The 144,179-nt window shown below is 39.6% G+C and overlaps 3 protein-coding genes across 11 annotated transcripts; 2 read left to right on the top strand and 1 right to left on the bottom strand.

Annotated features, from left to right (window-relative positions):
* Positions 1-2,808: 2,808 nt before the first annotated feature.
* ART3 (ADP-ribosyltransferase 3 (inactive)) lies at positions 2,809-83,832 on the bottom strand. 8 transcript variants are annotated; one of them, XM_044268106.1, is made up of 12 exons: positions 33,466-33,561; positions 32,003-32,080; positions 24,340-25,051; positions 13,602-13,634; positions 12,681-12,713; positions 11,643-11,672; positions 9,350-9,382; positions 8,679-8,711; positions 8,023-8,055; positions 6,754-6,786; positions 5,438-5,470; positions 2,809-3,098 (listed from the first exon to the last, which is right to left on the bottom strand). In XM_044268106.1, exons 2-12 carry the CDS (start codon positions 32,069-32,071, stop codon positions 2,959-2,961), a joined length of 1,182 nt encoding a protein of 393 aa, XP_044124041.1. In that variant the 5' UTR covers positions 32,072-32,080; positions 33,466-33,561; the 3' UTR covers positions 2,809-2,958. The 8 variants fall into 8 exon arrangements, 7 of the variants coding, with proteins under 7 accessions (XP_044124041.1, XP_044124036.1, XP_044124035.1 ...); XM_044268101.1 differs by lacking the exons at positions 8,023-8,055; positions 33,466-33,561 and adding an exon at positions 83,738-83,832; XM_044268100.1 differs by lacking the exons at positions 6,754-6,786; positions 33,466-33,561 and adding an exon at positions 83,738-83,832.
* A 24,473-nt stretch (positions 83,833-108,305) lies between these two features.
* CXCL11 (C-X-C motif chemokine ligand 11) lies at positions 108,306-110,219 on the top strand. Its single transcript, XM_044224411.1, has 4 exons — positions 108,306-108,498; positions 109,087-109,213; positions 109,324-109,396; positions 109,630-110,219. The coding sequence occupies exons 1-4, from the start codon at positions 108,342-108,344 to the stop codon at positions 109,669-109,671; spliced, it is 399 nt and encodes a 132-aa protein (XP_044080346.1). The 5' UTR covers positions 108,306-108,341; the 3' UTR covers positions 109,672-110,219.
* Positions 110,220-137,652: 27,433 nt separating this feature from the next.
* CXCL10 (C-X-C motif chemokine ligand 10) lies at positions 137,653-139,989 on the top strand. 2 transcript variants are annotated; one of them, XM_044224053.1, is made up of 4 exons: positions 137,653-137,766; positions 138,293-138,419; positions 138,643-138,732; positions 139,193-139,989. In XM_044224053.1, exons 1-4 carry the CDS (start codon positions 137,706-137,708, stop codon positions 139,209-139,211), a joined length of 297 nt encoding a protein of 98 aa, XP_044079988.1. In that variant the 5' UTR covers positions 137,653-137,705; the 3' UTR covers positions 139,212-139,989. The 2 variants fall into 2 exon arrangements, with proteins under 2 accessions (XP_044079988.1, XP_044079990.1); XM_044224055.1 differs by lacking the exon at positions 137,653-137,766 and adding an exon at positions 137,834-137,884.
* The last annotated feature ends 4,190 nt before the right edge of the window (positions 139,990-144,179 follow it).

The raw sequence follows: 144,179 nt of genomic DNA on the forward strand, positions 1-144,179 counted from the left end.
AAATAAAATCTTTAAAAAAAATAAAATAAAATGTCCACACCAACCAAGGCAATCCACAGAGCCAGTTCAATCCCTATAAAATGCCAGTAGTATTTTTCATAGAACTAGAATGAATAATGCTGTAATTTGTATGGAACCACAAAAGACACCAAATTGATGGCAGTCTTGAGAAAGAACAAAGCTGGAGGTAGCGTGCTGCTTTATTCAAACTATACTATAAACCTGTCGTGTTCTCAACAGTGTGGTACCAACACAGAAAAAGACACGCGGATCAACTGAACAGAATGGAGAGGCCAGAAATAAACCCATATTTATATGGTGAATTAATCTATGATAAGAAGGAAGAATATACAGCACGGAAAAGACAGTCTCTTTGATAAATGGTGCTGGGAAAATTGGACAGCTACACGCAAAAGAATGCAATTTGATCACTTTCTTATACCACACACAAAAATAAACTCAAAATGAATTAAAGACCTAAATGTGAGACCCCAAACCATAAAACTCCTAAAAGAAAACATAGAGGTAATAAACTTATGGATATTGGCCCCAGAAATATTTTCCTGGATCTGTCCCCTCAGGCAGGGAAAAAAAGGAAAAATAAATACCTGGGAATATATTAAATAAAAGGCTTTTTGCACAGCGGAGGACCATCAACAAAACAAAAAGGCAACCCTATGGAAACAGGAGAACATATTTGCAAATTATGTATCTCATAAAGGGATGATATCTAAAAAATATGAAGAATTCATTCAACTAATCAAAAAAAAATAAAGTCTGATTAAAAATGGGCAGAAGATCCGAATATGAATTTTTACAAAGACGACCTACAGATGACCAACAGACACATGAAGAGCTGCTTACCATTACTAATCATTAGGGAAATGCAAACCAAAACAACAGTGAGGTATCGCCTCACACCAGTCAGAATGTCTAGTACCAAAGAGACAAGAACTAACAAGTGTTGGTGAGAATGCACAGAAAAGGGAACACTGGGGCACTGCTGATGGGAATGTAAATTTGTGCAGCCCATACGGAAAATGGAATGGAGGTTCCTCAACAAATTAAAAATAGAAATGTTATATAATCCAGTATTTCCACTACTAGATATTTAGCCAAATACCAAAACACTAACTCAAAAAAACATATGTATCCCAAGTTCACTGAAGCATAATTATAATAGCCAAGATATGCAGCAACCCAGTGTCCACTGAAAATGAACGGACAAAGAAGTTGTGGTATATATCCGGTGGAACATCACTCAGCCACAAAGAGAAAGAAATCTGGTCCTCTGTGATGACATGAACTAGAAGGTGTTCTGCTAATTAATTCAGACAGGGAAAGACAAATGCCATATGGCTTCATTTATAGGTCCTATCTTAAAGAAATAATGAACAAACAAAACACAGAAACAGACCCATAAATACACAGAGTTGGAGCTTAGCAGAGAGGTAGGGGGATGGGCAAATAAATGAAGGGGATTAAGAGGTGCGAACAGTTATAAAACAGTAAGCCACAGGGATGAAAAATAAAGCATAGGCAATATGATCAATTCTACTGGAATAACTCTGTATAATGACAGCTGCTAACTGCGCCTATTGTGGTCAGCATTTCATAACATACAGAATTCTTAAATCACTTTGTATATCGGAAACTAATATTATATTGCATGTCAACTATACTTCAATTAAAAATTTTTAAAATAAATATAAGTAGGGACTCCTGGGCAGCTCAGTCAGTTAAGTGTCCACCTTCAGCTTAGGTCATGGTGCCAGGACCCCGCGACTGAGTCCCACATTGGGCTCCTTGCTCAGCAGGGAGCCTGCTTCTCCCTCTCCCACTCCCCCTGCTTGTGATCTCTCTCCCTCTCTCTCTGACAAATAAATAAAACCTTCCAAATAAATAAATAAATAAATAAATAAAAATAAACCAGATTGGCGGGTGTGTGTGTGTGTTGGGTATATGTGTGTGAAGACAATGTTTTTTAAAAAGCACATTGAATCCATAACACCTAAGTCTAGACTTTAAGTACTTTTTCTCTTATCTTTCAAGGTAGACTTAAATCCTTTTTTAAAAAAAATTTTTTTAAGATTTTATTTATTTGACAGAGAGATGCACAGCTAGAGAGGGAACACAAGCAGGGGGAGTGGGAGAGGGAGAAGCAGGCTTCCTGCCCAGCAGAGAGCCCGAAGGCTCGATCCCAGGACACTAGGATCATGACCTGAGCCAAAGGCAGACACTTGATGACTGAGCCCCACAGGCGCCCAGACTTAAATCCTTTTTGAAACGCTGCAAAATTTAAACAAGTGCCAGTTACCAAAGCCCATGCCTAAATCAGTCACTATTCAACTACCACAATCCCCTGGGGAAAAGAGTAATATAGTGTATAATCTCATTTTTTCCTTGCTTACTTAGCATATACATTCCTTCACTACTGTCTATTTTCGTCAATTAATATGAGATTTAAATCAGGGACTATATGTGAAAAACTTGGTAAACAATCATGTTTACAGAAATACAAAGTGTTTATATATCAGGGAAAGATGATGAGCTTGTTGGAGAATAGTATTTGAAGTCAAAGTTTGATCCTTCAAAGATGAGTAAAACTTCTTTAAAATTCTAATTTAGGAATTAAATTCTTGTTAATCACTAATGGTACTGGATATTTTAATATCTGGCAATTCTACTGAAATTATATCCAATAAACTTAAAGTCTTTTATTGAATTCAATCAGAAGGATACAGGGGTTTTTTTTGTAATCATAAATACAGAAATAAATGGAAAATAAATTCTATGATATATCTGGACCAACTGTGAATTTACAAAGTAAGTAACAAATACTCAGTTCTCATTTTATCAAATGACTTTGATGAACAAGTGAAAAAATACATCATTCCTGTTGCTGGTTTCCTGTGGGATTCCTTGAGTGTATTTTAAGTAAATAAAGAATACATTAGACTACAAAGCAACGAAGAGACTTCTAGCAGAAGCAATGATTGAAATGATGAATGTCCCCAGCGGTGGAAGGAGCGTTTCGCCGGAGGATGCAGAGGGATGGGTTTTGGGACCTGGAACCGGAACCGGAACCGGATCTGGAGCTGTTGATGAGAACACACAGTCACGGACACATGTCGTTTCTGATAGCCAGCCTCATGCACCTAAACCAGGTACCCTGATGTAGATGTTCAAGTTGAACTACAAACTTTCCTCAAACACTAACTAGGAACAATGTTGGAATAAGTACAGTTCAATACAGGTTTCAGGCTGTATTTTCATGTATATCACCAGGGTGTGCTGACATAGTTTTTACCTAAGATTCCACAGCTTTTTTTTTTTTTAAGATTTTATTTACTTATTTGACAGACAAGAGAGTAGGCAGTAGGCAGAGAGGCAGGCAGGGGAGGGGGAAGCAGGCTCCCTGCTGAGCAGAGAGCCCGATGCAGGCCTGGTCCTAGGACCCTGAGATCATGATCTGAGCCGAAGGCAGAGGCTTAATCCACTGAGCCACCCAGGCGCCCTCTACAGCCTTTTTTTTTTTTTAAAGATTTTTTATTTATTTATTGGACAGAGAGAGATCACAAGCAGGCAGAGAGGCAGGCAGAGAGAGAGGAGGAAGCAGGCTCCCTGCCGAGCAGAGAGCCGGATGCGGGCCTCGATCCCAGGACCCTGAGATCATGACCTGAGCCGAAGGCAGCGGCTCAACCCACTGAGCCACCCAGGCGCCCCTTTTTAGTATCTCTGTAGACAAGATACCTTTTGTTGTTCTTCAAGTTCTCTAGAATTTCTTAGCAATTTTTTGTTTTCATTTTCTGTATATACATGCAAGGTAGAGTTTGATTCTATTTCAAGACTGTATTTCACATGTATATGCTAATAGTTACCAATATGTGATTAAATACAGCTGCATTTTTAAACACTAAGCCCTGCCAACTGAAAAAAAAATTAACTTTTTCCCTCCATACATGGATCACTGTCTGGAGGAAACAGTTTCCCTTTCACCTGAACTAGTGAAAAGAAACCATAGAGTCCATTCATGTGAGGATGCTCTGTTTCACACAGAATTATGTAACTGAATGATGGCTGTGTTTTGGTTTAGACTGTACAAGGGAGGACTGGGAAGTATCCAAATGGAATCACACTCTGATTTCATACACAAGGCAAACAGCCAATAAATTTTATAAGTCTTTAACTCCTATTATCAATTTACTCAACCATAATTATAAACACACAGTTGTATGTATACAGATGGGGAAAAGGAGAGACAGGCAGACTCATACATTAGTTTGTTACTATAGACCAGTGGTTCTCAAGGGATCAGCATGGCCCCCTATCAGGCAGTTTGGAATTGGTCAGGTGTATGTATATATGTATGTATGTATATATATATATATTTTTTTTTTTAAAAAGAATTAAATCTTTTGGGGCGCCTGGGTGGCTCAGTTGGTTAAGAGTCTGCCTTGGGCTCAGGTCATGATCTCAGGGTCCTGGGACTGAGCCCCACATGGTCTCCCTGCTCAGCAGGGAGTCTGCTTCTCCATCTCCCTCTGCCTCTGCTGCTCCCCCATGCTCATGCTTTCTCTCCTTCTCTCTCTCAAATAAATAAAATATTTGTTAAAAAGCTAAATTTGTCTTTAATGGGACCATCCCTACTAAAAGTTATCAGCATGTACACTCATGTCAGCATGAGTGTAGGGAAATTGTGAATTAGAATCTTGATCCTGAGTATTTCCTCGTCTTAAACCTTTTCCAAAATTTTGTTCCTTTTATAAATCATTTCCATTTGTAGGTCATCTTCAGGATCTCTAAAAAGAGCATACTGCTTCAAGTTGCTTTTTTTCTTTAATTTTATTTAAATTCAATGAACAAATAAAGCATTTTTGGTTTCAGAGGAGGAGGTCAATGATTCATTAATCTTATATTATAATATCCAGTGCTCAGTACATCACATGCACTCCTTAAATCCAATTCATATAAGTATATACAATCATCTGTCCATTATTTCTTTTAGTATAATGTAGACCCTTACATATTGAAATCTATGCAATTTTGTTATAAATTATGGTATATATATTATATATATAGTATATAAATAAATAACATATTGATATTCTTATGGGTGCGAGTAGGTCTTCTTATCTATGAATGTTATTCCAGGACACTATAAAGGCTTTATAAATATTTGTTATAAAAAGGGAGACTGGATTGAGAGGGTTCAGAACTACTGCTCTAAACAAAACACACAGCTGAAAATAATTGCTTAAGAAATCAACTTACTCCCACCATATCACACTAGTAAGTATTTGGGTATGACATTATATCCCATATGATGACGCCTTAAACTCTTGAAACTTTGTACCTGTTATTGAAAAGTTAAGTGTCATTTTTTCTGTATTGCAGATCAGACATTTATCAACTAAGGAAATGAAATATTTCTTACCAGGATTGCCGATATCTTCTCGACTTTTGTCTTCTAAAATATGAACAGATTTTGGGTTAACTATATTGTACATCTATTTACCCAGAAGAGAAAAATCTGATTAAATGATTAGGCAAACTTGGCTGTCTCTGACAATGGGTCTGCAGGGCAGAGCATCACGTTTAGATTTATGCGTGGGGTTGAGGAAGGGTTTAATTTTTACTCGCTTGTGCTCTTTGAATTTTTTTCACCATTATGTATATTTGTTTTCATTAAAAGAAAGATTAAACTTTTATATACAAAAAAAAGTACTTTTTCTGGACACTGAACTAAGATACCCAAGTACAACATTAATACCTATCATTGAGTGCTTTCTGTGTGTCATACTTTGCGCTGATGATTTATGTACATCATCAGGTTTTTTACAGTCTCAGAAGGTGGGTATAGTTATCAGTATTATACAGATGTTCCTCAAAACTTGCATAAAATCACAGAGGTAGTCAGTGGCAGGAATAACTTTAAAGCCTCTGCTCTCAATTACTGTGATACACGACCTCAATTACTATGCTACACTAGCACTGCAATATTACAATATTACAATATTGCCATATTTTGACAGCTTTGAAGCCAAATACCAATTCTAGGAGACCAGGACAGAGGTGTATTTTCTGTAACTACATCTGGTTGGAAGACAAGTGTCACATGGCATAAGGTGAACAAAATTTGAGAAGTCTGAGTCCCAGTTTTCTCTTTCCCATCTTAACAGGCTCCTCAACCTTCCTATATCCCATACCTCCATCTCGAAAACGGCAATAACAATATTTAAGTGGATTAAAGGAGATCCTGTGTAAATGTTTTTTGCCACTTCTAAAAAGCCTGCACTACACACATTTGTGTAGGAGAGAGCACAATACGAAACATTCCCAGCAAAACCTAGCGGCCCATTCGTTGGAGGACATGGTGAGCGCAGTGAGAACACAGAATGGTCTCATGCTGTGGGGTTCCCACGGACAGCTCTTTGACGATGCTGTTCCAATTACTACGGATTCCCTCACAGTTGCCACCTTCTCTTGGGAAGCCTCCCGTGGCATTCTGGAATAGAGCCCCGCAGCTGCGAGCCAGCCGTCTTTTTCTGGGCTTAGCCCCGACAGCCGCAACGGCAGCCCCCTGCTCTCCCCGTCTCCCAGCCTTTTCTCCTTCTGGCTTGCGGACTGCAGTGTCAGGAGAGGGACAGGCCAGGTGCTTTCCTTCGCCCTCTTAAGGCTGAGCTCACTGAATGATGATGCTAAAGGACCCAGAAAACCGGATACCTCCACCCCCAATAAAGAATTTATTACCAGGTTTTTCATCCAGTTGTACCACTTTTATTCCTAAATGAGAAAGAATTTCAGGTAATAATAAAGACAATTCCCATTTACTACTACTTTAAACTACCATTCATTTTGCCAAACTTTATCTCATTGGGACTTCAATCAGTCCTGCTGGACGATGTTTTCTTCACTTCATAGATTTGGAAGCAGAAGCAAAGAAAAGTGAAATAACTTATATAAAGTTACCCAGAGGAAAATGGCAGAGAAGAGACTTATTGAAGCTGGGTCTGTCTACACAGTCTGTGTTCATTCCCCAGCAGGCTGGGCAGGTGCCGGTCACGTGACCACTGTGCCTCAAAGGAGCCCATGAGAAGCCTGTGCCGACTCAGGTCAAGGTCACCGAGCTGAAGAGTTGGACACACACAAGATGCGCCTTCGGTGTTGTCAGAGGTTCACTTTGAAGTGGTGAGCAAATAAACTCGTGGCCCGACGTGACAAAACCGGGTGAAGGCAGAAGAGCGGCCGGACCCCCTCTGCAGGCCGGCGTGGGAGTCGGGCGGCTAACTGTGCGCGCAGCGTCTGCACGCGGCGCGCTGCTCCTTCCGTCACGGGCGGCGTGGGGCAAAGCTCCGCACCGGGCCATTCATTATAGAATACTAAGACCTATCAAAAATTATTTTCAAAATACTACGTGAACCCAGGAGGAAGGATTTAAGCACCGAGACGTTGTGTTTCTCTAGTCCGCAGAGATACCCGCATAAGGTAGGCGTGACAAGTGTTAGCCTCTTTGAAAGGTAACCATTCTGAGGCGGGGAAGCGTTACTACCGTCCACAGCTCTCTTGTAAATTATGTCTACTTTAAAAAAATAGGCTTCTCTTTGTCCCAGGAGAAAAATTCAGTTTAGAGACCTTCTTCCTCCTCTCTAAGCTTAAGTTCTGAGCCCCTTCTGAGAAACTTGACAACTGTTCACTCTCTCTGGCCACCGAAGCTCAAGGCTCCTCGGTCTCCTCCTCACCAACAGCCTCACACCGTCTAAATGCTTATTTAGCATTTTCATGGTTTATCTGATGGGCAGGCTAAATCCGCCACGGTAAAATGAACCTGGAAAATCACCTGAAGATCCACAAGTCCCCAGGGGTGGGTACTACGCCGTAAGTTAAGAGACGTGGGTCCCTTACTCACTTGCCTGATCGTGAGCGAAGTTCTTAGGCTCCCCTGCATCCTCTAATGGTGACAACTGTAACTATGCCCCCCAGACTGGCAGCTTCCTCTCTCCTATGCCAACTACTGCTTACCTGGTAGTGAAACAGTTTCTGGAATTTTCATTCCTAAGTGAGAAAGAAGTTTTCAGGGGCTTACAGTTTGCTCCAGGGAGTCCACTTCCCCAGCTCTTCTCTGATGAGCTTAAGTGATAGACGTGCCAAAGCTCCCACTGCGGCGCGCGGTTTCTGACTCTTTATTTACAACTTAGGGCTGCGAGAACCCCTGCGTGCAAACCTACGTCAAGCTTAGCGGAGCCTCCTGCCTTGGCACGCACTGAGCTCGTCCACATGCCAGGAGACTGTACTTTGTTAGCTGGTAAATTCTAGATGCGGAGTTCCTAGCCAAAGCTCAAAGTCAGCTTTCTGCTGAAGGTGAACTTTCTACTGAGTAACTTCAGCTGTGGAACCTAGAAGGTGCTGGCTTGCAAACCTCCGGGTTCCAGCACCCTTGCCTTCAGCCGTGCGCCAAACAGGCTAACTTTCCTGCTCCAGGAACACACGTACCCTAGGGAAGAAAGACACTTTTTCCTCTCTACTCTCTTCCCCAGCTAAATCTGCAGAATGGTTAGTAGGAAGCTGTAAGGCAAATGTTAATGAATAAGAGTCTCATGACAGCATGTTCTTTAATGCCTGGGGGATTCTTCTCATCTCACACTTGGGCCCAGAGAGTAAAAAGAAAGTCGTCTTACCAGGTGTTTGGGTGGCTTCACTGCTTGCCATACCTCAAGACAAAAATGCGTATTAGGGTTAATCAGTTTCCTTGCACTGTGAATGCTCTCTTTTGTCTACACCTCCCCCTTCTCCAACCCTAAAAAACTTCCAGGATCTGGCCTCTCTCTCTCCAATCTTATCTTTGCAAGGCAGTCCTAGTACGGCAGCTTTTAAATGAAGCTGTACTGAGTTTCAGCCTCTACTTGGGTGAGCCTGGTGGTGGGTATTAAGGAGGGCACGCATTGCATGGAGCACGGGGTGTGGTGCATTAACAATGAATCTTGGAACACTGAAAAACAAAATAAAATGAAAAAAAAAAGGACTCTACTTGGTTTAGTTCTATTGTCATCATAATTATCAGCTCTCTGACAGGTCAGGCTTCTGAATCTGAGCTTCAATTCCCTATTTATGCAAAAGAAATACACTGTAGGTCTGGAGTAAGTGATGATTAAAGGAAATAAGTCGTACAAGTGCTTGGTATACTGCATGGACCATACTAAGTAAGCATGAATAAATCAGTACCTCTGTTCTGGCTTAACTCATTCCTCAAATTCTCCCTGTCCAGGAATGTCCTGAGTCCTAGGAGTCAGCCCTTATGTCTCCTCCTAACCTCGCAGCTAGTCTTAGAGGGTAAGGTAGAGGTACCTACCAGGTAAGACTGGGGACTCCTGGCTTTTCATTCCTAAAGATGAGAACAGAAACTCTTCAGTGAAAAATGCAATCAACTTGAAAATTAATTTAACCTTGTATTTATATGGCTATTTACAGTGGAAAATGAAAAGCTTTGAGAGGCGGCAGGGACTAGGGTAAAAGGGGAGAAATTTAATCCACTGGAGCTTGACTGACTTATGGTGAGAACAACTATGGCTAGCGACCCAGGCTCTCTCCTAGATTATGCAAAACAGCTCTTATTTTATTTTTTTAAGATTCAATCCAAAGACTCCCACCTACATTTGTCATATTCTTAAAAATAAAACTTCTTGATTACATAATACATTATAATTACAGATAATCTGGAAAAACACAAGAAATCATTAAAAATTACTCATAATCGGGGCGCCTGGGTGGCTCAGTGGGTTAAAGCCTCTGCCTTCTGCTTGGGTCGTGATCCCAGGGTCCTGGAATCGAGCCCCACATTGGGCTCTCTGCTCAGCGGGGAGCCTGCTTCCCCCTCTCTCTATGCCTGCCTCTCAGCCTACTTGTGATCTCTGTTGAATAAATAAATAAAATCTTTAAAAAAAATTACTCATAATCCCAGATCTGAGCTACTCATCCTCAATATTTTGGGTACATCTTCTTTCAATTTATTTGCTGTGTGTATATTCATACCATTTTAAGCACGGTTTCCAGCCTTGCTGAGATGTAATTGATGGCACTGTGTGAGTTCAAGGTATACAGCGTAATGATGCAACTTATATATGTTGTGAAATGATCACAACTAACATCTAGCATCTCCTACAGATATTTAAAAAAAGAAAAAAAATGGCTTTTTTCCTTGTGGTAAGAACTCAAAACCTACTCTCTTAGAAACTTTGTGCAGCGCCGCCCCCTGCGCTGCTCCACGCAGCCTGCTACATTACATCTCCGGTACTTGGGTCTCCTATAACCGAAGTTTGCATCTTTTGACATTCAAGATTTACTTATTTTAGAGACTGAGCACATGAGTGAGCACAAGTGGGGGGAGGGCAAAAGGGGGGGCAAGAAAGAGAGACAGATAAGCAGACTCCTGCGAAGCACAGAGGCTGATGCAGGGCTTGATCTCACAACCTTTAGATCATGACCTGAGCTGAAATCAAGAGTCGGACGCCCAACCAACGGAGCCACCCAGGTGTTCCTCTTTTGAAATTTTTAAATAAACTGCTATTACAGTTCATATGCTTTTTTACATATTTTACTTGCCACATATTATAAGCACTTTCTCATATTTTTCAAAAATATGATTTTTAGGGGCACCTGGGTGGCTCAGCATAGAGTCAGCTTCTCTTTCCTTTGCCCATCTGCCTGCTCACACATCTGCATGTGCTCTCCCTCTCTCCCTCTCTCTCTCTCTCTCTCATGGATAAATAAATCTTTAAAAAAATGTATGATTTTTAAGTTGTTTAGTGCTTCATTATATGGATATTATTTAACAACATCCAACTGCTGGACACTAAGGTTATTCAGAAATTTTGGCCACCACACACTGTAACCATTTCGTACACAAATCTTTACCTCCTTAGTACAAATCTTAATGTGCTGTAACTAGGTTAAAAGGTATGGACATTTTTAAGGCTAATAATACATACCATCAAACCGTCCTTCAGAAAGCCCAATTTAAAATCTTACCATTAATTTATGGGTGTCCCTGTCCCAGCACCCTTGAGGACATTTGAGTAATATTATAAAAAAAGACAAAAAACAAAAACTTGGGAATGAGCTATACTTCAAAATACATGAAACAATGAGATGGATATAGCTAAAAGCAGCTATTACTCAGATTGCTGGAAACAGAAAGAAATACACAAAATCACTGTAATTTAGAAAAAAATCAATGACACTTTTCAATGCCCCTGCCAACACACTAGGTTACAAGAGTCTGTGAAGTCACACCTTCCTCTGTGCTGCGACAGCTAACATAAAAGCAGAAAATACGCTCTTTAGTATATGTGCTGCCAAAGCGAGCGCAGGAAACAGGCTCTTTAGAACTAGTTCCTCGTGTCACGTCTCTAAACGCTCTCTGGTCATCTTGGGTAAATGGGAGAGTTAAGCAAGAGAGAAGGCAGCTGCGTCATCTTTATAAGGTCGATCTGTAACTCAGGAGGGCTTTGATACACCAAACTAGTAAGCTAAAGTGGGTTCCGTCTTCTTCCCACTTTTCCTGACTGTATCATGCTTACCTGTTTCCATCCCTAAGAGAGCTATACTGCAAGTGAAAACCCCCGGAGCTTACAAAAATATCTTACCAGTGTCTTCAATGTTCTGGTCTTTCTCACCTAAGTTATAAGAAGAAACTTATCCGTTTTAATGATAAAACAAAATAACTGAGAATTACTATAGTTACAGCAAACTCTTCTCACATACTAGAATCATAACGAACCACTTGGTACATCCAATAAACTAGAGCTACTAAATTTAAGTGTCAGCCAGAATCTAAATGCACCACATTGAGCTGGAACCTTCCAGAGGCTCCCTTTGGTCCCCTTTCTTAAGAAAAATCATCACACAGAGAAAGTCTCCTGGGGATCTCAATGAGGTAGAAAAACGTCTGTCTTGAAGACTGAGCTGAAGTCCCTGTGAAACGACCAGTAAAACCTGCGTCTGCAACGAGCCAGTAAGAAGTGAGGCTATGCAAGTCCTCCGGCTCACGCGAAGCTTCACAAAATGCTTCCCCTCGGGACAGGAAGATCTTCCAAATATCATACTTGAGGAAAAGCCAGATGCTTTTCTCTCTTCAGTGAAGAAAAACTTATTATAGCTATAGGGGCCGAACACATAATAAGGAGCTTAAATGCAAAAAAGTGATTTGAGTCATATCAACAGAAGCGGAAACTTAGTGGGGAAGCATCCAACCACCCAGACATCTTATTTAGCCAAATGCTAACAAATATCAGCATATTTGACAGACGAAAATGAGTAGCTTTTCTCCTTTCATCTGGATGCGCGGTGCCACACAGGCTAACCTCAGTGGCGCATCCAGAGCTCTCTGCGAGAGGCCCGCAGGCCTATCCAGAGCGACTGGCCCCTCGCATCCTACCAACCTTACTCCCCGGGTGTGTCCGTATTACTCAGATCTCCGGAGACCCAACCTTCCATTTACAAGAAGCTAAGTTTCCCCCAGAATAAATTCTTTTCTTCCCTTCTCTTATTTCTCAAGTTACACTTTCCTATCTGCAAAGTACTCTTTCCTAAGCTAAGAAGTGAATTTGCTAAACAGGAAAGAGCTAGTAAATATTAAACATCCATGTAAGGATTATTTTTAAAAAACATTAGAGCCCACTTACCTGGGTTGTAGAGATAGATGGGGAGATGATGTTCTGAAATACAGACATTTTTCATTACCTAGTACTATGCTCAGATGTAAATAAGTGTCAGATTCAGTCTATTTTAAATGCTTATTAATAAAAAAGATTTAAGTTGGCTTCCAAAAATATAGTAATATGAGAAATTCAAAATTTCAATCTCAAAAACAAATGGGTATGGATTTATTTTAATTACATGAAGAATTCACAGAAAAACTAGCCAGGAACACAGCTAGAAACAGACCTTTATTCCCAAATCTTTTAACAAGGATATCTTCAAAAGGATCCACCCAAAGCATGCATTAGCCTAAAGTACTTTCTGGAACCTTTGGTTCAAATCTCTTGGGCTTATCTGATAATGCTCCTTCCTCCTAGGATTCCCGTTTATCCTCCCAAATCTTTCCCACGGTCCTCTACGGAAGATTGTTTTTGTTGCCTCCTCCTATCCCCCATGCCCAGAAAGGTGAGACAGACCCACTCCCGTTCCGTCCTGTCTCCCCTCTTCAGCTCTACGTACTCAATTCCTCCCCTTTTTAGTCTCCCAAATGTTATCTCCTAAGATGTCAAAATACGGGGATATGTATCTGACCCTGTGCAAAGGAATCACGTAGGGGCTTTCAAAAGTCCTTCAGCACTTACAAGGCCAGGCTAGGGTGAGTGGCACGGTCCCTGCCCACCCAAGGTGAATGTAGTGTCCCCAAGAATGGCCACCGGCACGGCATGGGGTGGAGAGCAGGCAACAGAGGCCCGTGGGCCCTCCGCCTGACAAGACGGCGGCGGTGGCAGCACAGCTCAGCCCTGAGAAAATGATGGCAGCAGCAGGACATGGGGGTGCGGCTCTGACCCACACCTGGGAGAAGTAACATCCCCTTACAGAGGAAATATTTTAACAGTGTATCTTACCTGTGTTCTCAGCACAGTTTTCCGTTTTTAGTCCTGAAGCATGAAGATAAAGCTTTATTAGTTAGACACATTCTACCCCAGCGAAGATTTCCAATTGGTCTTAGAGCTACTGGTAACCTCATGTGTCAGCTGGAATCTGTCAGAGCCATAACTTGGCGGGATACCAAATGAGGAACAACGACATGTTTGTGCTCACATTACAGCCCTCAAAGAGCAGTATGACCTTTGATAAAACATCTACCGTTTCTGGAACTCAGCTTCCTTATCTGCATCTTTTACTGGGAGTTTGCTTCAAATAGCCTCCAAATGCCCATCCAAGGCTAACACTTTGATTCTATTCATGATTAGTCTGCAAACGTTAGGAAAAAATGTGTATGTCTGTTCAATCAACCTTCTCTTCAGATACTAAATGTCCTCAACAGAAAATCTACCCTCTCACTATGAATTTTTTTTTTTTAAGAGAGAATGGGCGCGTGCATGCACAAGAGCAGGGGACGAGGCAGAGGGAGGATCTCAGGCAGACTCCACATCCACCCAGCACTGAGCACGACGAGGGCTCCATCTCCTACCCTGAGATCCTGACCTGAGCCTGAATCAGGAGTCAGCCGCTTACCCCACGGAGCCACCCAGGTGCCCCTAGGACAATTCCTATTCATTGGAGAAAAAGAATCGCAATCAGATCTTCAAGATCCTTGGATATAGAAAAAAAGATCCTTCACATTCACATAAAGAAAACACATTGGTCTATCCCCGAACATTGATCTGTGATCTGTGGTCTGTTCCAGAACACTGATCTATATAGTAAGGAAATCCTCAGTTTTTGGAAAGCAAGAATACGGCATAATATGGCCTCTAACACTATATCTTTATAAGGCCCCAGACCCTCTTGCTAAGTCCAGGGCCTTCTACAAAAATCACCAGCGCTTCGGGACTGCTCTGAGGCATGACGCGCAGGGACAGCGCCGGCCTGCCCCGCAGCCATGAAGGCCCGGACTCCCGCGGGAGGGTGTTCAGATTTGGTGCCAGCAGGGGCCACGAGGGCTTCCCAGGATGCTGAGAAGGCCCAGGGCTCTGTGGTCTCCTCTCCAGGTCTGGCTGACTCACTGACCCAATCTGGATATTCAGCTACCTGAGGATGAATCTCTCCATGTAAAAGGGCAGAATCCCTAAGAGCTCTGTCCTCACTACCAGAGATGTGTTTTTCGGTAATCTGCTCTCAGATCCTGCTCCGTGTGTGGAGTTTGAACCAAGAATCTCGGTGACTTGGTCCAGTTTCCACTGTCCAGGAAATGGTACGGATCTGTGAGAATTTGGATGGTGCCCTGAGGCTAACCTCAGGTGTCTAGCTAAGCTAGAAATTTAAAAAAAAAAAAAAAGGCCAGAGACCAATACAAAATATTGCATTAGCAGGAGAGCAAAGGGTGCAAGTTTCACTCAGAGGGCTAAGCAAGGGAAGGTGTGACTAAGAGAACTATTGATATGATAGAGAGATTCACCCAGGGGATAAGACACTGGGGGATTTTAAAGCCTTTAGCTTTCATCTGTACCATCAATTAGAGTGGGTTTCTCAAAGTGTAGCCTTCTAATCACATACTTCAGAATCATGTGGGTGTTTACTGAAATTGCAAATTTCTGGGCCCTAGCCAGGACTACTGATAGAGGATTTCTAGGGGTGATGCCTTGTAATCTGCATTTTAAAAAGGATTCTAAGTGATTTTTTTAATGCATCAAATTTTTAAAAAAATATTTTATTTGTTTGCCAGAGAGAGAGAGAGAAGAGCGAGCGAGCGAGCGCACAAGCAGGGGGAGCGGCAGGGATGGGGAGAAGCAGACTCCCCTCTCGGCCAAGAGCCTGATGCAGGACTCCATCTCAGGACCTGGGATCCTGACCTAGGCTGAAGGCAGATGTTTAACCAACTAAGCCACCCAGGCGTCCCTACGCACCACATTTTTGAGAGCCTTGTCACTAGGAGAGGATGGATCTCCTCTAATGTCTAACACAGATCCATTTCTTCAAGACAGCCTTTCTCCTCCCTAGTTGACTCTGCATTTAATTTTTCATTAGTGTTTCAGCAGCAGAAAGTAAACTATTTTGCCTTTCTAAAGTAGTAACAGGGCAACAAAGGAGGACACGGATCCAAAAATAAACAGGAGAAGGCAGAAATATAATATATAAGGAAAGAAAGAAGAGAATATAAGCAGAGATTTGGTAGGTATTAAAAAAACAAGAAATTACTATGACTAGCTTTAGGCCAATAAGCTTAAAACAGAAGACAAGTGCCTAGAAAAGCAGACTTTACCAAAAATAACTCAAGAATCAGTAGAAAACTCGAATGACATTATAACCATGGAATAGCTTAAAATTTTTCCACAAAAGAATTACCAAGATAATTTGATTTTTACAGAGTCCTAAAGAGCAGGTAGCTAGCTGCACAGAGAGCTCTGGAGATCAAGTACAGAGCACAATACGGATCAGCTTACACATGCGAGGAAACTTCGGGAGGCCACGAAAAGAACCCACAGGAGTAAGAGTCGGGACTGTTCCACCAGTCACACTGGAAAACCTTCAAAGTTGTCATTTTAGCATCGAGCTCTACAGTAAGAAGACTCAGAAACAGTCCAGACAAGAGTAAATAAAGTCCTCTCGTGGGGTTCCTGATCTGCTTCGGATCCTATGAAATTACAGATGTCTGTGACCAAGCTCACAGCTGGTTGGAACTTCCAGCAACAAGACTAAGGCGGTTTGTTGCCTCTGGGTTTCCGCACACGAGCACTGCCTTCCTTTGCAGGGCCGCTACGGCCAGCCTGCGCTGCAAGCAAAGTCCGGACTCTCCGACACGCTATCTGATCACGCCATGGATTCTCTCTCAAGTCCCACAGGATAAAACCCTGAAAGTTCCATCACATGGAAATCTGACTTCCAGTTAAGAGCCAAACCAGGCTGCTTAAGCCTCCACCACTTTCACAAACAGGTGCCTGTAGTTTCCAAACAGTGGCCGAAATTCACAGGGCTCCCAAGGGATATTTTAAAATCGTAGGACAAGCACAGATACACGGGGTATCTGTCAGACACAGCAAGAACTACTAGCTCGAGGTATAATGCAGTTTCAGAGTTACACCACGCTACATTCTGTTTGATGACATCATGTATTTGCAAGGCTGGGTTTTCAGCAACTGTGATTAAAAAAGCAAACAATTATTTTTTAAAAAAGCAAATATATGTGAAAATCGTTGTGAATCAGCAAATAAGGTGGTATCTAATCTGATCCAAGATCTGAGAAGCTGTGCAGTGTCTAATAGGCACATACATATCCCAGTAGCAAGTTATTGCGGCTAAGAATGAAATAATATATTTTTTAATTTTTGTGTATTACTTTCTCAAAGTTACTAAGATGTCCATAATACTTACATGAACATAATGCTTACTGAGTTTTTTGACTTCACTTAATAAATGGAGCTTTCAGGTATTTCTTTTAGCCTTTGGACATACTTAGGGACACCATGAACCGAGAAAATGTGAGCGCCTCCGCGTGAGACACCACGAAAGCTTACTTACTACTTTACCCAAACTACTAGCTCAATGGCGGGCTTTACCTACAAGACTTCACACCGGGAAAGAGCGAATTCTCTAATGAAAGAGCCCACCCTGGTGGGGTCAATTCGACGGAATGCCGCCTCCGTCCACTGCAGCAGTAACTGGTCCACTGCCTTGGATGTTCTGGCGAGGAGGGAGCAGAACCTCAGATGTGACCCTGGCAGGGGTCCTCGCACCACCTGGGGACTGACTGACCTCCATGAGTGGCAACACTAACGCTCCACGGCTGTATGACCGGCCACCGAGACACTGAGAACTGCCCTACTGAAGACAAGCCACGTGCAGCCCCGCTCCGCGGAAACAAACAGAGCAAACCCAGCTCAGGGTCAGTCTTTTGCTACACCCCGACCTGCTCGCGTGCACGGACTGCGTCTCAGGAAAGGCGTCTGGAGTCTGGCCACGGTCTCTACTACGGCTTCTGGCTCTACAAGCAAAGGACTGGGACTTCCAATAACACATTCTGTCAGCCTCCCCAGTAAAGATGTCTGCAGGGCTGACTGGGCCGGCTGTCTTCCACTATTTAGAAGTCAGCCTTCAACCGCGCTAACCTCTCTTGGCTGAGTTCCCAAGCACCAAGGAATTAGGAGCTAAAAAATGAGGTGCACTGGGGGACTAGTACACTCGCCTCCTTTTTGTGTAGGCGTACTTGTTCTGACCTCAGTGGATGGACATTTATGGAAAACCTGCTTTTACTTCAGTACGTGAATATATATTCCATATAAGCCCAGCAAACAAATAGGTCATATTGATTAGATCAAAACTCCAGTATGTGAAACTGTGGGCTCACATTGAGCGGTTCTGTAGCTAGTCTCCTTTGCCAGAGAGGTCACTGTGGAACTCATCATTCTGGGAAAAGGAGAGCCAGTCTGGATCCTTCCCAAGAGGAAGCGACACGATGTAATGGGTTGGGATTACCGTAGGCAGCTTCTGACAGGGTTCCCAATGACCCTGCCTCCTGGTATTCACACCCTTACATAATCCTCTCCTCTCGACAGTGGACCGCACTAGTGACTTGCTTCTCGCAAACGGAATACAGCACAGGTGATGAGATGTTACTTCCGTGACTAGGTTGCAAAGACTGACTTACTGGCCCTCTTTCTTGCTCTCTCTTCCTTGTTCTCTGATGAAGCAAGCTCCCCTGCTGTGAGATACTCTGTGGAGAGGCCCATGTCGCTGGGAATAAGGGAGGCCTCTGGTCCACAGCCAGGAAGAACTGAGGCCTTAGTCAACAAGCTACCAGGAACCGCATCCACCCACCGATCATGTGAGCGAGCTGCGAAGCAGATCTTTCCCAGTCGAGTCTTATGATGACTGTGGCCTCATGAGATGGCAAGATCCCAAAAGACTCAGCTACATTACACCCAGGTTCCTGACTCAAGGTAACTGTGAAATAAGAAATGTTGTTTTAAGCCACTAAATTCTGGAGTAATTTGTTATGCAGTGATAGATAACGAATGGAGGTGTGAGGGTCAGTTTTATTTATGTCAGATGTCTAGTTACCCAGTTTGACTGTTGCCCAAACACTAACCTAGCTGCTGCCTGGCCAAGTGTTCTGTAGGTGTGGTAAGAGTCTATAACCCGTCACCTTAGTCAGGGAGCTAGCCAAGACCCCAGGTGGCCTGATTCAATCAACTGAAAGGCCTTCAGAGACCGAGGCTTCCCAGGAGAAGAAATCCTGCCTGGAGACAGCAGCCTCAGCTCACCCCAAAGTTCCAGCCTGCCCTTCCTGACAGCCTGACCTACAGATTTCAGACTTGCCTTGCTGGCCCCCATAACCACTAAGCCAATTCCCTGCAGTTAGTGACTTAATACATACATTTCCTATATATTTTCTATGGATTCTGATTCTCTGGGTGAATCCTAACGGATTCATAGGGATGAACAAGTCTGGCGGAGGAAAGTCTGGAGGAAGCTGATGGTGAAGAGCTCTCGTTTGCTATAAATACAGATAAACAGTCTGAACAGCCTTCCAAATTGCTCTAGGTGTTGACTCACACTGTGAATTTTCCTGGGGATAACTATGTCATGTCCTATCTGGCCTGTCTACATGAGATCTTATTGATGTCCCAGTACCAGCCAATCTCAGACAGCAGCAATGAGACTTCACTGCTCCCAGAGAAAGCGAATAAAGACCGTTAGAACCAATGAAGATATTTATGTTTAATGAGCCCTCAAGAGTTAGACGTGGGTTTACAAAAACTAAATCTCTAAATCTTCTTTCGCCCTGTAAATCTACTTTCTTTTCCCTTTTGATGGCTTAGCAGAGAGCTGGCTCAACAGGTCTGAGTAAGAGTAACAAAATCGACTAATACCAGCCACTGGAGTCCAGGGGCTCCTCCTTTCCAACATGGCCAAGTTTCCAGCCAGAGAATCTTGCCATTCCCTGCCATGACTGCTAATATGCAGATATATTTACATGTACGCAGCCTGGCCCCTCTCTATAGAAACACTGGCCAAAATGCCAGATGACCTATGCCCAGCTTGCTCAGTAAAATGATGGGGGTTCAAAATATGGTGTGTATACTCTACGACTTCATTCTCCAGTAACACCGTACATTGTGTCTGCACTATAAGGTCCAGGGAATCCCAAAGCTATGGCCTTCTACCAGGTATTATAATTCATCTACAGTCTTCCCAAGCCATGTACAGTTTTCCAAATGGGGTCTTTTTTAAAAGTAGAGAACATAGCCTGAATATACCACTGACATTCCACCTTTAATCAAGCTTTCTAGGAAAGCAGTACAGCAGGTTAACCTGCAGTAATTTCTCCATGAGGAAGGAGACAGGGTTTTGTTGCCATTTACTCACAGTTCTTTCACATATTCTTGGATTAAGACCAAGATGAGAATTTTTGACCATCCTAACCAAAGGACTTATTTTTTCAGGTAAAAACTCAGTGTGGGTCTTTACAAAAATTAGGTATCTTGGAAATCATAAGTAAGTTTAAAACGATTAACACAGGACTGCGTTAGCACTAAATTTGGTGTAATTTTTTTATCCCCTTTAGAAACAACTTTTTTTTAATCCCCTTTAGAAACAACATCTAGAGTTATATCCAGTCACAATGGAACAAAGTTTTGATTATATCCTCTGGCTTGAATTTTTAAGTACTGGCTTAAGTTTTTAAGTTTGAGTACTTCCGTTTCTGGCCCTGCGATCCCAGCAGCGGTCTCCAGATGGCAGCAGAGGACACCGGGTAGATTACAGTTTGGGATTAAATGAACGCAATGGCGTGCAGCGGTCTGTCAGGACTCCCCAAACAGTGCTTGTGAGCGGCCGCAAAGGTCTCCGCTTGCGGCTGGTTCGGACGTTCACTTGCTGGGACGGCCTCTGCCGACTGTGGCCTCCGCCACGCTGTGGCATACCACGGCCGCGTGCACACTCCTTCCTCCCTCACGGAGCTCCAACCGAAGCCCCGCTCATTCTCAATCAACCCGATGGCTCCATCCCTTTTGATCACCGCAATCCCACCCCCGAACAACTCTGGGTTCCACCGCCCCCTTCTGTCCACCAACCAGTGACCGCTTTGGCCTCTGTCTACCGCGGCCGGGGCTCCCGTATACCCAGAGCCTCCGCAACGGCATCTGGCTGACTGCACCAGCAGCACCAGAGCGGAAGGGTTTTGCCAGCCTGTAACTGGCCTCCTGGCTGTGATGTGTTAGTTTAGTTGAACAGGTTCTGGGGTGGGTGGTGGGGTCCTGATTTGTACTGTTCCATGATTTCCATGGTAAAGCTCTCAGCCACGGCCAATTTCAAGCTGCTGTGGCGCGCGAGGAACCGGGTCGAGACGTGTGACCTCAGTCAGCTTCCTTTAACTGGTAGGAGTCAGCTCTAACTGGCTTAGGTGTGGGTCAGCTCCACTATATGGCTGGTGAGGGAACGGGCACTTTTCCTCTTAATACAATTTAATCGCTTCAGTCTTCATCTGCCCTCTCAACGTGAACAGTTAGTCTCAGTCACTTGCAACTCAGGTCCGGACAGGGGCGAGGCAAATGAAGTGCCTATGAATGGAAAATTTAAAAAGGCACTCACTCTTAGAATCATGCGAATTTGCAGATGGTACAAGTGTAGGACCTAAAAGTAAGGACCTTTCTTAAGTTTTGTGCCCCAGGCATCTCAATGGCCACAACACTTCTGCCATTAAATCTCAAGTAGATTGGCCCCCAGCCACGCACGGTATCTCATCAGCGCTTTCCTACCGGTTCTCTTCTAATCCCACAGTGCCTTGGCCACAAGCAGTCAAGGTCTAAAAGTCTATCCAGTTCCGAGGCCCTACTGCGATACCCGCCCTGCTTGATCAGGAGCCCTGGTTTTGGGTTCCGCTAGACAACCACACTCACGAGACCCCAAAGGCTCTCCTCTCACTTGTTTACTCGGTTTTGCAGAAGAACGCAAGGCAAGAAACACAGCACAGTATTCAGCAGCAGGGCGGACTCAGATATAGTCCTTCAGTGCAAGTCCTCACAGCAATCCAGGCCTGTTCTCCCAAAATGACGGCTCAGGTACAAGGGGACAAGCTTCCACAGGGGGTGCAGGAACCATCCTAGCTCAGCAGCCCCATGCCACATGAGGACAGCATCTCTCATGCCGGTCCGTGAGGGTAGCTCAGGACTCAGCAAGAAAAAACACGAGCGTTACGTCACACCACCTTCAGGAATGCCCAAAGCTCTGGCTTCCCCCGGGTATTTGTAGTTTATTCACAACTCTCCCAGCTCAGATACATTTTACCAGTGAAGGGCTGTGTTTGCCATTACGCGGTGTTCTGTGGTTACGCAGCCGTCACTTCACCTTCAGTAGATTACAGAGAAACTGCGTTAGAAGATCAATGGGGGGCACCTGACTGAGGTCATGATCTCAGGGTCCTGGGATCGAGCCCCGAATCAGGATCTCTGCTCGGCGGGGAACCTGCTTCCCCCTCTCTCTCTGTCTGCCTCTCTGCCTACTTGTGGTCTCTCGCTCTCTCTCTCTCTCTCTGTGTCAAACAAACAAATAAAATCTTTTAAAAAAAGGTATTAAAAAAAAAAGAAGATCAATGGGAGGCCATTTTTACAGGAGCAAGGAGAAAGGGTTTTATTAACCTTTCGCCCCTAGACACTAAGCCAGAACAACATAAAATCTCAGAATGTTGGGGGCAAGGAAAAATTCTAATACCATCCAAAGGAAAAAACAAGGTCTCCTTCAAAGTTTCAGTAATTAGAATGGCTTCACACTTTTCAACAGCAGCACCAGAAACCAGAAGACAATGAAGGAGTATCTCCAAAATCCCAAGGAAAATGATTTCCAAAAGAGAAATACAAACCTATGCAAAGTATTGTTCAAGCTTACAGGTAGATTTTTCAGACATGCAATGTCTTAAAATTTTCCCTCAATGTCCCTTTTTCTCAGAAAACTTCTGGAGAACACAAACCCTTGACAAAGAAGTGATTCAAGAAAGAGCAGAAAATCCAAGGTACAGGGGATTCCTCACAGGGGAGAAACAAAAGAAAGTCTCTACAGCTATGAGGAGAAATTTTAGGATATTCAGCAGGCCTAAAGAGTACATCATAGATTAGTGTGATGGCAGGAATCCAGAAGGAATATATTTAAAGAGAGAGAGAGAATCTGCTATGTTTGAATGTACTAAGTAGAGATTTATGTTTTGAAGGAGTTGGAGTGAAATACTGAAGGGATATAAAAAGCTAAAGAAACAGAAAAAATCATCTAACTAATAATCTAGGGTAAAAAAGAGATTTAAAAAGGTACCAGTCTGGGGGTGCTTGGGTGGCTCACTCAGTTAAGCACCTGCCTTTGGCTCAGATCATGATCTGAGCCCGCATGGGGCTCCCTGCTCAGTGGGGGAGACTGCTTCTCCCTCTCCCTCTGCCATTTCCCCCTGCTTGTGCTCTCTCTCTCAAATAAAAAAAATAAAATCTTAAATAAACAAATAAGTGAATAAGTAAATAAAAAGGCACCAGGCTTTCTGACGCCAGGAGTCTGGGAAAGGAGAAAGCACGAACAGTGAGGAGGAGTGCGGGGCAGCTATCAGATACATTTGGTTTACTGACCTGACAGCAACTCCTAAGTCCCTTCTCCTTGCCTCCCTATACTAGAGAGGTTGGAAAAGCTAATTTCCTCTCTTCTGAGCTTTTCTTCAAATTATGGATTATCAGGTAGGTGTTCTGGTCAGTGACATATAATCAGAAATCGACTAGCAATTTCTGGGAAAGCTTCTACTTCCCTGATTAAATGGGCAGATTGAGCTGCCATGCCTCTTCCCTTTCTGTCTCGAACCCGGCTTGATGCCTACAGCTACAACAGTCCCACTGCAAACATGAATCAATAAACCCAACAGGTTAAGACTGGTGCAACAGAAATACCAGAGAGTCTGAGTTACTGATGATGTAATTGATGAGGTTTAAAAATTTTTAAATCAAGAAATAACATGCTGAAGCATATCGTTAAAAACTTTAGCTTAGGGGCAGCTCAGTGGCTCCGCTGGTTTGGCATCTGCCTTCGGCTCAGGTCATAATCGCAGGGCCCTGGGACCGAGCCTACCTCAGCTCCCCTGGTTGGTGGGAAGTCTGCTTCTCGCTCTCCTCTACCTCTCACCTTGCTTGTGCTCTCACTCTCGTATAAGGAAATAAAATCTTTTTTTTTAATTTTAGCTGAAAAATTAAAAATGAATACCACTGAGGAGTGAAAATTGGAGATCGGGAACAATGGGGCAGGAGTTGCTATTCTTCATTGTAAGCCTTACAAGCAGGGTTATGGGCCAAGTACTTCTTCGTCACGGGGTGCTGTTCTAAGCATTGCTGTTTGGCAGTGTCCCTGGCCTCTACCCATTAGATGCTACTAGTAGCAACTTGGGATGACTGTGACATTTAAAAATTCCAGTTATTACCAAATGACCCCAGGGCAAAACTGTCCCAGTTGAGAACCACTGCCTTATAGTGGTTTATTTCTGTAACCTTCCAGAGTGCTACAATGTATTATTTTGATAAAATTAAAATGGGGGGGGGGGACTAGTGATCTGGAAGGAGCCAGGGACCATCAATGTCACTTTTCCTCTCAAACAACTGTCAGTTTCTTTCCTGCCCTCTCCCTGGGTCTCAGGGTCCCGCCCCTTCCCTACCAGACAAGCACGGACAGAGCCGAGACACTCACCGCCTAGGAAAGCACACTCGTAATGGCTGCAGGTCTTGTTGGTGCTTCGAAGGATAATGTTGTTGCTGGTCCCATCCTGTGACACATGAAAAATCTCATTCAGGGGTATCAGAACAATTCTCTCACTTTCTTTATCAAAAAAACGTTCAATGGCAACTGCAAAGCACGTGCGGATGGTTAGCAGAACGTGCTGGCCGTCGGCAGCTTGCGGCCTGGCGGAATAGGCCAGCGTGAAACGGCCGAGCCGGGCCCGGCTGGGCCCTCCGGCCGCGAAGGAGACCTCCCGGCTCGTGCTATAGACCGCGGCTCCGTAACTGTCCTCACAAGGTCTTCTCAGCAACTGCAGCGCTCTTGTCAGATAAAAATGAAAAGCTTTGAACTGGAAGTCGTAGACGTAATCTCGCCGAGACAGGCCGGCCGTCTGCACTGCTTCGCTGAACACGCGGTAGAAGGGCGTCCGCGCTAGAGCTTCGGCAGCGAACGCCGTCAGCGCTATTCCGTGGGGGTCTTTAAAACTCGTCGGGAGGGACATGCGCGTCTTCTGGGCTTCCCATCTGGCTTCCGCATTTTCCCACACATCCTTCAAGAGCTGATGGCTTGCTTTCTCCTCCCTGAGCAACTGGGGAACATACTTGACTTCCATTCTGTCAGCGCATTTTAGGTACTCATCGTCGAATGCATTGTCCGCCATGTCTAACGTTGCAGCCTTCACCTTCAAAAGAAAAGGAAAAGGAAATTAATGCTCTTGAGAGGAGGTATTTGGTGTATATCATTTTCTCTCCCTTACTGTTCCCATACCCTCATGCCCTGCCTAGAATCTCTCTCTTACTTAGAACAACTTCGGACATGATACATATAGATTTTTTGGGCATGATTTTTAAACAGGAAGTATATTCCGCTGTTACTGAAAACTTTTCTTAGTTGTGATCTCTTTGTATGAAAAAGTAAATGTTAGCCATGAGAAGTGTGGGAATGATTATGTCTGTAATTCATTCATCTGAACTTTATGGTGCAGAGGAAAGAATAAGTGTGAAATCGAAGATACAGGGGGCAGCCCTGGCTTTGAACAATATTCTTAGCTAGATTTTCTCCACCCCTTAGGACTGCCGAATGATTTTGAAATACCACCTGGGAAAGACTGTACATGATAAATACATAATGGTAAATATTATTCATTTTCCTTTGAGGACTCCCCCACATGGGTTGGGTAGAACTGATCTGCACCTTGCTCCAATGATAAGCAACGACGTAGGGGTCTTTCTTTCTTGACGTAGGGGTCTTTCTTTCTTTCGAGAGGGCAAGCGCGCACGCAGGAGAGTGAGCGAGCATGTAAACAGGCAGGGTGGGGAGGGGCACAGGGAGAGGGAGAGAATTTTAAGCAGGTTCCACCCTCAGCAGCAAAGCCCCACCGGTGCAGGGCTGAATCTCACAACCCTAAGATCATGACCTGAGCCAAAATCAAGAATCAGATGCTTATTACTGGGTATTTACTCCAAAGATACAAATGTAGTCATCCGAAGGGGCACCTGTACCCCAATGTATATAGCAGCAATGTCTCCAACAGCCAACTATGGAAAGAGCCCAGATGTTCATCAACAGATGAATGGATAAAGAAGATGCAGTGTATACACACACACACACACACACACACACACACAATGGAATTTCATACAGTCATCAAAAATGAAAATCTTGCCTTTTGCAATGATGTGGATGGTATTATGTTAATCATAATAAGTGAGTCAATCAGAGAAAGACATTTATTATATAATCTCACCGATATGCGGGATTTAAGAAACAAGGCAGAGGATCGTAGGGGAAGAGAGGAAAAAATGAAACAAGATGAAACTGGAGAGGAAGACAAACCATAAGAGACTCTTAATCTCAGGGAACAAACTGAGGCTGCTGGAGGGGAGGGAGGACGCGAGGGATGGGGTGGCTGGGTGATGGCCGTTGGGACGGTATGTGTTGTGGGGAGCATTGTGCCTTGTGTAAGACTGATGAATCACAGACCTGGACCCCTGAAACAAATAATACATTATATGTTAATTAAAACCAAAAGGAATCAGATGCTTAACTGACTGAACCACCCAGGTGTCCCAGTGATGCAGGTCTAAAAACCAGAGCACTCCTGGGAGGAGGAAAAAAGCCTTCTTCCTCTACAAACATAAGCTCTAAGGGTGATACTGGCTTGGGGCAGCCAATAGTTATCCTTTATAGTTCCATCAAGAATCCTGTCTGTAAATAAAGCCAACAAAGGAAGGCTTACAAAAAGAAGAGAAATGAGGCCCTGATGACATGAGTCAAGGCCCTGAGTTTAGCTGTACCTGAAAACTGTATTCTACCTGGGTCATAAGAATCAAGATTCCCTATTTACTTGAGCTTGAATTGTGTTTCTGTCACACACAACTGAAAAAAAGCCTAATGTACCTTGAAATGATACCTGTAACATAGTAAGTGGGGTTGTATAATATAATTAGCACTAGCTTGAAACCAGACAAATCTAGGTTTAGATTCCATAACTAGATACTATTTAGATATGCGAAAGTTACTTTTTACATTTCTGAGCTTCAATTTTCTCATCTAAAAATGAGGATAAAGGAAATAATATCTTAATTGCAGAACTGTTGTAAAAAACTAATGAAAAAATGAATATAGGCAAAGCCCTTACCTACATTGCCTACCACCTATTAAGCCTTCAACACACTGGGGTTATTTTCATTATTTCATGATAGGAATATACACATTATACCGGAAGATCCTCAAGGGCAGCATCTGTGTCACATTTGCCTTTTGAATTCCAAGCTTCCAGCATAGTAACTAGCAAAATATTCAAGTGAACTAAATTAATAAAGAATAGTTGGAAGAAAGGCAGGCAGAGACAACCCTTCCCACCCCAGCCCCCAAGACAGACCATCCTTAAAAGAATTTTACACCACCCGGGAAAGAGCCCTCCACCCCTTCCCACATGATAGATAGATGACAAAGTCTGATTGGGTGACGGGGCAGGGAGGGTTAATCAGATTAAAACAGCCTGCCAACAAGCCCATCAAACCCCTAGACATAGAAACTCCCAGGCCAACCCTCTCGGGTCCCTGCCTCTTCAGGAGCTTTGTACTATCACTTTGCGGTCACCCAATAAACTTGGCTTTGCCACACACCACTCTTCATGGGTCTACCTCTTCATTCTTCGAAGTGGTGTGACCAAAAACTGAGGGCACTAAAGAAAAAGAAATCCTGCAAAATAAGACCCTGTACTCTGGCCTATAGATCAAAACACAGGACAAGAAAATCTGCCCAGGGACGCCACTTAAGGGTTTCTACAAATAAAAGAACAATGCCCTCATCATCTTCCCTTTCCACTATTCTATATTTGTAATAGTACATTGGCGGCATAAGCTGCAACCCAAGCAGGAGACTGCAGCTAACAACTTTATAAAGACCCTTGGTCAGGAGCTCTTAAGGTTGCAGCTTCCACATGAATTATTTTTATTTATTTATTTATTTTTAACCACAAATAATTCTTGAAAAGTGTGTGTGCGAGTGTGTGAAAGTATGTATGCCAGGGGTGAGGGGAGGGAGAAGGGAGAAAGAGAGAGAGAATCAACCCAAGAAAGCAAAATAAATATCCCAGGCTATCTATCTGCTTCCTACTATCTCTTTTCTTCCCCTTACAGAGCAGCTTCTCGAAAGAAACATCTACCCCTGCCATCTCCACTGCATTTCCACTCATTCCCACTCATATCTCAGTCCTCTTCAGTGGGCTTCCCACCCCATTCCTCCGCCCAAACAGCTCTTGCTGAGGCAACACCTCTTAGATTCTTTTGAAGACCCAACATACTCTATCAGCCATTAAATGTTGGGAATTGCTCAAGGCTACTTATTTTTTAACTCTCAACTCTACCCTTGGGCAATTATATACATGTGCGTGATGTCAGTTCTCATCTACATGCCTCTGACCTGTCCCCGTGAGTGCAGACACATACTACCACCTGCCCACCTGGTAACTCCACCGGAACTGCACAAAGACCCCCCAACTGTCAATAGTCAAGAGCAAACTCATCTTACCCCCTACAACCACCACCACCTGGTGCTACACAGACCCACCTTTCATTTTTGCGTTTTCCTATGTATCTTCTTCTCAGTCACCCTCTGTGGTCACTCCATCACTAAGACCGAACAAACTTCCCCCAGGTGTCGTCCGTATGCCAAGCACTAAGTGTTCCTATATATTAATGAGCTCATTTAATCTTCATGGCAACCCTGTGCAGCAGATACTATTAGTCCCTTTTTAAGGATGAGCAAACTAAGACAGATCAAGTAACTTGTCTGAAATTGAGATATGAAGCCACACCATCTGGCCCCATAGTCTGTCCTCTTAAACAAATGTCCTGTTTCCAATGACAAAGACCACTGATATTTACGCAGCACTTTCAGAAGGCTTTAATTTTCTCCTAACACCTGTTATAAAAGTTGGGAAGACAATTCATAACATCATTTTACAAATGAAGAAACTGGGCCAGCATCAGAAACTGTCTTTATTACCAGCCACAGAATATTCCGCTGGGGAAGTCATTGAGTTTCCTGAAGTGGGAATCTGAGCTCTAGGAGATTAAGTCACTACCATCTCCTAGCCAAGAAATGCATTTTCGTCTGCAGCACAGAACGTACCACGGTGTGTCTTGGGCACTGATACTGATTCATCCTCAAGACTTCAACAGAAGACATCACACCCTGCAACCACCTCCCACATTCCTCACATCATATCCGAGTCACAGCATATCAGAGTCATATCCTATCCTATCCTGCCCAGTATGTTCCTGTCTTTTCCTATGCCTCTAACCAGTCTCCACAGGTCTAATTTTAGACATTAAGTCTTTCTGGCCCAAAGCCACGGATGATTGTGTGTTCTGTACAGTGAGTGCCTTGAGCAGTGAAAAAGTTCACAAATGCCACCACCATTCAGGGACAACTGACTGGACATTAAGGGACATGTCCAAAAGGCTAGGTGAATACGCTGGTTATATTTTCTTCCTACATTTTTGTCCATTGAAACAAAACTACAAACTAATGAAATTTAATTAGCAAAATGTTAATACAAAAATATTACCAAAAAATGTGGAAATGACCTAAATGCTAATGAAAAGAAATTGGTTAAACAAATTATGGAACATTCACAGAACATACATGAAAATTATATTACAAAAGAATGTTAAAAATGCATAGCAAAACCACAAGAGATACCACTGCACACCCATTAGAATGGCTATAATCATAAAGGGGAAAGAAAAAGGAAAATCAATGTTGGCAGAGATGTAGAGTACCTGAACCCTCATACATTGCTGGGGAATATAAAATGGTGCAGCCACTGTGGAAAACATAAAGTAACTATATGACCTAGCAATTCTATTCATAGGTATACACCCAGGAGAACTGAAAACATGTTCACATAAAAATCGGCATATGAGGGGCGCCTGGGTGGCTCAGTGGGTTAAGCCGCTGCCTTCGGCTCAGGTCATGATCTCGGGGTCCTGGGATCGAGACCCGCATCGGGCTCCTTGCTCAGCGGGGAGCCTGCTTCTCTCTTTGCCTCTGCCTGCTTGTGATCCCTACTCTCTCTCTCTCTGTCAAATAAATAAATAAAACCTTTAAAAAAAAATCGGTATATGAAAGTTCAAAGCAGGATGATTCACCCCCTAAGAGCCTTTAAAAAGTGAGAACCGAAATGCTCATCAGTTAATAAAGGGATAGGGGTGCCTGGCTGGCTCAGTCGGTTAAGTGCCCTCCTTCAGCTCAGGTCCTCATCTCGGGCTCCCTACTCGTGGGGAGTCTGCTTCCTCCCTCTCTCTGCCCCTCCCCACACTCCCACTCATGCTCTCTTTCTCTCTCAAATAAAATCTTAAAAAGTTAATAAATGGATAAACAAAATGTGGCATAACCATGCAATAGAATATTATTCAGCTTTAAAAAGAAATGAAGTACTAGTATATGCTACAACATGAATGAACCTTAAAAACAAAACACTAAGTGAAAGAAGCCACAGAAAGGGCCAGATGCTGTATGACTGCATTCCGGTGAGATATCCAGAATACGCAAATCCACAGAAACAGAAAGCAGTAGCGGCTGTCAACGCATGTAGGGAAGAGGGAATTGGGACTGACTGCTGGTAGCTACAGGGCCTTCTTTTGGGGGTGATGGGAATGTTCTGTAAAGAGATAGAAAAGACGGGAATATTCTGTAAAGAGACAGTGGTGATGCTTGTACAACACAGTGAATTTATGTTTATGATTTAAGGATTTTATTTATTTGACAGAGAGAGAGATCACAAGTAAACAGGAAAAGAGAGGGGGGAAGCGGGCTCCCTGCTGAGCAGAGAGCCCAATGCGGGGCTCCATCCCAGGACCCCGAGATCATGACCTGAGCTGAAGGCAGAGGCTCAACCTCAACTGAGCCATCCAGGTGCCCCTATAAATACTCGTCTTAATTAATTCACATAAATTTATATTTATGAAAACCACTGAATTATGTACTTTAAGATGGTGGGATTTTTATGGTATGTAAATTATACCTCAATTTAAAAAATCATACTGTAGTACAGGCAACAGAATACACAATGATTCTAATGACAAGGGATCAGAATATTAAATTCAAAAACAAAATTTTAAGAACTTAACATATCTTAAAGAAGGCACTTCAACTTCCCCCTCTTTTTCTTCCTGCCTCTCTGCCTACTTGTGATCTCTGTCTGTCAGACAAATAAATAAAATCTTCCAAAAAAAAAAAAAAAGAAGGCACTTCAAAACAGTGGAAAATATTCAGTAGTGATGTGTCAGTTAACATCGTGGGGAAGGAATCAAATGAGATAGCTCGCTCATATCTTACATAAAAATATGTTAGTTACAGAACGTTTAAAGATTCAACTACAAAAAATAAAACCATAAAAGTTTTATCAGAAAAAAAGAACACCAGGTGTGAGAAAATGGTCATTATACAGTTCAATAAAGCATATATAACCAAACACTGCAGCGTCATCTTATTTGGACAATATACATATTTTAAGAATACTTAATGACGTAGATATACAGTACAGTAGTAATTTAAAAAGCAAAATACGGGGTGCCTGGGTGGCTCAGTGGGTTAAAGCCTCTGCCTTCGGCTCAGGTCATGATCCCACAGTGCTGGGACTGAGCCCCGCGTCGGGCTCTCTGCTCGGCAGGGAGCCTGCTTCCCCCTCTCTCTCTGCCTACCTCTCTGCCTACTTGTGATCCCTGTCAAATAAATAAATAAAATCTTAAAAAAAAAGCAAAATAAAATAATACTTTGTATAGTATGAACCCATTGTTCTAAATTACAAACACAGACACAGAAAAAGGCCAAGAAAACTATACACCAACAGATTAAGAATCTTTCCTTGTAAGTGGAGGGATTAAGGATGGTTTTTACTTTCTTCTGTTTGCCTAATTTTAATTTTTTCAACTTTCTACAGTTATTATGTATCTAATGTATAAAATGAAAAGATAAAAGCTACTTGTGAAAAACTAATTTACCTATTCTATCTATTCTAGCCACTCTCATATCCAACATCAACCCACACAAATTCCTCAGGCAACATTATATCAAGTTCCCATTGCAATGACTACATACTTCCCATTCCCAACATTACCTGGAAAATGTCCATTAGAATCAGAGCTGCCAGCAGCATGGTGACCATATCAAAACGTCTTGCCTTCATTTTTCTCTTCTAAATTAAAATGAAGAAATTCCAATTTAGCAGACTTAAAAAAGAGGTTTAGGAAAGGAGAGCAGGTTGACACGCTGTATGTATTTCATTCAGGGTGAGAGTAGGCACCAGGACGGTCAGGAAGGATCATCAGTTAATTACCAATGGCTGAAAGGGCCATGAGGTTCTGTCTGGTGGCCTAACTCCCTCATTCTACAGAGAGGGAAACCAAAGCTCAGAGAACTTCAGAAATTTGCTCAAGATTAATTCTGTCCATTTACATTCTCTTCCAGCCATGTTTTCTCTCTCACCTTAGACAGTCACTGGAAGTCATATTTTCTTCCTATCTCTGAATTTCCCCCCAGCATACACAGGAAATAACACTAAAAAACAACCACTTCAGACTGGTAGTTTCATAGCCCCAGTTTCCAAAAATTTCCCAGTAGTTATGGCCCGTGCACAGCATCCATTCTTTTATTCTCTGCAAACTGAGTGACACCCATGTGGGTAGGATATTGGGAATGATGAGACTCGTAATGGTACTCACTGGAGGGCTACCCAAGAGGGCCTCCTTGCCCCAAATACTCAAGATTCAAGAGAAGCCCAAGGACAAAACAAGTGTCTTGCATAAATTTCTGATGGCAAGAATGAAAATAAGGAAATATTAAGTAGGCAGCAATTCTAATAAGATTAAACAACTCTTTTGGTCAAATGCCCAATACTTGTCCCATAATTTAGGAAAATGAAAGGGGTAAACAGGAGCATGAAAGGCCTTCAGGAGCTGAAGCTCTCCCACAGCCATTATCCGATTCAATTCAGTGCTGGTTCCTTCCACACACCTACAACAAAGTTGACACTACTGGAACTGAACTGAGCTCTCTACTTCATCCTACGAAGGACCATGTTCTGGCACATCCAAGTGGGAGTAAACAGCATAGGGAGCCCTCTCCTTGGTCTCACATTCCCGTCTTTACTCAGGCACAGCTTCTTTCACTAGAGATACTCAAATATACTACCAAAATGCCATTCCTGTGTTGAACTTCACTTTCTAAAAAAGATTTGAAATGTAATACTTTACAAGGGCACCTGGGGGGCTCAGTCGGTTAAGTGTTTGCCTTCTGCTCAGGTCAGGATCCCAGAGTCCTGGGATCGAGCCCTACCTCAGGCTCCCTCCTCAGCTGGGAACCTGCTTCTCCCTCCCTCTTTGCCTCTCCCTCAGCTTGGGCCTTCTCACTCTCTCTCTTAACTAACTAAATAAAATCTTTTATATATATATATTTATTTATATATAAAACTTGACAGATAACTGTCACAAGGCAGTATGTGCGAAGCAAGCTCTGAATCAGGGTTTTTTCCGAAAATCCATTACTTCTGTAGTCTGAGTGTAAATAAGTCAAAATGTTTACCTGGCTTTTCTGCCTGCGGAGGGGGTTTAAATGATGCTAGGTCTCAGACTGTCTCCCCGCTCTCTCAGTGGTGCTAAGTGTGTCTTCAGGACGGGAGGCTGTTGACAGTGAGAGCCGAGAAGGGAATGCTTTTCTTTTTATAAACACCCCAGCGGTAGCTTGGCAGTGGCACATTACCCCATTTGTGTTCTGCTATTTATATCTGGCCCCCACACTCTCCTTTGGAATCACTGCTGTTAACACATGAAATCTCCCAGAGGCCTGTAAAGCCACAGCAATGCCCTCTAACCACACAGCATGCCCAGTTCTGAGCCCTGTTGTAGGCTTCTTGGAGAGCGATCACCTTCTACTCTGGACCCTTGAACTCTGAGATGTCAAACTAAAGCAAAGGATAAAATCCTAACTCGATGGCTCACGTAACTAAGGGAACTTGCTGCGTTCATCGCTGGCAATGATGATGGCTATCGCCATTCACTCAACCAGCTTACTGTTTTTCAGGGAAGGGCGCCAGCTGCTGGGACACACAAGCAAGTAAAATGAAGAATAAAAAGCACTCACAATCTGAAAAAACAGATTAATATTCATACTTAACCAAAATAGATGTTAAAAAGCCAAGTGGGTTTTAGAAAAAGTCAGTGAGTCACTAAAAGTCAGTGAGAACACTAAGGGAAGGATTTGGTAACCTGTGACTCTGGTCCCCATCTGAGTAAGTACACAGTAAGTAAATATACAGACTGCTGAGGAACACTTGGGAGTTCACAGACTGTGGATAAAAAACTGTGAAATGTTCTAGGAAATTTGTGCATATATATCAAAATACATTAATATCATGTATTAGATAGTGCATGATGTGTAACAGCCCCAAACCGGAAAACATCCAGATGCCTAACACAACAGCAGAATGGATACATTGTTATATCCATACAATGGAATTTTGTGTGGCTAGAGAATAACCATATATAAGAAATGTGGATAAATATTAACAAAATACTTTCCAGCAGAAGAAGAGACCCAAACATGTATATACTGTATGATTTAATTGGGATAAGGAATAAGATCAAACAAAACCCATCTATAACATCGGAATCAGAATACTGGTTGCTCTGAGTAGTAAGCAGACCTGGAAGAGGGACAGGGAGAGCATGTGGGATGCCGGTTAAGTTCCGGTGTGGTTCTGCGTGTTGATTACATTGATACACTCAGTTGTGAATATATTCACCAAGCTATACGCTTATGTGTATTTTCCTCTGTATGTGTGCATATGTACATATATTATTATATGTGGATTATATTAGTTGTGAATATATTCACCAAGCTATACGCTTACGTGTATTTTCCTCTGTATGTGTGCATATGTACATATATTATTATACAACTAAACATTTAAGTATTAAAGTGCATTTTTTAATAAAATTTTTATAAAACCCACCTCTCATCTTCAGCCTTCAAAGCCTCTAACTTCTTCTTACCCCATGGCTAGGTAGTTTAAAATACAACTTAATACACTAAATAGACTCTGAGCAACAGCATCATTAAAAAAAAAAAAAGTTTGGTCCAAAAAGAAAAAGAGGGTTTGCACATGTCTTCAGGCATTACTGACCTTCTTTTAAGTTGCAAGCGCGTGAGCTTTCAGGAGTGGGATTTTCCTGTCTTTGGCACTAAACCCTACCAAATGTGTCTGTATATCACACAAAAGATGGAGTCCATGAAAAAGCATGTAACAAACACTGCATGAAGTTCAAGGCAAGTCTGGCCTTCCTTATGCCCAATATGCTTTCGCTCCATTCCTATTTTATTTCACTTTTAAACTTTTTAAAAATCGAAGTATAATTAACATATAAAACATATTAGATTTAGATGTATAACATGTTTTTATACTTGTGTATACTGCAAAATAATCAGCATAATAAGCCTAGTATTAATGTCTGTCACCATATAATTACAAATTTTTGTGTGTGCAGTAACTTTTAAGACTTACTCTCTTAATTTTCAAATATGCAGTATAGCAGTATTACCTACAATTACCATGTTGTACATTATATCCCCATGACATTTATTTTACAACTGAAAATTCGTACCTTTTGACTTCCTTCACCATTTTCATCCACCTTCCCAATGCCAACCAATCTGTTCTCTATATCCATGAGCTTAGTTTTTTGGGGGTTTTTGTTTTTGCTTTTTAGATTCCACATATAAATGAGATCATGTGATGTTTCTGTCGTAGACTTATCACATTTTAGCATGCTGTTCTCAAGGTCCATCTCTGTTCTCACAAATGGATGGGAGATATTTTATTGTTTTTTATGGCTGATAATATTCCATCCTATTTATATATGTGTATATATGTGTGTGCATATACATATATCTATACACAAACACATTTTCTTTATCCATTCAACCATTGATGGACACTCAGGTTGTTTCTCTATCTTGGTTATTGTAAATAATGCTGTAATGACATAGGGGTGATACATGCTTTTTCACCTTAGTGTTTTGTTTTCTCTTCATATAAATAAATACCCAAACATGAAATTGCTGGATCATATTTTTTTCTTAATGGCTATTTCAATATATACTACCACAAACAGTGCACAATATTCCCCTTTTCCACATCCTTGTCAACACTTGGTATTTTTCCCCACAGTCCTACCCCTTTGTTCTTTTTGATAATAGCCATTCTTCTTCTAACAGATGTACTGTGATAGCCTACTGTGGTTTTTACTTGAATTTCCCTGATTAGTGACTTTGAAGATCTTTTCATATACCCACTGGCCTTCTATAGGTCTTCTTTGGAAAAATGTCTATTCAGAGCATCTGTTTATTTTTTTAATTGTATTTTTTTTTTGCTATTGTCTGAGTTCTTCATATATTTTAGATACTAACCCCTTATCAGATATATGATTTGCAAATATCTTCTCCCATTCAGTAGGTTGCCTTTTCATCTTGTTACTGGTTTTTTGTTTGATATAGACCCAATTTTTTATTTTTGCTTTTATTGCCTTTGCTTTTGGTGTCAAATCCAAAAACTACTGCCAATTAACAATGCCAAGGAATTCACTCCCTATGTTTCCTCCCACAGATTTTATGGTTTCATGTTTTACCTTCAAGTCTTTAATCCATTTTGAGGGAATTTTTGTAAATCATCCAGTTTTCCCAACACCATTTATTAGAGACTGTCCTTTGCCTATTGTATATTCTTTGTGCCTTTTCCTAAATTAATTTACCATATATGTATGGGTTTATTTCTGGGATCTCTATTCTGTTCCACTGATCTGTGCATCTGGTTTTTTGCTTTTGTTTTTAACTTTTTTTCATAAGTATTTATTCATTTGAGAGAGAGAGCAAGTGAGAGAACAAGCAGGGGGAAGGGTAGAGGAAGAGGGAGAATCAGACTCCCTGTTGAGCAGGGTTCCCAATGCAGGGCTCAATTCCAGGACCCCAGGATTATGACCTGAGCTAAATAAAGGTGGTCACTTAAACGACAGAGCCACTCAGGTGCCCCAGAAGATGTTGTTTTTTAAAGTAGGCTCCATGCCCAGCATGGAGCCCAATGTGGGGTCAGAATTCATGACCCTGAGATCAAGTCCTGAGCTGAGATCAAGAGCTGGATGCTCAACTGACTGAGCCACCCAGGTGCCCCTGTGTGTCTATTTTATGCTGATACCATACTAATTTGATTACTCTGGTTTTGTAATACAGTCTGAAATCAGGGAGCCTGATGCTTTGTTCTTCTTTCTCAAGATTGCTTAGGCTATCTGCGTTCTTTTGTGGTTCTACACAAATTTCAAAATTGCTTATTCTATTTCTATGGAAAAAAATGCCTTTGGAATCTTGATAAAGGTTGCATTAAATCTATAGATTGCTATGGGTACTATGAACATTTTAACAATCTGATCTAATACATAAGCATGGAATATCATTCCATTTATTTTTGTCTCCTTCTATTTCTTTCATCAATGCCATACTTCTCAGTATGTTAGTCTTTCTCCTCCTTGGTTAATTCCTAGTATTTTGCTCATTTTAATTCAACTGAAAATTTTCTTAATTTTTCTTAAGATTTATTTATTTCAGAGAGAAAGGGATCATGCATGAAAGTGGGGGGAAAGGCAGAGGGAGAGGAGAGAGAGAGAGAATCACAAGCCGACTCCTCACTGAGTCTGGAGCCCAATGTGGGGCTCAATCTCACAACCCTGAAATCATGGCCAGAGACAAAAATCAAGAGTTGGATGCTTAACCAACTGAGCCATCCAGGTGCCCTCTTAATTTCTCTGATAGTTTGTTATTGGTATATAGAAATGCAACATATTTCTCTGTATATTGACTCTGAAGGACTTTTTTTAATAAAGATTTTATTTATTTGACAGACAGAGATCACAAGTAGGCAGAGAGGTAGGAAGAGCGGGGGGTGGGGGGAAGCAGGCTCCCTGCTAGGCAGGGAGCCCGATGTGGGGCTTGGTCCCAGGACCCTGGGATCATGACCTGAGCCGAAGGCAGAGACTTTAACCCACTGAGCCACCCAGGCGACCTTGAAGGACTTTTTTTTTAAGAGAGAGAGAGAGGGAGGGAGCCCAAGCAGGGTGGGGGGGCAATGAGAGAGGGAGAGAAATCCTTGAGCAGATTCCTCTCTTGGCACACAGGCCAACTTGGGGTTCAATTCCAGGACCCTGAGATTATCACCTGAGCCAAAATCAAGAGCTAGATGCTTAACCAACAGAGCCACCTAGGCAACCCTCTGTACATTGACTCTGTATCCTGCAATTTTACTGAACTTACTAGTCTTAATAGTTTTTTGGTGCAATCTTTAAGGTTTTCTATATACAAAATACTATGTCATCTCAAGAGTGACAATTTTCCTTCTTTCTCTACAATCTGGATGACTTTTATCTTTTTCTTGCCTAATTGCTGTAGCCACGACTTCAACACTATGTTGAATAAAAGTGGCAAGAGCAGGCATCCTTGGGGCTCCTGGGTGGCTCAGTTGGTTAAGCAACTGACTCTTGGTTTCAGCTCAAGTCATGATCTCAGGGTCATGGAATCCAGCCTCACACGGGGCTCCACACTCAGTGGGGAGCTGCTTTTCTCCCTCTCCTTCTCCCCATCCCCCGTTCATGCACAGTCTCTCTCTCAAATAAATGAATAAATCTTAAAAAAAAAAAAGAGAGAGTGCACATCCTTGTCTTTTTCCTAATCTTAAAGAAAAAGTTTCCACTTAACCCCACTGGGTTGTAATGTCAGCTGTGGGCTTTTCATAAATGGCCTTCATTATGTTGAGGGATGTTCCCTCTATACCCACATTATTGCAAGTTTTTATTATAAATGGATATTGAATTTTGTCATATACTTTTTATGCTTCTATTTAAATGATCATGTGATTTTCTCACTTCCTTTTATTAATGTGGTATATCACAATGATTGATTTGTAAATGCTGAATCACCCTTGCATCCTTGGAATAAATTCCACTTGATCACAGGGTAGGATCCTGTTAATGTATTGCTGAATTCGGCATGCTAATATTTGATGAGGAGTTTTGCATTTGTGTTCATTAGGGATATTGGTCTGCCATTTTCTTCTTTTCTTGTCTGGTTTTGATATCATGGTAATGCTGACCTCATAAAGTGAGTTTAGAATGTTCTTTTCTCTTTTATTTTTTGAAGAATTTGAGAATGATTGGTGTTAATTCATCAGTGCAGTTATTTGGTCCTAGAATTTTGTCAGGAGGTTTTAAATTACTGCTTCAATCTCCTTACCAGTAATCAATCTGTTCAGATTTTTCTCATCCTGATTCAGTTTGAAAAGTTTTTATGCTTCTAGGAATTTATTCATTTTTTTTTCTAGGTGGTCCAATGGGTTAGCGTGTAATTGTTCATAGTCTCTTATGATCCTGTGTATCTCTGTAGTACCAGTTGTAATCAATCTTCTGTCATCCTTGATTTTACTTAAGCCCTCTTTTTTTCTTTGTTAGTTTAGCTAAATGTTTTGCAATTTTGTTTATATTTTCTAAGAACAAGCTCTTGTTTCATCGATCTTTTCTATCATCTTTTTGTCTCTATTTATTTCTCTTCAGACTTTTATTTCCTTCCTTCTCCTAACTTTGGGCTTCATTTGTCCTTTTTCTAGTTTCCTGAGGTGTACATTGGTTGAGATTTTTCTTGTTTCTGAGGTAGGCATTTATTGCTATGAACTTCTCCCCAGAACTCTTTTTGCTATATCCCATAATTTTTGGTATATTGGTTTGGTATTTTCGTTTTCATTTGTCTCAAGTTATCTTTTCAGATTTCACTCTCGAATTCTTTACTGACCCGCTGGCTGTTCAGTAATACACTGTTTAATATCCACATAATAAATTTTCAGTTTTCTTTTTTATAATTGATTTCTAGTTTCATACCACTGGGTTTGGAAAAAATGATATGATTCAATCTTCAGTTTGTGCAGACTTGATCTATCCTAGAGTATGTTTCATGTGCACTTGAGAAGAATGTGTATTCTGTTGTTTTTGGATGGTATGTTTTGTTAGGTCCATCCGCTCAAATGTGTGATTGAAGGTCAATGTTTCCTTTGTTTTTGCAGTCTGATCTATCTATTGATGTACAGGTACCTGTACAACAGGTACCTGTTAGGTCCATCTGCTCAAATGTGTGATTGAAGGTCAATGTTTCCTTTGTTTTTGCAGTCTGATCTATCTATTGATGTAAGTAGGTGATGTTCAAGTCCCCAGCCTTCTTCTGGGTTCCATTTGCATGGAGTATCTTTTTCCATCTTATAATTTTCGGTCTGTTTGTGTATTTATGTTTGAAGTCAGTCTCTTGGGGGTAACATATAGATGGGTCTTATTTTGTTTTGTTTTATCTACTTAGCCACTCTATGTTTTCTGATTAGAGAATTTACTCTATTTACCTTCAAAGAATTATTGATAGGTAAAGACTTATTACTGCCATTTTGTTATTTGCTTTCTGGCTGTTTTGTACTTCCTCTGTTCCTTTCTTCTCTCATTCTCTTCCATTGTGGTTTGATGACTTTCCTTAGTGGTAGGTTTAAGATGCCTTTCTCACTGCCTTTTGTTCATCCACTACTGGTTTTTGCTTTGTGGTAATAATGAGACCTAAATATAAAATTTGTAAGTCTATTTTAAGCTGATGATAACTCAAGTTTTAATGCATTTTAAAGTCTACACTTTTATTCTCCCTCTAATGTTTTGTTTCTGATGTCACATTAAACTAATGTAATGTCACATTAACTAATTATTGTAGCAACATTTATTTTTTGTATTTTTATGTTGTCTTTTTTGTATTATTTTGTATATTTGTCTTTTTTAAAAAGGAATTTTATTTGAGAGAGAGAGAGAAAGCAAGAGAGAGAGCACAATGGGGTCGGGGCAGAGGGAGAGGCAGACATCCCACTGAGCAGGGAGCATGATGTGGGGCTCAATCTTGGGACTTCAGGATCATGACATAAGCCAAAGGCAGACGCTTAACCAACTGAGCCACCCAGATGCACCTATATTTGTCTTTTAATTCCCACACTAGCTTTAAGAGATTATTCTATTCCCTTCAGTAAATATTCACCTTTACCAGAGATACATTTTTCGTATGTTTTCTTGTTACTGTTTATATTTTTTCTCAACTTAGTAAGTCTGTTTAGTATTTCTTTAAGGTCAATTTGATGGTGATGAACTCCTTTAGCTTTTTTTTTTTTGGTCTGGAAAATTCTTTTCTTCACCTTCAATTCTGATTAATAACTTTGCTGGGTAGCATATTCTTGGTTGGAAATTTTTTTCTTCTAGCATTTTGACTATATTGTGTTACTTCCTTCTGGCTTGCAAGGCTTCTGCTGAAAAATATGATCATAGCCTATTTGAGTTCCCTCACATGGTAACAACTTATTTTTCTCTTGTTGCTTTTAAGAGTCTCTCCTTTCCCTTAAATTTTGACATTTTAATTATAATGTGTCTTGGTGTGGGTCTCTTTGGTAACATCTTACCTGGAATCCTCTCAACTTCCTGGATTTGGAAGTCTGTTTCTTTCCCCAGATTAGGGGAGCTTTTGGTTATTATTTCTTCAAAAAAAAATTTTTGCCTCTTTCTCTCTTCTTTTTCCCAGATTTCTCTCTTCTCTTCTTTCACCCTATAAGGTGAACATTAGTCTGCCTGAGGTTGTTCTAGAAGTCCCTTAAACTATCTTTTCATCTTTTAAAATTCTCTTTGCTGAAGTTCTGTGTTCATCCATTCTTCTTCCAAGTTCAGTAAGCATCTTTATAACCATTATTTGAACTTCTTTTCAGGTAAATTACCTACCACCATTTCATGAAGGTTCCCCCCTCCTTGGGTTTCATTTTCTGTTTTCATTTGGAATATATTCCTCTATTTCTTCATTTTGCTTGACTGCCTACATTAGTTTCTATGCATCAGATAGAACAACTGCCTATCCATCTTGAAGGCTGGCCTTGCGAAGATAAAACTTACTGTTCAACACCGTTCTTGCTCTTAGCTATCTCTCAAAACTTTGTAATTATACAAACAGCATATTTTATTTTTATTTTTAATAGGTTCCAGTAATTAGCCAGACTGGACCCTAGAGCCATGTGATTTGGAGGTGTCTCCTGACCTGGCACAAAACTGGGGCTCCAGGCAAGTGTCTGAGTTCCCTTCTGGGAGGTATGAGTGAGCTAGAGTGCAAACATGGCATTCCCTAGCCCACATTCACTGAGAGCACCTATACAGCCGCTAAAGGTGTGCCAAGCCTAAAGTTTGTCCTTTAGGCTGAAGCTCTAGGACTAACAAATAGGATTCTTCCACAAAAAGACTAGGGGTGTGTTTCAATCTGGTCTGTGCAGTCCCCTGGGATCAGTACCTACCAAGGACTCTGACTGTTACAGTCTATGAGATACAGGAGCACCAGTGCCCCTGGCCACCAGAGCCAAGAGTGATCAAAGGATATTCCCTGGGTGACAGCCACTAAAACCAGGCAACAGACATAAAAACTAGGATACCAGACACATAAAGAACTCTGTTGTGAGAGATGATGGCGCTCTACAGTGTAGCAGAGGGAGAGCATAAAGATAATGCCCACTCTCTGAGGTGCCAGGGAAGGTTTTTGCCCTTACATGTGTGTAACAGAAGCCTGCCCCTGAGGTTTCAACTTTGACAATAAACTAATAAGCCTTTTTCACAGAAAGACTTGAGTTCCTGGGTCTACTGGCTCTTGCTGTGGTAGTTCTTGGGACAGCCACTGGGGGTGACAGTGCTATGTAAGAATTCTCTGTTGGTGCTAGTCCTATGGGCCAGGAACTGCTACCACCAGAAGAGGTGATGGAGAGGTGTCTCCTGGCATCAACAGTAAAAAACAGGGCACCAGAGAATGGCGTAAGCTCCTCCCCAGATGATACCGGCAAGCTGGAGCAAGGCCAAGGGAGCCTGTATCAAGTGGCCTCTGTTCCCTAATAGCAGTTTTGTAGGCCTTCTTGTGTAAGCCAAACCAGAAGCCTGCCCCTCAGTCCAAAGCTCCTGGACCAACAGGTCTCTTTCTCAGAATGACTGGGGGCATGTTTCAGTCTGTTATCTGTGCAACTGTTCCAGGAGTCCTCACAATGTCCCAGCACCATTTTAGGTACTGGGGATAGATTAATGAACAAAATAAACATCTTGCCCTTGTTAAATTACTATTCTTGTGGCAGGAGGCAGTCAGATAACAAAATAAATAATCAAATGATATCTTAGAATACAGTAATTACTACAGTTTTTTGTTTGTTTTTTCTGTTTTCTGTTTATTTTTAGGACTATGGTTTTCAAAGAAGTATTACAAGGGAAATGGGAGTACACGCAGAGTCTGCAACTTAAACTGAATGATTAGGGAGTTAAGAGGCTGGAGTAGGAGGGCCCTATGCTTGCCTCACGCCTCAAACACAGCTAGATAAATATCAAATCTTTCAGAATGCCAGGAAACCAGTCTGAGGACTGAGAGAACAACAGCACAACGAGAGGGAGAAAAGAGGCCACAGCATGGAAAGTAGGAGATGTGGGGTTGTGATTTGGGGAAGAAAAGAACAGCGAGTGCCAGGGAAGGGAGGGAGTGCTGATCAGGGAGAGAGGAGAGAGAGAGAGAATAGAGTGCAGGGCATTAAATAACAAGAACACTTCTCCAAAGCCACTGATGATGAAAATGAGAGGGGTTGATTACTGCAAGTTTTTACAAGTGGCTGAGCTCAGAGACTGAAGTTTTAGAAGTCATGCGGTCACTGGGTGAAGGCTGGCGGGTACAGAGGTGCTCCTGGAGAGAAAGTGGGCAGAGGCCTATGAGCAGATGGTGTGATCTGAAGCTCCCCAGGTCACACTGTGAGAGACAGTTCCCCCTTCTTGCAGTGCATTTGGGAGACATGGCATCACCTCCCCAGGGACAAAAGAGCCAGTGGGTGCCATTGGGCTACCTGGCTCATTAGCATAGGAGCAGGGATGCCGGCTGCGGGCCTCTAACCAAGACGCTGGCTTTTTGCTACTCTTTGCCATGAACTCCAAGCCCGTGCTCAATGCAACGGCCCTTCTTGAACTCACCACAAGAAAAATTTCGAGAGACTGCAAATATAATGGAGGTTAAAGAACATCCTACTAGGGCGCCTGGGTGGCTCAGTGGGTTAAAGCCTCTGCGTTCAGCTCAGGTCATGAACTCAGGGTCCTGGGATCAAGCCCTACATCAGGCTCTCTGCTCAGCAGGGAGCCTGCTTCCTCTTCTCTCTCTCTGTGTGTCTGCCTACTTGTGATCTCTATCAGTCAAGTAAATAAATAAATAAATATTTAAAAGGAAAAAAAAAGAATGGCTTAACCAGGAAATTAAAGGAGAAATTTAAAAATGCATGGAAACAAATGAAAATGAGAACACGACAATCCAAAACCTTTAGGACACAGCAAAGAGTACTAAAAGGGAAATATACTGCAATACAGCCCTACCTCAAAAAGCAAGAAAAGTCTCAAACATACAACTTACTCTTTTATCTAAAGGAACTAGAAAAATTACAGCATAAAGCCTAATGCCAGCAGAAGAAGGAAAATAATAAAGATTAGAGTAGAAGTAAATGATACAGAAAGAAAAAAAAGCCAATAGAGGAGATCAATGAAATTAGGAGCTTTTTCTTGGAAAGAATCAATAAAATTGATAACCTCTAGGCCAGACTTAAATAAAGAAAAGAGGGACGCCTAGGTGGCTCAGTGGGTTGAGCCTCTGCCTTCAGTTCGGGTCATGATCCCAGGGTCCTGGGATCGAGCCCCGTATCGGGCTCTCTGCTGGGCGGGAAGACTGCCTCCCCCCTCTCTCTGCCTGTCTCTCTGCCTCTCTCCCTTGTGATCTCTGTCTGTTAAATAAATTTTTTAAAAAAATAATAAAAATAAAGAAAAGAGAAATGACCCAAATAACAAAAATCATGAATGAAAGAGGAGAGAGCACAACCAATACCACAGAAATGTAATTTTAAGAGAATATTATGAAAAGTTATATGCCAACAAATTAGGCAATCTGAAAGAACTGGATAAATTCCTGGAAACATACAAACTACCAAAACTGAGACAGAAAGAAATAGAAAATTTGAACAGATCGGTAATCTGCAAAGAAATTGAATCAGTAATCAGAAGTCTCCCAACAAACAAAAACCCCAGGCCAGGTAGCTTCCCAAGGGAATTCTACCAAACATTTAAAGAAGAGTTAATACCTACTCTTCTCAAACTGTTCCAAAAAGTATAAATGGAAGGAAAAAGGAAAACTTCCAAACTCATTCCATGAGGCCAGCATTATCTTAATTCCAAAACCAGACAAAGACCCCACTAAAGTGGAGAATTATAGGCCAATATCCTAGGTAGTAAAGTTGTGACTGATATCAAGGTGGTAAAGTTGTGACTGATTTAGCAAAATACTTTGAAATCTATTCACATTGATGCATTGATTAGTTCTAAAACTGACACCTGTGATGGCTGAACAATTCTGTGAATATACTAAATACCATTATATTGTATCCTCTAAATAAATGATTTATATGGTATCTGAATTGCATTATCAATAAAGCTCTTTTTCTAAAAAAAGAATGAACTGTGCAACAACACAGATGAATCTCAAAAGCATTATGCTAAGAAGTCAGTTACAAAAGGCTACATACAGCACAATATTTAAATGACCCTCTAGAAAAGGTAAAACTGTTGTGACAAAAAGCAGATCTGTTGGCCAACAGACACGTGAAAAAGTGCTCCATATCACTTGGCATCAGGGAAATACAAATCAAAACCACAATGAGATACCACCTCACACCAGTCAGAATGGCCAAAATTACCAAGTCAGAAACAACAGATGCTGGCAAGGATGCAGAGAAAGGGGAACCCTCCTACATTGTTGGTGGGAATGCAAGTTGGTGCAACCACTCTGGAAAACAGTATGGAGGTTTCTCAAAAAGTTGAAAATAGAGTTACCCTACGACTCAGCAATCATAGTAGTGGGTATTCACCCTAAAGATCCAAATGTAGTGATCCGAAGGGGCACGTGCACCAGAATGTTTATAGCAGCAATGTCCACAATAGCCAGACTATGTAAAGAACCTAGATGTCCATCAATAGATGAATGGATAAAGAAGATGTGATATATATATATTCCATTATATATATATATATAGTGCACCAGAATGTTTATAGCAGCAATGTCCACAATAGCCAGACTATGTAAAGAACCTAGATGTCCATCAATAGATGAATGGATAAAGAAGATGTGATATATATATATTCCATTATATATATATATATATAATGGAATACTATGCAGCCATCAAAAGAAACCTTGCCATTTGCAATGATGTGGATGGAACTAGAGGGTATTATGTTAAGCAAAATAAGTCAATCAGAGAAAGACAATTACCATATTATCTCTCTGATATGAGGAATTTGAGAGGCAGGGTGGGGAACTGTGGGGGTCAAGGAAGGAAAAAAACGAAACAAGATGGGATCGAGAGGGAGACAAACCATAAGAGACTCTTAATCTCACAAAACAAACTGAGGGTTGCTAGGGTGAGGGGGTAGGGATAGGGTGGCTGGGTTATGGACATCGAGGAGGGTATGTGCTATGTGAGTGCTGTGAAGTGTGTAAGCCGGACAGGCAAATAATACATTACATGTTAATTAAAAAAATAAAATAAAAAATTCAAATTTTAAATTTAGTTTTTTAAAAAAAGCAGATCTGTGACTGCCAAAGGCTTGAGTGGAGGGAGGACACTGAATGACTATAAGGGGGCATGAAAGAACTTTCTGGGGTGATGAAATGTTTTACATCATGATTGTATTAATGGTTATGTGATGGTACGCATTTGGCAAAAGTCATAGTGTTGTACTCTTAAAATTAATAAATTTATAAAATCATAACACAGCTGATTTTTAAAAGTTAACAACAAATTTTTCATATTCCTTGGAATGTCTTTGTGTATACCAAGAGTTAAATGTATCCCAATTTGAAAACTACTAATAAAAGGAAATGTAATATTGCAATGGCCCATAGAAAAGGCTGAAAAAGAGCTGGGAGAGCCAAAGGAAATTAGGGTTGTGATCAGATAAGTACGTGTATCTTAGAGACCAGAGGCCAAGTCAGGACACCACAGCAGTAAATGTAAACTACCATCACCATCGCCCAAAGAAAACCAAGCAGGATCAGACACTTCGGTGACCACTAGAGGTCAGCACTAGAACACGCTATCTTTCTTCTAATGGCAAGATTTTAGACTGCTCTTAGGAAGGACAAAAGAGAAGGGGAGAAAACAATTCTGAATTTAACTATCCACTCAAAAACGACTGTTTCAACTTCCAAATGACTAAATTTTAATTGGAAAGATTAACGTTTTTACCAGTAATGGACACGAGGGTTTGTGAACAAAGTTGAGTTCCAATATAAAGAAATACAGCTTTGTTTTGCACACTGTTCTCCCTCTACGTTGTGGCACTCTGCTAGTAGGGGAAAGAGTCTGTGCTCCGCCGGCTCTAGTGGTTAGGCTGGTCTCCAGCACTGGTGATGTTTAACTGCTGGTTCAATAACTACCGCTTCTGGGGTCCAGCTGGCATTGGGTATTCTGAACAATTTCTATGTCCTCCAGCCTCATTACCACAGATGAGCTTCTTTGGCCTTGCTGGGCATCCTCTTAGAATAAAATCACAGCTGGTTTGTGCTCTCTGATATCTTAACTAGGCCCAAAGGCAAACCTAGGAGTTCTTTCATGATAACCTTGATTCTGTAAAAAACTGAAGAGGAAACTTTGTTCTCAACATGTTCTGCTGCTTGCTATTTCCAACTTATTGCTTGGGTAGTCCCATGTTAGACTTGGTGCTTTTCTAAGAGACCTTGAAAATGATCCAGTTTGTTCAAGGAGAGTCAAAACAATCCAACTGTTTAAGGATACCCTAAAACTTATCAGCTAGTTTCTGAACTCTTACATCAACCCTTTCCAGGGTTTCAGTCCAAGGAAGCCAGGACACAGGAGTCTAATCCTTGTCCCCTTCTCCTTTTCTTTTTGTTCAGGAAACAGCTCTCCATTCCTAATACTTTTTAGAGGTCCTTCCTATAAGATACTTCTGCTCCTCTCTCGTATGATCCCCCTTGTTCTGCTGTATCTGCCTTTTCCTTCCCTTAGACTACTTATGAATATTAAAGGTGATCTGGAGTACAGACATAGAAAACTTTGTAAGAGGAAATAAAAAGGTTATCTACATAGTATTTTCAAAATATTACTCCTAAAACATTCCATATACAATGATACAGTGTCTTATTTGTAGACACCGCTCTGTTGGTAGATTTTAAACCTCTAGGCTTTAGCTCTCTACTTTTTTTTTTTTTTCTCCTGCAGTGAGAAACACATTCTTTTCAAGGACAATCGTCCTTAAAATAAAATTAAATGTGAAAAAAAAAAAAAAAAGGACAACAGGTCTCTGGCAATGATTTCCAAATGTGTATGTATGAATACGTGTGGAGTAAGTTATATTAGAGTACAAGACGTGTGGTGTTTAAAAGAAACTCTTTCAAAGATTTCTCACATGTCCCTCATTATGTATGTCATCAGCATATCTCTGCATCTCCTATAATGTGTCTTTCATATGTCTTTCATTCTACGAGTAGCTCATACATGTTTATGAAATAAAAAGAGGGATGGAAGAGGGAGTAAAAAACGTCAGGAGCCTTATGAAGGTTAAGATTTCCAGGATAAGGGGCGCCTGGGTGGCTCAGTCATTAGGTGTCTGCCTTTGGCTCAGGTCATGACCCCAGGGTCCTGGGATCAAGATCTGCATTGAGCTCCCTGCTCAGCTGGAAGCCTGCTTCTCCCTCTCCCACCCCCGCTCCTTTGCTCCCTCTCTCACTGTCTCTCTGTCAAATAAATAAATAAATCTTAAAAAAAATAAAAAAGACTTCCAGAATAAATATTAGCAGGAACAGTTATCAGAAACCTTAGTCACCAGAAGAAATAATTTAGCTTTTGCAACTAGATCTAATCTACCTACTTCCTTGGGAAGAAATTATACTAATAGGAACTTTTGGTGAAAGTGGTAAGGAGTCATGTTTCTGGTCACCTGGGCTTATAATTTTGGCCTCACTGAACAGTTACATGAACTAGGACTTGAAACCATAAACCCCAGTGATTCAGCGGTCTTATACTATTGGACCATGTTACACACACAAACTCAGTCACAAGTTCACATGTGTCAAACCATGGACTTCAATGTCGAGGCTATAGTATTTGTAAACTAAATTTATTTTCTTCAGCCTTGTGAAAGAAACACTTGTAAGTCACTAAGTTATTCCATGAGTATTTTCCTATACGCTATTGCTGGATGGAGGCTAAAACCAAGTGAACTGTGACTGTCCTTAGCCAACCTGTTAGGGTCTTACAAATCTCGTTTCCAGCTCCACATTTCACCCCAGAAACTTTTGTACTACCCAGACATCTACAGTCATCTTTTATTATTTAAATCAGGTAATTTGGCTGGTTGTCAAGAAATCTAGACAAGAACCATGAAGTTAGCAATTCACTTTTCTGTGGAGTAAAGCTGCAGGGTCCAATCTACAATTAAACACTCACCCCAGAAACAGAGTAAGTCTACTGCAGCAAAATTTCAAGAACAAACTATTTAGAGAATCGTTTTATTGAAAACCAAAACTGCTCCAGGTAGACATCACTCAATGAATACGAATGACCTATAATAAATGTTGAGGATTTGGTTTCTCATTTGCCAATCATTGATTTGGATAATACCCCACCTCTGAGGAAAAGAAATAGGGCATATGACCATTGCCACTTGCAGTTCTTCGTTTCGGGATACTCCCAAACTTGCAAACCAAGATTCTGGGACAATGGCTTGTGAATGAAACTTCTTACTGAGAACCATGTTAACATTAAATAAGAAAAAAACCAAAAACTGAAATACGACATTATTAAAATTAGGGGGTCCCTGGACACCTGGGTGGCTCAGTGGATTAGGCCTCTGCCTTCGGCTCAGGTCGTGATCTCAGGATCCTGGGATCGAGCCCCACATCAGGCTCTCTGCTCAGCAGGGAGCCTACTTCCCCCCACTCTCTCTGCCTGCTTCTCTGCCTACTTGTGATCTCTGTCAAATAAATAAATAGTCTTTTAAAAAAATAAAATAAAAATAAAGAAAATAAAATTAGGGGATCCCTTGCACTGACAAGTACTTTAAAAGAGAAAATAAAGTATCAATAATTTAGGAACACAGACTTAAAAGGAAAGGAGATGAGAGAACATAGCACATAGGCATCAACGTCAGGATCTTTCTCCAAGCAAGGACCCAATCTTGAGGGACTGACTGGCTACACAGGCAACTCCAGGGGCAGATTTTTGTCGAATTCTTCGCATCCATATGACTCTACAAAGACAGTCACTCATCCATTTATTCTCCACTCTAATACTTAAAAAATCAAAACAAAATCTTGAGTTCTCTACTATGTGCCAGACCACAGAGTGTGATGTCGATGCTCTAGTGTTTGTAAATTAACTTTATTTTCTTCACTATTGCAATAAGAATACTTACACGTGGGAAGCACTGAGTTATCTGGTTAGTATTTTCCTAAGTGCTGGGCTGAAACCGATGCCATGTGAATGTGACATCTCTATACCCCGCTCTGTCTCAGTAGGGTGACCAGGACCTGAAGTGGACAGAGGGTTACACAAACAACTGAGGTATTTACTGAGTGCTATGCGGTAAGTAAGGTGAGGAATACTAACATTTTTAAGACGGTCTTTGGCCTCAGGATGTTGCTAGAGATGGTAAGATTTAAGATGAGGAAGTTTGGGTATCATACTGTTAGAAAGGAACAGAGAAGTATTTATAAGAGTTTTCTTACAAATGTGTAATTTGGTTTTCTTCCAAAAAATATGGGCTTATAATTATCCTTTCTTCTGAATATATCTATTCCAATTATGTCTGTTATCTTGAAATGTTTTATACAATACTTCCAGTTTAAACATCAACTCTTTCAGAGAGTTTATACTGATCAACAACAGCCCCTGCTCCATTTGTTGCCAGCAATAATCACTTTCAACTATTTTAACTTTTTCTTTTAGTACAGTCAACACACATGACATTAGTTTCAGGTGTACAACACCTGATTTAAATTCATACACTAGTTCATGCTATGCTGTGTAGCCACCATCGGTCACCACACACTAGTACAGTATCAGGGACCAGACGCCATATGCTGTGCCTTTTATTCTCATGACTTATTCATTATAGTATTAGAAGCCTGTATTTCCCACTCCCCTTCACCCATTTTGCCCATCTCCCCTTCCGTCGCCTCTGACAACCATGAGTTTGTTTTCTGTATTTATAGGTCTGATTCTGCTTTTTGTTCATTCATTTTTTAGATTCCATTTATGAGTGAAATCATATGGCATTTGCCCCTCTCACTCTGACTGCATTTAGCATAACTCCCCCTAGGTCCATCCATATAGTCACAAATGGCACAGTTTCATCCTTTTCTATGGCTGTGAAATATTCCTGCGTGTACATGCATAGACACAAATAGCGTATATGGTGTGTGTATGTACACACAGTGTATAGGTACTATAGTTTGTATACACAACACACATCTTCCTTATCCATTGGTCTATCAATGGACACACAGTGTATATGTATATATAGTGTGTCTGCTCACACACACACACACACACCCCTTCCTTATCCATTTGTCTATTGATGGACACCTGTGTTTCCATATCTTGGCTACTGTAAATAACGCTACAATAAACACAGGGTGCACATATTTTTTTCAAATTAGTGTTTTCATTTTCTTTGGGTAAATACCCAACAGAGGAATTACTGGGATCATATAATATTTCAAGTTTTAATTTTCTAAGGAAACTGCATACTGTTTTTCACACTGGCTGCACCAATTTACATTCCCCCCGCTAGTGCACAAGCGTTCCTTTTTCTCCACATCCTTGGCACACATGTTTTTTCCTGTCTTTTTTATTTGAGCCATTCTGACAGGTATAAGGTGATATCTCATTGGGTTTGATTTGTATTTCGCTGAGAAGCAATACTGAGCATCTTTTCATGTGTCTGTTGGCCACTGAGCATCTTTTCATGTGTCTGTTGGCCACTGAATGTCTTCTTTGGAAAAATGTCTATTCAGGTCTTCTATCCATTTTTAATTGGATTATTTGGCTTTTTGGTGTTGGGTTGCAGATGTTCCTTATATATTTTGGATATTAACCCCTTATCAGATATATCATTTGCAAATACCTTCTCCCATCAGTAGGCTGCCTTTTTGTTTTGTTGATGGGTTTCCTTTGCTGTGCAAAAGCTTTTAGTTTGATATAGCCCCAATAGTTTATTTTTGCTTTTGTTTCCCTTGCCTGAGGAGACATAGCTAGAAAAATAATGCTATGGCCTATGTCAGAAATTATTGCCTATGTTCTCTTCTAGGGCTTTTATGGTTTCAGGTTTCACATTTAGTTCTTTGATCCATTTTGAGTTTATTTTTGTGTATGGTATTAAAAGATGGCCCAGTTTCATTCTTTCACATATAGCTGTCCAGTTTTCCCAACACCATTTACTGAAAAGACTGTCTTCCCCATTGTATATTTTTGCTTCCTTTGTCACAGATTAATTGACCATACAATCATAAACAGGCTCTCTGCTCTTTTCCTGAAGTACATCTTTAAACCTGCAATTGTGGTATCTGCAGCTTTATCTTTCCCCCCCATACTGTTCTTTTTTTGTTACACTATTAGTTATTTTCTTATACTACTACTATACCACTAGTATATCAGTGTATATTCCAATGTCATGATCATTATCACATTCAAAGCAAAACATTCCTAATGTGAAGATCAAATTAATAATCCTTTCTAGCAGAATATACTCCACAAATCATTTGAAATCATGCCCTTTTTCAGTCTGTTTCATATTCGGTCATTACAATTTTTTATTTTTCTTTTGCATTTCTGGAGTTGTCCCTAATGTATTTCTATTTCCAATTCAATTGTTTAGAACCCATTTTTGTTTGTTCTTAAGGTCTAGTTTTAATCTGGACCAACTGCATTCTAGGTCAATAACTACATTAGAAAATCTTTAAAGTATCCCTGGGTACTTTTTCCATTTCTTGTATTATGGAGCTTTTTTCTTCCAGTTTGTTATGTGCAAATAACTTCTGAAATAATTTTCTCATAAAGGATGCATGGAAAAATAAATATTTTAGTACTTTCATTTTTGAGATGTGAATATGGTTAATAGTTTTGCTAGTATATAACTCTAGGTTCAAAATAATCTTCCCTCACAATTTTGTATAATGGATGATTTTCAAGGATTTGTATAAATTCAACTTTTTCAAAAGCAGTTTTAGTGTGCGTGGATGGGTCAGTTCATTAAGCATCTGCCTTTAGCTCATGTCGTGAGCTCAGGGTCCTGGGATCCTGAGACTGAGCCCTGCATCAGGCTCCCTACTCAGCAGGGAGTCTGCTTCCTTCTCTCCTTCTGCCTCTCCCCTAGCTTGTATGCACTGTCTCAGATAAATAAAATCTTTAAAATAAATAGATAGATAGATAGATAGATAGGTAAAAGCAGTTTTAGAGCAGCGCCTCGATGGCTCAGTCAGTTAAGCATCTTGATCTCAGGGTTGTGAGGTTAAGCTTTGCACTGGACTCCACTCTAGACACGGAGCCTTAAAAAAAAAACAACAACAATTTTTCATTCACAGCAAAACGAGAGGAAAGTATAAAGATTTTCCACATACTCCCTGCCTCCAGACATGCATAGTGTCCTCCATTATCAACAACGCACCACCAGAGATTTGTTACAAATGATGAACTTATATTAACATAACACAATTACCCAAAGTCCATAGTTTATATTATAGGTCTCAGTCTTGGTGTTGTACATTCCAAGGGTTTGGGAAAATGTCCGATGGCATGTATCCATCACTCCAACATCATGGAGAGCACATTAACTGCCCTAAAAATCCTATGTTCCACCTATTAATTGGTCTACCCTCCCTCAACCTACTTATCTTTTTACTGTCCCCACAGTTTTGCCTTTTCCAGAAAGTCATAGAGCTGGAATCATACAATAGATAGCCTTTCCAGATTGTCTTTTTTAGCTCAGTAAAGTAATTTAAGTTTCCCCATGTCTTCTCATGGCTTGACAACTCATTTCTTTTTAGGGCTAAATAATCCCATTTAGTGCTAACTACTCCACTGTCTGGATGAGCCACAAGTTTATTTATACACCCACCCACTGAAGGACATACTGATTGCTTCCGTGTTTCCGCAGCCATCAGTAAAGCTACTATAAATGAATATGTGTATTCTGGCTTTTGTGCGGACATACATTTTCAACTCCTCTGAGTAGGCTGGGAGCGCAACTGATGGACTGTATATTAAAGAATATATTTCATTGTCTAAGAAACCCCCAAACTGTTTCCCAAATGTTGTAGCATTTTGCATTCCACCAGCAATAAACACTATTTCCTCTTGCTCTACATTTTCATGCCAAAATTTGGTACTGTCCATGGTCTGGGTTTGTCTCTTCTAATAGATGGATATTGAAATTTCACTGTTGTTTTTATAGGCATTTCATGAGGACATATGATGTGGAGCAGCTTTTCATAAGTCTTATTTGCCATCTATATATATCATCTTTGGTGAGGCATCGGTTAAGATTTTGGTATTTTGAAATTTTAAATTTAAATTTAAAAACCATTTTAAAATCAGGTTTTCTGTTTTATTAACGTTAACATCTAAGAATTCCTTGTATATTTTGGACAACAATCCTTTATGCAATGTGTCTTTGGATGTATTTTCTCTCAGTCGATGGCCTGTCTTTTCATTCTCTAACACTATCTTTCACAGGGTAATGAAGCCCAGCTTATCAATTATTTCTTTCATGGGTTGAAACAGTGTTGTATCTGAAAAATCATCACCATATTCAAGGTCATCTAGGCTTCCTCTTATGTTACCTTCTAGAACATCTTTTATGGTAACAGAACTTATGTAACTATAACCATAGTTACATGTTTATCTTTTCTGGTTTCTCATTTTATATTTACGTCCATGATCCATCTTAAGTTAATTTTTTAAATGGGTTTAAGGTCTGCGACTAGGTTCATTCTTTTGGATGGGGATGTTCAATTGTTCCAGCACCATTTTTTTTTTTAAGATTTATTTATTTGAGAGAGAAGAAGAAAGCGTGTGTGTGATGAGTGGGGGAGGAGCATGACGGAGGGGAAGAGAGTCTTAAGCAGACTTCCAGCTGAGCACAGAGCCCAATGCAGGCCTCAGTCCTACAACCCAAGATCACGACCCAGGCTGAAACCAAGAATCTAATGCTCAGTCAACTGAGCCACCCAAGCATCCCTCCACCACCATTCTTTTAAAAAGATTTATTTTAGAGAGAGTGCGTGCACAAGTGGAGGGAGGAGCAAACAGAGAGAAGTTGGGGGAAGCAGACTCCCTACTGGGTAGGGAACCAATGCAGGGTTCAGTCCCACAACCCTGAGATCATAACCTGAGCCAAAACCAAGAGTCAGATACTCAACCGACTGAGCCACTGAGGTGCCCCAAAATCACCATTTCTTAAAAGAATTATATTATCTAAATTCCATTTTTAGAACTGCAATTATTCTCCCTTCCACTGTCATGATGTTAAACTAGTTTTCAACTTTTAATTTCTTAGGGAATCTCCACACTGTTTTCCTAAGTGGCTGCACCAACCTGCATTCCCACCAACCTCTCTTCACATCCTCTCCAACACTTGTTGTTTCTTGTCTTGTTAATTTTGGCCATTCTAACTGGTGTAAGGTGGTATCTCAATGTGGTTTTGATTTGAATCTCTCTGATGGCTACTGATGAACATTTTTCATGTGTCTGTTAGCCATTTGTATTTCTTTGGAGAAATATTTCTACATGTCTTCTGCCCATTTTTTGACATGATTATCTGTTTTATGGGTGTTGAGTTTGAGGAGTTCTTTATAGATCTTGGATAGCAGTCCCTTGTCTGTGGTGTCATTTGTGAATATATTCTCCCATTCCATGGGTTGCCTCTTTGTTTTGTTGACTGTTTCCTCTGCCGTGCAGAAGCTTTTTATCTTGATAAAGTCCCCAAAGTTGATTTTCACTTTTGTTTCCTCTGCCTTTGGAGACATGTCTGGAAAGAAGTTGCTGTGGCTGATGTCGAACAGTATGGACATTACTTAAGAAATTAAAAATAGAGCTTCCCTATAACCCTGCAATTGCAGTATTGGGTATTCACCCCACAGATACAGATGTAGTGAAAAGAAGGGCCAAATGTACCCTAATGTTCATAGCAGCAATGGCCACAATTGCCAAACTGTGGAAAGAGCCAAGATGCCCTTCAAAAGACGAATGGATAAAAAAGATGTGGTACATATATACAACAGATATTATGCCTGCATCAGAAAGGATGAATACCCAACTTTTGTATCGACATGGACAGGACTGGAGGAGATTATGCTGAGTGAAATAAGTCAAGCAGAGAAAGTCAATTATCATACAGTTTCACTTACTTGAGGAGCATAAGAAATAACGTGGAGGTGACTGGGTGAAGGAAAGGAAAAGTGAGTTGGGGTAAGTCAGAGGGGGAGACGAACCATGAGAGACTGTGGACTCCAAGAAACAAACTGAGGATTTTGGAAGGGAGGGGAGGTAGGGGTATAGGTAGGGGTATAGGTGAGGCTGGTGGTGGGTATTAAGGAGGGCACGTACTGCATGGAGCACTGGGCGTGGTGCATAAACAATGAATCTTGGAGACTGAAAAAATTTTTTAAAAAAACTAGTTTTCAAGTGTGAGTTTTATAATATGCTTAGTTTTCCTATTTGTTGTGTTCCCCAAGTCTCCAAATAGTTAATGATAAACATGTAACTACTTACTAGGCAATTTTCAAAGGGATATATGCAGCACCTCCAAAGTACCTTATTTTAAGTCAATTCTCTATAGTGTTTATAATAGAAAGCAGCATTTTTCATATTTTTCTGCTCTTTTTGTGAATCTCACATAACTAGATTATATATGCTGTTTGTACTCATTTCTTTCTCCACTACTCTCAGCTTAAAACAGTATCAAGTGCAGATAATGTATTCAAGATACATTTAAGAAGGACTTGCTCAATAATACTTTGAACGCTGTGTGAATCCTATCCACAGTCTAGTACATATTCATCATTTCAGATGGGGGCACCTCAGTGGCTCAGTCAGTTTGGTGTCTGACTCTTCATTTGGACTCAGGTCATAATATTGGGGTCCTGGAATCGAGCCCCATGACAAGTTCCATGCCCAGCAGAGTCTGCTTAAGGATTCTCTCTCTCCCCCTGTGCCCCCCACCCTGCTCACACATTCTCTCTCTCAAATAAATAAATCTTTTAAAAAAATAACTTCAGGGTGCCTAGATGGCTCAGTGGGTTAAGCCTCTGCCTTCAGCTCAGGTCATGATCCCAGGGAGCTGGGATGGAGCCCCACATCGGGCTCTCTGCTCAGCGGGGAGTCTGCTTCCTCCTCTCTCTCTGCCTGCCTCTCTGCCTACTTGTGGGCTCTTTCTCTGTCAAATAAATAAATAAAATCTTTTTTAAAAATTTCAGAATGTTTTTTATCATGATTCAAGCATTTATAAATTTATTCTAAAAGTTTACTGAGGACATGCTATAGGCCAAGCACTATTCTACATGTTGGGATGTGTCAATGAACAAAACAAAGGTCTCTGCCTTCAGGAAGCCTACATCTAGCAGGTAGAAGAGAGGGAGGGAGGCAACTAACAATGAATAATGTTATAAATAACATAAATATAAATATAAATAATAAATTAGCAATTATACACTGAGAAGAGATGAAGTAGAGCAAGGCAGATTCAAATTGTGAAGTGTGGGGGCACCTGGGTGGCTCAGTGGGTTAAGCCACTGCCTTCGGCTCCGGTCATGATCTCAGGGTCCTGAGATCGAGTCCCACATCGGGCTCTCCGCTCAGCGGGGCGCCTGCTTCCCTCTCTCTCTCTCTTTGCCTACTTGTGATCTTTCTCTGTCAAATAAATAAATCTTTTTAAAAAATTTTTTTTAAAAATCTTTTTAAAAAATTGTGAAGTGTGGGAAGTAAGGTTGTAATATTAAATAGTGGTCAAGGAAGGCCTCACTGAGAGAGGTTGAGATTTAAGCAAAAAGCTGAGGAGGTAAGGGAGTTAGCCAAGTGATTATCTGTAGGAAAGCAATATTTATAGAGAAAATAAGCTAGAACTACACTGCCCAATTATACCTATAGCTACTGAGCACTTAAAATGTGACTAAGTGACAAAGGAACCAAATTTTTTAATTATTTCATTTCTTAAATGATACTTAATTTAATCAAAAAATTAAGTATGTTTAAAACTCAAGTATGTCTGTTTCAACTATTTTAAATTTTATAAAATCTAAAAAAAGATCAAGTATCTCTGGTAAAAAGTCAGCATCCAAATGAGATGTGTTACCACAGTATAAAAACACACAGTAAGAAAACTAAAACATCTTATTTAGATATGCTGGGTTATATAAAAGACATACTACTAAAAATTAATTTCATTTGTTTCATCTCTTTTTAACGTAACTACTAGAAAATTTTAAATTACATATGAGGATTGCTTTATATTTCTTTTGAATACTACTGAGCTAGAACAGGAAGCCTTCCTGCTATATCTAAAGAAACCCCAAACCTCTCAAAGATAAATGTAGTTGAATTGAGTGAGTGAAAAATATAGTATGAGGTCAAACATGTTATAGGTCCTCATAAGCTTCTTAAACCTTTCTATGGTAACAATGACAATAACCAAAATTGCAGGGTTGGAGACAGAACTGACATCTGAAACCAGATGTCAGAAATTTCTAAAAAACCATGTGGCCCTATAATCGTGCCCTTATCATAGTGATGCACTACTAAATGACATAAGGTACAATGGTAGGAAGAGTTACAGTTAAACCTCATTAAAATCTTGACGGTGAACAGGACTGGACAGCTTTCAGAGAGTGGGCTAACCCAATTCCCATGATGCCAGGCCCACAAACACTCAAGTAGTATCAAGTCCGATCTGGCCCCTCATTCCTTCATTCTTCATTTCATTACTCTTTCCATCCAATGCTGCTTCTCCTCAAGTAGTAGGAAAACAGCTCTCTATATTTCCTTTCTCATACCATAATTTAATTATCACTATCATCTATGCAATAGCCATATATATTTTTTATTTTTTAAAAGCAGATGAAGTGGTATGTATATTTTCATCTTCATTTTTTTCTCTATATAAAATTGACTAATTAACAGATTTAGGAAGGACAAAAAAGCTTTTCAGTGGAATAAAAAATAAGCTATTTTCATTCATTCATCAGCTATAAGATGTCCAGAATTGCATAGGACCTTGTGGATTAAGGAAACAACGTAAGGGTAAACAGGATCTGATTTACTAACTGGAATGGCCCTGTGGAAGTTTTGCCTTCCTAAAAGAGCAGGAAAAAAGGAAGAGTAATTTTTATTTTTTGTCCTGTACATTTCCTTTTTAAATGCATAAAGAACAATACTAAAATGGTGAACATTTTACATAACTTGAAGGATACAGATAAATTCTGTCTCTGGGCATGACTAATGTGTTTCAAGAGCTTAGTTATTCACTCTTTTCCCAAAGCTGGAAACCCCCATATGAAGAAACTGCTATTAGAATACCATCAAACTCAAAAGAAAACTGAAGATAACTTAAGCTTGTTAATTTAAGCTTACTCCTTTCCAGAACAAGAAATCCTGCCTTTTTAAAAAAGAGGAAGCAAAACTAAAAGGGGTAGTCCCTTTTGTAGATGAGAAAATGTGGTAGCTTTCTTACATGTGTCTCATCATCCATAACTGCTTTCTCTTCTGAAAGAATTGAGTTTCTGCCTACTCCTTACCCAAATACCAAACTCAAATGAGCTCTTGCTAGCTTTTACTTAATACTGACAAAAGACCGCCACTGAACGATCTCAGAAACTCTGCTGGCTAATACTGTCCTTAGACTGCACAGGGAAAGATATTCTAAAAATTTATGTGGAAACCCACTTTTTCACAATCCTGTACTTTGGAATTCTTCTTATTCACTCTTTAAAGTATATTATTTATTAAGCCCCTAAGTATCAGACACTATAACAGGTGCTTAAGACACAAAAATAAAAGTGAAATCCCCTGTCGTCAAAGAACTTATAGTTTAGAGAGCAGTGATACCACATAAACAAATGAGGTATGTGCTAGGTCAGAAATATATATGGGCCACTACGGGTCCACAAAGGAGGGCAACTACTTCAGCCTGAATTGGGGAAGAGGGGCTGAAAGAAGTGGCGGCTCAGTTGAAGCCTGGGAACCAAACAGTAGTCAGGAGAAGAAACCAGACAGCATCCAGGCGGATTTCAGAGTGTGGACAAGGCACATAAAACAGCAGCACACACTGAAGAAAATACAAGTTACACAATCTAGCTGGACGGCATGGTATGCGTTAAGGAGACTGAAGGCTAGGGAGGTAAGCAGGGGCCAAGATCATAAAAAAGCCTTGTGTGTAATGCTTAGAAGTTGGGACTTTTCTGAAATGACAATGGAAAACCGTGAAGCAAGGGAGAAGTACCCAATTTCAGAAAGGTCCTGTTTCTTCACAGAACGTGAATACAGATTAGCTCTAAATTTTAAATAGAGGCAAGGCAATGTGTTGATAGAGTAGAGAAATCCAAGTGAGAAGTGGCAGAAGCCTGACTCTTATCAGTGTCACAAACCTAGAATCAAAAAGATTTGGTAACGAATGACATGGGGTAGGGATTTCTAGAGGGATAGTGTAAAACAGAAGGAGGAGAGTAAGCTGATTCCCAGATTTCTGACTGAGGTGACTGAAAGGGTAAGACCAGTAACAATCAAGGTATGAAAGAGGAGCAGGTTTTAGAGGGAAGTTTCATTTCACTGTAATGCGTATGAGGTCCCTACAGGATATCACAGAGAAGATAATCCAGTAGGCAGCTGAATTTATGGTTCGGAAAGAAATATGAGATAGTGTTTCAAATCTAAGAGTCAATAGTTACAATAGTTTTCTATTGTTGCTACAGCAAATTATCACATATTGAATGGCTTAAAACAACACAAATGTATTATCTTAGCGTGCCTAGATCCGAAGCCCAACATTGCTCTCCACAGGTTAGCAGGGCTAATTCCTTTTTAGAGGCTCCAGGGGAGGATCGCTTTCTCTACTCATTCAGATAGTTGGCAGCATTCAGCTCCTTGAAGATGTAGAGCTGAGATCCCAGCTTCCCTGCTGGCTCTCGGCTTAGAGGAATTTCCAGACTCTAGAGGTGGTCACCATCCTGCATCTTCCAAACCAACAAGATCGGGAGGAGCCCCTCTCATACTTGAATCCAGCTCCCTTCTTTTGTGTCCGGCTGTTCGCTTTCACTCCTAAGTGTCCGTGTGTTTACACTGGTTCTGCTTTATGTATATATGCATCTTAAGATCCACAACCTTAACTCCAGTTGCAAGGTTCCTCCTGCCGTACAATATAACATAGTTACAGGTTCCAGGGATTAAGGAATGGACATACTTGGGGAGCTGTTACTGTGCCTCCCATATTAGCTCATAGCTGTAGTGGGATTGGAAGCAGAAGATGATGCCCCGGAGAACACAGATATTTGGGTGCAGATGGAGAGCAGTTATAGAAGGAAATGAGGAAGCAGACTAAGCTTAAGTTATAAGAAAAGAGATTCTCATGAGGAAGAAAAAAGTTAATTGTATAAGACCACAAAGAAGTCAAGCTAGATAAGAAACAAAAAGAGTCCTCTGAACCTTGTTTTATAAGAATAACCAGTAGCTTTGGACTGTTCAACAAAAGAAAAAAAAATCTGGTATCAGGTAGGTCAAGGAGAAAGTATAGAGACTATGCAGAGACATTACTGAAAGGATGTGATGATGATGACTGTATTAGTCTGCTGTTGCTGCCATAACAAATATACAAATTGGGTGGCTTAACCAATAGAAATGTACTTTCTCCCAGTTCTGGAGGCTAGAAGTCCAAGATCAAAGTGCCAAGGTCAAGGTTTCTCCTGAGGCCTCTCTCCTTGGCCTGCAGTTGGCCACCTTTTCTCTGTGTCCATACACAGTCTTTGTTCTCTGTGCATATGTCCTGGTGTCTCTTCCTCTTCTAGTAAGGACCCAGTCCTATTGGATTAGGGCGTCACTCTTATGACCTCATTTAACCTTAATTACCTCTTTTAAAGACCCTATCTCCAAGTAAAGTCACACTGGAGTCAGAGCTACAACCTATGAATTGTGAAGTAAGGGGACACCGTACTATTAAAAACGATGATGATGACGACGACGACGATGACAATCACTGCTAACATTTACTGATCATTAAATATGGGCCAGACACATTGCTAAGCACTTCATACATACTGTCATTTGACCCTCAAAGCAACCTTATAAAGAACTATTATTTCTTTCACTTTATCACTTGAAGAGCTGAAGCAAGGTCATACCTCTAGAAGTAGCAAAACTGAAACCTGAATCCTGGTCTTTTAGCTTGAGCTCATGTTCTCAAACACTTTGCTCTCTGCTTTCCAGGAGTTGTACTGGAAAGGAAACAAATGGAGAGCAGCCAGATTGATAATATAAAGAGGAGGGAGTTCTTTTTGTTGTTGTTTTGTTTTTTGCTTGCTTTTATCTTATTTCTCTAAATCCAAAGCTAAGAAAGGCATAATGATTAGTATCTTAATTGGGGGAAAAATCTCACAGAAAGGGAGAGGCTAAAGATTCTACTGTTCCACATTTACTCCTGTGCCGACCTTGATGAAAGCTGAATAAAAAAGTTGCACTGCACAGCTACGTAAAATTATTCCCTCTACAGATAATTCTTATCTATCATGTGATATGATATATCATGTGAACTATGTAAGAATCTACAGTGAGCAAAAACAGGAAACCGTCTTTCCCTTATAACACTAGTTACATAGTCTAGTGGGGGAGGCAGGTATCAAACACTAATTAAGAAGTATATGATAATAAACTGAGACAGTGGTATGAAAAAGACATTTTATGAAACAATTAAAAAAAAATTTTTTTTTTTTTAGATTTTGTCAGAGTGTGAGAGAGAAAGAGCACAAGGAGGGGGAGCAGAAGGCAGAGGGAGAAACAGGCTCCCCACTGAGCAAGAAGCCCAAAGTGGGACTCAATCCCGATCATGACCTGAGCTGAAGGCAGTTCCTTAAACAACTGAGCCACCCAGGAATCCCTCTATGAGACTATTTAATAAAGGAAACTGGGGGCATCTGGGTGGCTCAGTCAGTTAAATATCTGACTCGATCTCAGCTCAGGTCTTAATACCAGGGTCATGGGTGCAAGCCCCATGCATTAGGCTCTACACTGGGTGTGCAGCCTACTTTATAGTTAATTAATTAATGGAATCTGACCTAGACTAAAGGATCAGGGAAGGCTACTCAAAAAGTTACTAGAGTAAAAGCAGAAGAATGAGCAACATGTGTAAGGAGAAGGGGATGTGCAAGACAAAGGCACTATGGGATGTGTAGGAAGGACTCCGGAGCTTTGGAGGAACTGAAAGAAAAGTACTGCCGGTGCTGGATAACCGGGGACACAGTGGTGGAGGATGAAGCCGGGGAGGCAGGCGGGGCCACTGTAATTAATTGGTCCTTAATCCTGAAGGCTTTCAGAATGTTTTAAGAATATCACAGAGACACAAGATTGGATCTGCCTTTTGAAAAAGATCCCTCAGGCTCCAACTGTGGAGATTTGATTCGAGAAGAGAACAGAACAGATGCAGGATAATCAGTTAAGAAACAAACTCCCGTATTTCTGGCTTGCACAACTGGCTGCAACTGGTGGGTGATAGTCCCACGTGCTCCGAGTGGGTCTACCACAGGAGGAAAGAATTTATGACATCGGATTTGGATATGTTGAGTTGGAGGTGCCTCCTAAATACCTAAAGGGGGATGCTGACTATATTACTATACTATACTGACTTGACTGTACTATACTGACTATACTGACTATACTATGCTGACTATACTATATATAGTTGTATATCTAGGTCTAGAACTCAAACAGGTCTGGATTAGAAATATAACTTGGGAACAAGTGATGTATATGTAATTACTGAAACATTATCATTGACTATACTGCCTAACACATGGCTAATGACACAGGACAGAAAGTGATAAGATTATCTAGGTCTGAATCAGAGAGAGAGAAAAGAGAAACGGAAAGAGGAAGAAAGAGAGAAAAGACAGATGGATGGATGACAATTAACAGGGAGGGAAAGATGGGCCTGCGAAGAAGGAACACGCAGAGAGACACAAGGAAAAACCATGAGTACAATACCACAGAAACCAAAGGAAGTGAATTCCATAAAGAAGGGGTTCAATGGCATGAAGCGCTCTGATGAACACCAATACTCAGACTGTTAGAATTTAAAGGGAACTTAGAAACTGTCTGATTCATGGGGGCACCTGGGTGGCTCAGTGGGTTAAGCCACTGCCTTCAGCTCTGGTCATGATCTCAGGGTCCTGGGATCAAGTCCCGCATCGGGCTCTCTGCTCAGCAGGGAGCCTGCTTCCCTCTCTCTCTCTGCCTGCCTCTCTGCCTACTTGTGATCTCTCTCTGTCAAATAAATAAATAAAGTCTTTAAAAAATTAAAAAAAAAAAGAAACTGTCTGATTCAGTAGCCCTTTATTTCTCAAATTATGGAATTAAGATTCAGGGAATACTCTAGTTAGTTTGTAGAATCTAGACTAAACCTAAAATTCTTAATGAAGAGGAAAATACTCTTTTCATATACTCAGTTGCCTGATGACTAGTGATGACGACAGTACCTGACTCAGCTTTTCCTTCTTAAGTCACCTTTACTTCTTTAGTCTTTCACAGTATTTCACCAAACCTCTGGCTATTTAAGAGTCATAGTTCTAAAGCTTCTCCCAGCGCCCCCCCCCCTTTTTAAAGATTTTATCTATTCATTTGAGAAGGAAAGAGAGGGAGCACATGAGCACAGGGAGGGAGAAGCAGACTTCCTGCTAAGCAAGAAGCCCAACTCGGAGCTTGATCCCAGGACACCAGGATCATGACCCAAGCCAAGGGCAGATGCCCAACTGACTGAGCCACCCAGGCACCCTGCTTCTCCCAGTTCTTAAGTCATAAACCATTCTAAGAGTAGCCTTCCCCAACTCTAAATCAAACTTCAGACTGATACGGAGCTACGCCAAGAAAGTAATTTGCCACCCACTCCCTACCCCTACCTGCTCCCACCACCCCTAACCAAAGCTGTTACACATCATGGTTTCAGAATAGCATCCTACACTCTGCATTCAAAGGATTGTTTAACTGGGAAACAACTGGAAGAAACCTCTAGAACACAACTTTGACTGTCAAGCTGGTATCATCCTCTCTTGCTGGGGTAGTATGAAAAGTTCAGCCCCAGAGAGAGATGACAGAAAGAAGAAATTTAAAACAGAAGGGGAAAAATAAAAGGACAGGTGGTAGAAAGGTGGGAACATGGGACACAGTCTCTTTTCTTTTATTGTGTGATTTTTACATGGCAGAAGCAACTAAGCTAATTATTATAAGCACCCTATAGTCCTCTCTAAATTATCTTTTATATTGAGGTAAACTCATTCCATAGGTAAGCAATCCAATGCTGGACAATTCAAAATTCATTTGTTTTGGGAGTATTATCTCAGTTGGTGGGGTAGCAGTGGTATTTCTTTTTTGTCTTTTCAATTTTTAAAATTCAATTAACATATATTATTTGTTTCAGGGGCACAGGTCTGTGATTCTTCAGACTTGCCCAGCATCCAGCTCTCACCACAATACATACCCTCCTCGATGTCCATCACCCGCCACCTCATCCTCTCACCTCCCTCCCCGGTAGATGTACCTTGAAAATAATCTTTACATGTGAATTTGGCTTACGACTAATAACCTAGGAACTCATAATACTTTAAAATAAGGAACTATCCTAGCAAGACACAATCTCCATAGTCTCTGTACCAAACTCTGCTTCTTACTCCATGTTCCCAATGAATAACATCACCTTTTTAAACTGATGCGCTGTCTCAACACAGTTTCTGCGGATTTGGCTTTTGTTTTGTACCTGTAGACATCCTAGTTGTTTCATACTGTCTACACCAGTCTCTGGGGTAAGTGGCTTATCAAGATTTTTTATTTAAGTGATCTCCTTCCTTAATTTCTACAGTATTCAAAAGAATGCTTTCCTATATAGACAGACCTCAGAGATCTTGAAGTTTCAGTTCCAGACAGCCGTATTAAAACACATTATCGCAAAGAAGTCAGTCAAATGAAATTTTTTGGTTTCCCAGTGTTATGAAAATTATGTGTATACTCTATTATAGTTTAAGTGTACAATAGCATTATATTTTTTTTCCAATTTATTTATTTTCAGAGAAACAGTATTCATTATTTTTTCACCACACCCAGTGCTCCATGCAAGCCGTGCCCTCTATAATACCCACCACCTGGTACCCAAACCTCCCCCCACCCCGCCGGCCACTTCAAACCCCTCAGATTATTTTTCAGAGTCCATAGTCTCTCATGGTTCACCACCCCTTCCAATTTACCCAAAAGCACATACCCTCCCCAATGTCCATAACCCTACCCCCCTTCTCCCAACCCCCCTTCCTCCAGCAACCCACAGTTTGTTTCGTGAGATTAAGAGTCACTTATGGTTTGTCTCCCTCCCTATCCCATCTTGTTTCATGGATTCTTCTCCTACCCACTTAAGCCCCCATGTTGCATCACTACTTCCTCATATCAGGGAGACTTGACTTCCTCCACATTTGGCTACAGTGGACATTGCTGCTATGAACACTGGGGTGCACATGTCCATTCATTTCACTACATCTGTATCTTTGGGGTAAATGACTAGTAATGCAATTGCTGGGTCATAGGATAGCTCTATTTTTAACTTCTTTTTTTTTTAATTTATTTATTTTCAGAAAAACATTATTCATTATTTTTTCACCACACCCAGTGCTCCATGCAAGCCGTGCCCTCTATAATACCCACCACCTGGTACCCCGACCTCCCACCCCCCCGCCACTTCAAACCCCTCAGATTGTTTTTCAGAGTCCATGGTCTCTCATGGTTCACCTCCCCTTATATTTTTTTAAAAATGTGCATGCCTTGTTTTTTAAGTAGGCTCCATGCTGGGCTTGAATGTGGGGCTTGAATTCACAACCCTGAGGGTAAGACCTGAGCTAAGATTAAGAGTCAGACACTTTACTGACCCAGGAGTTACCCAGGAGCCCCCAAAATGCATATACCTAAATTAAAAGATATTTTACTGCTAAAAAACGCTAACCATCATCTGAACTTTTAACAAGTCGTAATCTTTTTGCTGGTAGAAGGTCTTCTCTCCTCAACGCTGACGCTGCGGACTCATCAGTGTAACAGCTGCTGAAGGCTGGGGCGCCTGTAGCAGTTCCTTAAGCTTGCTGCTTCAATCAACTCTTCCTTTCACAAACAATTTATCTGTAACGTGTGATGCTGTCTGACAACATTTCACTCACAGTAAAACTTCTTTCAAAATTGGAGTAAATCTCCTCAAACCCTGCTCCTGCTTTAAGTTAGCTTAATAACTTTAATAAAGCTAGCTTATGTAATATTCTAAGCTCTTTGCTGTTATCCCAACAGTCTCCACAGTGTCTTCACCAGTAATAGATCCCATCTCAAGAAACCACTTTTTAAAAAAAGATCTTATTTATTTGATATATATAGAGAGAGCACAAGCAGAGGAGAAGGAGAAGCGGACTCCCCACTGAGCAGAGAGCCCGATGTGGGTTTTGATCCCAGGAACCTGAGATCATGACGTGAGCCGAAGGCAGATGTTTAACCAACTGAGCCACACAGGTGCCCCAAGAAAGCACTTTTACTCATCAATAAGAAACAAGTCCGAATCAGTTAGTTTTATCGTGGGATTGCAGCAAATTCAATCCCCTCTTCAGGCTCCACTTCTGGTTCTCTTGCTATTTCCGTCACATCTGCAGTTACTGCCTCCACTAAAGTCTTGAACCCCTCAAAGGAATCCATGAAGACTGGAATCGATGTCTTCTGAACTCCTGTTAATGTCAACATTTTGACCTCTCCCTATGAGTCACTAGTATTCTTAATGACATGCAGAATTGTGGATCCTTTTCAGGTGTTTTTCGTTTTTAATTTTATTTATTTACTTGAGAGCAAAAGAGCAAGTGAGCAAGCAAGCGAGAAAGAGAAAGCATGCGCAGGGTGAGGGACACGCAGTCTCTCTGCCGAGCAGGGAGTCCAGTGTTGGTCTTGATCCTGGGACTCCAGGTCATGGCCTGAGCTGAAGGCAGATGCTTACCCGACTGAACAACCCAGGTCCAGAAGGCTTTTGATCTATTTTGTCAGATTCATCAGAAGAATCACTATTAATAGCAGCAGTAGCCCTACAAAATTAATTTCGTAAATAAGAAAAATTGAAATTACTCCTTGATGCGTGAGCTGCAAGATGGAAGTTATGGTGGCAAGCATCAAGCAATATTAATCTCACTACATTTCTTCAACAGAGCTCTTGTGTGACCAGGTAGACTGCCAACGAGCAGTAATATTTTGCAAGGAACCTTTTTTCTCTGAGCATTAGGCCTTAACAGTGGGGTTAAAATACTGTATGGAAGTGCCGAGTCACTATATTGTACACCTGACACCAATATTACACTGTATGTTAACTACTTAGGATTTAAATGGAAATTTGAAAAAAAAATATTAAACCGTTTTGTAAATAGATGTGCTGCTGTTGCCAAGGCTTTGTTGTTCTTTTTACTGAACAGAGCGCAGGCTGAGGAGATGCAGCATAAGGACATTAGGAAAAGTGAATTGGAGAAAATCGGGAGGGAGAGACAAACCAATGAGAGACTGTGGACTCTGAGAAACAAACTGAGGGCTTTGGAGGGGAGGGGGCAAGGGGATGGGTGAGCCTGTGGGTATTAAGGTGGGCATGCACTGCATGGAGCACTGGGTGCAGTGCATAAACAATGAATCTTGGAACACTGAAAAATATAACTTAATTTTAAAAATAAAAGATAAATAGATTTATTCACTTATTTTAGAGGGAGGGAGCAAGCGAGAAAACAGGGTTGGGAGGAAGAGGGTATGGGCAGAGGTAAAGGGAGAATCTCAAGCAGACTCCCCACTGAGCACAGAGCTCAACATGGGGCTTGGATTTTTGGTATGGTAAATAAACACCGGCCTGAACTTAAATCACCAGCTACATCAGTCCCTAACAAGAGAGTATGCCTGTCCTTTGAAGCCCTGAAGCCTGGTATTAACTTCTCCTCTCTAACTATGACAGTCCTAGATAGGATCTTCTTCCGATAGACAAAACAGCTACACTGAAACTCGGTTTAATTTAGCCACTTCATTCATTACCGCAGCTGGATCTTGCGAATAACTCGCTGCAGCTTCTGTACCAGCACTTGCTGCTTCGCTTTGTACTCTGACGTCATGGAGATGCGCTTCCTTCCTTAAACCTCCTAAACCAACATGTGTGAGCTTTAAACATGTCCAGTAAGTCACTCACCTTTCTCAATCTTTATAGAACTGAAGAGAATTAGGGCCTTGCTCTGGATTAAGCACTGGTTTAAGACTGTTGTGGCTTGTCTGATCTTCTAACCAGATCACTAAAACTTTCTCCGTATCAGCAAGATGCCGGTTTCACTTTCTTCCCATTCATACGTTCACTGTAGCAGCACTTTCCTTCAAAAACTTTTTCTTCGCATTTACAACTTGACGGTTTGATGAAAGAGGTTCAGCTTCAGCCCATCTCAGCCGTCCTTACTAAACTTAATCATTTCTAGCTTTTGATTTCAAGTGAGAGACATGTGACTCTTCTTTTCACTTCAACACTTAAGAGGCCACTGTAGGATTAGCAACTGGCTTATTTTCAATATGTTGTGTCTCAGGGAAAAGAGGGAGAAGGAGAGAAATGAGGGAACAACAGAGCAGTCAGAACACACAAAACATTTATTAAGTTCACCATCTTATATAATCGGTGACTCCCTTATTACATCTAATAGAACTTATGACTCCCTAAAACAAATACAATAGTAATACCAAAGATCACTGATCACAAATCACCAAAACCAAATATAATAATAATGCAAAAGCCTGAACTATTACACGAATTACCAGAACGTTACAGAAAGACACAAAGTTAGCAAACGCTTTTGGAAAAATGGCGCTCAACACAAGATTGCCACAAATCTTCAATCTATATAAAAAACATATCTGCAAAGTGCAGTAAAGTGGAGTCAGTAAAATGAGGTATGCCCTGTATCAATCAATAACTTAAGTAGAATATATGACAATGCTAATAAAACTAGGAAATAGATATTTGACTCTGTAACTCAGGGTTCCTCCATGTTTAACCCTAACACACCATTTAGTATTAAGTGATTATTATATATCCTTCAGCTCTCAGCAGCAGCACAGTTTCACTAACCACAGGGATACTCTTTTCTAAACCAGAAGCAATGCATGAGATTCTGAGGTTTCCTGTTTCCTCATGTCTCCCCTTCTTTCTCTATTGCAAATATCAGGTTTTCCTGAGATCACAGCGGTCCCCAGCCTACTTTTTCTTGTCATAGGATAGATTCAGGTACAGGGCTACAGTGGCTAGTGGCCAGAAAGAGAAAGAAAGTAGAGAAAGAAGTTTTGGCAACACCTTCACAACAGCTCTAAAAGAGGCTATTATTATGTAATGGCTAAGGTCTACAGTATTACTGGGCTTGAACTTCAGGCACCTTATAAATTAATTAGATTTTGTAAGCTAAGAATTACATAAATATATTTATTAAGACTTTACTAGGGGTGCCTGGGTGGCTCAGTAGTTAAGCATCTGCCTTCGGCTCTGGTCATGATCCCAGGGTCCTGGGATCAAGTCCCGCATCGGGCTCCCTGCTGAGCAGGGAGCCTGCTTCTCCCTCTCCCACTCCCCCCGCTTTTGTTCCCACTCTCACTCTGTCTCTGTCAAATAAATAAATAATGTCTTAAAAAAAAGAGAGACAGACTTTACTTGACCTCATCTGACATGTGGAAATCTAAAAAACAACCAAGCTCACAGAGAAATCAGATGGCCAGAGGTGGGGGGTTGGGAGGTTGGTGAAATGGTGGAAGGGTGTCAAAAAGCACAATGTCGGGACGCCTGGGTGGCTCAGTTGGTTAAGCAGATGGCTTCGGCTCAGGTCATGATCCCAGCGTCCTGGGATCGAGTCCCACATTGGGCTCCTTGCTCGGCAGGGAGCCTGCTTCTCCCTCTGCCTGCCATTCTGTCTACCTGTGCTCGCTCTCTCCCCCTCTCTCTGATAAATAAATAAAATCTTTAAAAAAAAAAAAAGCACAATGTTCCAGCATGAAAGGAGTCGAGAGGATGTAACAGACAGCATGGCAACTCTAGTTAATACTGTACTGTATGACATGCATGACAGTTGCTAAGAAAGTAGATCTTAAAAGTTCTTATCACAAGAAAAAATTCTGTATGTATTGTGATGGACATTAACTAGATTTGTAGTGATCATTTTGCAACATTTACAAATATCAGATCATGCTGTATATACCTAGAACTAAAATAATATTGTATATCAATTATACCTCAACTTAAATATTCATTCATATATATACATATATATTTACATTATATATATATAATATATATATATGTGTGTGTTACACACACACACACAAATAAGGAAAAAAGTTTTGTGTAAAGCAATTAGGAGAAAATAGCAGATAAATCAAAGTTACTGTCCTGGAGAGATCTCTCAAGTTTAAAAGTTGCACCACCATTTTAACATCTACAAAAATGTAGGTTCTGATTTCTTAACCCATAACTCACAGATTTCTTGACCATATCTCTATAAAAAACCCTTTTGCTTATTTTCTTAGTGTTAGTGCTACACATCCAACTCATCTAGCTGACGGTTTATTCAGTGACCCTCATCTCTCCTCATCAGACATGTAAAAATGTGGGAGTTCTCCAACTAATATTTATATGGATTGCTTGGTTGGGTTTTTTTATGTAAATTCCCCTACCCTTAATGTTAGTGAACTTCACTAATTCATTTTTTAAGATGTCAGAGTTATTTAGTAGTTTTACTGAGTTGTCCACACAATTAGGGACTGCTTGAATATGTAAAGGGAGTACTGAATGGCAAGTCAAAACCATTTATTTTTCTTCTGAGATACCTACAAGTAGAAAAATCAACTGAGGGGGCGTCTGGATGGCTCAGTCAATTAAGCATCTGCCTTCGGCCCAGGTCATGATCCCAGCTGGGGTCCTGAGACTGAGCCCTGCGAAGGCCCTGCTCAGCAGGGAGTCTGCTTCTTTCTCTCCTGCACTTGTGCATGCCCTCCCCAAATAAATCAAACTTAAAAAAAAAAAAAACAAAAACAGAAAAATCAATTGAGAATGTAAGTTAAAAGCCACTTAATTCAAGGTTTTAGATAAAAATTCAAAGGTTCAACTATCAATCTTTTAAACTGAAAACCGAGAAATAACATTTTCTGCTCTTTTTCTCACCTTTTAAGAGTCTCATGCTCTACCGGCTGAGCTAGCCGGGCTTCTTCTCACCTTTTAAATAACTAGTTGCTTTTTCTTTTTTTGCTCCTGATGACAGAAAGAAATGAATTTCTCTAAACAAATGCATCGGCACTGATTAATTCCTAGAATTATAAAGCTCAGTAAACTGTTAATATATGCATTTTATCAACTTTCTCTTTGACTAAAAGATAGTATCTTGCTTCAGAGTAATATGCACCTTGTAGAAACCTCTACCTCTGGCAGTTACGGGAAGTTTGGGTTCAGTCTCTGGTAACCAGACTCAAGTAATTCATTCAAACTCCCAAAGGTCCTATCTACAAGTACTCCATATATCATAATCTCCCTTCATTTTAAAGAATACAAACAAAGCCACTGTTACAACGGCTACCAAGTTGGGTTTAAAATAGGGACGCCTGGGTGGCTCAATGGGTTAAAGACTCTACCTTTGTCTTGGGTTATGGTCCTGGGGTCCTGAGTTGTAGGACTTCTTTATGTATTTTGGCTATTAACCCCTTATTGGCTATATGATTTGCAAAGATCTTCTGTATACAGTTAACATACAGTAGATCTTCTGTATTCAGAAGGATGGTTTCCTTCACTGAACAGAAGCTTTTTAGTTTGATATAGTCTCATTTGTTTGTTTTTGTTTCTCTTGCTTTTGGAGTCAGGCCCACAACACATCATTAAGACCAGTGTCAAGGAGCTTACCATGTTTACAAGCTTACTTATGTTTTCTTCTAGGAATTTTATGGTTTCAGGTCATTTCTTTAATCCACCTTAATTTTTGTGTATCAAGATAATGCTCTACTTCTGTTCTTTTGTGTGTAGCTATTCAGTTATGCCAGCACCACACATTGAAGAAAATTATCCTTTCTCCATTGAAGATTCTTGGCTTCCTGGTCATAAATTCAATACCCATATACATGTGGATTTATTTCTGGCTTCTCAATTCTGTTTCATTGATTTGTGTGTCTGGTTTTCTTTTTTTTAAGATTTTATTTATTTATTTGCCAGACAGAGATCACAAGCAGGCAGAGAGGCAGGCAGAGAGAGGGGGAAGCAGGCTGCCTGCTGAGCAGAGAGTCTGATGTGGGGCTCTATCCCAGGACCCTGGGATCATGACGGGACCGGACCCTGGGACTATGACAGGATTAACCCACTGAGCCACCCAGGCATCCTGTGTCTGTTTTTATATTAACGCCATACTGTTCTGAGTACTATAGCTTTATAGTATAGTCTGAAACCAGGAAGCATGATATCTCTGGCTTCATTCTTTCTCAAGACTGCTTTAGGTGTTTGGTATTTTTTGTTGTTCTATACAGATTTTTAATTATCTGTCCTAGTTCTATGAAAAATGCCATTGGAATTTTAACAAGAATTACACTGAATCTGTAGACTGCTTTGAGTAACATGGACATGAAATGTAGATTCTACTTAATTTTATTGTACAGACTGCAACTGTTACTTATGAGAAATTAACACTTTACAGCTAACCCTTGAACAATGCAGGGATTACGGAAACCAAATCCCCACACAGTTGAAAATTTATGTATAATTTTTGATTCCCCAAAAACATAATAGCTTGCTGTTGACCAGAAGCCCTATGAATAACATAAGTAGTTGATTATATACTATATACTTATATAGTATACTTATATACTTATAAAGCTAGAGAAAAGAAAATTAAGAAAATAGTAAGAGAAAATATGTTTACAGTACTATATCAAAATATATCCATATATAACTGGACCCATACAGTTCAAACCCATGTTGTTCAAGGGTCAATTGCACTCATAAAGGCTTATCAGACCATCTCAGACGGGATTCCCTAGTTTCCTACACAGTTGCTATCTACAACAGTCAGCATGCTATGAGAAATTTCTGAAAAGAGAATGAAAGAGTGTATTGATTTTTCACCCTCTAACTTTATTGTATTAGTTTATTCTAATAGCTTTTTAGGAGAAACTAAGGTTTTCTGTATATAGTATCATATCAAATACAAAGAAGGACAGTTTTATTAGTTTTTTCTAATCTGGATGACTTTTATTTCTTTTGCTTGCCATATTGCTGTCACCAAGACTTCCAATACCATACTGAATAAAGTGGTGAGAGTGCACTTCCTTGACTTGTTTCTAACCATAAAGGAAAAGCTTTTTTAGCTTTTGACCACTGAGTATGATAATAGCTGTGGGGTTGTCACATATGGCCTTTATTACATTGAGGTATGTTTCCTCTCTACTACACTGTCAAGAATATTTTTATCATAAATGGATGCTGAATTTTGTTAAATGCTTTTTAAAAAAATCTAATCAGATAACCATATGGTTTTTATCTTTTATTTTATTAATGGGGTGTATTTGTACTGATTGGTTTTTTTGACGTTGAACCATTTTTGCATTCTTGGAATAAATCCCACTTCACTGTGGCATATAATCCTTTTAATGTCTTCTGAATTTGTTGAGAATTTGTGCAGCTATGTTCATCAAGGGCACTGGCCTCTGATTTTCTTTTTTAGTGGTGTCCCTGTCTGGTTTTGGTATCCAGGTAATGCCAGCCTCATTAAATGAGTTTAGACACATTCCTTCCTCATTTTAGAAGACTGAGAACAACAGGTAATAAATCTTTTTTTAAAATTTGGTAGAATTCACCAGTGAAATTGTCTGGCTCTGGGTTTTTTTTGGGAGGTTTTTGATTATGATTCAATCTTTTTACTAGAACTCTGTCTATTCAGATTTTTTATTTCTTCATGATTCAGTCTTAGAAGATTGTGTTTCTAGCAATTTATCCATTTCTTCTAAGTTGTCCAATCTGTCGGCATATAAATGTTTATAGTACAGTTGACCTTTGAACTATGAGTTTAAATCATGCAGATCCACTTATACATGGATTTTTTTTTTCAATATAAACAGTATGGTACTACAAATGTATTTTCTCTTCCTTATAATTTTCTTAGCATTTTATTTTCCCTAGTTTAATAATATAGTATATTATAAATAGGGCATAAAAATTATGTTCAATTACTGCTTTTATTAATCAGTTAAGACTTCTAGTCAATAGTAAGCTATTAGTAATTTCGGGGAGAGTCAAAATTTACATGTGGATTTTTGACTGTGCAGGGGGTTGGTTCCCTTAAAGCCTGGTGTTGTTCAAGAGTCTACTGTAGTTTGTTATGATCTTATATATTTCTTCATTAATTTCTCTTTTATTTCTGATTTTTTTTACATTTTAATTCTAATACAGTTAACATACAGACTTATATTAGTTTCATTTAATTTCTGATTTTATTTGAGCCCTCTCTTTTTTTCTTGGTGCATCTAGCTGAAAGAATTATCTCCTTTTTATCTTTTCAAAGAACCAGTTTCACTGATCTATCTTGTCTTTTTGGTCTCTTTCTCATCTAATCTTTATTATTTACTCCATTCTACTAATCTTTGGCCTCATTTGTACTTTTTCTAATTCCTTTAGGTGTAAAGTTTGATATTTAATATTTTTTGTGTTTCTTTTTTTTTTTTTTAAAGATTTATTTATTTGACAGAGAGAAATTACAAGTAGATGGAGAGGCAGGCAGAGAGAGAGAGAGGGAAGCAGGCTCCCCACTGAGCAGAGAGCCCGATGCGGGACTCGATCCCAGGACCCCGAGATCATGACCTGAGCCGAAGGCAGTGGCTTAACCCACTGAGCCACCCAGGCGCCCCTTTTTTGTGTTTCTTGAGGTAGGCCTATAATTCTATGAACTTCCCACTTAGAAATGCTTCTGCTGCATTCAATAGATTTTGGTATATCATATTTCTGTTTTCATTTATCTCAAGGTAATTTTTGATTTTTCATTTGGTTTCTTCATTGACCCACTGGTTGTTCAGTAGCATGTTGCTTAATATCCACAATTCTGTGGTTTTTCTAGTTTTCTTTTTTTTTAAAGAGTTACATTGAGAAAAAGTGAGGGGAGGGGCAGAGGGATAAAATCAAGCAAATTCCCTGCCAAGTGGGGAGACCTGTGCAAGACTTGATCCCACAACCCTGAGGTCATGACCTGAGCTGAAACCAAGAGTTGGATACTTAACTGACTGAGCCACCCAGGTGCCCCTCCAGTTTTCTTCTTTAATTGATTTCCAGTTTCATACCATTGTGGTCAGTAAAGATACTTGATAGGATTCCAACCTTCCAAATTTATTAAGACTTGTTTTGTGTCCTAACATATTATCTATCATAGAGAATGTTCCCTGTGCACTTGAGAAGAATGCTCAAGTATTCTGCTCCTTTGGGATGGAATGTTCCATACATAGCTTTAAGTCCATCTGGTCTAATTTGCCATGTGAGGCTGCTGTTTCCTTATTGGTTCTCTTTGGCTGATCTATCCAGCGATGTAAGTGGAGTGTTTAAGTCCCCTACTGTCATTGCACTGCTGTCAATTTCTCCCTTTAGGTCTGTAAATATTTGCTTTATATATTTTAGTGCTCCTATGTTAGGTGCATATTTATTTATCTCTCCTACGGACTGACCCCTTTATCATTATGTAATGCCCTTATCTTTTAGTACAGTCTGCTTTAAAATCTATTTTGATAATAATTATTTTTTAAAACATATATCTTGTCTGATGTTAAGTATAGCTATACCAGGTTTCTCTTCACTTCCATTTCCATGCAATGTCTTTCTCTATCTCTTCACTTCATTCTCTGTGTCCTTACTTCAGAAGTGAATCTCTTATAGGTAGCATATACAGATGGGTCTCATTTTTTTTTAAAGATTTTATTTATTTATTTGTCAGAGAGAGAGAGAGATCGCATAGGCAGGCAAAAAGAGAGAAGGGGAAGCAGGCTCCCTGCAGAGCAGAAAGCCCAATTCGGGGCTCTATCAGGACCCTGAGATCATGACCTGAGCTGAAGACTGAGGCTCAACCCACTGAGCCACCCAGGCACCCTGGATCTCATCTTTTTTTTTTTTTAATCCATTCAGCCACTATTTATCTTTGGAGAATTCAGTCCATTTACATTTAATTATTGATAGCTATATAATTATTGCCATTTTGTTAATTGTATCCTGTTGTTTTTTAAAGATGTATTTATTTGAGAGAGAGAGAGAATGAATGGGCAAGCGGTGTAGAGGAAGAGAGTCTCAAGCAGACTCCATGCTGACCATGGAGCCCAACATGGGGCTTGATCTCAGGATCATGAGATCATGACCTGAGCTGAAACCAAGAGCCTGTCACTTAATTAACTGTGCCACCAAGGTGCCCCTTCTGGTTCTTTTTATAGATCCTCTCTGTTCCTTCTTCTTTCTCTCCTTGTGATTTGATGGTACTCTTTAGTGTGATATTTAGAGTCCTTTCTCATTTTCTTTGGTGTATTTACAGTAAGTTTTTGCTTCTGATTATCATGAGGTTCACATATAACGTATTATATATTTAAAAGTTGGTTTTAAGATAAATAGAAATTTCAATTTGAACACATTCCAGAACTTTACATTTTTACTCATCCCTCGTGTTTTATATTCCTGTCACATTACACATCTTTTTAATGTATCCCTTAACTTATTATAGTTTTAGTTAATTCTACTATTGACCTTTAACTCTCATGTTTCCTTTAGAAGTTATTTATCCACTATCTTTACTATATGTTGACCTTTTCCAGTGATATTTTTACTTTTTTGTTTTCTTATTAATAATTAATCCCTTTTCACTTTAAAGTCTCTTTAGCACTTCTGTAAGACCAGTTAGTGGTGATGAACTCCTATAGTTTTTGTTTATCTGGAAAACTCTTTAGGTCGCCTCTTTAATTCCAAATGATAACCTTTCCAGTTTGAGAATTCTTGGTTGGAAGTTTTTTTCTTCACAGAACTTTGCGTGTATCATACCACATCTTTCTGGTCTGCAATGTTTCTGCTGAAAAATCCACCAACCACCTTTTGGAATTTCCCTTATATATAACAAGTTGTTTTTCTTTTACTGCTTTTAAGATTCTCTCTTTAACTTTTACAATTTTTATTATAAAGTGTCTTGGTATATATCTTTTGGGGATCATCATATCTGGAACTTTTTGGGCTTCCAGAACTTGAATACCTGTTTTCTTTCCCAGATTAGGGAAGTTTTCAGCCATTATTTATTGAAGTAAATTTTCTGGCACTTTCTCTCTCATCTCTTTCTGAAACCCCTGTAAAGCAAATGTTATCCCTCCAGATGTTGTTCCAAAAGAACTTAAGGTAGTTTTACTTTCTAAAACTCTTTTTTCTTGGGCCACCTGGGTGGCTCAGTTGGTTAAGTGTCTGCCTTCAGCTCAGGTCATCATCCCAGGGTCCTGGGATCAAGCCCCACATCAGACTCCCTGCTCATTAGGGAGCCTGATTCTCCCCTTCCCTCTGCATGCTACTCACCTGCTTGTGTTTTCTGTCAAATAAATTAAAAAAAAAAAACAAAAAAAAAACCTTTTTTCTCTTTGATGTTCTGTCTAGGTAATTTCCACTACTTTGTCTTCCAGCTCACTGACATGTTCTGCTTCATTCAATCTGCTATTGAATCCCTCGAGTAAATTAATTTCTCAGTTAAGTTATTGTACTTTTCAGCTAAATTCTGTTTAACAGTTTCTTATATTTCTAATTCTGTTGAAGTTCTTACTGTGTTCACCCACTCTTCTCCCAAGTTCAGTGAGCACCTTTATGACCATTACTTTGAACTATTTATGGGCACATTTATTTATTTATTTTTTTATTTTTTTAAAAAAGATTTTATTTATTTACTTGACAGAGATCACAAGTAGGCAGAGAGGCAGGCAGAGAGGAGGAAGCAGGCTCCCCGCAGAGCAGAGAACCCGATGTGGGGCTCGATCCCAGGACCCTGAGATCATGACCCTAGCCGAAGGCAGTGGCTCAACCCACTGAACCACCCAGGCGCCCTATGGGCACATTTCTTAATTCTGTTTCATCAAGGTCTTTTTTTGAACTTGTCTTCTTCTTTCATTCAGATCATATTCTTCTGTCTCATTTTGCCTGCATCTTTGTTTTTATGTATTAGGCAAATCAAGTACATCTCCCATCCCTGAAGGAGTAGTTTTGCATAAGAAATAGACAATGGAACTCAGAAGTGCTATCCCCTCTGGCCACCAATGCCAAGCACTCAAGGGGCATTCTGTGTGGGAGTGGTACACACCTGCCTGCTTTGGTAAGGCCACACATGAGAGTAGTTGGAGCTCTTGTTGGTCTGGCTGTGATGCCAGACTGCACTGTAGGGGTGGGCTGGGCCCTCAGCAGGTTGTGCCCTCCTGTGCCAACAGATTAGAGGAAGAGTTCCAAAATGGCAAATGCTGGTGCCGGCACCAGCACATTAGAATAAGATTGCAAAAGTAGCACCTACCAGTGTCTCTATCCCAGCACAGTCCCCAAAAGTTCCTCTTTTTAGGCAGAAACTTCAAGATTAGTAAGTGTACGTCCTTCACTTATAATCTAGGTGCTTTCCAAACTGGTATTTCTGCACTGGGTCCAATGGCAACGGAGTATGTATACAAGCTACTTAGTAGCAGCAAGTTCTTCTTGGTGTGCCTAAGTGGCTCAGTCAGTCAGTCAGGTATCTGACTTCAGCTCAGGTCATGATCTCAGGGTCCTAAGATCAGGTCCTACTTCAGGCTTCCTGCTCAGCAGGGATTCTGCTTATCCTTCTCCCTCTGACCCCTCCCCTGCTCATGCACACCCTCTCTTCCTCTCTCTCTCTCTCTCTCAAATAAATACAATCTTAAAGAAAATTTTAAAAGAGCCAAGTTTTCTCCATCCCCTATAGTTCTGTGGTTTTCCTGAACACAATTTCTGGTTTTCAAAGCCAGGCATGTAAGGGACTCAGCTCTCCTGGGCAGGCTGGGGTGGCTGATACACAGCAGAGACCCTTGCTTATCAAGGAAAAGTTCCATAGTTTTGGGATTCTGCCTGGTTGTGGATTGCTTTATCTGCAGTGGGGTTTTTGCTGTGTTTTGTTTGTTTGTAAGACCATGTCTCTGCCTCTCCTACCTGTTTTAATGCTGTCCTTTTATCCTTTGTTGTGGAGGTTCTGTTCATCTCATTTTCAGGTCTTTCTCAGAGGAAATTACTCCATATGTAGTTGTAAATCTGTTGTGTCTGTGATAGGAAGTGAGTTCAAGATTCTCCTACATGGCCATCTTGAACCTGTCTCTTTATGAATTATTTTTAAGTCATATATATTTGGGAGGAGAAAGAGCAGCAAGGGGAAATGCGTGCATACATACAGAAGCACAATGAAATCCAGTATGATACAATGAATTTCTGGATCCAGAATGTCTCAGTTTAATCCCAACAGTCATTCTGTAGCCACGTGACCTTTTAATAATCATATAACACTGGGCATGTTTTTTACTTCTCTATATCCAGTTTTCTTATCTGTCAAATAAGATAAGCCTTATCTTATCTTATCAGGCTTTAACCCACTGAGCCACCCAGGCGCCCCTAGATATTATTCTTAACTATGAGTTAATTTTAGACTTTTAGGAAGTTGCAAAAATAGTAGTGTACCCTTACCTCCTTCACTCTTCTCCTCCTTTTAACATCTTATATTACCATAGTACAATTACCAAGGAGAGAAAATGAACACTGGTATAGTATTAATTAAACTACAGACTTTATTTAATTTCACCAATTTTTCTACCAATGTCCTTTTTTTCTAGTATCCTATTCAAGATCTACATTGTATTTAGTTAGTTTTTCTTAGTCTCCTTCAGTCTGTGATAGTTCTTCATGACAGATACAGACATAACAGTATTTTGTAGTTTTCTTAACAAAAAATGCATAACCTCATTATAGTTATGAGAAAACATAAGAATAAGCCAAATTTGTGTAATATTCTATAAAATAACTGATCAGCTGGGCACCTGGGTGGCTCAATGGGTTAAGCTTCTGCCTTCGGCTCAGGTCATGATCTCAGGGTCCTGGGATCAAGCCCCGCATTGGGCTCTCTACTCCGTGGGGAGCCTGCTTCCCCCTCTCTCTCTCTGCCTGCCTCTCTGCCTACTTGTGACCTCTCTGTCAAATAAATAAATAAATAAAATCTTTAAAAAACAAAGTAACTGATCAGCATGCCTCCCCCAGAGTCTCTATTTCAAGTGCCTTATGAGGGAACTCTGTATTAGCAGGCTAGCCTAGAAATGTAGCTAACTTAATATGTATTATTTTTTCAGGGAGAAACATACTACTGGTCTCAACTTAAGATGTCAGAATACATCTCTTTTTCTTATTTGCTCTGTCCCTAACCTGATGGACAACAGGAACTCTGTCTCTTTCCTGGTATATCAAAATCATTCAATATCTTATTACTCTGCTGCTGTTAAGCAATAATGCTTATTCTTGGCAATTCCCAAGGCTGCTCCCCGTTTACTCTATAACTTCTTTTTTCTTCTCTTTCCCTAACTCTTGGATTCCTGGCAATGTGAGACCTATTTCTGAGCCCTCAAATTTGGCATTATGTTCACAGCCTCTCTCTAGTTTTCCAGACTCAGCTCTGGACTCTGCACATTCTTCAGATTTGGGGAAGACTCCAGAGCTAGAAGTAATACTCTTCCTCCACTGGTTCAACTCTTACAGAATCCATCTACTAGCTGGGCTGACTCCTGGCATCCTTCCAAATATGTAAACTCAAACTTTTCCAAATATGTAATTTCAAACTTCAAAGGTACAAGAAGGGAAGGGGCCTGGGATGAGGAGACAGGTAGAAACTAGGGCTGCTGGAACTCTAAGAAAGGATTTGAAACACGGGCTAGAGAAGAGGGGGAAGGTAGTCAGATAAAGGGATGACAATAAGGAGCAGCACAGTGACAGGTAACAATGATGTCCTAAAACAGTTTCAGCACCTCCTTCTTTATCCTTCCTACTTCCCCTGGAAGATCTAAGGCCTTCATTCAGTATCAGTTCCCAAGGAGAGGCACTGACCTGCTGGCTGTCTCTTGCACTGACTTCCACTATTGCCTAAGACCAGTAGCCAGTGGTCCACCTCAGCTAACTGTATGAAGAACACCGGCTTCTTTCCTTTTTCTCTATACCTGGCATAAGCATAAGTTGTTCTGAAGTTTTCTACGAGTCACTACTGCTAGTCATGATGGGCAAATAGAGGATAAATAATACTAACAAAGGGAAAAGTTTAAGAAGTCTCACAATATAAATTACATGGTTTCTAGACCTTCTCAAGCTTTCCCAACTGCTCTTTCACCCGGACCCTAAGAGTCTATTTATCCAAAATTGTTCCATACTGAGTCTTCTACTCCAATCTTCTTTTGAGTTTTCTATTTTTCAGGAGGCTTATATCTGGGAGTCACAAAGTCAGACCTCTGAGGTTGCCTTTCACTCCCATTTCATCACAGACGGGAACTCAGAGAACTCCAGTGTGCTTATCACTGTCCTAATTCTGTTACTCACTAAAGTGTTACTGAATGTGTTAAATGTTTTGAAGAAGAGTTACATAATCTTGTGAAGCCTCATTTTAAACAGTTGATGGTGGTGCCCTTCCTTACAGAATTACTGAGGACTAGTGAGACAGGTATGTACAGTGGCATATGCCAGCCATCCAACAAATGGTGGCAGCTGTGCTCTCTATCACCCATTCTATTACCACCATATATTCACCCCATGACTGGTACAGATGCAAGATGTGCAGGAGGAACTAGCACTGAGGAGTGAGCCGAATTTCCCGACTACAGCTCCTACTACTTACCTACCCCCACGTTAAAGAATAGGGAATTAAGAATAGGGAAGTAAGAAACACTGAAAGTAAGCTAGGTAAGTATATGTGCCTAAGGTGGAACCAGGAAGTTAGGAAAATCTGAGAAATAAGAAAATGAGAATAGAGTTTTGTTGGCTTTTTATTAAAAAGGAAAATAGCGCTCAGCATAATGTACAAAGTAAAAATAATACATAGCCAATCTAAATATTTAGAAGTTGTATTTGTTTTGAAACCAAAAGTGTCATTTATTCTAAGTATAAAGATAATAACTGTAATTAAAAAAAAATCCTTCTAGTCCTCCTGTTTTTATAGTTTCAACTCTATCTCCTATTTAGAACATTACACTGATTAACCTTTAGTTGCAACTGGCAAGTCACATGTACTGAAAGGCTCCTTATAAGCATGTATTTTCTTATCCTATTAAAATATATATACAAATAAATCCAACGCAGCTTCATACCTTACATACATAGCTGCTCCTTTAACATTCACATGCAGGACTCATCTCTCCAGGCACGATCCTTTTGTGTATTACTTGTTTTCCAACTAGCCCTGAAATAATACCAGCCAGATCTATTTTCCTCTCTCTTCCAGCTTCTCTGAATAGCATGGAAGTAAACTAATGATAAGTGAAGCTACTGCATAATTTTCCCTCTTACTGAATGAAACTTCCTTCAATTAGTTGTTTGTAAATGTGCTCATTGCTAATCTCTCACATGCTTCTAACCCCTAACAATAGACATGTTGTTTCCCAACTCAGAAAATTAACATGAATATCCACATTGACCTGACAGTTGTGGATTACAGTCATTTTCCAGGGGGCCAGTTTAAGGCCTATCCACAAAGCTGCCTTTGTTGTGAGAAAAATGATTTCTCTGAGGTTTATGGTGAGATTGAAGCTACTTTGTACAACCCACTGCTCCTGGCTCAATACATGTTAATGGTAGCATTCTGTGAGGAGTATAGAAGACAGGGAAAAGAGGATTAATCTATTTACTGACATAACAGAACTTGATTGTTTCTTATTCTGTTCTAAATTTTACCATATGAAGTTTTTAAATTTTACCTAAATTTTAAAAAGAAGTAATTCATTTTAAACCCATGTTCTTTTTTTCCTTCTGAATTATTACAAAAACAAATCAAGTAGCTTTCTCTTTGGCACTTGTTAATTATAACCTAATAAAATCAATTTGGCAAAAAAGTAACAGGTCAGGGCAAGTAAATTAGGTCCTAGATAAAACAAACAATATTTATATGCTATACTTTGCCAGGTTTAAAAAGCAAATAATGTGGGTGCCTGTATTGTCAGTTAAGCATCTACCTTTGGCTCAGGTCATGATCCCAGGGTTCGAGGATGGAGCCCTGCATTCGGTTCTCCTCAGTGGGGCATCTCCTCCCGCTGCCTCTCCCACCTCCCCCAGCTTGTGCTTGTTCTCTCTCTCAAATGAGTAAGTATAATCTTTAAAAAAAAAAAAAAAAAAAAAGCAAATAACGATTGTTAATTGTTACTTTAATTGTTAATTGATAAGTGTCATTCCAAAAGGGCAAGTATTAAGTTTTCTTTTCACAAAAGGAATGGAAGATAAAAATTTTAGTTGAGTAATTTCTAAGAAAATGAAAAAGCTGTAATGCAATAAATCACCTGTAGCTTAACTATTCCAGAAAGCCCTCTCCTTTGTAATAAATTTAATTAAGTCAATGGAAAACCATTATTCAACTCCAGGAACAAGAAATAGATAGCCAGTATGTGACCAGCATGAACACACACAGTTAAAAAGCAAAGTAAAATGAACTGTCAGGAACTACTTTTCAAATCTTCAGTCACTGAAAGCTAAAGGCTTGTTTCTTCTCTTTGTGCTCATCTTTCAGATCTTTCCCCTTTAACATCAGAAATTTGGTGGAGTTCAGGGGCTCCTGAGTGGCTTAATTGGTTAAGTGCGTGCCTTAGTCTCAGGTTGTAATCCTGGGGTCCTGGGATGGAGCCCTATATCAGGCTCTGCTCAGCAGGGAGTCTGCTTCTCCCTCTGCCCCTCCCCACTTGTGCTTTCTCTTTCATTCTCTCTCTCCTCTTTCAAATAAATAAATAAATTTTTTAAAAAAGTTTCCCAGATAGGGGCGCCTGGGTGGCTCAGTGGGTTAAACCTCTGCCTTCGGCTCAGGTCATGATCCCAGGATCCTGGGATGAGCCCCGCATTGGGCTCTCTGCTTGGCAGGGAGCCTGCTTCCTCCTCTCTCTCTCTGCCTGCCTCTCTGCCTACTTGTGATCTTTGTGAAAGAAAGAAAGAAAGAGAGAGAGAGAGAGAGAGAGAGAGAGAGGAAGGAAGGAATCTTAAAAAAAAAAGTTTCCCAAACAACAATTAAAGGAATTCATGACCACTAAGCCACCCTACAATAAATGTTAAAGGGGACATCTGAGTGGAAAGGAAAGACTACAGTAAGAGTAAGAAAAGTATGAAGCACAAAAGTAGTAAAAAAAATATATGTGGGGGTGCCTGGGTGGTTCAGTGGGTTGAGCCTCTGCCTTCGGCTTGGGTCATGATCTCAGGGTCCTGGGATAGAGCCCCGCATCCGGCTGTCTGCTCAGCGGGGAGCCTGCTTCCCCCCCACCCCCCACCCCCCACCCCGCCTGCCTGTGATATCTCTCTCTCCATCTCCCCCGCCCCGGTCAAATAAATAAATAAATAAATCTTTTTAAAAAATGTGTATCTGTTAAAAGCATTAACAGGATTCACAAAATAAAAGGTTGCAAACAAAGTATGAGACCACGTACTTAAAATGTGTGTGTGACAGGGGGAGGAATAAAGAACAGATTTAAACTTAAGTCACCATCAACTTAATATAGACTGCCAGACGTAGAAGCTGTTAGAAACAAACGCCAAATCAAAAATCAGTAATAGTCGGATGCCTGGGTGGCTCAGTTGGTTAAATGTCTGCTTTTGGCTCAGGTCATGATTCCACAGCCTTGGGATCAAGTCCCACATCGGGAAATCCTTGCTCAGCGGGGAGCCTGCTTCTCCCCCAGCCTGCTGCTCTCCCGGCTTGTGTGCTCACTTGTTCTCCTCTGACAAATAAATAAAAGTCTTTGGGGAAAAAAAACCAGTAACAGTAATGCAAGAAATAAGGAAAACAGAATCCAAGTATATCACTAAAGAAAGCCAACTAACTGTGAAAGAAGAGAGCAAGGACAGGAAGGAAAGCGAAGAAATACAAAAACAAACATAAAATAAGTAACAAAATGGCAATAAATACGTACTCTATCAACAACTACTTTGAATGTAAATGGACTAAACACTCCATATACACTATGGAGTATGATGCCTCCATCAGAAAGGACGAATACCCAACTTTTGTAGCAATATGGACGGGACTGGAAGAGATTATGCTGAGTGCAATAAGTCAAGCAGAGAGAGTCAATTATCCTATGGTTTCACTTATTTGTGGAGCATAACAAATAGCATGGAGGACAAGGGGAGATGGAGAGGAGAAGGGAGTTGGGGGAAATTGGAAGGGGAGGTGAACCACGAGAGACTATGGACTCTGAAAAACAATCTGAGGGGTTTGAAGTGGCGGGGGGGTGGGAGGTTGGGGTACCAGGTGGTGGGTATTATAGAGGGCACGGCTTGCATGGAGCACTGGGTGTGGTGAAAAAATAATGAATACTGTTTTTCTGAAAAAAAATAAATAAATAAATACTCCAATCAAAAGACACAAGGGAGACACCGGGGTGGCTTAGCTGGTTAAGCTCTGACTCCCGGTTTCAGCTCCGGCTGTGACTCAGCGTTGTGAGATCAAGCTCCACACCAGTCGGCGCTCCGCGCGGAGTCGGCCGGAGGGTCTCCCTCCCGCCCCCTCTGCTCCTCTCTCTGCTCCACTTGAGCGTTCCCTCTCTCTGTGTGTGAAATAAATAAATCTTAAAAAAAAAAAAAAGACACAGGGTGATAGGCTGGATTAAAAAGAAAAAAGAAAGACCCATCAGGGAGAGCAGGGGAAGTGGCAGTGGAGTAGGAGGCCTAGGTCCACCTTGTCCCACAAATACAACTAAGTACCTATCAAATCATCTTCAGGACCCCAGCAATCTACCTGAAGTCCCGCAGAACAGCTCCACAACTAAAGATACAGAAGACGTCACACGAAAGAAGGTGAAGGAGTGCAGAGACGGCTTGGAAAGAGAACCGGACCACAGCTGCCACGGCGGGAGGGAGTCCCCGGTGTGGAGCCAGGCGAGCGACAGACTGGCACCCGGGGGCCCGCACGCAGAAGACGAATGCCTGCAGCACCTGGCTTGGAAAGTAAGAGGGACCGATTTCATGAGTTCTTGCAACCAGTGGGGTTTAAAGCCTAGAATTTTAAAGGTCAGCAGCTTGGCTCAGGGAGAGCCCAGAGGACATCGGATTGCTCTTGTACAGAAGGCAGGGCAAAAAACCTGGGGACAGAGAGAGGCAACAGTGATCTGAAGTGTGCCTGGGGCACACGGTGGGGAGACTATTCGCTCACCTCAGACAGTATTCCAGAGAGGCAGTGCTCATGGAGGGGCTCCTCTGGGAACAAAGGAACTGGCAGGTGCTAATTCCCTCCCCCACCCTTCAACATAACCACAGGACAACCTGCAGCACCCATACAGCGCCAATACTTGCTATCAAGCCCCAGCCTCCTGTCCTCTGGTGGAGCTGCCTTCAAAGCCACACCTGCCTCAATGGCAATAGAGGCCCCACTAACCCCCAGAAGACGTGCCCAACCCCTGCCAACACCATGTCTCCCAACTCGGGAATTTTGTGAGGCTTTGGTTCTGAGGTGATGGCAACAGGCCTCGTTTCACAAACAAACAAGGGCACACCTAGTCAAAACTTGCCACATTCAGGCGAGGGACCAAACACAGCCCCCAACAGACAAAGGGCCTCCGCAGCTGACTGGCCCGAAGGATAAAGCAGCCAGTTCACAAACGCGTGCAGCACGTACTAGAGACACTCCCTGAACCGCCAGGCCTTGGGGAACAGGACACTATACTGCAGGACACAGAGGACATTTCCTCATAAGACCATTACCCTCAAAAACAGGAGAGGTAGCTGACTATCTTAAAACACAGAAACAGGTACAGGAACTTAGACAAAATGAGAAGACAAAGGAATACATCCCAAATGAAATTCTAGCACGAGTTCATGGCTAGAGTTCGAAGCAGAACAGATATAAGGAACATGCCTGATAGAGAATTTTAAGTAAATGATCACAGGGATGCCTGAATGGCTTAGTTGGTTAAGCATCCTACTCTTGATTTCAGTTCAGGATATGATCTCAGGGTTGAGAGACTGAGCCTCATATCGAACTCCACACTAGGTTTGGAGCCTGCTATGGATTCTCTTGCTCGCTCTGTCTGTCTCTGTCTCTTCTGCCCCTGCCCCCGCCCCCTAAATAAAATACATAAGTAAGTAAAATAATGATCATAAATACACTCAGTGGACTTAACAAGAGTAGAAGGTATCAGTAAGACCTTTAACACAGAGATAAGGAATAACCTAGTAGAAACAAAGAGTTGACTGAATGAAATGAGAATCAGGTTTGATGTAATGACCAACAGCAGAGTAATGAATTAATGACCTGGAAAACAGAATAATGGAAAGTAATCAAGCTGAACAAAAAAGAAAAATTATGTAAAACCAGAAAAGACTTAGGGAACTCAGTGATTCCATCAAATATAATAGCATCTGTAGTATAGGGATCCCAGAAGAAGAGAAAAGGGAACAAAAACTAAAATTTATTTTAAGAAAATACAGCTTCCCTATTCTCGGGGAAGGAAACAAATAACCAGATCCAGGAGGCACAGTGAATCCATAACAAAATCAAAAAGAGATGATCACACCAACACAAACTGTAATTAAAATGACAAAATGTAGTAGAAACAAAAACATTTTTAAAGAAGCAGGACCAAAGTTACATACAAGAGAAACCTCATAAGTCTACCAGTGTTTTTTCAGCAGAAACTGGGCAAGCCAGAAAAGAGCAGCTTGATATATTCAAAGTGCTGAATGGCAAAAAATATGCAGCCAAGAATATACTATTCAGTAAGACATTCAGAATAGATGGAGAGATAAAGTGTTTCCCAGACAAAAATGAAAGTTCATCACCACTAAAATATCCCTGAAAGAAATATTAAAGGGGACTCTGAGTAGAAAGATTAACAAAAGTGACAATGTGAAAACAGGAAACACAAAAGCAACAAAAATGAGTATTTCTGTAAGAAATCAGTCAAAGTACTCACAAAATTAAAGGATGTAAAATATGACACCATATACCTAAAATGTGGGGAGGCAAGGAGTAAAAACTGGATCCAAACTTAAAAGACTGTCTTCTAATACAGTCAGTCATATGCAAATGACCTTACATAAAACCATAAAGATAACCACAAATCAAAAGCCAGTACTAGGGGCGCCTGGGTGGCTCAGTGGGTTAAAGCCTCTGCCTTCAGCTCAGGTCGTGATCCCGGGGTCCTGGGATCGAACCCCACATTGGGCTCTCTGCTCCGTGGGGAGCCTGCTTCCTCCTCTCTCTCTCTGCCTACCTCTCTGCCTACTTGTGATCTCTGTCAAATAAATAAATAAAATCTTTAAAAAAAAAAAAAAAACCCAGTACTAGATATGCAAAGAATAATGAAAAAGAAATGCAAATATATTGTTAAAGAAAACCAGCAAACCATGAAAGAGAAAGAGAAGAAAGAAGTGATAGAGCAGGCAGTCAATTAGACATAAGCTGGAGGCAAAGGCAGTGATAAATAGGTGACACATTCGAAGCCTCAGGGAACAACATTCTGGCTTTGTGGTTTTTAATATCCTGGTCTGGCTGATTTCCAACACCCTGTGGCTGACAGACAAGAGCCACAGGTGCAGGACATGTACCCTCCTCTTCAACTTCTGCCCCAGGTAACTTACAACTTCATTATAATGTATTTACATTGTGGTTTTGACCATCTCCCACCCACCCCACCCCCACCAGCGTGGGGGAAGATGGCCACGACAGTTCCAGCAAGAACCCTGTAGGGCCTAAAACTCCCCCTCCCAACCAGCAGAAACAACTTCAGTTTGGACTGCCCTAGCTCTGATCCATAACCTCTGCAAACATAAAAAGACATCCCTAACCCCAGTGTGGTTGCCACCTCTAAGCCTTGCCCACTTTCCCACCTTGACTGTGTACTGTAATTAACAGGCCACTTTGTACTTGCTACTTTTCTTCTGGTGGTCTTTATTAGAGTGCATATCCTCAGGCAAATCTTTTGTGGGGAATTCAAGAACTGAAACCTCCATTCACACAATGTAGACTATCTCACTGGTCACAACTTCAGAGAGAAATTCAGAAACAACCACAAAACAAGTAATATAATGACAATAATTACATATCTATGCATAATTAAACTCTGAATGTAAATAGACTGAGCACTCCAAAAGACATACAATGACAGAATGGATTAAAAAAAATAAGACCCATCTATATGCAACCTACAGGAGACTCATTTTAGACCTAAAGACAGTATGTACTGAAAGTGAGGGAATGGAAAAACATCTATCGTGCAAATGGATGTCAAAAGAAAGCTGGAGTAGCAATTCTTAGAACAGAGAAAACAGATCTTAAAACAAAGACTGGAGGCACCTGGGTGGCTCAGTCAGTTAATTGGCTCAGGTCATGATCCGGAAATCCCAGGATCAAGCCCTGCATCAGGGATCCTGTCCGAGAGGGAGTCTGCTTCTTCCTCTCCCTCTCACTCACACTCCCTTCTCAAATAAATAAAATCTTTAAAATTTTTTCAAAAAAATAAAACAAAGACTGTAAGAAAAAACAAAGGACACTACATATTAATAAAGGATACAACAGGACCAGAAGATGTAACAATTGCACCCAACATAGGAGCACCCAAATACACAGAACAGTTAATAACAAACATAAAATAACTGACAGTAATACAATAATAGTAGGGAAATTTAACACCTTGCTTACATCAATGGACAGATCATCCAATCAGAAAATCATCAAAAAAGCAAAGGCTTTGAGTGACACATCAAACCATGTAGATTTTTAAAATAGTATATATATATATATATTTCTTATACATATTTTATATACACATAAAATATATATTTATAAAATATACATATATATATTAACATTCCATCTTAAAACATCAGAATACACATACTTTTTAAGTGCACACAGAGCATTCTCCAGAATATTAGGTAACAAACTAAGTCTAAACAAATTCAGAAAGATCCAAGTCATACCATGCATCTTTTCTTACCACAATGCTATGAAACCAGTAATGAACCACAAGAAAAAATCTGGAAAGACCACAAATACATGGAGGTTAAATAACATGCTGCTAGATGATGTACTGGTTAACCAGGAAATCAAAAAAGAAATCCAAGGATAGAAATAAATGAAAATGAAAACACAACAGTCCCAAAATTTGGGGGATGTACTAAAACTGTTCTAAGAGGAAAGTTTATAGCAACAGAGGCCTACTTCAAGAAACTAAAAAAATCTCAAATAACTTAACCATTCACCTAAAAGTGCTAGGAAAAGAACAAAAGAACAAAAACCCAAAAGGAAGGAAGGAAGTATTAATAATTAGAGCAGAAAAAAAAAATACAAACAACCAAACAAAAAAACCCAAGAGAACAGATCAACAAAACCGATAGGCCTTTTGCCAGATTTAGCCAAAAAGAGAGAGGACTCAAATAAGCCAAATCACAAGTGAAAAAAGAAAAAATAACAACAGACAGTACAGAAATACAAAAGCTTGTAAGACAGTATGAAGAAAAATTCTATGCAACAACTTCCCCACTGAATCAAGGAAGAAACAGAAATATGGACAGATCACCAGCAATGAGACTAAATCAGTAATCAAAGAACTTCCAACAAACAAAAGTCCAAGACCAGACAGCTTTGCAGGTGAATGCTCCCAAACATTTAAAGAGTTAGTGCCCATTTTTCTCAAACTATTCCACAAAATACAAAAGGAAGGAAAACTTCCAGGTGCATTCTATGAGGCCAGCATTACCCTGATAGAAACCAGATAAAGACAGTACAAAATAAAGAACTGCAGGCCAGTATCTCTAACAAACACAGATGAAAAAATCCTCAACAAAATACTAGCAAACCCAAATCAAACAATATATTAAAAACAATCATTCACCATGAGCAAATGGGATTTATTCCTGGGTTTCAAGGGTAGTTCAATATTAACAAATCAACCAATTTGGTACATTACATCCATAAGAAAAAAGGTAAGAACCATATGATCATTTCAACAGATGCAGAAAAAGCATTTGACAAAGTAAAAGATCGATTTATGACAAAAATCCTCAACAAAGAGGTCTATAAAGAACATACCTCAAGATAATAAAGGTCTTATATGAAAAACCCCCAGCCAACATCATATTCAATAAAGAAAAACTAAGAACTTTTCCCCTACAGTCAGGAACAAGAGACAGATACCCATTCTCTCCAATTTTATTCAACATAGTACAGGAAGTCCTAGCCACAGAAATCACAACAAAAAGAAATAAAAGGCATCTAAATTGGCAAGGAAGAAGTAAAACTCTACTTGCAGATAACATGGTACTATATAAAGAAATCCTTAAGTCCACACCAAAAAACTACTAGAAGTGATAAATGGATTCAGGAAGTCACAGGATACAAAATCAACATACAGAAAACTGTGGCATTTCTGTACACTGTAAGTGAAACAGCAGAGAAATTTAAAGAAATAATCCCATTATAATTCCACCAAAAATAATAAAATACCTAGAAATTAAACTTAACCAAGGAGGTAAAAGACCTGTACTATAAAAACATAGAATACTGAAAGAAACTAAAGGCAACAGAAACAAATGGAAAGATATTCCATGTTCATGGACTGGATGAACAAGTATTGTAAAAATGTCCATACTACCCAATCTACAGATTTAATGCAATCCCTATCAGTATACCAACAGCATTTTTCACAGAATTAGAACAACCTTAAAATTTGTATAGAACCACAAAGACCCCGAATAGCAAAAGCAATCTGGGGGAAAAAAAAAATCAAAGCTGGAAGTACCACAATTCCAGATTTCAAGTTATATTACAAAGCTATAGTATTCAAAATAGTATGGCAATAGCACAAAATAAACACATGGGGGCACCTGGATGGCTAAATTGGTTAAGTGTTTGACTCTTGATTTTGGTTAAGGTCATGATCTCAGGGTTGTAAGATAGAGCATATTGGACTCCACATGGAGCATGGAGTCTGCCTAAGAGTCTTCCTCTCCCTCTCCCCTTCTCTAAAAAAAGTAAGAGACACATAGATCAATGGGACAAAATAGAAAACCCAGAAATAAACACACAATTATATGGCCAATTAATCTTCAACAAAAAAGGAAAGAATATGCAATGGGAAAAAAACAGTCTCTTCAACAAACACTGTTGACAAACCTAGAATCGCTACTTGCAAAAGAATGAAATTGGCCCGCTTTCTTAACTCATGCACAAAAATAAACTCAAAATGGATTAAAGACCTGAATGTGATACTAGAAACCATAAAAATCCTAGAAGAGAGCATAGTCAGTAATCTCTCTGACATCAATTGTGGCAACATTTTTCCAGATATGTCTCCTGAGGCAAGGGAAACAAAAGCAAACATAAACCACTGGGACTACATCAAAATAAAAAAACTTCTGCACAAAAAGGAAACAATCAACAAGACTAAAATACAACCTATGGAATGGGAGAAGATACTTGCAAATAACATATCTGATAGTATTCAAAATATACAAAGAACTTACACAACTCAACACCAATAAAACACATACTCCAATGAAAAAATGGGCATAAGACACAAACAGATATTTCTCCAAAGAAAAGAGAGAGCCAAAAACCTCATGAAAAGATGTCCAGCATCACTCATCATCAAGGAAATGCAAAACAAAACCACAGTGATATATCACTTCACAACTGTCAGAATGGCCAAAATAAAAAACGCAAGAAACAATAAATGTTGACGAGGATATAGAGGAAAAGCAACTTCCATGTACTGTTGGTAGGAAAGCAATCTGGTCCAGCCCCTCTGGGAAAAAGTATGGAGGTTCCTCAAAATATTAAAAATAGAACTACCGGGCGCCTGGGTGGCTCAGTGGGTTAAGCCGCTGCCTTCGGCTCAGGTCATGATCTCAGGGTCCTGGGATCGAGTCCCGCATCGGGCTCTCTGCTCAGCAGGAAGCCTGCTTCCTCCTCTCTCTCTCCGCCTGCCTCTCTGCCTACTTGTGATCTCTCTCTGTCAAATAAATAAATAAAATCTTAAAAAAAAAAATAGAACTACCATATGATCCAGTAATCACACTACTGGGTATTTACAAAGAATATGAAAACACTAATTCAAAAGGATATGTGCACCCCTGTTTATTGAAGTACATTATTTACAATAGCAAATTATGAATGCAGTCCAAGTGTCCATCCATACATGAATGGATAAAGATGATGTGGTATACATATACAACAGAGTATTATTTAGCCATAAAAAGAATGAAATCTTGCCATTTGCAACAATATGGATGGACCCAGAGTGTATAATGTTAAGCAAAAGAAGTCAGAGAATGACAAATACCATATGATTTCACTCATATGTGGAATTTCAGATACAAACCAAGGAAGAGACAATGCAAAAAAACCAGACTTTTAACTACAGAGAACAGAAAGCTACCAGAGGGGAGGCGGGTGGGTGGATGGGTGAAACAGGTAAAGAGGATTAAGAGTAAACTTATCTTGATGAGCACTAAGTAATATACGAAATTACTGAATCATTGTATTGTACACCTGTACACTAACACAACACTGTATGCTAACTATACTGGAATGAAAATAAGGTTTTTGGAATCAGGTATTTTGCAACTTTACTTAAAAAAACCCACTGAACTGGAGCACCTGGGTAGCTCAATCAGTTCAAAGTCCAACTCTTGATTTAAACGCAGGACAGTGAGTTCTAGTCCCATATTGGGCTCCACACTGGGCATGGAGTGTGCTCAAGATTTCTCCCTCTCCCTCTACCTGCCACCTCCCCTCCCCGAGCTCATGCATGTATTCTCTCTCTCTAGCTTAAAAAAAAAAAAAAAAGAACCCAAAAAACAAAAAAACAAAAACCACACATTTAACTGCATATTTTATTTTATTTTTATTTTTTTTTTAACTGCATATTTTAAAAGTGTAAAATTCTTGGTATCTAAATTATATCTCAATTAAAAAGCAAGATTGTGAAAATCTAAGGTTTTAAAAACTTTAGGTTGTTAAAAGAATTTAAATGTGGAATATGCGTAATTAAATACATGATTTCAGGATAAAATTTAAATGTTAATTCTCAAAAGGGTAGTTAAATAATATAATCATCTGAGAACAGCAGACTACCTATATATCCCAGATTATGCAACAGAAGATGGAAATAGGAGGAAATGTGTGATAGTTACAGTGATTTTCTCATCTTACAAAAGAAAGAACCAGAAGATACTACTCATGGTTGATGTAAACAAAGGGAAAATGTTAGATTAAAAAAAAAACTTTATGGATTACTAGCAAAACATAAAACAATGCATTTCTTTCAAGTCACGTAAGAAAAATGTTCAAGAAAAGACATTTAATTTAAAGTGAAAAAGAAATCTAGGTATGCCAACTGCTAGAGTCCCTGTGGGAAAAAGTATGTAGGTTCCTCCAAAAGTTAAAAATAGAACTACCATATAATCTAGTAATGGCACTACTGGGTATTTAAGCAAAGAATATGAAAATGCAAATTCAAAAGGATATATGCACCCTTATGTTTATTACAGGATGATTCACAACAGACAAATCATGGAAACAGCCCAAGTGTCCATCCATAGATGAATATATAAAGATGAGGTGTGTGTATAAATCTATATATGTAGATATATAGAAATATACACACGCATATACATACAATGAAATATTACTCCACCATAAAGAAAGAAACAACTTGGATAGATCTAGAGTATATTACTAAATGAAATAAGTCGTTTAGAGACTATAAAACCATATGGTCTTACTCATATGTGGAATTCAAGAAATAAGCAAAAAAAAGAAAGAAAGAAAAAAGAGACAAAACAAAAAACTGACCTTTACCAACGGGGAACAAACCAATGCTGACCAGAGAGGAGGTGACTGGGGGAACAGGTGAAATAGGTGAAGAGAGATCAAGAATATATTTATCATGATGAGCACTAAATAATGTACATCTTTTTTTTAATTTAATTTTACTTTTTCAGTGTTGCAAGACTCACTGTTTATGCACCACACCCAGTGCTCCATGCAATACATGCCCTTCTTAATACCCACCACCAGGCTCACCTTTTTTAATCACTAGATGGTACACCTGAAACTAACAGAATACTGTATATTAACTATGTTGGAATTAAAAAAAAAAAGAAAACAGAAAATAGCAAGAAAGTTTTAAAACTTTACTAATTATCAGTTACTCAGTAAGTAAATTCACCCATTAAGCATCCTTTAGATACAACATTTTAAAGTACCTGCACATGGCTCATTTAAAACAAATAGGTCGAGAAAGATTGAGTGAGAAAGATAAAGATACATAAAAAGAAAATAAGGGCTACATTAAAGTAGAACCCAAGATGTAAAAACATTACATGAGAAAAGATTTTTTAAAAATCCACAAGTCATACAACTTTACACACCAAATAACATATAAAAACTGTTAATCATACAAAAATAAATGGATATTAAATTCAGAACTACAGGGAGATGTATTTCGATATACAATTATAGTCAGCATAAATATAAATTAGGTTAAATAAAAGTCATTTCATGTCAAATAATGTAGGCCTTAGATATTAACAGCAAAAGGTGATAAAAACTGTTTAAGAATGTTCTTTCAGAGGGCGCCTGGGTGGCTCAGTGGGTTAAACCTCTGCCTTCAGCTCAGGTCATAATCCCAGGGTCCTGGGATTGAGCCCCACATCCGGATCTCTGCTCAGCAGGGAGCCTGCTTCCCTCTCTCTCTCCCTGCCTCTCTGCCTACTTGTGATCTCTGTCAAATAAATAAATAAAATATTAAAAAAAAAGAGAATGTTCTTTGGGGGGAGGAGCTGAGATGGTGGAGGAGTAGCAGCTGAGATCACATCAGGCAGCAGAGACCAGCTAGATAGTTTATCAATCCGTTGCGAACACCTATAAATCCAACAGGAGATTGAAGAGAAGAGCAGCAGCAATTCTAGAAACAGAAAATTGACCACTTTCTAAAAGGCAGAACCTGCACAGAAGTGAATCCAAAGCAACGGGGAAGATAGACCGCGGCACGAGGGGCCGGCTCCTGGCAAGCGGCAAAGCAACAGAACACAAAATCTGAACTTTTAAAAGTCTGCTCCACGGAGGGACACTGCTCCAGAGGCTAAGCTGGAATGAAGCTCATGCGAGGACAGCGTGGTCTCAGGTCCCACGGGGTGACAGAAGGTGTCTGAGTGTTGCAGAGCTTGCAGGTATTAGAGCGCGGAAGCCGGCTACAGAGACCGAGCCGAGGAGTGAGCTCTCAGCTCCGGGTTACCTTAAACTGTGATCTGCGGCACAGTCAGGCCACTGCTCTTTCAGGACAGAAACAACAAGGTCCAGGGAGACTCCCTGGAAGAGTGCAGGGATCTGCTGGATTTGGAGACTTCAGGCAGGGCTGTGTGCCAGAGACAGAGACGCTTGGTCACAAGCTGGGTGAGCTCAGAGCGTGGCTGGAGACCAGGGAGACGGGAGGGATTGAGCACTTTTCTCTAAGGGAACATTGAGGAGTCAGACCCGGAGCTCTCAGCTGCTCGGGTCAGAGATCAGGAGGCTGCCATTTTCAAGCCCGTCCTCCCGAACTCTACGGAAAGTGTTCAGAGAACAAAAGCTCCTGAAAGCCAACCCAAGCCGATTCCTTCATCTGGCCCAGGGTAATGGTGGTGCAATTCCACCTCAAGCAAAGACATTTGAGAATCACTAAAACAAGCCCCTTCCCAAGAAGATCAGCAAGAAACCCAACCAAGACCAAGTTCACTTACAAAGGAGAACAGCGGAATTCCAGAGGAGGAGAAAGCGAAGCATGGAATTCATGACTTTCTCCCCATGATTCTTTAGTCTTGCAAAGTTAATTACTTTTTTTAAATTTTATTTTTTTCTTATGCTAAAATGTTTAGCCCTCTTTCCTCTTTTAACATTTTTTAACTAGTTTACCTTAACAACACCTTTTTTTTTTTAAAGATTTTATTTATTATTTATTTGACAGACAGAGATCACAAGTAGGCAGAGAGAGAAAGGAGGAAGCAGGCAGGCACCCTGCTGAGCGGAGAGCCAGATGTGGGGCTCGATTGCAGAACCCTGGGACCATGACCTGAGCCGAAGGCAGAGGCTTTAACCCTCTGAGCTACCCAGAAACCCCAACACCACCTTTCATAAAAAAAATCTTTTTGAACCTTCATTATTATAGACATATTTTATACTTCACTGTATCTAACTTTTTTATATACACATAGGATTTTTTCTTCTAAAACAATCTAGAATTCAACTTCTTTTTTTAAAAAGATTTTATTTTATTTTGATAGAGAGAGATCAGTAGGCAGAGAGGCAGCAGAGAGAGTTGGAGAAGCAGGCTCCTTGCTTGCAGAGCAGAGAGCCCTATGCAGGGCTTGATCCCAGGACCCTGAGATCATGACCTGAGCCAAAGGCCGAGGCTTTAACCCACTGTGCCACCCAGGTGCCCTGTAGAATTCAACTTCTTCTAACAGATCAAAATATACCCTAAATCCAACACAGGGCTTTGTTCTAGTCTCCAGTATGAGCAAATTCTCTCCACTTTCTTTTTCTTTATTCTCCCAAAAAACTTATCAACTCTTTTTTAGAAATTTTTTAAAAAATTTTTTCATCTTTATAATCATATTTCATCCTTTCATCATGTTTACCCTTATTATTTGGTGTGTGTATTCAGACCTTTAAAATTTGGGGAGTTAGTTTCTTCTAAGAGACCAAAATACATGCTCACTTCGGCAGCACATATACTAAGAGACCAAAATACTCCCCAAATAAAGTGGGTGACTCTGTTCTATGCACCAGTCAAATATATATATTTTCTTTTATACATTCTTTATTTTTTTCTTTAAATTTTTTTCCCCTGAACTTCTTTTTACCCCTTACTTCCCCCTACAATTTGGTGTCTCTTCTGATTTTGTTAAAGCACATTTTCCTGGGGTCTTTGACATCCTTTTAGTATTTTATTTGCTCCTTCATATATTCTTACCTGGATAAAATGACAAGGCAGAAAAACCACAAAAAAAGAACAAGAGGCAGTACCGAAGGTTAGGGACCTAATCAATACAGACACTGGTAATATGTCAGATCTAGAGTTCAGAATGACAATTCTCAAGGTGCTAGCTGGGCTTGGAAAAGGCACGGAAGATATTAGAGAAACTCTCGAGAAATAAAAGCCCTTTCTGGAGAAATAAGAAAACTAAAATCTAACCAAGCTGAAATAAAAAAAGCTATTAATGAGGTGCAATCAAAAATGGAGGCTCTTACTTCTAGGATAAATGAGGCAGAAGAGAGAACTAGTGATATAGAAGACCAAATGACAGAGAATAAAGAAGCTGAGCAAAAAAAAAAAAAAGACAACAACTGGACCACAAGGGGAGAATTCAAGGATAAGTGATACTATAAGATGAAACAACATTAGAATAATTGGGATTCCAGAAGAAGAAGAAAGAGAGCAGGGAACAGAAGGTATATTGAAACAAATTACTGTAGAAATTTCCTTAATATGGCAAAGGGAACAACCATCAAAATCCAAGAGGCGCAGAGAACGCCCCTCAAAATAAATAAGAATAGGTCCACACCCCGTCATCTAATAGTAAAACTTACAATTCTGAGTGACAAAGAGAAAATCCTGAAATCAGCCTGGGACAAGAAGTCTGTAATATAGAATGGTACAAATATTAGATTGGCAGAAGACTTATCTACAGAGGTCTGGCAGGCCAGAAAGAATTGGCATGATATAGTCAGAGCACTAAACAAGAAAAGTATGCAGCCAAGAATACTATATCCAGCTAGGCTATCACTGAAAATAGAAGGAGAGATAAAAAGTTTCCAGAACAAACAAAAACTAAAAGAATTTGTAAACACCAAACCAGCTCTACAGAAAATATTGAAAGGGGTCCTCTAAGCAAAGAGAGAGCCTAAAAGTAGTAGACCAGAAAGGAACAGAGACAATATACAGTAACAGTCACCTAACAGGCAATACAATGGCACCAAATCCATATCTCTCAATAGTTACCCTGAATGTAAACAGGCTAAATGCTCCACTCAAAAGACACAGGATATCAGAATGGATAAAAAAAACAAAAGCCATCAATATGCTGTCTACAAGAAACTCATTTTAGACCCAAACACATCCAGATTTAAAGGAAGAGGGTGGAAAACAATTTACCATGCTAATGGACATCAAAAGAAAGCTGGGGTGGCAATCCTTAGATCAAATAAATCAGATTTTAAGCCAAAGACTATAATAAGAGATGAGGAAGGACACTCTATCATATGCAAAGGGTCTGTCCAACAAAAAGATGTAACAATTTTAAATATCTATGCCCCTAACATGGGAGCAGACAACTATATAAACCAACTAATAACAAAATCAAAGAAATACATTGACGATAATAAAAGAATAGTAGGGGACTTTAACACTCCCCTCACTGAAATGGACAGATCATCCAAGCAAAAGATCAACAAGGAAATAAAGGCCTTAAATGACACACTGGGCCAGATGGACATCACAGATATATTCAGAACATTTCATCTCAAAGCAACAGAATACACATTCTTCTCTAGTGTACATGGAACATTCTCCAGAATAGACCACATCCTGGGTCATAAATCAAGTCTCAACTGGTATCAAAAGATTGGAATCATTCCCTGCATATTTTCAGACCACAATGCTCTGAAGCTAAACTCAACCACAAGAGGATATTTGGAAAGGACCCAAATACATGGAGACTAAACAACATCCTTCTAAAGAATGAATTAGTCAACCAGGAAATTAAAGAAGAATTGAAAAAATTCATGGAAACAAATGATAATGAAAACACAACAGTTCAAAATCTGTGGGACACAGCAAAGGCAGTCCTGAGAGGAAAATATATAGCAATACAAGCCTTTCTCAAGAAACAAGAAAGGTCTGAAATACACAACGTAACCCTACACCTAAAGGAGCTGGAGAAAGAACAACAAAAAAAAATCTAAACCCAGCAGGAGAAGAGAAATAACAAAGATCAGAGCAGAAATCAATGAAATAGAAACCAAAAAAAAAAAAAAAACCAACAGAACAAATCAACAAAATGAGGAGCTGGTGCTCTGAAAGAATTAGTAAGATTGATAAACCCCTGGCCAGACTTATCAAAAAGAAAAGAGAAAGGACCCACATAAATAAAATCATGAATGAAAGAGAAGAGATCACAACCAACACCAAAGAAATACAAACAATAAAATAACATAATATGAGCAACTCTACACCAGCATATTTGACAATCTGGAAGAAATGGATACATTTCTATAGACATATAAACTACCAAAACTGAACCAGGAAGAAACAGAAAACCTGAACAGACCCATAACCAGTAGGATTGAAACAGTCATCAAAAATCTCCAAACAAACAAGAGCACATGGAAAGATGGCTTCCCAGGGGAATTCTACCAAACATTTAAAGAAGAATTAATTCCATGGGGCACCTGGGTTAAGTGGGTTAAGTCTCTGCCTTCGGCTCAGGTCATGATCTCAGGGTCTGGGATCGAGTCCCATATTGGGGTCTGTGCTCAGCAGGGAGCCTGCTTCCCCCCCACCACCTGCCTGCCTCTCTGCCTTCTTGTGATCTCTGTCAAATAAATAAATAACACCTTTTAAAAAAAAAAGAAGAGGAATTAATTCCTATTCTCCTGAAACTGTTCCAAAAAATAAAAATGGAAGGGAAACTTCCAAGCTCATTTTATGAGGCCAGCATTACCTTGATCCCAAAACCAGACAAGGATCCCATCAAAAAAGAGAATTACAGACCAATATCTTTGATGAACACAGATGCAAAAATTCTCACCAAAATACTAGCCAATAGGATCCAACAGTACATTAAAAGTATTATTCACCACGACCGAGTGGAATTTATTCCAGGGCTGCAAGACTGGTTTAACATCTGCAAATCAATTAATGTGATACAATACATTAAGAAAAGAAAGAGCAAGAACCATATGATACTCTCAATAGATGCTTAAAAAGCATTTGACAAAGTACAGCATCCTTTCCTGATCAAAACTCTGCAAAGTGTAGTGATGGAGGGTACATACCTCAATATCATCAAAGCCATCTATGAAAAACCCACAGAGAATATTATTCTCAACGGAGAAAAACTGAGAGCTTTTCCACTAAGGTCAGGAACACGGCAGGGATGTCCATTATCACCACTGGTATTCAACATAGTACTAGAAGTCCTAGACTCAGCAATCAGACAAACAAAAAGAAATTAAAGGCATCCAAATCTGCAAAAAAGTTGTCAAACTCACACTCTTTGCAGATGATATGTTACTTTTATGTGCAAAACCCAAAAGACTCCAGTCCAAATCTGCTAGAACTTGTACAGGAATTCAGTAAAGTGTCAGGATATAAAATCAATGCACAGAAATCAGTTGCATTTCTATACACCAAAAACAAGACAGAAGAAAGAGAAATTAAGGAGTCAATCCCATTTACAATTGCACCCAAAACCATAAGATACCTCAGAATAAACATAACCAAAGAGGCAAAGAATCTGTACTCAGAAAACTATAAAGTACTCATGAAAGAAATTGAGGAAGACACAAGGAAATGGAAAAATTTCCATGCTCATGGATTGGAAGAACAAATATTGTGAAAATGTCTAAGCTACCTAAAGCAATCTACACATTTAATGCAATCCCTATCAAAATACCATCCATTATTTTTCAAAGAAATGGAACAAATAATCCTAAAATTAGATGGAACCAGAAATGACCTCGAATAGCCAGAGGAATATTGAAAAAGAAAGCCAAAGTTGGTGACATCACAATTTCAGACTTCAAGCTCTATTACAAAGCTCTCATCAAGACAGTATGGTACTGGCACAAAAACAGACACATAGATCAATGGAACAGAATAGAGAGCCCAGAAATAGACCCTCAACTCTATGGTCAACTAATCTTTGACAAAGCAGGAAAGAATGTCCAATGGAAAAAAGCCTCTTCAATAAATGGTGCTGGGAAAATTGGACAGCCACATGCAGAAAAATGAAATTGGCCCATTTCCTTACACCACACACAAAAACAGACTCAAAATGGATGAAGGACCTCAATGTGAGAAAGGAATCCATCAAAATCCTTGAGGAGAACACAGGCAGCAACCTCTTCGACCTCAGCCACAGCAACATCTTCCTAGAAACATTGCCAAAGGTAAGGGAAAGAAGGGCAAAAATGAACTATTGGGATTTTATCAAGATCAAAAACTTTTGCACAGCAAAGGAAACAGTTAAAAAAACCAAAAGACAACTGACAGAATGGGAGAAGATATTTGCAAACAACATATCAGATAAAGGGCTAGTGTCCAAAATCTATAAAGAACTTAGCAAACTCAACACCCAAAGAACAAAAAATCCAATCAAGAAATGGGCAGAAGACATGAACAGACGTTTCTGCAAAGAAGACATCCAGATGCCCAACAGACACATGAAAAAGTGCTCCATATCACTCAGCATCAGGAAAATACAAATCAAAACCACAATGAGATATCACCTCACACCAGTCAGAATGGCTAAAATTAACAAGTCAGGAAATGACAGATGCTGGCGAGGATGTCGAGAAAGGGGAACCCTCCTACACTGTTGGTGGGAATGCAAGCTGGTGCAACCACTCTGGAAAACAGCATGGAGGTTCCTCAAAATGTTGAAAATAGAACTACCCTATGACCCAGCAATCGCAGTACTGAGTATTTACCCTAAAGATACAAACGTAGTGACCCGAAGGGGCACGTGCACCTGAATGTTTATAGCAGCAATGTCTACAATGGCCAAACAATGGAAAAAACCTAGATGTCCATCAACAGATGAATGGATAAAGAAGAAGTGGTATATATACACAATGGAATACTATGCAGCCATCAAAAGAAATGAAATCTTGCTGTTTGCGACGACGTGGATGGAACTAGAGGGTATCATGCTTAGCGAAATAAGTCAATCGGAGAAAGACAACTATCATATGATCTCCCTTATATGAGGAATTGGTGATGCAACATGGGGGCTTAAGGGGGTAGGAGAAGAATAAATGAAAAAAGATGGGATTGGGAGGGAGACAAACCATAAGTGACTCTTAATGTCACAAAACAAACTGAGGGTTGCTGGGGGGAGGGGGGTTGGAAGAAGGGGGGTGGGGTTATGGACTTTGGGGAGGGTATGTGCTTTGGTGGGTGCTGTGAAGTGTGTATATCTGGCGATTCACAGACCTGTACCCCTGGGGATAAAAAAATATTATAAGTTTATAAAAAATAAAAAATTATTTTTAAATAAATAAATAAAAATAAAGCTACCCTATGACCTAGCAGTTGCAGTACTAGGTATTTAGTCTAAAGATACAATGTAGTGATCAAAGGGGCATGTGCACCCGAATGTTTATAGCAGCAATGTCCACAATAACCAAACATCGGGAAGAACCTAGATGTCCATCAACAGATGAATGGATAAAGAAGATGTGGTGTGTATGTGTGTGTGTGTGTGTGTGTGTGTGTGTGTGTGTGTGTGTGTATATATATATATATATATATATGCAAGACAAGGATGCCCACTTTCACCACTCTTGTTCAACATAGTATTAGAAGTCCTAGCAACAGCAATCAGACAACAAAGAGAAATAAAAGGTATCCAAATTTGTAATGAAGAAGTCAAACTCTCTCTCTTCGCAGATGACATGATTCTTTATATGGAAAACCCAAAAGACTCCACCCCCAAACTACTAGAACTCATACAGCAATTCAGCAACGTGGCAGGATACAAAGTCAATGTGCAGATATCAGTGGCTTTCTTATACACTAACAATGAAAATACAGAAAGGGAAATTAGAGAATCGATTCCATTTACTATAGCACCAAGAACCATAAGATACCTGGGAATAAACCTAACTAAAGAGGTAAAGGATCTGTACTTGAGGAACTACAGAACACTCATGAAAGAAATTGAAGAAGACACAAATAGATGGAAGACCATTCCATGCTCTTGGATCGGAAGAATAAACATTGTTAAAATGTCTATACTGCCTAGAGCAATCTATACTTTTAATGCCATTCCGATCAAAATTCCACCGGCATTCTTCAGAGAGCTGGAGCAAATAATCCTAAAATTTGTATGGAATCAGAAGAGACCCCGAGGGCGCCTGGGTGGCTCAGTGGGTTAAGCCGCTGCCTTCGGCTCAGGTCATGATCTCAGGGTCCTGGGATCGAGTCCCGCATCGGGCTCTCTGCTCAGCAGGGAGCCTGCTTCCTCCTCTCTCTCTCTGCCTGCCTCTCTGCCTACTTGTGATCTCTCTCTGTCAAATAAATAAATAAAATCTTTAAAAAAAAAAAAAAAGAAGAAGAGACCCCGAATCGCTAAGGAAATGTTGAAAAACAAAAATAAAGCTGGCGGCATCACGTTACCTGATTTCAAGCTTTATTACAAAGCTGTGATCACCAAGACAGCATGGTACTGGCATAAAAACAGACACATAGACCAGTGGAACAGAGTAGAGAGCCCAGATATGGACCCTCAACTCTATGGTCAATTAATCTTTGACAAAACAGGAAAAAATATACAGTGGAAAAAAGACAGTCTCTTCAATAAATGGTGCTGGGAAAACTGGACAGCTATATGTAGAAGAATGAAACTTGACCATTCCCTTACACCGTACACAAAGATAAACTCAAAATAGATAAAAGACCTCAACGTGAGACAGGAATCCATCAGAATCCTAGAGGAGAACATAGGCAGTAATCTCTTTGATATCAGCCACAGCAACTTCTTTCAAGATATGTCTCCAAAGGCAAAGGAAACAAAAGCGAAAATAAACTTTTGGGACTTCATCAAAATCAAAAGCTTCTGCACAGCAAAGGAAACAGTCAAAAAAAAACAAAGAGGCAACCCACGGAATGGGAGAAGATATTTGCAAATGACAGTACAGACAAAAGGTTGATATCTAGGATCTATAATGAACTCCTCAAACTCAACACACACGAAACAGGCAAACATATCAAAAAATGGGCAGAAGATATGAACAGACACTTCTTCAATCAAGACATACAAATGGCTATCAGACACATGAAAAAATGTTCATCATCATTAGCCTTCAGGGAGATTCAAATTAAAACCACATTGAGATATCACCTTACACCAGTTAGAATGGCCAAAATTAACAAAACAGGAAACAATATGTGTTGGAGAGGATGTGGAAAAAGGGGAACCCTCTTACACTGTTGGTGGGAATGCAAGTTGGTGCAGCCTCCTTGGAGAACAGTGTGGAGATTTCTCAAGAAATTAAAAATAGAGCTTCCCTATGACCCTGCAATTGCACTCCTGGGTATTTACCCCAAAGATACAGATGTCGTGAAAAGAAGGGCTATCTGTACCCCAATGTTTATAGCAGCAATGGCCACGGTCGCCAAACTATGGAAAGAACCAAGATGCCCTTCAACGGATGAATGGATAAGGAAGATGTGGTCCATATACACTGTGGAGTATGATGCCTCCATCAGAAAGGATGAATACCCAACTTTTGTAGCAACATGGACGGGACTGGAAGAGATTATGCTGAGTGAAATTAGTCAAGCAGAGAGAGTCAATTATATGGTTTCACTTATTTGTGAAGCATAACAAATAGCATGGAGGACAAGGGGTGTTAGAGAGGAGAAGGGAGTTGGGGTAAACTGGAAGGGGAGGTGAACCATGAGAGACTATGGACTCTGAAAAACAATCTGAGGGGTTTGAAGTGGCGGGGGGGTGGGAGGTTGGGGTACCAGGTGGTGGGTATTATAGAGGGCACGGATTGCATGGAGCTCTGGGTGTGGTGAAAAAATAATGAATACTGTTTTTCTGAAAATAAATAAAATGGAAAAACAAAGATGTGATATATATATATATATATATATTTATATATATATATATGCAATGGAATACTATGCAGCCGTCAAAAGAAATGAAATCTTGCCATTTGCGATGATGTGGATGGAACCAGAGGGTATTATGCTAAGCAAAATAAGTCAATCGGAGAAAGACAATTATCATATGATCTCCCTGATATGAGGAAGTTGAGAGGCAACATGGGGGGTTTGGGGGTAGGAAAAGAATAAATGAAAACAAGATGGCATCGGGAGGGAGACAAACCATGAGTCTCTTAATCTCACAAAACAAACTGAGGGGCTGCTGGGGTGAGGAGGGTAGGGAGAGGGTGGTGGGGTTATGGACATTGGGGAAGGTATGTACTATGGTGAGTGCTGTGAAGTGTGTAAACCTGGCGATTCACAGACCTGTACCCCTGGGGCTAATAATACATTATATGTTAATAAAAAATTTTTAAAATTAATAACAAAATGTTTTGTTTATACTGATGTGAAGAATGGAGGGTAAACAGAGTAGGAAGATAGTCTTCCTGAATGAAAGAATGAATGGCAAAAAAAAAAGAAAGAAAAAGAAAAAAAGAATGAATGTCAATCAGAATTCATTGCCCATGGTCAATCCCAGAATGAAATACATTTCTAGGAAATGCTGATTTGAGAAGGCTGGTTCCCATTTGGGTGTAACTTATTCTATGTTTATACAGCTCTCTGCTCTTTACAAAGTGCTTTCACATTCCTAATACTGGTAGTACTGTAACAAACAGGAAAGGACAGTGACATGTAGATGAGAACAAAATAGAAACTCTTGGAAGCAAAAGAGCATGACTCAAGAAGGGGAATTCCTGTTGTCCTAAGAGGACTGTAGGTGTATAAAAATGCCTTACCTATGCCAGTCAAGAACCTTCTTTCACATTCAGCGTTTCTACTCCCTCCAAGAAGAGTATCAACACTGAAGCAGCGGCAACACCGGCGAAAGACAAACATGAGTGTGAAGGGCATGGTTATAGCCTTGACTGTGATAGTCTGTGCTACAGTTGTTCAAGGTATATGGTACCTTTTATTTCTTAGCTTATAAATTCATTTTCTAATGCTTCAAATGTCTTTGTTTCATCTTTTCTTAAAAGGTTTAGGAAATTTTTATTTAATCTCAGACATTAGAAGTTACTACTGCTTTGACAGACAATGTCTGAAGTGTTTAAGGTACTAGAAATGATTATTGAAGCTAGAATTGATAAACTTCATGGAGTTTTTTATTTGGCTACAATATCTGGCAAGAGTCTTTAGCAATAGTTTTAAATATCTGTTAACAAGATTTTATGTGAGATAATATTATTAGCTTTCTGGATATATTCTTGAGCATGGAAACGAGGGAGATTATCTTAATCTCCAATAACTTTTCATGCTTCCTTTTATTCTTTAGTGGTTTACAAATTTAAAGAGAGAATCAACATGTTACTTATGTTCCTTTCCCAGTAACAGCGCTATCTGACAGATTGCTATCAAGTGCTATCTGACAGACTGCTATCTTTATCCTTAATGAGAACCCTGCTCACATTCTTCACCAGAATTATAAACTACAATCATCTGTTGCAAACGGAACTATTAGTAACTGATGCTGTGATCTGTTTTAGGCTTCCCGATGTTCAAGGGGGGACGCTGTCTTTGCATAGGCCCTGGAGTAAAAGCAGTGAAAGTGGCAGATATTGAGAAAGCAACCATAATTTACCCGAGTAACAGCTGTGACAAAATAGAAGTGATGTAAGTAATGAACTTGCTAAAGAGGACAGTGGTGGGAAGCTTTTTTGTTTTTGTTTTGCTTATGTTTTTCCAACCAAAATTTAAAACTATTTTGGATCTTCCCTTAACAGTATCAACCTTAAAGCACGTAAAGGACAAAGATGCCTAAATCCCAAATCGAAGCAAGCAAGCATTATAATCAAGGTAGGGTATCAGATTACTGGTATTTTATAATTAATTTTAACCAAGACAGATCTTTTGAGAAAACAGACTTGAAGAAAATATTTTTCTGCTAGGATTTTGTGTGAAGCATTTTGATAAGAGGGCTTTGATTTCACTAACATTCTTTTTCTGCCAGAAGTTTTTACATGTCAACTTAATCACTGGGAAACAAGAACAGCACAATGCCAAAAAAACCTCTCATTTTCTCATTTCAGAAAATTCAAAGAATGAATTTTTTAAAACATCAAATTGTATGAAGTCCTGGGGAAAGAGGATTTGAAAACCTAGAACAAGTTTAACCATGACAACTAAAGTGATAAGAATTCCACAGTAAGAAACGGATTTTCTTCCTGCCTGTTGCAAAGTACATTCATTCACTTCTACGTCAGCAAACCTCAGAAATCTGGTAGTTAGAACTATTCTTTTGTGTCCAAGACAATATTTCTGTATCTAGAAGTTATGTGTTTGTACATGATCTATCCTGCCATATTACAACTTTCACTTACAATGGAGATATTAACATTATTACTGGAGTCAAGACTGTATGATTCGAATGCATCCGTGTGTGTAATAAACATTCCCCAAATAATTTTTAATGCAAATCCACACTTTTCCCCAAAAATAACAGCACATATATGTTCTTACGTATATTACCATTTTATGAAAAGGCTGTAATTCATGAAATGTACTATGAAAAAAATTATAAGCTAAGGAAACAGATAAGACTATAAATATTCCATAACTGAATTAGTAGTTCTGGCTTTAATTTTATTTTTTTTAGCAACTTTTTTTTCATTGAGATTTTGTTGTGGTGGCTTGGTTTTATTTATTTATTTCTTAAGTCAGCTCCACACTGGGAGCCTAACACAGGGCTTGAATTCCCAACCCTGAGATCAAGACTTGAGCTGAGACGAAGAGCCGGACGGACACTCAACCGACTGAGCCACCCATGTACCCCTTTCACTGAGATGTGCAATAGGGATATGTGTGTTTACTGTGCATTTTGGTTTTATATATACTTAAAAATTGTAGCAATAATTTGGATACATTTTAACTTAAATATAAAACACTTTTGTCTACCAAAAAATGTTGAAAAATGAGTATATGCATATGTCTGGCAATCACCTCTACTTTCTGGGGTTTTCTTTTTTTAATTTAAATTCCAGTTATAGTTAATATACAGTGTGATAGTAGTTTCAGGTGTAGAATTCAGGTGGCTTCAACACTTAAATACAACACCTGGGTGCTCATCAGAAGTATCCTCCTTAATCTCCATCATCTATTTAACCCATTTTTCCTCACACCTACCTCCCCTTGGTAACTATCAGTTTGTTCTCTATGGTTAAGACATTGTTTCTTGGGACGCCTGGGTGGCTCAGTTGGTTGGACGACTGCCTTCGGCTCAGGGCGTGATCCTGGAGTCCCGGGATCGAGTCCCACATCAGGCTCCCAGCTCCGTGGGGAGTCTGCTTCGCTCTCTGACCTTCTCCTCGCTCATGCTCTCTCTCACTGTCTCTCTCTCTCAAATAAATAAATAATCTTTAAAAAAAAAAAAAAAGACATTGTTTCTTGGGGGGCACCTGGGTGGCTCAGTGGGTTAAAGCCTCTGCCTTTGGCTCAGGTCATGATCCCAGGGTCCTGGGATCGAGCCCTGCATTGGGCTCTCTGCTCTGCAGGGAGCCTGCTTCCTCCTCTCTCTCTGTGTCTCTCTCTCTCCCTGCCTCTCTGCCTACTTGTGATCTCTGTCAAATAAATAAATAAAATCTTAAAAAAAAAACCTTATCCTCATGGAGGACAAGGGGCGTTAGAGAGGAGTAGGGAATTTGGGTAAATTGGAAGGGGAGGTGAACTATGAGAGACTATGGACTCTGAAAAACAATCTGAGGGGTTTGAAGTGGCGGGGGGTGGGAGGTTGGGGTACCAGGTGGTGGGTATTATAGAGGGCACAGCTTGCATGGAGCACTGGGTGTGGTGAAAAAATAATGAATACTGTTTTTCTGAAAATAAATAAATTGGAAAAAAAAAAACCTTAAAAAAAAACTTTGTTTCTTGGTTTGTCTTCCCCTCCCCCATATTCATCTGTTTTGTTTCTTAAGTTCTACATATAAGTGGAATTTATGGTACTTGTCTTTCTCTGACTGACTTATTTCACTCAGTGTAATAATATTTTCTAGCTCCATCCAAGTCATTGCAAATGGCAAGATTTCATTCTTTTTCATCGCTGAGTAGTATTTCATTTTTTATATATATAAATATCACAGTATTTCAGTGTGTGTGTGTGTGTGTATACATCACATCTTCTTTATACTTTCAGTAATCAGTGGATATTTAGGCTCTTTCCATAATTTGGCATTTGACGAAGTATAACAACCATTCATGATAAAAACCCTCAACAAAGTAGGATTAGCAGGAACATACTTCAACATAATGAAGGCAATATACAAAAAAAAAAACCTATGGCTAATATCATCCTCAATGGGGAAGAACTAAGAGCTTTTTGTCTGTGGTAGGAAAAAGCCAGGGATATACACTCTCACCACTACTATTTAACATCGTCCTGGAAATGCTAGCCACAGCAGTAAGACAACAAAAAGAAATAAAAGGCATCCAAGTTGGCAAGGAGGAAGCCAAACTTTCACTATTTGCAGAGGACATGATACTCTATATAGAAAACCTGAAAGACTTCACCAAAAAATCGCTAAAATTGATACACATATTTCAGTGAATTCACAGGGAATAAAATCAATATACAGAATTTTTTTGTTGCATTTCTATACACCAATAATAAAACAGCAGAAAGGGAAATTAGGAAATCAATCCCATTTACAATCGCACCAAAAACCGTAAGATCTCTAGGATTAAACCTAACCAAGAGGTTAAAGATTTGTACTCCAGGATTCTTTTTCTTAGAAAAACACATAATCTACTTTTTAGTCATGCCTACACCATGAAATTTGGTGTTACCTAGATAATTTTAACTTGAAAAAAATCAAAATCGTTTTCTTGTAGTAAAATATCACAAACTTTCTTAAAACAGAAACAATATGCTTTCTAAAAATTGAGATGCCTTTAACAATTTTAACTTGTATTTCAAGAAATAAACAGCTACCTGTCATCACACAGAATTGTTTAGAAATATATTTTAATGGGTAATTGTGAAAGACAGTGGTCTTTTTTTAAAGGGGTCTTCTTAGGTCCCAAACCCCTTCTTACTCAGGGAAAATTCCTTATTACGGGAATCTGGGTTGGAGGTCAAAAGAGAAAAACCAAAGGAAGGAGATCTCCCAGGCAGCCAGAGCAAGGTCTTAGCAGGACCACTCCTACCCTAGACTTTGAACTCCAGCTGGCACTACCAAGATGTTATCAGTTTAAAAAAAAAAAAAAAAGGTATTTAAAGTGGCAGTAGTAGTAGTATAAATCTTAGATTTGTGGCTTCCTAACACATATTCCTGTAGCATGACTATGGCTAGTCCTTCCGGTAACCAGCTCTCTCGCGGTTTTTCCATTTTCTAAGCCCGATTCTTCAGTCTTCCTACAGATTCTTCAACTAACAAATTCCTTTTCTTTTGAAGCTAACCAGTCAGTGTTGGTTTCTCTGTATGAAACCAAAAATCTTAGCTGATTTAGCACTTTATATAGATACTTAGATATTTGTTTATTTAAAAACAGAAAAGAGGGGCACCTACATAGTTCAAATGGTTGGACATCTGCCTTTGGCTCAGTTCATAAAGTCCAGGTCTCAGGATCGAGCCCCCCACTGTGCTCCCAGCTCAGCGGGGAGTCTTCTCCCTCTGCCTCTCCCCACTGCTTGTGCTCTCAATCTCTTTTTCAAATGAATAAAATCTTTTCTTAAAAAGCAATTTTAACATATCATTTGTGCATCTTTCCCATGGATACCAGAGCCAGCCATAAAGCAGATCAGAGAATGGACAGATAAGTAAATAGCAGAGCAGGGTATCTGGCTCCAAACAGGCCCTCTTACTGACTGGCTTTCTGACTGGTGCCTATAAGCAATAATGAGATGTCAACTATTATCCAAGGTATTTGTATATAAGCCTATATAATTTATATCACAAATTATAGTATGTTATAATATAGATATATAGTATAAAGACAAAGTAAAGACATAGAGCATAAATATATATTTTATATATCACTAACTTACATAAACTTCCATAGGAAATGAAACTTCTATATAAATACCTAGGATGGTTTTAAGACCTAGTATTTTACTATTGGTCATTTCTTTTTTTAATAATATCTTTAAAAATTCATTGAGTTAGAACTACATGATAAATTTGGTTCTTTCAGAAAAGTAGTATAGACCAGCACACTATTATTGAGTAGATAACATATATTTAAATTTCTTCATGGCAAAATAAGCATATTAAAAAATAAATAAACTTGAGCCAAGATTCTTCCCACCTCAGTACCTTTGCAAATACTATTCCTTCTGCTTATTTTTTCACTTAACTAATGCCTACCAATCACTTAGATCTCAGCTTAAATGACATTTTCAACAGGATGTCATGCGTGAAACCACCCCTTCAATCTCAGACTAGATATCCTATTTATTTCTTTTTGTAACACTGTCTTCTTTTCTATTACACTATTTATTGCAACTATAACTGTAAAAATTCTTCCTCTGCTTTATATCTACTCTCCCTCCCACAAGTACAAACTCGATAAGAAAGCCATTTTAACAAGGGGTTTTAGACAGGAGAAGGGAGTTGGGGTAAATTGGAAGGGGAGGTGAACCACGAGAGACTATGGACTCTGAAAAACAATCTGAGGGGTTTGAAGTGGCGGGGGGGGTGGGAGGTTGGGGTACCAGGTGGTGGGTATTATAGAGGGCACGGCTTGCATGGAGCACTGGGTGTGGTGAAAAAATAATGAATACTGTTTTTCTAAAAATAAATAAATTGGGGGAAAAAAAGTATACAATTCAGTGGCTTTAAGGGCACTCACAGTGCTATACAATCATCACTATGCTCTAAAGTTCTAACCCTTTTTTACTACCCAGACAGAAGCTGTGTACCCATTTAGCAGTCCCTCCTTATTATCTTCTCTCAGCGCCTGACAACCACTAACCTGTTTCTGTTTCTATGGGTTTCTAGATAATTCATATAAGTGGAATCTAGATATTCTAGATAATTCATATTCTAGATAATTCATATAAATGGAATCATACATATGTTACCTTTTGTGTTTGGTTTCTTTTACTTAGCATCTTCTCCCACCCACCACAAAGTTTTGGTTTATTTTAGAGAGCGAGCGAGAGAGACAAACAGCACAAGTGGCGGGGCGGGGGCGCCAAAATGAAGAGTTGAACACTTAACTGATTGAGCCACCCAGGAGCCCCTTAGCATCTTATTTTTGGGGTTAATCTGTATTGTAGCCTGTGTCAGTATTTTGTTTCTTTTTATGGCTAAATAGTATTCTATTGTGAATATACACCACATTTTCTTTAGCCATTTATTGTTTGATGGGTATCTGGGTGTTTCTACCTTTCAGCTATTGTGAATAGTGCTGTCTGAACATTTGTGTGCAAGTTTATGTTTGAATAACTGTTTTCATTTCTTTTAGCTACAGACCTAGGGGTGGGATTGAAGGGTTGTATGGTAATGCTGTTCAACTTACTCCCCTTACTTTCCAAACCAGTGTTACCTGAAATGTGGGACAATACCAGCAGGCTCACTGATAATAACATTTAATATTAGTTTAATTAGTCTCATTTTAATTTTAATACCCCTTGTTAAATCATGGAAAGTCTCATTTTGGTATTAGTATGGTTTTCAACCACCTTATCAACAATGTTCATCTCTCTTTGACAAACAGAGAAGACCTAAGGTTTTGAAATTTGGCACACAATAACATCTAGCTGGAATTTAGTATTTGTTCATTGTGTTTCCTTTTATTGTTACATTTTATTTCTATAGCAGGTGATACTGATTTCACATATAGCAGTGAAAATTTGCCTTTTTATGTAAATGTAAGTAAAATAAAGGCAATACACAGATTTGACAAAATACGAAGATTGATCAGAAAATGTGGTAAAAAGTTATGAAGATGGTATTAGAATCACATGAAGTTTACTAAATACAGACCTGGATTATGAAAAAATATTTCTTTTCCCAGTCTTGCCCAATTCAAGTCAACCTTGTGTCCCATTCCCAGAATTTAGAATAACTGGATGGCTCAATCTTCTATTGTTGAACATTTCTTTTTTTTTTAAGATTTTATTTATTTATTTGACAGAGATCACAAGTAGGCAGAGAGGCAGGCAGAGAGAGAGAGGAGGAAGCAGGCTCCCTGCTGAGCAGAGAGCCCGATGCGGGACTCGATCCCGGGACCCCGAGATCATGACCTGAGCCGAAGGCAGCGGCTTAACCCACTGAGCCACCCAGGTGCCCTTATTCTTGAACATTTCTTGAATCTCCACTTTATAAAGAGTAAAACTCAAGGCTGTTTAGATGGACTTTTTAAGTCCTTTGTACCTTCACTTCAAACCAATTAGTTTCTGTTGCCAGTCATTCTATTCTCAAATATTTTGAGAGTCTCATGTGCCCGGCACTTTACTGTGAATTAGGACTAAAACGGCTTTCTTTTTTTTTTTTTTTTTTTCAATTTATTTATTTTCAGAAAAACAGTATTCATTATTTTTTCACCACACCCAGTGCTCCATGCAAGCCGTGCCCTCTATAATACCCACCACCTGGTACCCCAACCTCCCACCCCCCCGCCTCTTCAAACCCCTCAGATTGTTTTTCAGAGTCCATAGTCTCTCGTGGTTCACCTCCCCTTCCAATTTACCCCAACTCCCTTCATTAGCCCTCAGGGAGATTCAAATTAAAACCACATTGAGATATCACCTTACACCAGTTAGAATGGCCAAAATTAACAAAACAGGAAACAGCATGTGTTGGAGAGGATGTGGAGAAAGGGGAACCCTCTTACACTGCTGGTGGGAATGCAAGCTGGTGCAGCCTCTTTGGAGAACTGTGTGGAGATTCCTCAAGAAATTAAAAATAGAGCTTCCCTATGACCCTGCCATTGCACTCCTGGGTATTTACCCCAAAGATACAGATGTCGTGAAAAGAAGGGCCATCTGTACCCCAATGTTTATAGCAGCAATGGCCACGGTCGCCAAACTATGGAAAGAACCAAGATGCCCTTCAACGGACGAATGGATAAGGAAGATGTGGTCCATATACACTATGGAGTATGATGCCTCCATCAGAAAGGATGAATACCCAACTTTTGTAGCAACATGGATGGGACTGGAAGAGATTATGCTGAGTGAAATTAGTCAAGCAGAGAGAGCCAATTATCATATGGTTTCACTTATTTGTGAATTGTATACTTTTAAGTGGTTAAAATGTTAACCTTTATGTGTGCTTTATCATGATAGAAAAAATAAGGGCTAAACTGAAGTAATAAGGGTGAAAACAATTATGACGAAATTACATTGCTGAAAGAAAATCATTAAGACTTAGTGACAGATTAGATGCGAAGGCTGAAGCTGAGGAAAGGAATTAAGGAAAAAGCTAAGGATCTGAATCTGAAATGAAAGCAAAGCAGGGAATCAGGAAAAGCTGAGATTTCGATGTTTAAAAGATTAATACTGTCACTAACACAAACAGGGAAATCAGGGGAAGATACGGTTTAGCGAAGAAAACTGTAGGTTGGGATATATATATATTTAAAGATGTTATTTATTTGAGGACAGAGAGAGAAGGAGCAGGGGGAGGGACAGAGGGAGCAGGAGAAGCAGACTCCCCACTGTGCAGGGAGTGGACTTAGGGGTTGATCCTGGAACTCCAGGATGATGAGCTGAGCCAAAGGCAGATGCTTAACCCACTGAGCCACCCAGGCCCCACAGTAGGTTGAGTTTTAACTATATATAACCTGAGATACCAAATACTTACAGTGATTTAGAAATTCAGAACTGAGCAGAGAAATTCAGAACTGTTTCCTCTAATTAACTAAAAGGAGCTTATAAATGGGATAATTTTGCATAACAGTCCTAGAAAAGATTATAATTATGCTTGGCTATTGAGTATGTACTAAATATATCCACATAGAATTAATATACTTCTTTATTATATGTTTTTACTGCTTTAAATTTTGTTCAGCTCTGGTTTTCTCTGATACCTTCTAAAATGCAAAGCTGGTATTTTCCTTTTAAAATCTTTCAACCTGGGGCACCTGGGTGGCTCAGTGGGTTAAGCCTCTGCCTTCAGCTCAGGTCATGATCTCAGGGTCCTGGGATCAAGACCCACATCAGGCTCTCTTCTCTGCAGGGAGCCTGCTTCCCCCCCTCTCTCTGCCTGCCTCTCTGCCTACTTGTGATCTCTGTCAAATAAATAAAATCTTTTTAAAAAAATCTTCCAACAACTTCTCACTGCCTTCTGTATAAAGTATGCACTGCTTAGTCTATCTTTATAAAATGCTGCTGTTACCTCCTTAAACTCTCTAATCCCATCGTACTCAATTATTTGTCACTTCCGGGCTATTTTCTCTCTGAAATGCCCTTCTCCTTCATCTACTTGTCCAACACCTACTCGTTTTTCCATACTCTGTTCAAGAGTTACCTGCCATAGGAGCATAGAGGAAGGAAGGGAAAAATAAAGCAAGACGAAATCAGAGAGGAAGACAAACCATAAAAAACTCTTAATCATAGGAAACAAACTTAAGGTTGCTGGAGGGAGGAGGGCAGGGCAACTGGGTGATGGACAGTAAGGAGAACACATGATGTAATCACCATTGTGTATTATATAACACTGATGAATCACTGACCTCTACCTCTGAAACTAATAATACATTATACATTAATTAATTGAATTTAAATAAAAAAAAGACTTCTGAGAATGGCTAAGTTTTTGGCATGAATTTTTTTCTGTATTACAGGAAAACCTGAAGTATTATTAAGGAAATTAATTTTCAATATTACATTATCCAAGACATTGCTTTCTTGCTGTTTTTGTATACAATTAATTTTTTAAAAGAAGAAAATATTTCAAATATATCTTGGGATGTGAAACTCTCAAAATTAAGGCTTACACTGTCCCAAAAATACATTTTGATAGAAAGAGGTGAATTGGTCAGTAACATAATTTAAAACTGGTGTATTAGAAGAATCATTTTCTAAGAAATAAGAATTATTCTCTGAATTCACAAGAAAAAAAAGTTACCTGCCCTTTTTCTTTCCTAAGCCAACCCACACATGCACATTTCAAAATACACCACTCCTACCTCTACTATAACACATCATTCTTACCTGCTTACAATGCCTTCCTCTCCTAAGAGATTCTAAGACTCCTTTCAGTAATCATGGGATACTTTGATGATTTGAGTGTCCACTGCTAGCTGTCATTTATTCTACAATATTTGCTTTTTCAGGACTAAGATCATATCATATTTACTTGAATTCTTGTAGCACCCATGCTATTAAAATAAAACTCTTGGTGCCTGGAGCACCAGAAATCAAAAGGTTTTCACTAGATTCTGCACAAAGTGGTCTTCTAGTTGCATAGTAAGTAATCTTAACATTTGTATAGCTGGTAAATGTTGTATTGAACAATGTTCTTAGAAAATTCAAAGATGCTTCAAATACTTGTTTTTCTAAGTTATATTGAAAATCTTGTGAATCATCTGCATTGTCATTATTATTCTGTTTTTTATTTTGTTTTAAAATATAAGTTCAGGGGCACCTGAGTGGTTCAGTGGGTTAAGCCTCTGCCTTCAGTTCAGGGTCCTGGGATCAAGCCCCACATCGGGCTCTCTGCTCAGTGGGAAGCCTGCTTCCCTCTCTCTCTCTGCCTGCCTTTCTGCCTACTAGTGATCTCTCTCTGTCAATTAAATAATAAATAAAAAAAATAATAATAAATATATATAAGCTCAGAGGTGTCTGAGTGCCTCAGCCAGTTAAGTGTCTGCCTTCAGCTCAGGTCATGATCCCAGGGTCCTAGCATGGAGACCCTGTCGTCTCCCTGCTCAGCGGGGAGTCTGCTTCTCCCTCTCCCTCTGCCTGCCACTCTGCCTACTTGTGCTCTGTCAAGCAAAAAAAATTTTTTAATCTTTTTAAAAAATAATAAAAATTTATATATAATATATAATACATTTATTATAAAGTATTACTATATATATATATATATATATATATATATATATATATAGGACCATAGTTTCCAACAGGTGATGCCACCACCCTCATCCCCTAGGGGGTCCTTTACTTTTGTTTTTTTTTAGGATTTATTTATTTATTTGAGCGAGAGAACACAAGCAGGGAAGAAGAGCAGAGAGAGAGAGAGTAGCAGACCCCCTCACTGAGCTGGGAGCCCCATGTGGGCTCAATCCTAGGACATGGGGATCATGACCTGAGCCTGAGCCAAAGACAGATACTGAGCCACCCAGGCACCCCACTCCCCAGGTCTTTGAGATATTGCAGGAAGTCTATAAAGTCAAAATATAAATAAATCTTAAAAAATAGTTATTTTAGAGAGAGTACGCAAGCATGAGTGGAGGGAGAGCAAGAGAAAGAGACTCAGACTCCCCAATATGGAGCCCAACATGGGCTTGATCTCACAACCCTGAGATCATGATCTGAGCTAAAATCAAGGGTAGGATGATTAATCAACTGAGCCACACAGGCACCCAAAAAGTCAAAACTATTTTCATGGTAATATTAAGGCATTATTTGTCTTCTTTAGTCTCATTCTCTCATGAGTTTCCCAGGGGCTACCTGGCATATAATAGTACAACAATTAAATGCATAAATAAATATGAGAATCTAGCTATATTCTATTAAAGCCAGACATTGCAGACTTTAAAGAGATTTGCAAAAATATAAAACAATGTTACTCTTTTCACTATTTTTTTTGGAAAATACAATTATTTTTCATGAAAATGTTATTTCTGTTAATATGGAATGAGCTTGGGCGCCTGGGTGGCTCAGTGGGTTAAAGCCTCTGCTTTCGGCTCAGGTCATGATCCCAGGGTCCTGGGATCGAGGCCCGCATCGGGCTCTCTGCTCTGCAGGGAGCCTGCTTCCTCCTCTCTCTCTGCCTGCCTCTCTGCTACTTGTGATCTCTGTCTGTCAAATAAATAAATAAAAATCTTTAGGGTTGGGAGAAGGGGGGTAGGGTTATGGACATTGGGGAGGGTATGTGCTTTTGGGTAAATTGGAAGGGGAGGTGAACCATGAGAGACTATGGACTCTGAAAAACAATCTGAGGGGTTTGAAGTGGTGGGGGGGTGGGAGGTTGGGGTACCAGGTGGTGGGTATTATAGAGGGCACATCTTGCATGGAGCACTGGGTGTGGTGAAAAAATAATGAATACTGTTTTTCTGAAAATAAATAAATTGGAAAAAGAAAAAAAAATCTTTAAAAAAAAATATAGAATGAGCTTATCTCTAGGTTCCAATAACATTCTTTCCTTGCTTTGCCACTTTTTGAGATACGAACTTCCCACCAATGCCCTCAGCATACCATGTTGATTCTTTTAGTCTTGCACACACCTTCATGAAATCCTTTTTAGAATTCCAGCTGAGTGCACTCTCAGTTTTCTTCTAGGTCCTTGTGTGATACTCTTCATGATCCTGGGTCAAACAGATTCATCAAGAAAACTGTTTCTTCCTGAGGACAACCGAGGCTACTAATTTCAGATGACCAGGTATGCTGATTTGTTGGTTGATGTCATAGATTTTGTCACTAGAGGCTCATAAAAGCAATTTGCAGAGGCAGTACAGTAAAGTGGTTATGAGACTCTGGAATTAGATTGCCTAAATGGCAATCCTCCCATAGAATCTTATTTTGGCTTATTATAGAACAGGTACAGATTTCCTCCACTTTCTGAAAGCAGAGCATTCCTGTGAAATCTTCCGTAAGTTAAAATGTCATAAAGCAAAGAAATAATTACTATTGATTTATGTGGGAAAATTTTTGAGAGTTCCCAGACCCCAAAAATAACCTCTCTTAGGCTTTTCAGATACCTTAGGATGCATCCTGCTAACAAATGCCCAAAATAAATTAAGATGAAGGACAGATGTTCACAGACACAGTTCAAAGTTATGGCAGCCTGATGCTGAGATGCTCATTGTAGTTCCAGGGGCTGCGGCTTGGTGGGCCATGCTTGCTGTTCCAGGTGTGCACTCTCTCTGTAACGGCTCTGCAAAACAAATGCTGAACACCCTTTCACTTTTCACTTTTTTCCATAAAGGCTAAAATCCTCTTTGGATTCCTTTCAGTTCTCAAAAACAGATACTAACATGTCTTTTGTTAATAATGAAGTGGCACGCAGCACCTGGGTGGCTCAGTTGGTTAAGTGTCCAACTTCGATTCAGTTCATGATCTCAGACTCCTGGGATGGAACCATGCCTCTCTGGCTCTGTTTGTCCCTCTGCCTCGCCCCCTAGTCGTACATGTTGGCTCGTACTCTCTCTCGCTCAACTAAATAAAACCTTGAAAGAAAGAAAGAAAGAAAGAAACAAAGGGAGAGAGAGAGAAAGAGTGGCATAACACAAGCTTCCAAAATACAAGGGATACTTGTACACCTTATAAAGTGATCATTAAGATCAAATGTGATAAATTTAAGATTAAATATGAAATCTTTAAAAAACAGCACAGCCACCTTACACCAGTTAGAATGGCAAAAGTTAACAAGACAGGAACAACGAATGTTGAAGAAGATGTGGGGAAGGGGGAACTCTCTTATACTGTTGGTGGGAATGCAATTTGGTACAGCCACTTTGGAAAACAGTGTGTGGATTCCTCAAAAAATTAAAAACAGAGCTACCCTATGACCTGGCAATTGCACTACTGGGTATTTACTCAAAGATACAGATGCCTTCTATACCCCAATGTTCATAGCAGCAATGTCCACAATAGCCAAACTGTGGAAAGAGCTAAGACACCCTTCAACCCTTGAATGGATAAAGAAGATATGGTCCATATATACAACAGAGTATTACTCAGCAGTCAGAAAGGATGAATACCCAACTTTTGCATCAACATGGATGGGACTGGAGGAGATTATGCTGAGTAAAATAAGTCAAGCAGAGACAGTCAATTATCATATGGTTTCACTTACGTGTGGAACATAAGGAATAACATGGAAGACATTAGGAGAAGGAAAGGAAAAATGAATTGGGGGAAATTGGAGGGGGAGACAAACCTTAAGAGATTGTGGACTCTGAGAAACACACTGAGGGTTTTAGAGGGGAGGACGGTGTGGCGGATGGGTGAGCCTGGTGGTGGGCATTAAGGAGAGCACGTATAGCATGGAACCCCCTGGGTGCTGTACATAAACAATGAATCCTGGAACACTGCATCAAAAACTAATGATGTATTTTATGGTGACTAAAATAACATAATAAAAAAAATTCCAAAAAAAGATAGCACATCTTAGCATAAAACATATGGTATTAATTTTGATATATTATTAATAAAATAAATTCTAACACTAAGTAGTTTATTCAGGCAGTTAATACAAAAATCAGCCATCCTTCAGTTTTCTTATATTAGGAACCAAGCAAAACTACGGAGTCCCTGTATTGGGATTCACCAGTATATCTTAAACCACTATCTTCCAGCCTTCTAGAGCTATGAAGAAAAAGAGACAGAGAAAAAAAAGAAAAATGAAAGACATTAAAGAGAAAAATATAGAAAAAGCTTAAAAAAATAGAGACACAAGAGAGAAAGAGAGAGGGGGGGAAAGGGAATCAAAAAGGAAACCAATTCCCACCTTCTGTCTTCTTTGCCTATCCCCTAATTTCATCTCACACCAGCACATTTATTCAGTTTACTTTACTAATCATAGTCTTTCCATCTCTCCCTCTTCAGTTCTTTGATGTCTGGATTAACAACTCAATGACCCTCTCTGGATAGAATGTTAATTTGAACACATCAATCACTCTACTAAACCAAAATATTGCCATAATTTAACAGAGATTCTTGGAAACTCCCCAATGCTTAAGATATAAAATGACTCAGAAAAGTAGTGGCATAGTTAGGCCGCATTTCTTTGGCTCCTCTTCAAAGGAGAAATAAAGGATCTAAATCTATTTCCCTGAAGTGAGGACTTTATGGTAAATTAATTTTCTTTTTTTTTTTAAGATTTTATTTATTTATTTGACAGAGAGAAATCACAAGTAGGTGGAGAGGCAGGCAGAGAGAGAGAGAGAGAAGCAGGCTCCCTGCTGAGCAGAGAGCCCGATGCGGGACTCGATCCCAGGACCCTGAGATCATGACCTGAGCCAAAGGCAGCGGCTTAACCCACTGAGCCACCCAGGCGCCCCAGTAAATTAATTTTCTAATGAATCTCAGGTGTATAGATTTGGATTAATCATCATGTTGATGATACATACATTGTCTTCTCTGATCCATGCATGCATATACACACACATATATGTTTGTAATACCATGAAGACCCATGAATTCATGAGAACATTCACAATCACTTAAAATAAAGGTATAATTATGTTCCTTCCCTGTCGTGTTTCCTTCTCTCCTCCAACTCAGGATATAATAAATATCCCGAGTTCTGTGTTTATTATACACTTTTCTTTTAAGCTGTGGTAAAAGAAACATAACATTTTGCTATCTTTATCATTTTCAAGCATAGAGTTCAGTGGCATTAACTACATTCATATTGTTATGCAACCTCTGCTCTCTCATTTTTAAAAAAGATTTCTATAAACATACCTAAACAAAATATTAAACTTTAGTTATACTGAACATTATAAAAAGAGTAATCACTCTGTATTTAATCTCACCACTATTTTATTTGATGTGATTTTAGAAAAATTCATCTACATTTCCTGTAAACAAACAAGTCTTGCTTGTCTTTTGTCAGTTTTATTCCTGATCATTTCATGTTTTTAAATACCTATTGTTGCTACTATAAAATTTTCTTTTAAAATAACATTTTAATTATTTGTTACTGATGTAGAAAACATGATACATTGATCTTCTAGCTATCTACTTTGATCAATTCTGATATTACTTTAACACTTAGTAAATTCTTTTGGGTTTTCTATGTAGATGATCTCTACAAAGTTTTATTTCTTCCTTTCCAATTCTTATGGATTTCCCTTTCTTCTTTTTTGTTTTATTTTTCAGGCTAGGAGTTATAGCACAATGAAAATGAAGTGAAAAATGGCATCATCATCTTGTTTTTTAAATTCCCAGTATACTTTATCATAGCTAAGCCAAGTTGTCTAAACAAGGCCTTTCCGAAGAGTAAATACTGCAGGATTCCGACCCTCAGCTCTATCCAGAGACTCATATACCTATGGCTATTGAATAACAGAAACATCTGATGACACAAATAACTTCACCATCCAGAGAGAAAATACTATTTGTTGCACGTAGGAGAAAAACTAAAATCTGGCCAGAGAGCTGGCTATATTTGTGAAAATGCTGGCTGGTAAAAAATTCATTTAGACTTGTTAAAATACCCTTCTAATACTCTGTCATCTTTTAGAACAACCTTAAAGGTAGATGGATTAGGTATTACAATGAGCATCTAAATATAAGAAAACTGAACAGACACAGCTAACATCTAAGATCACAGAGCAAGTGGGAGACACCACTGTATACTGTATCTCTAGATGCCTAGCCCATCCCATCATCCCATAAACTGAAGAAAGCAGAAAACTGTATGGTCTAAAATGGATCCCAACAGAAGCTATTCTCGGATCTCCCAATCACGATGATTTTAAGGGTCTACCACCCTCTCTGCACTTTGCTCAGACTGGCTGTGAACGATGAAATGTATCAGAAATTTAAAGTGTGTAAGCAGTATTAACCAAACTTTGGCAGCTAAGGGAATCTTGTGGGAGGTTCAATCAAAACTATGAAAGGGAGGGGTGCCTGGGTGGTTCAGTAGGTTAAGCAACCAACTCTTGATCTCAGTTTAGGTCTTGATCTCAGGGTTGTGAATTCAAAAAATTCAAATTCACTGGGCATGGAGCCTACCTGGGGGAAAAAAAAAACCCACACACATACATAAACAAAAAACAAAACAAACAAGAAATCTGTGAAAAGGAAAGTTATGCCCTCCACTCCTACACCCTCCAAGGTACACTGTACATCAACTGGGGGAATTCCCAGTCTACAGAAATCACTGAACTCCTCCTGCTCACTTTTTAGGAAACTTCTTTTAAGCACACTGGTTTCTCGGAAAGCATTTCTTTTCTTGGCCCAAAACAAATCAGTCAGGGCAGACTGTTTCTTTTGGCCTGATGCCATAATTAAAAGCTTAAAGATAAACCAGCAGCATCTGAAACTGAAACTAAAGACGGAATATATCCTTAACTCTTCTTTTCTTTCAAAACTAAACTCAGATCAGTGAATACAAAGAAAAGAAGTATGCAAGAGCTTTGAAAAAATTAGAAAATAAGTTTAAGAAGAGTTGTAATTTAGCTTTAGCTTTTTATTCAAATGATTCACCTAGTATTGCCTGCGGATGTAGCAAGTAATAGTTGGCTTGCTGTTATCCCAAAAAAGATACCTTTTTTTTTTTTTTCAAATTCTTCTCCACATTGATAACATTTACAAAAGTTTCTCCCTAAAGCAAATTCCCATTTAAAGCAAGAATAGAAGGATTCTATTCTTTGATTTGATTCTATGTTTTGATTCTATGCTCACCAGACAACATTCAGGTTACTAATTCAACTTCCCAGATGCTGTGATACAGGAAAAGTATGACTTGGATACCAGACTCAATTTTCCCAGTCATTGGGAGGTCCTCATTATAAATAAATAAACTGTCTTTTTTATTTGCGTCTTAGTCTCTTGTACGTTTGGTTAACAGAATTAATTCTTTAAGAACATTAATTCTTGGGGCGCCTGGGTGGCTCAGTGGGTTGAAGCCTCTGCCTTTAGCTCAGGTCATGATCTCAGGGTCCTGGGATCAGCCCCACATTGGGCTCTCTGCTCAGCAGGGAGCCTGCTTCCCCCTCTCTCTCTGCCTGCCTCTCTGCCTGCTTGTGATCTCTGTCTGTCAAATAAATGAATAAAATCTTAAAAAAAAAAAAAAGAACATTAATTCTTTACTCTGGATGATTAGGAAAAAAATAAGAGTTTCTGGACTATAAAACTGAGAACCAGACACTACAGAATCCTAAAAAAGTATTAGCCGTCTCTGAGAGACTCTACCAATCTACCTGCCGGGTTGGCCGGCTTCCTCCTATACCATTAGTTATGACTCTTCTCTAATTGTATATGCTTTCCCTTCCTGGCCATTTGTCTAAATAGACACAACAGTGTTCATCTGAATGCTCCTGGTCCTTATGAGCACATTCTTCTATGAATATATTATTTATTGTCTGAGCCACTCATTTGGCACTGATCATACAGTTCCTTCATTGATAGTCATCGTTTCATAATTTTTGCTATTTCCAATTAGAATACGAACCATCAAGGACAAACATCAGATCATTTTCCCTGAGATTACTTTGGGTCCCAACATTATTACAAGAACAAGCGCAATTCTCCTCATTCTTCCAACACCATCTATGGCGTATACGTAATATACACTGAAAAAGATTTGCATTCTTTCATTCATTCAATGGATAATTAAAGAGAACTTCCAACAAATAATTAGGAAACTTTTTAGAAGCATCACCTTTTGTATAGTTACCCTACAGTCCTTGGAATGAAGAGCCTGGACTATACCACACTAAGAAAAGATGTATTAATTCTACTTACTTTAATCCATATTAACTCCTCAGGAAATCAGTCTTAAGTTAAACCTGGTTCCTCAAACCAGAAAAATCAATAATAACCATGTCCTAATGTACAAATACAAGCCAACAGAATTTCTTTTTGAAGATGTACAATTCTTACTTATGCTGTTTCTTCAAATCTGTATAGGTTTACCTATCTATCTATCCTCCCCATCCAATATTTACCGAATATTTCCATATGATGAAGTCTTAGAATATAGATAAGGTTCAATGACATAGATTTCGGAGCCAACGGACAAGAAAGAATTCTTGAGATGTCTTTGGTGCAAAAAACGGTGGGTTAGAGCTGCTGCCCTGGGGATGTGAGGACTGCAAATTGGGAGGAGATTAGGGATGGTGTAAGTCTCTAAGGAATTTTGGAAGCAAGGTTTCCAAGACCTTGAGGGGCTAGCGATTGTTTGGGGAAAAGGTTATTCATTACCAGTAATAAAACCTTTATGTAAGACCCTTTAGAGGTGTATCAGTGGGCCATATGCTTGGAAATGTTTGTCAACATGTATCTCAGAGGGTTTAGAGATAAATTTCCCAAAGGAATTGTTAAAGTAGACTTACAGATCCTTACAGGTTGAGGCTAAATGTCAGTCAGGCTAGGATTGCCCTTTGCCCTTAGCAAAGCCTTTAGGGGGCAATTTAGTCCCTAGAGGAATGTGACTCGGCCTTTTTCCATGGGCTTAGTTTTATACTAACAACTGAAATGTGGAAACAGTTGAGGTGTCCATCAACAAGAGAATGGATAAACCTTTTTGTGCAATGGAATACTATGCAGCAATAAAGACAAAATACGGATTCATGCAACTACACGGATGAATCTAAAACATCTGCTGGGAAAAAGAAGCCTTGCACTGAATAGCACATATTGAAATGGTCCTATTTATACGAAGTTCTAAAAAAGACAAAACAAATCTATAGTTAAAAAAATTCAGAAGACCAACAGTGTCAGGAGTAGAGGAGATGGCGTGAGGACAGACTGGCAAGTGGCATGAAGGGAGTTTCTGGAGTGTTAGTGATATTCTAGAACCTGACAAGGATTTGGATTATACAACTGTATGCATTTGTGAGATTCATTTAATAGTACAATGAAGATCTAAACATTTCTCTCTCTATATATATATATACATTTTTTTAAAGATTTTATTTATTTATTTGACAGACAGATCACATAGGCAGAGAGGCAGGCAGAGAGAGAGGAGGAAGCAGGCTCCCCGCTGAGCAGAGAGCCCGATGTGGGGCTCGATCCCAGTACCTGGGATCATGACCTGAGCTAAAGGCAGAGGCTTTAACCCACTGAGCCACTCAGGCGCCCCTATCTCTCTATACATTTTTAATAAACATTTTATATAGATATAAAATATATATATAATATAGATATTATACATATAAGATATAGGTTTATATCTATATAAAATGTATATAAAAATGTATATACACACACACACACACACATACATTTTACCTCAAAAAGAAAGAAAAAGAAGAAGAACATAGGGACGCCTGGGTGGTTCAGTTGTTAAGCATCTGCCCTCAGCTCAGGTCATGATCCTGGGGTCTTGGGATCAGGCCCCACATTGGGCTCTCTGCTCAGCAGGAAGTCTGTTTCTCCCGCTTCTTCTCCCTCTGCTCATGTATGTGTGCACTCTCTCTCTAATAAATAGAGTCTTAAAAGAAAAGGAAAACAAAAAAACTAACTCAACAGAAAGTACACTGGAATGATGGAGTAATGACCTCTGAAAATCTCCTCTGTAAAAGAAAAAAGAGCATTGGGGGAAAAAAAATCTATCAAAACCAACTTTTTTCAGAACTCTTCAAATTAGCCAAAAGTTTGCAGCAGTATGGAAAATATCTAAGACACAGCTTATCTCAGTAAGAACAGAACTCTGGGGCACTTTCCACTGCCCTGTTCTCATTCCCCTCTCCCATGCTCTACACAGCAGCCTTGAAAAATAACACAACAAAAAACCATAAAACAAGTACAAAATTTCAATAAATATGCATTTATCAATGATTATTTTGAACATAAATGAACATTCAAATCAAAAGACTCTGAATAACAAAGTAGATTTTAAAAAACCTATTTATATGCTGCCTTACAAGAGAACCATTTCAGATCTAAAGACACCTGCAGATTGAAAGTGAGAGGGCAGAGAAACATTGATCATGGAAATGGATGTCAAAAGAAAACCAGAGTATAGAGTGCCTGGGTGGCTTGGTCAGTTAAGCATCTGCCTTCGGCTCAGGTCATAATCCCAGGGCCCTGGGATCAAGCCCCACACTGTGTTCCCCCCTCAGCAGGGAGTCAGCTTCTCTCTAACCTCCCCCCCATCTCATGCTCTCTCTCTCTCAAATAAATAAGTAAATGAATTTTTAAAAAGAAAAAAAGAGAGAGTAGCAATCCTTATAACAGAACAGATTAAAACAAAAACTGTAACAAGTGACCAAAAAAGTACGCTACACAATCAAAAGAAGACAACCCAAAAAGATGACATAATTGAAAATATTTATGCACTCAGGATGGGAGAACCCAAATACATAAAGTAAATAACAACAAACGTAAAGGTAATAATCAACAGTAATACAATAGTTGGGGACTTTAACACCTCACTTACATCAATGGACAGATCATCCAAACAGGAAATCAATAAGAGAACATTTGCTCGGAATGACACACTGGACCAGATAAATTTAACATATATATGTGGAACACTGCATCCTAAAACAGCAGAATATATGTTCCTCTCAAATGCATGTGGAACATTCTCCAGGAAAGATCACATATTAGGCCACAAAACAAATCTTAATAAATTCAAAAAGATCTAAGTCATAACACACATCTTTTCTGAATACAATGCTATGAAACTAGAAATCAACCACAAGAAAAAATCTGTAAAGGGCTCAAATACATGGAAGTTAAATAACATGCTACTGAAGAATGAATGGGCCTACCAAAAAATCAAAGAAGAAATCAAAAATTACATGGAAACAAATGAAAATGAAAACACAACCATTCAAAAACCTTGGGAGCAGTTCAAAGAGGGAAGTTATCATCAATACAGACCTACATCAAGAAAAAAGAAAAAACTCAAACAACCTGACCTTATACCTAAAGAATCTAGAAAAATAACAAAATTCAAAACCAGAAAAAAAATAACAAAAATTAGAGCAGAAATAAATGATATAGGAACCAAAAGAGAAAAAAAAATAGAACAGATCATGAAACCAGCTGGTTCTTTGAACACATCAATAAAATCAATAAACCTGTAGCCACACTCAACAAAAAGAGAAAGAGAGCAGACCCAAATAAACAAAATCACTAATGAAAAAGGAGAAACAAAAACCAACACCAAAGAAATATGAACCATTTTAAGAAAATTATGAAAATTTACATGTGAAAAAACTCTACAACCTAGAAGAAATGGTATACCTGGAAACACATAACCTACCAAAACTGAATCAGGAAGAAATAGAAATTTGGTCAGATGGGTTACCAGCAATGGAACTGAAGCATAATTTAAAAAAAAAAAAAACTCCATTACTGAGCTATCAGAAAGATTAAATCCTACCATTTACATCAGGAGGAATGGAACTGGAGGGTATTATGCTGAGTAAAATATGTCAGAGAAAGACAATTATCATTATGGTTTCACTCATATGAATAATGTAAGAACCAGCAAAAAGGATCATCAGGAAAGAGAGGGAAAACAAATGGGAAGAAATCAGAGAGGGAGACAAACCATGAGAGACTTAACCATGGGAAAGAAATTAGGGGTTGCTACAGGGGGGGTGGGTGGGCGGCTGGGCTAACTGGGTGACGCATATTAAGAAGAGCACGTGATGTGATGAGCACTGGGTTTTAATATGCAACTGATGAATCTACTCAACTCTACATCTGAAATTAATGATGTTGGCTAATTGAATTAAGAAAAAAAAAAAACCTCCCAAAAAACAAAACTCTAGGACCAGATGGCCTCACAGACAAGTTCTATCACTTAAAAAAGAGTTAATACTCATTCTTCTGAATATTCAAAAAAAAAAAAAAGAAAAAAGGAGGAAGAAAAAATTCATTCTATGAGATCAGTATCATCCTGATACCAAAAACAGATAAACACACCACAAAAAAAAGAGAACCATGGGCCAATAACTCTGATGAACATAGATACAAAAATTCCTCAACAAAACACTAGCAAACCAAATCTAATAATACATTAAAACAATCATTCATCGTGATCAAGCTGGATCTATTCATGAGAGGCAAGTGTGGATCAATACTCACAAATCAGTGTGATTTATCACACATCAACAAGATGAAGGAAAAGAACCATAGGACACAGAACTTTCATTCGTAATAAAACCCTCAACAAAATAGGTCTAGAGGAAACATACCTCGACATAATTCAGGCCTTATATACCACCAGTGTTAAACTTCTGCTGAAAAACAGAGACGGTTTCTCTAATGTCAGCAACAAGAGAAAAAAAAAAAAGAAAGAAAACAAGGATGAGTACTCTCACTGATTTTATTCAACAGAGTACTGGAAGTCCTAGCCACAGTAATCAGACAACAAAAAGAAATAAAAGGCATCCACTTAGCAAGGAAGAAGTAAAGCTTTCATTCTGCAGATGAGATGGTACTAAAGATAGAAAATCCTAAAAACTCCACCAAAAAACTACTAGAGCGGATAAATGAATTCAGGATATAAAAGCACTGTATAGGAGTGCCTGGGTGGCTCAGTGGGCTGGGTCCTCTGCCTTCGGCTCAGGTCGTGATCCCAGAGTCCTGGGATCCAGGCCCGCATCAGGCTCTCCACTCAGTGGGGAGCCTGCTTCTCCCCTCCTCTCTCTCTGCCTGCCTCTCTGCCTACTTGTGATCTCTGTCTGTCAAATAAATGGATAAAATCTTAAAAAAAAAAGCACTGTATAGAAATACGTTGCATTCCTGTACACAAATATTGAAGCAACAGAAAATGAAATTAAGAAAAACACAAAACAGGCAAACACATCAAAAAATGGGCAGAAGATATGAACAGACACTTCTCCAATCAAGACATACAAATGGCTATCAGACACATGAAAAAATGCTCATCATCATTAGCCCTCAGGGAGATTCAAATTAAAACCACATTGAGATATCACCTTACACCAGTTAGAATGGCCAAAATTAACAAGACAGGAAACAACATGTGTTGGAGAGGATGTGGAGAAAGGGGAACCCTCTTCCACTGTTGGTGGGAATGCAAGCTGGTGCAGCCTCTTTGGAGAACAGTGTGGAGATTCCTCCAGAAATTAAAAATAGAGCTTCCCTATGACCCTGCAATTGCACTCCTGGGTATTTACCCCAAAGACACAGATGTTGTGAAAAGAAGGGCCATCTGTACCCCAATGTTTATAGCAGCAATGGCCACGGTCGCCAAACTATGGAAAGAACCAAGATGCCCTTCAACGGACAAATGGATAAGGAAGATGTGGTCCATATACACTATGGAGTATTATGCCTCCATCAGAAAGGACGAATACCCAACTTTTGTAGCAACATGGATGGGACTGGAAGAGATTATGCTGAGTGAAATAAGTCAAGCAGAGAGAGTCAATTATCATATGGTTTCACTTATTTGTGGAGCATAACAAATAGCATGGAGGACAAGGGGCATTAGAGAGGAGTAGGGAATTTGGGTAAATTGGAAGGGGAGGTGAACCATGAGAGACTATGGACTCTGAAAAAACAATCTGAGGGGTTTGAAGTGGTGGAGGGGTGGGAGGTTGGGGTACCAGGTGGTGGGTATTATAGAGGGCACGGCTTGTATGGAGCACTGGGTGTGGTGAAAAAATAATGAATAATGTTTTTCTGAAAATAAATAAATTAGAAAAAATAAAATAAAAAATAAAGTTATGTAAGTAAATGCAAAAAAAAGAAAAAAAAACAATTCCCACTATAATTGTACCAAAAACAAAATTTCTAGAAATAAACTTGAGAGTAAACACCTGTACTCTGAAAACTACAAAACCATGATGAAAGAAATTCAAGACAACAAAAACAAAAACATTTCTGTGTTCATGGACTATTAAAAAAAATCATTAAAAAGTCTACACTACCCAAAGCAATCATTTAATATACTCCCTATCAGTATTTTTCAAAGAACTATAAAATAATAATCCTAAAATTTGTATGGAACCACAAAAGACCCCCAGAGAGTCAAACCAATTTTGAAAAAGCAGAACAAAACTGGCGGCATCACAATTCCAGACTTAAGTTATGTTACATAGCTGTGGTAACTGAACAGTATAGTACAGCACAAAAAACAGACACATCGATAAATAAAATAGAACGCCCAGAAATAAACCAACAATTTTATGGTCAATTATTTTTCAGCAAAGGAGGAAAGAATATGCAATGAGGAAAAGAGTCTTTTCAACAAATGGTGTTGAGGAAACTGGACAGCTACATGCAAAAGAAAGTAGGCCAATTTCTTACAAGATACACAAAAAAGAAACTCAAAACCGACTGGGAACCTAAATATGAGATATGAAACCATAAAAATCCTAGAAGAGAACACAGGCAGCGATTTCTCTGACATTGGCTGTAGCAACATTTTTCTACATGTGTCTGCTGAGGCAAGGGAAATAGAAGCAAAAATAAACCATTGGGACTGCATCAAAATAAAAAGCTTCTTCATGGCAAAGGATGCAATCAACAAAACTAAAAGGCAACCTACTAAGTGGAAAAATATATTTGTAAATTACATATGTGATAAAAGGGTTAGGATCCCAGGAAGACGAACCATGAGAGACTGGACTCGGAAACAAACTGAAGGTTTTCGAGGGGAGAGGATGGGGGAGGGGTGAGCCTGGTTGGGGGGTCTTAAGGAGGGCACCGACCGCATGAAGCACTGGGCGTGGTGCATTAACAGTGAATCTTAGAACACTGAAAAAAGTAAAATAAAGTTAAGATGTTAAAAAAAGAAAAAGAACATGGCCTTTAGAATTAAAATTTCTGGATTAAATGAGTCATTATTTAAGGAATAACTGAGTAAATAATCATAAAGCACTTCGAACACAGGCTGGCACAGTTTTTGCTCTGTAATGTTTAATTTAAAAAACCAGTAAGAAATATTTTCTCATTGATAACATATCTAGTCCACTTGATAGCTAATCTGCCTCAAACTCTGTTTGAGACAGCATGTTAGCTGAGAATTTAAATACAAACAAAAGTAAACTTATCACTTTTTTTTTTTTTTTAACATTGGAACTGTTCAGAAACTCTTCCATCATTGAATGTCAGACATTTCTCTAAAAATTCTGGCATTTTTTCTCACAGTCTAATTTCTTATCCTGCACAAACAGCTATGGGAGGTCCCTTCCATACCGCGGTCTCGCTCCTGAGCCCTTCCCTCATCAGGAGAAAGTCTCTTTGCCACTGAAGGTCGGCTGGGATCTGGCAGTTCCTGTCTCATCCCCTTCCTTTTGTCTTCCCAGCTTCCCCCAGCTAGTTCCCCTGACTTGCTGACCGGAGAGCTTCGCCCTGGCACAGACTGAGCAATGCTGGCCTGCCCCAAGCAACAACTTTGTCATTGTTCTGATGACAAAATTCCTACATTTGAGGTGTCAAGTTTTACGTGTGCCCAGTGTGCAGATATGTGCTCCTCATGGTATCTGTGCCAAGCTCTACACCAGTGTCTACCAGCTAAACGAGTTTAATCCGAGGATGAAACTCAGCCTCAACCTGGCCTACCTCTAGATTGTTGCAGCTTAACGGACTATGGAAAGGCCTCCTAGATACTTCCCCAGGTTCCAAGTATTCACTTGCGCAAGATTGCCCACTGAAGCATGATGATGCCTACATTCCCAACAGCATTTCACCTTGGGTCCCCTACTGCCAATCGCTGACAAAAACAAAAACAAACTACTATATCCCTTGGATACTGAATTTCCACTGCTGGGCCCAGCATGGTACACCATCTGGGTATCACCTGCTTCCTCTTGACGCTACCTGCTGTGAATAATCGACCAAGTGCTACTGAATACTAAGAAACTGATTTTTGCCCCTATTTTGCCCTGTTAAAATTGTGCTAATTTCTTTACCAGTTTAACAACTGACACTTTTCATCCTCTGCTTTGCATGTGACAATATCTTTGAATTGTATCAATGTTAAACCAACCTGTTTCCATCCTGTTCTCCCAAGGTCTCTCTATTCATGTCCCTTTTTAATATTTTTCTCCAGGGGCACCTGGGTGGTTCAGTCCGTTAAGTGGCTACCTTCAGCTCAGACCATGACCCCAGGGTCCTGGGACTGAGCCCCACGTTGTCGGTGTGTTCTCTGGTCTCTGTCTGTGGGAAGCCTGCTTCTCCTTCTCCCTCTCCCTCTGCCTGCTGCTCTCCCGGCTTGTGCGTGAACGCTCTCCCTCTCTCTCTCTATCAAATAAATGAATAAATATTTTTTAAAAACTTTTTAAAAAATAAAAATTTTCTTCAAAAAGGAAATCCTTTGTTTTTTGCAATAATCTTATCATGGCTATTAATCCTTTTTTTATGGCATTCTAGACATTCCTTAAGTTTCATTCAGGGATTTTTCTAAACCATACAAAATTTACTTACCAACACTAACAGAAATCAGATATCCAAACAAGTAGTGTTTTCCCTCAAAATAGTTATATGTAGGAGACTATTCAGTTATTCTAATGAAGTCATGAGTGTTCAAAACATTCTGGAATTCTTTGAAACTTACCAATTCCAGATCTTTGAACTTGTTCAAGAAGACCAAACCTATTATTTATAGTATTTGATCAAAAGGTAAGGTGTGGCTAAACTCTTATTTCCAAAAATTAGATTTACTTACAAAGGATGAAAAATTGCTATTACTAAAGAACTTTTAAAACTTTCTTAGGCTCTAAAAGTAATTACAAAAGTTTAAAACAAATATTAAGAAAAAACATCATAAGTAAACTAAATGGATTTCAACCTTTGTATGACCTAACACAAATCTTACCTGAGGTTCTTCTTCCATATATAAAATAAAGATAATTTTTCTATTTTCTTATGGGTTATTGTAGGGATAAGAAGAGAAAATATATGACATCCCTGGAACCCATGAGGTGAATGAATATATTTATATTCATGACTTAATGCTGCAAATTAAAATAGATTCGAAACACAGCATTAAGATATACTCATTTTAAAACTGTTACTTAGCTGGGGAGCCTGGGTGACTCAGAGGATTAAGCCTCTGCCTTCAGCTCAGGTCATGATCTCCTGCTTCCTCCCACTCCCCCGCCTGCCTCTCTGCCTACTTGTGATCATCTCTCTCTCTGTCAAATAAATGAATAAAATATTTTTTAAAAAACTGTTACTTAGCCATAAAAAAGAATGAAATCTCACCATTTGCAATGGTGTGGACGGCACTAGACAGTGTTATACCAGAGAAAGACAAATGCCTATGATTTCACTTACATGCGGAACTTAAGAAACAAAACAAATGGATGGTGGGGGGGGAAGAGAGGCAAAACAAGAAACAGGCTCTTTTTTTAAATGTTTTATTTTTTTTTTTCAGTGTTCCAAGATTCATTGTTTATGCACCACGCCCAGTGCTCCATGTCATACGTGCCCTCGATAATACCCACCACCAGGCTCACCCAACACCCCACACCCCCTCCCGTCCAAAACCCTGAGTTTGTTTCTCAAAGTCCACAGTCTCTCGTAGTTTGTCTCTCCCTCCAATTTCCCCCAATTCACTTTTCCTCTCCTTTTCCTAATGACCTCCATGCTATTCCTTATGCTCCACAAGTTAGTGAAACCATATAATTGATTTTCTCTACTTGACTTATTTCACTCAGCATAATGTCCTCCAGTCCTACCCATGCTGACACAAAAGTTGGGGATTCATCTTTCTAACTCCTAACCACAGAGACAACCAACTGAGGGTTGCTAGAGGAGAGGTGGGCAGGAGGTGGGGTTAAATAGGTGATGGGGATTAGGAAGGACACTTGTGATGGGCACTGGGTGTTGTACGTAAGTGATGAATCACTAAATTCTATACCCACAACTACTACTACACTGAATGTTAACTAACTGGAATTTAAACAAAATCTTGAAAAGAAAAAAAAAAAAACTGTATTTAGGACTCTGACTTGAGGATTAAGTTGACATCTTTATTTTGCAGGAGGCAAAAGATGAGAAACAAACTTTCATTTAAAAAGATTCATTAAATTTTTTTTCATTAAAAAAACTTACATACAATGAACTGTTTTTCAAGAAACCAGTCATGTTTTGGAAAGTGAAACCTAACTCACTCCAAGTGAAAAAAGGAGATGGAGGGAAATTCCACAACTCAAAGTCACAATAAATATTAACAATTCCTTTGATTCTGCAACACGGGACTTCCCCAAGGAACAGGCCGCAGGTTTTGCTGAGTCAACTATAATGTTATCCAATCAGAGTTATCGAGGGAAAGCGCCTTTACAAATAAATAGGGCATCCTGGCTCCAGATCTTCTGAGACACTCAACTGCTTAGACTTCCTTCCTGAGCTTACTGCAGGGGAACCTCCAGTCACAGCATCATGAACCAAAGTGCTGTTCTTATCTTCTGCCTTATCTTTCTGACTCTGAATGGAACTCAAGGTAAGGAACATGAAGAGATACTTAATTTGTAAGATCAGAAATACGACTGGGTATAAATTTGATTAATTACGGGAACGGTTTATTTGCAAAAGTATTACAGCCTGCCTATAAATGAAAGGTAAGTAAGAAGAGAATCCCTCTGGCAACAGAGTGGACAGTCAGAAAAGCAAATGGAATAAAACAGAGGAGGAGCAGAAGAGGAAGGGTAAGAGAACAGACAGAAAAAAATGTAAGGGAATGAGAAAGAGAGGATGACACAGATACTTCTGTAGTCAACTCAGCTTAATTAACCATAAGAACTGGGCTCAGGAGTATGAATTTACATTTCACAAGTTGCAATTCCATGCTTTCATATAACCAACTAATTAATTGTTCAGAGCTGTGTTATAATGGGATTATTCTTTCTCTGACTGACTCAAATGACACGGGGATATTGGTTCTGCTAAGCACTACCCAATCCACATTAAACGCCTGAAATGAAAACTGCACTAACCTCCCTTGCTGTCTGTACCTCTTTTTCCCACAGGAGTACCTCTCTCTAGAACTACACGCTGTACCTGTATCAAGATCAGTGATGGATCTATAAATCCAAGGTCCTTAGAAAAACTTGAGGTGATTCCAGCAAGTCAATCTTGTCCACGTGTTGAGATCATGTGAGTGAAATGCCACCTGAATATCACTTCCCTGGTTGTGATCATATATTAGAGTAGTATGATCATGCAATCAGTAAAGGGTTTTTAATGATTCTAAGACTTCTGTGTAACAAAGGGAAACATCTAGAATGAAATATAAATGTCTGATCTAAAAACTATATTCCCATCTATTTTACTGACCCAAGACTGTTTTAAATATTTTAACTCTTTCTTACTTCTACAGCGCCACACTGAAAAAGAATGGGGAGAAAAGATGCCTGAATCCTGCGTCTAAGAAAATCAAGATTTTATTGAAAGCAATTAGCAAGGAAAGGTAGGTTTGCTGTTCTTTGGGGAAGAACTGCTCTTTAAGAAATGGCAATCTGGGGAATTCAGAAATATTTGCATTGAGTTTTCCTGTGGGATCCTTGGCTCGAAAGTGTGTTTACCACCATGCCTGCCTCTGCCTCGATTTACTTTTGTACTAAGATAATCATCTTGTCTAGTATCAAAAGTCACCTTACCTATCTAGAACTGTCGACCCTGAGGCAGAGCTTTAACTATTCAAGCAAAGCTACTGAAATTCCCCCTACTGAATACGGTAAAAAATTACCCACTTTTTTGAGGCCTTTCCTGGCCTTAAAAAAGCAGCTCCTATAATCTACAATGACGATACAGTAGCAGTAAAGCTCACCAAACACTTTGCCTGGGGGCTCAGAATGTTCCAAGCAGAACCCAGGCTGAAGCCAGAGCCGACTGTAACACACTTTTATACCTCCTTTCTCTTCTTACAGGTCTAAAACATCTCCTTGAACAGAGAAGCATAACCACTATAATGTTGATAAAGATGGACCAGAAAGAGACTACCTCTGCCATCATTGTCCTGCATACAATATATGCAAGCCCTAACTGTTCCTGGATTGCAGTTCTCCTAAAAGGTGACCAACCGCTGTCACCAATTTAGCTGCTACTACTCCTTGAGGGAGGTGGACAGGTCATCACTCTGTCCGGGCACTATAAGCTATGCTGAGGTACTATATTTTTAGTGAACGTAACAGGTCCTAGCCCTGCTACTGACACTCTCCTCACCTGTCCTATCTTCTAAATGTTATTAAGAGAGATTTCCACGTCTGGACTTCACCGAGTTCTCCAAACTTCACAAATAGCCATAATACAATCTGCGTTTTTAAGAAAAACTTTTACTCCGTGGGCTTCTACTGCTATCTTCTCCCAAGGGGCCTCATATTCTTCTAGCAGTTATATATATGCAACTCCAAATACACAGAAGAACCTAGAACTACCTGAAAATGTATACGAAAATACTATTATTTAAAGAAAAGCTACAAAAGTAGAATTTTAGATATACATGTTTCTTAATTGTTTTCAGTGTTTATGGAGTAACTTGTATAACTAAATGTCACGATTGTGTAATGAAAAATGTTTAAATCTAGATATATACTCTGCATGTTATGTAAGACAAATATGCTAGATGTGTTTCAAAATTAAAACACTGTGCTCTCTTGGAGATGTTAAGAAAAATTATATAATTGTTAACAGATCAAAAAAGTAATAAAATAATAACTGAAATGAAGTGTCTGGTGGGTCATTTGACTGCGACATGTATTTCATAAAAGAATCCAATGGGCAGATGACAAATGAGTTTGAGAATTCTGATATTCCTTCCAACTGCAGTGTTCGGAAAGGCCTATCACATAAGACTCCTTTGGACTGATGTGGCCCAACAGTCTTTGCCTGAGCTTCAGACCCTTATGTAGAGATGTCTCATAGGCATCTGAATATCCCACAGAAACATCAAACTCCAAAATACCTTAAATTCCTTTTCCCCAGATTTATTTTTCCTCCTATTTTCAATGTCCTAGTTTAATGCCACTAGCAACCACTCAGTTGCCCAAACCAGAAACCTGGAAGTAATTTTAGATGACTTCTGCCTCACCTCCTATATCCAATTAGTTACTAAGGAAATATTTCCAACACATTCATAGATGGCAGATTAGTAGCATCTAGGGTGCCTGCGTGGCTCAGTTGGTTAGGCAACTGCCTTCAGCTTGGGTCATGATCCCATAGTCCCGGGATCGAGTCCCACATCAGACTCCCATCTCCACGGGGAGTCTGCTTCTCCCTCTGACCTCCCCTCTCACGCTCTCTCTGTCTCTCTCACTCTCAAATAAATAAAATCTTTTTTAAAAATAGTAGTACCTAGAATATATAAAGAATTCCTATGAATAAAATAGGAAAGGATAAACAGCTAAATGAATAATGGGAAATAGAAAATAAAGAAGAAAATGCACAAGTTGAATATAAAAAATACTTAGCATCACTAATAATCAGGGACTTCTGCATTCAAATCATTTTGGGATACCATCTGACACCACCAGACTGACAAAACTCTTTTAAGGTGGATAAATACCAAGTGACAGGAAGGCTAGAGAGCAATGAGGAATACCACTCCACTGCTGGTGGAAGAGGAAACAGCTTTAATTGCTTTGGAAACCACGTTGGTATTATCTTATAAAATTTAACATGTGCAGGGGTGCCTAGGTGGCTCAGTGGGTTAGGGCCTCTGCCTTTGGCTCAGGTCGTGATTCCAGGGTCCTGGGATTGAGCCCCACATCGGGCCCTCTGCTCAGCAGGGAGCCTGCTTCCCTCTCTCCCTCTGCCTGCCCCTCTGCCTACTGGTGATCTCTGTCAAATAAATAAATAAATTTTTTTTTTTTTAAGATTTTAGTTATTTATTTGAGAGAGAGAGACAGTGAGAGAGAGCATGAGCGAGGAGAAGGTCAGAGAGCGAAGCAGACTCCCCATGGAGCTGGGAGCCTGATGTGGGACTCGATCCCGGGACTCCAGGATCACGCCCCGAGCCGAAGGCAGTCGTCCAACCAACTGAGCCACCCAGGCAAAAAATAAAATAAAGTAAAAAAATTTATCATGTGCACACTCCATATCCTAGCAGTTCTAATACTGTGTATACACCATAGATATATTCTTGCGTATGACATATATCAGAGAAGATCATGGCAACAATGTAACAGCAAAACTCCGGACACAATCCAAACGTCCATAAATCGAACAAATAAATCAAGGTATATGAATTCCAAGGAATACTATACAACAGTGGAAATAAAACAGAACTATCCACATCAAACATGGATGTATCTCAAAAATAATCCTGCACAAAAGAGGCATGATACAGAAAACTATATACACTATAATTCTATTTATTATGAAGTTTTAAAACGGGCATTACACACTGGATTTAGAAGTGAAGTCATATATGATGAAAACAAGCAAAAACAAAGGAATGGCTTCTATAAATTTCAGGAGGGTAACTACATCAGAAGGTGAGAAATGAATGCATTACAGGAGGAACACACAGGAGGCTTCTGAAGTATGATAAAGTTTTATTTTTGATTAGATGGTGAGATTAGGTGATAAACTTAGGTGGTACATGAGAATCTGTTCTTTAATCTACAAGTTTTTATCTACAAATTTTTAATTTATCTATAAATTTTTAATTTCTTTGAATTCATTAAAGATCACAAATACATGGAGATTAAACAACATGTTACCAATGAATGGGCTAAACAAGAAATAAAAAATAAATGAAAAACAGTCTGAGGGGTTTGAAGTGGTGGGGGGGGTGGGAGATTGGGGTACCAGGTGGTGGGTATTATAGAGGGCATGGCTTGCATGGAGCACTGGGTGTGGTGAAAAAATAATGAATAATGTTTTTCTGAAAATAAATAAATTGGAAAAAAAATAAATAAATGAAAACAAATGACGATACAACTGTGCAAAACCTCTGGGATGCAGCAAAAGTGGTCCTAAGAGGGAAGTATATAGCAATAGAGGCCTACGTCAAGAAGCAAGAAAAACCTCCAATAAAGAGCCTAACCCTACACCTAGAAGAGCTAGAAAAATAACAACAAATGAAGCCTAAAGTCAGTAAAAGGAAAGAAAACAATAGACTAGAGCAGAAATAAATGATGTAAGAACTAAAAAAAAAAAAAGAACAGATTAATGAAAGGAGATCATTCTTTGAAATTAATAAAACTGATAAACCTCTGACAAGACTTATCAAAAAGAAAAAAGAAATGACCCAAATTAATAAAATCACAAAGGAGAGAGGAAAAATAACCACCAACAGAAATACAATTAAGAAAATATTATGCAAAACTTTATGCCAATAGGACAACCTAGGAAAAAAAATGGATAAATACCTAGAAATGCATAAACTACCAAAATTGAAACAGGAAGAAATAGAAAACTTGAAAAAACCCATAACGTGAGAAGAAAGTGAATCAGTAATCAATAATCTTCCAACAACAGAAGTCCAGGATCAGGAAGCTTCATGAGCGAATTTTACAAAACATGTAAAGAAGTGGGGCAGGCCTGGGTGGTTCAGTTGGTTAAGCGTGGCCTTCAGCTTAAGTCAGGATCCCAGGGCCCTGGGATGGAGTCCCACATGGGTCCCCTACTCAGTGGGAAGCCTGCTTCTCCTTCTCCCTCTCCCTGTCCCTCCCCCTGCTTGTGCATGCACATGTGCGCGCATGCTCTCTTTCTCTCTGTCAAATAAATAAATAAAATCTTAAAAAAAAAAAGGAAAAGAATACCTATTCTTCTCAAACTACCCCAAAAAATAGAAAACAAAGGAAAACTTCCAAATTCATTCTGTAAGGCCAACAATATCCTGATACCAAAACCAGATAAAGACATCACTAAAGAGGGCACCTGGGTGACTCAGCTGATTAACTATCTGCCTTCAGCTCAGGTCATGATCCCAGAGTTCCAAGATCAAGCCCCTCATCAGGCTCCCTGCTCAGCAGGGACTCTGCTTCTCCCCCTGCCCCTCACCCTGCTCTTATGAGCACGTGTGATTCTCTCCCTCTCTAATAAATGAAATCTTTAAAAAAAAAAAAAAGACTTAAAAAAGAGAATTATAGGTCAATATCCCTGATAAGTGCAGATGTAAAAATTCTGAAAAAATAGTAGCAAACCAAATCCAACAATACATTTTAAAAAATCATTCAACATGATCAAATGGGACTTACTCCTGGATTGCAAGGGTGGTTCAATACTTGCAAATCAATCAGGGTGCCTAGGGGGCTTAGTCGGTTAAGCATCCAACTCTTGATCTCAGCTCAGGTCTTGATCTCAGGGTCATGTGTTCAAGCCCCAAAGCTTGGGCTCCAAGCTGGGGGTGGAGCCTACTTAAAAAATAAAATATCTGCAAATCAATCACATATGATACACCACATAAATAAAATATGAACATTTTGATGCAGAAAAAGCATTTGACAAAATACCTACTCAAGCTAAAAACCCTCAACAAAGTTGAGTCAGAAGGAACATACCTCAACATAATAAAGGCCTTATATGAAAAACCCAGAGTTAATATCATCCTCCATGGAGAAAAACTGAAAGCTTTTCCTCTACAGTCAGGAAAAAGATAGGGATGTCCACTCTCACCATTTTTATTCAACATAGTACTGGAAGTCAAGCCACAGCTATCAGACAACAAAAAGAAATAAAAGGCATCCAAATTGACAAAGAAGTCATCAAAATTTCACTATTTGTAGATAACATAATACTATACACCAAAACCGGAAAGACTCCGTGAAAAAACTGCTAATGAAGTCAGAGGATACAAAATCAACACACGGAAATCTGTTGCTTTTTTTTTTTTAATTTTATTTATTTATTTGACAGACAGAAATCACAAGTGGGCAGAAAGGCAAGCAGAGAGAGAGGAGGAAGCAGGCT

This window comes from Neovison vison, chromosome 11, assembly GCF_020171115.1.
Source record: "Neovison vison isolate M4711 chromosome 11, ASM_NN_V1, whole genome shotgun sequence".
Lineage (NCBI taxonomy): Eukaryota > Metazoa > Chordata > Mammalia > Carnivora > Mustelidae > Neogale > Neogale vison.

Bases quoted from the DNA above. Each gene is read 5' to 3' on its own strand.
- ART3 (XM_044268106.1), bottom strand. From the start codon at position 32,071: ATGAAGGCAAGACGTTTTGATATGGTCACCATGCTGCTGGCAGCTCTG. The intron at 25,052-32,002 runs GTAATGTTGGGA...TTTCTTTTGAAG, and splicing joins TTCTAATGGACATTTTCCAG to GTGAAGGCTGCAACGTTAGA. The intron at 8,712-9,349 runs GTAGGTACCTCT...TTTTGTCTTGAG, and splicing joins GGAGTCCCCAGTCTTACCTG to GTATGGCAAGCAGTGAAGCC.
- CXCL11 (XM_044224411.1), top strand. From the start codon at position 108,342: ATGCCAGTCAAGAACCTTCTTTCACATTCAGCGTTTCTACTCCCTCCA. The intron at 109,214-109,323 runs GTAAGTAATGAA...TTCCCTTAACAG, and splicing joins TGTGACAAAATAGAAGTGAT to TATCAACCTTAAAGCACGTA. The intron at 109,397-109,629 runs GTAGGGTATCAG...TTCTCATTTCAG, and splicing joins AAGCAAGCATTATAATCAAG to AAAATTCAAAGAATGAATTT.
- CXCL10 (XM_044224053.1), top strand. From the start codon at position 137,706: ATGAACCAAAGTGCTGTTCTTATCTTCTGCCTTATCTTTCTGACTCTG. The intron at 137,767-138,292 runs GTAAGGAACATG...TTTTTCCCACAG, and splicing joins GACTCTGAATGGAACTCAAG to GAGTACCTCTCTCTAGAACT. The intron at 138,420-138,642 runs GTGAGTGAAATG...TTACTTCTACAG, and splicing joins TGTCCACGTGTTGAGATCAT to CGCCACACTGAAAAAGAATG.